The sequence below is a fragment of the Rissa tridactyla genome, chromosome 2 (assembly GCF_028500815.1).
Source record: "Rissa tridactyla isolate bRisTri1 chromosome 2, bRisTri1.patW.cur.20221130, whole genome shotgun sequence".
Taxonomy (NCBI): domain Eukaryota; kingdom Metazoa; phylum Chordata; class Aves; order Charadriiformes; family Laridae; genus Rissa; species Rissa tridactyla.
The window spans coordinates 81939911-82084089 of record NC_071467.1 but is presented as its reverse complement, the minus strand read 5'-3'; the positions used below and the strand labels follow the sequence as shown (position 1 = coordinate 82084089).

Below are 144179 nucleotides of genomic sequence, written 5' to 3'. Positions count from 1 at the left end.
CTTATGGCGTTGTTCCTCCCACCTGCGAGCTTCTCCTCACGCTTGGTATCATGACCAGATTTAGCATTAGAGATAAGCCCTCAGGCAAATATCTGGTATTCAGTTTTGAATAAAACCTAAGTTTTTCAGCAAGCCCCAGACCTCTTGCCTATGATCTGTTTTAGCAAATTACTCTCTACACAAACAATTCAGTGAGTGTTCCTTAAGATTTCTGCCACTGACAGCAAACCATGCATCCCTCACAGGTGTATATTGATAAATTACAAAGAAGTGGAATGGCATCTCTAGAAATCAGCAAATTATCAGGCTTTATTTTACTCTCCCTCTGTAGTTTGGAAGTACGAAATTGTCTGCAGTGTAAAAGAATAACTATTTTAACCAGGTCCACCATTAGAAGACACTGGAGATGGCAGGGAGATATTTAAGTCGTTCAGGAAAGTAACGGCTCAGTTTAGAGTTATGGGATCAAAAGCAATCAAAGGAGTTGTAACTCAAATGGCCTTCAGTGAAATAGTTAACTATGTTCCCACTGGCAAATTTTAAGGCTATTCAATCTCCGGATGTGCACTGAGCACTTCATACATCTCTTGGTTATTATTTCAGTTGTACAGTGCAGACTCAAGCATTAGTAAAACATCAGTCCTCAGGTGATTCATGGCTCGTACTTTTATGGCCACATGAGGAGGAAAAAGTATGCAATACTGTGGATATTTATATCCTGGATCACAGTCCTATGGAAAGGGTAAAGGATGTAAGATACTCCACAGGCATGGTATCAAAGGATGTAAATGCCTCTGATCTTACTGTGACTAGCACATGCAGCAACATTCTGTTTCTTTATAGCACACCATAATGCTCACTTCCAGGAGCATAAGCTCACTATGGACCAGCACACATTACTGTGCCACACCAGCGGGGATTTTCTTTATTTGCTCCCTGCTGCTTTTCCCTGTTAGCCTTGTTGCTCTGCTCTGTTAGGTCTGCATTCCTGTCAAATTCCTATCTCTGCTAACTCTCTTAGTAAGGACAAGACTGGGAGATTTTCATGATTCCCAGCCTTTGAAATGCAACATGTAGGAGGTGTGAGGAGAAGAAACAGTAGAGAGCAAAATAAGCACAGAACAAGGAAAATTTTGACACCAAGAAAAGGCTAGGAAACAAACAAGCAAACAAACAAACAAAGAAAGAAAAACTATGTACGTTCACAATTCCTTTATCGTTTAGAAGCTCAGTGTATTTATCTAGATGATGGATTGCTCCAATTTAGAAGATGAACAAACTCAACCCAGTGACCCTAACAATATGTTCAAGGTCCTTCAAGCGGTACTGAAATCCCACTCTTCCCTTCATTTTCCATTTGATGCACATCTAGACCATGTATTAATACAACAGATAGACAAACAAAAAATTGTGTTATACAATTTTAAGAACAAAAAGATGCCAAACCACATGGATAGGCCTGATCCCAAACCTGGGCTACAGCTATTTAAATATTCAGAGGAGCTGGACCCAGGATTTTGTGTTGCCTTGCTATAGCAAAGGCCTCAGCTTTGAGAAACACATTTGAAGAATTCAAAATAGACTTAATTCATGGTTATGTAATTCAATTACTTTACTTTTAATTATGCAGTAAAACTTTGTCATGAAGAATTCTAATTCTCGTTAAGTAGTTTTGCATTTTGACAGATTGTGTCACTGGATAAGCACAGAAGAAGAAGGGGAATTGTGGGCAAGAGGCTTAATTAGCCTTTCTTTGCTAGGACGCTAAGCAGGTAAATAGTTAATAGCTTTGATTTGTATGTTATATTCATTCAGTGTTGTCAATTTATTGATGCCACTAATCTCCCTCACAGGCATAATTCAGTTACCTGGTCATGATTAATTTGCAAACCCAGGAAATAAATTAAAGTTTTCACCTCTTGTATCAGAATCATAAATATTAAATGTGAAGCTAAAAAAATATTCATCAGATGAAAGCCAAGACCAATAATCAAGGAAGAAATGGGCAAGTCAAGAAATATGCCAAAGTCTGAGCAGAAGTTAAGGCCACTGCATAGAAGGCCACCCAAACCTGTTTTCAACTCACCCCTCATGAGGCAACAGGTTGAAACAGTCCTTAAAGTCATACAAAAAGTGACAAGATATTACCTGGGAATCAGAAGGGGAAGTGATGTTACGAGCCAAAGCCATACTGACAGTCAATATCTAGCAGAGCTTGCCTTCCCTCATAAAGCATAGACTGAGAAGTTGTGAGCAAAATCTCTCTGTCAAGAAGGAAACACTGATTATTGTCAATAAATTAGAATGCTGCCCAAGTACTGCCTACATTGCCTACATAACCTGTGTGTAGCACGTTGACATTTATTTTCTGCCTACATGCATATTTTGGCCTACAGACTTCTTTTTTTCACTGTGTTTGACAGTGATCTTCAAAGGATTCCAGTTTCTCAACAACACGTATGAAGGGATTTGACCTCCTGGGACAAGCCACAGCAAAATAAACACAAAAACAGAAGCTGAACTTTGAAATTATCAACATTCAAGCCCGAGTACGAAGCCAAACACTGTCACTCGTCAGTAATGTCCGTAAAGCACTACAGACAGTTACACCAAGAAAGGAACGAAATTAAGGTAATGGTTTTCTAACCCTGATAAAAGAGTGGCTTATCAATTAAGAAAAGTCAAGGACAGGTTGCTCAAACTAGCAAGCTTAGTTTCAGAGGCCATAAACAGAATTTCTGCTGATATAGAGTGATATAGTACTTTAGAGACATTGAAATGTTTGGGTTATTTTTTTGTATTCACTTGCTCTTTTGAAATCTCATTAACAATGCGGAATGACTATCAGACAAATATGCAAGCCTCTCCTGAACATTCTTTTGCTGTTTTGTTAATGCAGTTTGGTGTAGGTTTCTTAACATCCATGGTAATTTAAAAGTGTATTTTATAATCAGGCTTTTGTATGAGGACTGAGTTTTAAATTTTGACCCGTAAGCTACCACACTTGCTATCCCATCTAATAAAGACAAGGAACATGATGTGATCTATTCAATTGGTCCACCTTGGCTTGAACTTGACTTCCAAACCCTGATTTTGGGAAGCCCACAAACAGGAAAAGCAACTGTGTTCCTCAGGAACTGAATATTTTTGGAATTATGTCTCAGCATCTAATCAAGGGATAATTAATAAACAAAAAAATACATCAAGAAAAAGAAGTTATTTTCAGAAACCTTTAAGGAGTCACACTCATCCTAAAAGGATCCAACAGAATCCTGTATGAACATCACATGTGTCCAGATAGATAAAGCTGAACACAGTTTAAGGAAAATTTAGGAAGTTATGTTAGGTCTAATTTAAAGTAGTGCATAATGTCAAACAGACTAAAATTCAGTTTCCGTGCTATAGGCAAGACTTAAAGAAGATAAGGACACTATTAAATTCTCTGTGCTCAACACAGACTTGATTTCTTCCCAATATTTGTTGTCATCATGAAATCTGAAAATGAAGGTGAAGCTTGAACAGTTTTGATAACACAGAATTCTCAAGAACATTTCAGCCTAACACAGACAAGGTCAGAATAAGTCAAACCAAACTTCCATTGTCAAAGCTTGAGTTCAAAGCATATTGATCCTAAAAATATAAGACATATACAAGCTGTTCATGTGAATTCATGCAGTAATGGCTGTACACCTTATCGGAAGCCTTCTTTTGAAGACACCAGTTGGTGCTCTGCTTCTGCTTATTAGTTGGGGGCAGGGGGAAACATGCTCTGACTAGAAAATATGTTACACAAAAGATCTGGCTACGAAAACAGAGAAAGACTAATCCTGCTATGCCCACTAAAGAAAAACAAAACATGCTGATTGGTTTTGTCAGAAGACAGAAGCAGGTGCTCTCTTCAGGGCTTCAACAGAGACCTGAAGGCTCTTTGGTTGATTTGTAGTATGATCTCCATCGGCAACAAATTATCAGGCTACACAAGGGGTTGCGAAAGGAATACTCAGTCCTCATTGTTATAGTATGTGCAGAAAATAGATGAATATGCTCTAAATAGAAAATTATTACCATCATTATGGATTTTTTATGGTATTGTTTGCTACAATATGCTTGAGAAAAATAGACTTTATCTTCACATTTCTAATGCCAGGAAAATGGAGGAGGGATGAAGTTTGAAAGGCAGCAGGGCTTAACCCAATTTAGAGGTTGGCAAGCAAAGCAATTACAGGAGTGCTACCCAGAGATGAGTAGTATCTGTTTTTTCAGAGCACTTATCATTCTTGCAGCTATTTCCATGCCCGAGTCTCAGTTTCCAATGGATTCAGTTGCAGCTGTGTATGTTTAGCACTTTCTTTGAAACTCTGGCTTATAGTTAAGAGGAGTAAGTTAAACCTGTCACGACAGAGAGAATTCTCCTATGCAGGAGCTAGCTTCTTTAATCTAAGAATATCCTTTTTATTCCTGTGAGCCCTTCCCTCATTCTCTGGATGTCCTCCATGTTCAATGTAAGCAACACTGAATTTCTGCAGTAATAAATGAAGCCTAGCGCATATACAAAGATGAAAATTTATAAATTATAATTATAAATATGAATCAAAATCTTCTTCCTTTATGTGTTTCATAACGGTGTACAAAAATGAAAGGGTAAAGCTTCCTTACTGTGCAGCAACTATCCTTCCATAAAGCCATCCATACAGCATACTGAATGAAGTAGAGCCTAACAGAAAAAAAGGATGTCATCACATGATTACACGTGAGATGAAATGAACAAATTCAAGCTAAACTGATGATCTTTCATGGAATTTAAAAGCACAAACTACTTAATTGTGTGGCAACACAGTAACATTGAATCACCAGTGGGGCTTTTACCTTTAATGGCATAAATCTCTGTCTTTGAGCGAACAGACAGCCAGAGTTGGCAAATACCTCTGAATTGAGACCAACTTTATAGTTTTAACTGTAAGGCAAAAATAGGAAAACATGTTTTAGCAATGACCTACTCATACACCTGCTGATAGCGTGTCAGGCCTTGAGTGCACTCCCTCTCTTCTAGGAGTGTAGCTGGTTACGCAAGGCCAGCTTGCTGATAAGAGCCATTGTGAAGAAAAAGTTTTGTGGGGAGGCTTCAGCAAGGGCTCCCCCGCTTCCTTCGGGGGCTGATTTTAACCATGAATCTCACCTCTGGACTCCACCTGGGCTACATGACAGCTGTGTGGTAGTCATGCCTGCGCCTGGCCATGTAGCTCATTGACCAGGACCCTTGATCCTGACACACAGTCTGGCCACCCTGGGGCCCAGGGCTCTGTATTGGGGCCAGTTCTGTTTAATGTCTTTATCAATGATCTGGATGAGGGGATTGAGTGCACCCTCAGTAAGTTTGCAGACAACATCAAGTTGTGCAGGAGTTTTGATCTGCTTGAGGGTAGGAAGGCTCTACAGAGGGATCTGGGCAGGATGGATTGATGGGCCGATGCCAATGGTATGAGGTTCAACAAGGCCAAGTGCCGGGTCCTGCACTTGGGTCACAACAACCCCAAGCAATGCTGCAGGCTTGAGGAAGAGTGGCTGGAAAGTTGCCTGGCACAAAAGGACCTGGGGGTGTTGGTCAACAGTGGGCTGAATGTGAGCCAGCAGTGCGCCCAGGTATCCACGAAGGCCAATGGCATCCTGGCCAGCGGGACTAGGGAAGTGACTGTATCTCTGTACTCAGCACTGGTGAGGCTGCACCTCGAATGCTGTGTTCAGTTTTGGGTCCCTCACTACAAGAAAGACATTGAGGTGCTGGAGTATGTTCACAGAAGGGCAACAAAGCTGGTGCAGTGTCTAGAGAACAAGCCTTATGAGGAGCAGCTGAGGGAACTGAGATTGTTTAGTCTGGAGGAAAGGAGGCTGAGGGGAGACCTTATCACTCTCTACAACTACCTGAAAGGAGGTTGTAGAGAGGTGGGGGTCAGTCTCTTCTCCCAAGTAACAAGTGATAGGACAAAAGGAAATGGCGTCAAGTTACACCAGGGGAGCTTTAGGTTGGATATTGGGAAAAAATTCTTCACAGAAAGGGTTACCAAGTATTGGAACAGGCTGCCCAGGGAAGCGGTTGAGTCACCATCCCTGGGGGTACCTAAAGGACATGTAGATGTAGTGCTGAGGGACATGGTTTAGTGGTGGACTTGGCAGTGTTAGGTTAACGGCTGGACTCAATGATCTTAAAGGTCTCTTCAAACCAAAATGATTGTATGATTCCATGATTCTACGATTCTATGACCTCATCACTTTGGACTTGCCCATCGATCTAGTCCACATCTGACTTTGTTTTCACCAGACCTGCTGTGCTTTTTGAGAATTGTGGGAGGGCATGGCCCTTATGGGCAGGCAGGCACCTGCCACCACAATCCTGGCCCTCATGGAGCAGCCCACATGGCCCCCAACAGAAAGTGTCTTAGACACTTTGTGCTTTGTTGCAGTCACAGGAAGGGAACGGACTTCTCTTCCCAATCCAGCCAGTCTTTTTACCAAACTTCTTTTCCTAAGTGTTTACACCTTCCGGCTTTTGTTCCCTTTGTTTCAGGATCAAATATTGCCTAGATGGAAGGACAAAAGCAGGCAGGGGAGAGGGGCTCACTAGCAGCGCAGGAGAGACAAGCTCTTGGTTTGGTACTGACGAACTGGTACTGGTACTCGGAGGGTATTGGCACACCCTCCAGCTCAAACTCTTGCCAAGAACCATCACTGGAAAAGTGTAATCCTTTTTGTAGTCCCTTGCTGGTGCGCTCTTGGTTTCTCTCTTTAAGTCGTACTTTCGCAGTTCATGCTATGTTAGGCGCTATTAGGGAATTCAACATTGCAGTAAAAGGCTATTAAACTGGAGAAAGCTTCTGCTGTGGATGTGAAGACACAGCTTAGCTAAATTTGGGAAATACAGGAAAAATACAAGAAACAGCCAAGAAATCCATCAATGTTTTGCAACAAAAATATTTTGAAGATATAGGGCTACAAGGCCCAGTAAGTGCCATCCTCAGTTGTGCTGCCATCTCTACTACCGAGTTAGGGAACATGCACATTTTATGAATAACAAGCATGCATCCAAATTCTTACAAATAGGAAACAGCATGATAGTAAATCAGCCTCCTTTCTTTATGAATATATTTTAATACATTCTGTGACTATTGGACTAGAACGATTTCTAATATAAGCTCATTTCTCACAGGTCTCTCTCACTGTCTACTGATATATCCCTTCATTCTTATCTCTTCATGCATTTAAAGTAGGCTAATTGCATAGGACATGTTAGAGACAGGTATTTGTTAGGAAACATATTAAAGTCACCACCATGATTCTTTGCCCAGCAGTCAACTGTTTGAGGCATTACAATTTTGACCCCATTCTGACTGTAGAACTGTATCACAGGACAGAAAATACTTTCACCGTGTTTCTTGCAATCAGGGAGTTTTACAAATGTATTGTGTTAACAAATAAGATCAGATGCTTTCCTTATTTAGTTACATTATAGTTCTCATTCAAACACCGGAAGAATCCTTGCTTCCCAGTGATTTTGATGGCAGCCACAGAAAATGAAGACAAGAGAATTCAGAATCCAGAAACTGCAGGGCATCCAATGAAATTTCCAGGTACCAAGTTTAAAACCACATTACATAATAAACTGTCCATCTCATTGACACAGTAAGCTGTTGAGGCCAACAGCCTGAATGAGTTCAAAAAAGAACTGGACAAAAATCACAGAAGACAGGTCCACTAGAAGCTTTTAAACACAATGGACAAATAACAGCCTCTGGCTCAGAAAGTCTGCCCTGTTAAATGCCTTAAACTGGGAGGTTTCAAGGGAGAATTTTTCTGCGCCTGCCCTAATTCTTGTTCTTGCTCTAAGCATCATCTATGAGCTACCATCAAAATAGGAGACAGAAAGCTAAACAGGTCTTTGGTCTCAGCGTATATGACGTGCTGCTTTGGAAGAAAAAATATTTGAAAATGAGTGCATTTTTCCCCATTTAGTGGCATATTTTAGTTATTACAAAGTCTTTAAGGTCATGATTGGGGGTAATAACTAAAGAAGGAAAACATGAAAAGAAATAGTAAGTTTAATCAGTAAATATGTATCATTTCAGTAAAATTGAATATATTGCTATTGCTTGAAGAAAATAACAAAATTAAATGACAAACACAGGGCTGCAAAGACAGATCACGTCAATGTTAGTTATGCATAAAATTGTCAATTGTCATTGCACCTGTAACAGATGGTGAGACTGTTAATCATTTTGTAGCAATAGTGTATTTACTGCCCAGAGCAAAATGTAATGTTTCAAATAGCCTGGTGCTCTTGTAATAATGATAATATATGTTCTTAGCTCTTCAAAGCTCTTTGAAGTTCTTTTCTTCTCTAGACATCCCTCACAGGTATTTGAATAGCTTTTTATTAGTTTTAGGACAAGAGACAGAAATGCTAAGGTATGTGATCACATTTACAGAAATTTATTCTTCCTATAGTGAAGAACGCATTCACATTCCTGAGACAAAGCTTCATTCCCATGCCTTATTTCACTGAAAACACTGGAACTGTTTACACAATAAGATTACCTGATCATACATGTCAAAAATTCAGTCTCACACCCTCTGGAACTATTGCAACTCATAAATCAAAGGCCTGATCATCAGATGGTATAGATTTGCACAAATCCATTGAAGCTGGTTGGAACTGCGACAAATACTAAAGTAGAGGATCTCCAAATTTGCATATGATGAAGTTATAGAAAATGTTCACGTGACACTGTCATTTTCTATTTGTCTCTCATCAATATTTACATTATCATGGGTATTTGAGGGTCTAAGAGTTGTGGCAGTTTTTCTTCAATTGCATATATAAACATTACATGAATTATGAGGTTTCTGTGTACTTCGGGCACACTTCTGCCTGGATAAAATAATAAACTAAATAAAGCTAATGCTAGCAACAAATTCAATGGCCACATGTACTTTTAAAACCACCTAGGAACCTGAGCCCCTGACCTTTTCATTCTATTAACCAAAGCCCCCAAGCTTTCAATAACAGCTCTTGAACTTCAGCCCAAAGCTCTACCTGCAGGATTACGTGCATGGTCATACTCATTTAAAGGCAGTGGAGGTGCCAGGAGTGTCATGGGCTCCCTGGGGTCAGTCACAGCAAGGTCTGGCAGCCATGGCTTGTCCTGGAGCAGGGCAGCTGCGGGGCACCGGGGCAGCCCCAGCCCCAGGTGTTGGGCACCTCCCTGGGGATGGGGACGGGCTGAGGCCGGGCTGGGACGTGGGCCCATGGGTGGGCCTGGCTCGGTGGGGTCCATGGCCAGGCAGGACTGGGGGGAGCTGGAGACCAGCCCTGCTGCAGCATTGCTGGGGCAGGGGCTGACAGTCCTGGGGGACTGACATGGGGTCCTGGGCCATGGGGAGGGGAAGATCCCCAGTAGGGCTGGGCAGGGTTGGTCAGGGCTAATGGTGCCCTGAGGCCATGACACAAGAGGGAAAAGATATACACCAAGTGTCATGAGGTCACCAGTCTAACTCAAATTCTTGTTTAGAAGTGCTTGTGGCAAGCATCCCATCCCCTTTCTAATACAATGCATGTGCTGGCTGCAGACACTACTTCTTCCACAGAGCAGCCTGGCATTAAAAGTGACCACGTTAGTAGCAAGAGCACTGACCTCATCAGGGACCGAGTACATTAGTGCAGCAAGACTCTTTCACACTAAACCATTGGTCATTCCACTTGCTGCCTATTCTTGAGAGTACTGCTGCATATAATACTCATGTAGCTTCAGTTGCAGGGAGTTCTAAAAATAAAGTCTTTTTCAATAAATCATTCTCAGTCCTCCTCTGCAATTTCACTAGTTAAAGTCCCACCAGTCAGGTGACAGGTTTCAGGTCCCAATTGATCAATTTAGAGTAAGTTTCATATAAAATGTTAGTATAACTCCAGACAGACATTTCATTTCATGGTAGGTCCTAGATCATTGCAGTAGCCTTCTGGGCTTATTTTCCCATGTTTATCTTGAGACTTTGAGCTCCCTGGCCTTGTTCAGGGCTTTTTTGGAGACTGCCAGCCCATGTCTGTGCTCTGTGGCTCCTGATTCTCTTTTCGGCCCATGCTGTTGTCTCTAGCAGCCGTCTAATCGCCAGGATATTGACGCTAAAGCTAATTTCTGCCCCAGTGCAGCTATAGTGCCCCTGATCCCTGCCTCCTTGCATACAATTCCCACAAAGGACAGATTTTTCCAGCTTGTACTCATACTACCTACACAAAACTGCCATCCAGCACATTGTCTTATTCCACTTTTTCCAAGAGTGGCCAAATGTGGATGCCTGAAAAAGAGAGAAGAAACAGGGAAGGCATGTAGTAATGCCCTAAATATTTACCAGGTCACTAGCAATTTGCAGACGAGAAACATGCTGAGTCAGAGTTGTTACCTTTATGTAACCCACAAAATATTGGTTTCCGGATTTTGATCCTATGTGCAGTTTTAGCATGCACATCATCCCACAGCACAGATTTCCACGCATTTATTGTATGTTTTCTAAAGCATTGTTTCCTTTTTTGGGGGTTTGATCTTGCCACCTGACAGTTTAATCTAATGCCACTGGAAAAGAAAGAGAATAGTTGTTCCATGCTTACCCTCTGCCCTGGGTTATCATGCATAGTTAGATACTGGTCCTTGAGACATCTAGGTTGAAGTTGGCTGGGATACTCTTATATGTTTCTGCAGTGGCATCCACGGTGGTAACATAGTTGTACCAAAGTGGCCTGCAACTTCTAGAGTAGTTGTACTGACAGTAGAGATCTGGAATGTATTAAATTTTTTTGGAAGTTTGCAGTTTTCCTGAGTTGATACCTGTGACAGAAAGCAAGGCAGTTTGGTCTGCTTTGTTCTATTTAGTGTTTAATGTTATCTTCCTTTCCCTTTTCTCTTCCTTGGGGAGTAGGTGGGAGGACATCATCACAAGCCAGTGTCAATAGGATGTGAAAGGTCAATGAGATAGATATGGATCCATAAATCTTAGAATGCAACGAATAAGATAATTAATATGAGTCAACAGAGTGGGTCCCCTCCCCCTACCGACAGTATCAAGGTTGTTGGTGAAGGATATCTGAATGACTGTTACACTATACCCCTTGATCACTACTCACTAACCCATGTAGATACCCTTGCATGGGGTCTATTCTTTTCTTACCAACCAATGAGCCTGGCAATTAGGTAGGGGTGCCTCCTGCAGCAGAAGAGGACAGCATAATGCAGTGAAGACAGAGAAAGGGGAAATGAATGCATTAAAGAGGTAAGGCTGAAACAACTGCTTTAAGCAGCCTACTTAAAGAGATAGATTGCTTACGTGCAGAGACTCAGTAGTAGACAAAATTTCTGGATGGGGATTCCATTTTCTCTTTCCTGCAGAACAGGCCACATCCTCTCATCTCATTCCTCTCTTTAATAACACATGATACAACCCTTGCCAGACTTATCGCTCACGCATAATTTTGCTAACTTTTTTTCTTTCCCTTATTCTTCAATTTTGCCTTTTTTACAACACATAACAGAATAGCATCAAAGTTTTTTAGGACCATTCATCTGTCAATCTGTCAACCTCTGTTTAACAGATCTGACTGATTACAGGCAATGGTTTCAGAAGCACTGCGGTGCTAAATTAGACCTTCCCAACAGAAATTCATGTTCCCAATGAAGCACTACACTTGCACTCTGCCCTCAGAGAGCCGTGATGCCTAACTAACATAAGACATGACATCTGCAAGCTTCTCATAAATAGCATCCAACTGCTGTATTTAAAACTTAATTATCTGAAATCTAGTGAAACTCTTCTATGTAAACACACGATCTTACTATTGTACATGAAACTGACCTTGGGTATTTAGACACAACTATCAAGTATTGAAAACTTTAAATGTAATCATCAGATATTTGTCTGATGGGAATCTTTCAGAGAGCTTAGTATTTCTACTGCTATCCAACTCACAAAAGGGATCATAGAAACCCCTTGGATTTTTGGGGACATAAATCTACCACTCAAAATAAAGAACCGTGAAGAAGGACCTTATAAAGATAAGCTTGTTACGAATCATCATGAAACATTTTGGAAAGGCCAATTACCAAACAAGTGGATGGGTGTACGGTAACATGAAGTAATAAAACATGTGCAAATGCTTCAGAAAACACCATCTCTTAGGACACAAAAGAGTTACTTAAGAGTTTCTATAGGAATTACTGTTATCAGTGAGCTGGGGTTCAAGTTGATGCTAGTTGGTCTCTAAATTGAAAAAGCAGGGATTTGATAGATGGACCACTCAGTGGATAAGGAACCAGCTAGATGGCCGCACTCAAAGGGTTGCAGTCGATGGCTCAATGTCCACATGGAAACCGGTGACGAGTGGTGTCCTTCAGGGGTCAGTACTGGGACCAGTGCTGTTTAACATCTTTGTCGGTGACATGGACAGTGGGATTGAGTGCACCCTCAGCAAGTTTACCAATGACACCAAGCTGTGTGGCACGGTTGACACGCTGGAGGGAAGGGACGCCATCCAGAGCGACCTTGACAGGCTTGAGAGGTGGGCTTCTGTGAACCTCATGAAATTCAACTAGGCCAAGTGCAAGGTCCTGCACCTGGGTCATGGCAATCCCAGGCACAAATACAGGTTGGGAGGAGAGTGGCTTGAGAGCAGCCCTGAGGAGAAGGTCTTGGGGGTGCTGGTGGATGAGAAGCTCAACATGAGCCGGCAATGCGCACTTGCAGCCCAGAAAGCCAACTGCATCCTGGGTTGCATTAAAAGAAGTGTGGCCAGCAGGTCGAGGGAGGTGATTCTGCCCCTCTACTCCGCTCTGGTGAGACCCCACCTGGAGTACTGCATCCAGCTCTGGAGTCCTCAGCATAAGAAGGACATGGACTTGTTGGAAAGGGTCCAGCGGAGGGCCACGAAGATGGCCAGAGGGCTGGAGCACCTCTGCTATGAGGACAGTCTGACAGAGTTGGGGTTGTTCAGCCTGAAGAAGACAAGATTCCGGGGAGACCTTATAGCAGCCTTCCAGTACCAGGGGGCCTACAGGAAGGATAGGGAGGGACTCTTTATCAAGGAGTGTTATGATAGGACATGGGGTAATGGCTTCAAGTTGAAAGAGGGTAGGTTCAGATAGGATATCAGGAAAAAATTCTCTACTGTGAGGGTAGTGAGGCACCGGAACAGATTGCCCAGGGAAGTTGTGGATGCCCCATCCCTGGAGGTGTTCAACGCCAGGCTGGATGAGGCTTTGAGCAGCCTGGTCTAGTGGGAGGTGTCCCTGCCCATGGCTGGGGGGTTGGAACTAGATGATCTTTAAGGTCCCTTCCAACCCAAACCATCCTGTGATTCTGTGATGTCACTTTTGCCTCTAGGAAGCCAAAGAATCCTCTTTCCTTTTGGATGTGTAGGAGACATTGGATAAGAGCTTTTGAATGCCCTGTTCCTCATGTTTACTAGATGGGAGAGTTTTCAGTTCCCTGGATCCTTTATACGAAGCCATGACATATGAAATGCAATTTCTTTCTGCTGCAGTTGACTTGACCCTAGTATAAATAGAACTTCCAGCCTTTATGAATCAATACACGTAAGACACCTAAATAGATCAAAAAGGACAATATCATGCTGCCTGTTGGCAGTGCTCCAGCAAGCTCACAGTTCATTTCCAAGCCGACTAGACCTAATTAAAGTGTATCTCAAGATATAACATGAGTAGGGATGTGTTGGAAACTAAGCATAAGCAAACAGGTTCATAACGAAATCAGTGATAATTGGAATTTTAGATGGTGAGACTGGCTTGCAATGTCAGGGTAGTAACCATTCCTACGGAGATTAAGAATTTACTGAAAATTAATGTAGAGCCTTTCATAGGCTAAGTAATGAAAGATTTGAGCAGATGGAGACCCCTTTGCCTTTGGGGCAAAATTAATATTATCTAAATGCATGTACTTCCCAGACAGCTGCATGCCCTACGAGATATCCCAGTTATTATTCTGCTATTTTATTTTAGAAAAATTAATGCATTCTTAAATACTTTTAGGTAGCAAAGGAGAGGACAACAGTGAGATAGGACGCTGCATAAAGAGCAAATTCTAGTCATAATCAAAAGTTTCCACTTCTTCTGCAAATTTTATTTTGCTCCAACACCTGTCCAAAAGCTGTGTGTCTCCAGCAAGACAAAGCAAGATGATCTCAGGGAATCCATTTTTGGTCCTGTACTATCATATGACTGGCACTGACAGTGATATAATTCTTCACACTAAAAATATGAATAATATCACCAGTAATATCACAATTCCAGAATCTCAGCCCCTTAGCACAGAGTTTATCCTGGGTGGCACTTCAATGCAGCCCGAGTTTACAAAGGAATTTAATCTCCATGGATCTTTCCAATTTTTTTCATTGAAAAGAGACTTCATAAATATCTAAGATAAATGAATGAATGAGTTAGGTAGTGGGGTTATTATGCCAAAAATGCGCGCACACACACATATATGTATATATCACAGGTTAAAAGGACCAGAGATGCATTGCCACTGCAGCAGCCCAGAGCGTTGTTTCGTGGTGTTTCCTGACATCCCTCTGCCCAATAGAGAATGGAGCCATACTATGCCTTGTATTACACTAACGCAGGAGAAAAAAATTGATAAATCACTTTAACAATTATGGACAATTCTTTATATGTAACTATTCAGGTCACTATAGACTATGCAGGTAACAAGAGAATCTCATACCACAGTTGTGTTTCCCTCTGAAATGTTAATTCTCTGTGGCTGTTTTAAACCTTGTGGTTTTATTTATTTTTATATATCTATTATTTTTTAGTCATATAACAGAACAGGTGTGTAAAAATGGAATTAACATTTATTCTTGCCCTGCCATATATTTAAAGTAACCCCACATCTGAAGCATACTACTGTAGGGGGAGAAAATCACCTGCAGTGATTATCCTGATAAAACTACTTGTTGATGAATAACAATGATATTAGCAAATCACAGAATAATCCTCTGATCTTTTAAAATTATTTCACCTTAGATGTAAACTTCTAAGATCCCTTCATCTTGTTACATCATCAAAATACATATTTTATAGCTACAGAGCCAAGACAAACTGCTGAAGTCTTTTGACCTCAGCATAGCAGTACCACTTTAAATCAGAAAGGAATTGACCCACTTAAAGCTAATGGTTTTAGGTTCTGCAATCACTTTGTTTCTTTTATAAACAGGAGTGACTGAATATTTTGTACCTATTTTAGATACTGAGTAACAAGTAGCTATTGGGTTACATAAAAACCTCCTGGAAAAGAATTCCCTGGCAGATTGGGTTGTTTGAGGTACCTAGTGCATGAGGTAAAGCATAAGTTTACAAGAAACCTGCAAGAGCAAGAAATAGATTTCTTTAGGCGTACCATGTTGAGCAGACAACATTTAGAAAAGTTTACCAGCTTTGAAATAAAATAAAAATATTTGATCTTAGGTACCATCACCTGCATCTGAGGGTTTGGCAATAGTTGACATTCAAGGGACTACTGATTTAATGTTTATATTCCTTAAAATGACAAAAGCCCTTGCCTACAAGCTCCATGTGCTACTTGACTCTTCCAAAGCTCTATATCCTGGATGTTGTAACAGACAGGGAGACATACAGTCAGACCTGCCGGGAGTGAGATCACCTTACTCCACTGGCTGAAACCCTCCAAACAAGACTAGAGTCGGGGGGGGGAAGAAAAAAAAAAAGTAATTAAAAAAAAAATCTCTTGTATTTTCTGCAGCTCAGGAGTAAATCTAAAATTCCAGGATATGCCATCTTCTGGGATGAACAGGAATAACTGTGTAAAGCTCTAGTTAATCAAGATTCCTTTCTCAAGCTCCACCAGATCAATAAGGCATGTAACCGTGCATTAACTCTCATTAAATAAGACACACAAAAGGCCATGCTGGCTCTGTCTGTGTTAGCATGTACTGCAGGCTAATATGATTCTTCCTACCATATCCAAAGAAGCAGAACTTTAAACACATCTCAGTAGACAAAAAATTACACAAAGGAACTACCTGGTCATGACTTAAATTTTACTTTCAAGAAAGCCCTAAACAACACACAATGCTATTTGTTTAATATAAAGCGCTATATGCAATTCTGATACACAACTTGAATAACAGGCCAAAGCACATACTGAAGTTCCATTTTGCTGTGGCAGAAGGCTTCTATCCTATGCACCAGATAAAACATTTCTTCTTGGCCCTGTGAGAGTTGGAGGGAGATCTGTTACCAAAATGGAAGGTCAGAATGTGAACTACGGGTGTATTTTCCATGAATTATTGACTGAGATTTTTCTCCAGTAATAGGATAAATGCTCTCAGAAAAAGAACTAGCATAGCAAGAGGTTTGAAGTGTTATTTTCTCTCTGTGTGCTAGAAGCAGCAGGGGAAGAGGGGCACCATTTCATTGTTTATTTTAAGAAATTAGCCTTTTATACAAAAATTGAGATCCGTTATCACTCTAGTCTCTGACCATACCAAAGTAAGAGCAGATAAGAAACGTATCCCCTTTGCCGTTTCAGATTACAAATCAATAATTCCAATACTGTATTGAATCCATGTACACTAACGTACATGCTCAGAGCTCAACAACAACTGTCTTGTCTTCTGTATCTTTTATGGAGTGCGTCTCCTGTTCCAGCTTTATTGTACCCTAGCCACTCTCTTTGCACTGAGGAAAACGGTGTCAACCAGTATGCACTACCAAGTGGTGAGTCAACCCACAGCACCCACCATAGACCCGGGGCACCCATTCCTGACAATCACATTTAGTAGCAGAAAACATACACTGTCTTATTGCTCACCACCTTTCTCATGTTTATGTTTCCTTTATGCACAGCCAGTGCCTGAAAAGGGCGAAACAGTATAGTCCGTGGGTTTGGGTTTTTGTTGTTGGGGTTTTGGTGTTGGGATTTTTGTCAACTCAGTGTATGTTCTGCTCTTGGTTTAAACAAAAAACGTGGCGGGGAAAAAAGGCTTATTGTTCCGATCACTTGATAAATGCAATCCCCATGAGCAGACTTTATCCCATCTGGATTAGAAAGATAAGAGCAGTTAAGGCTTGCCTGTTTACCAATCTATAACCAAATCATTGGATGCAATAGGTTTTACTTGGATAGTACATGAAGATAATACACAACCTTACTTAGAATTGATAATTGGTGATGAATTTCTGTGATGTAGATGTTAAAAGTGTTTTCCTTCAGGTCCTACATTTTTGTGGTTTTGATGTTTCTTGCATCCTTTTCTCTATTAAAAATAGAGAAAATTATTTAATTCATTTTTTTAAGGAAAAAAAAAGATTTACTTTTTTCTGACTTTTGTATTAAAATAGTATAAAGTTGGGTGCATCTTAGCCCATAGTAGAGTATTCATACTAGCATACGAAATGAACTAACATTTCGGGACAAAAACAAAATATATGATTTATTGCCAAATATTTTTGTTCTGCAAGTGAAACTAATTTAGTTGAACAACATTTTAAAGTATAAATGTTCCTTCATAAAAGCAAACATTGACTAGCTCTAAATATTGACAGACAAATCAAGCTGGATAGATTGTTTGCTAGATTGAATGCTGGATCCATTGACCTTCAAATCTATCATGTTTTGCAACCTATATTCAATTGCCTTACAGCAACACACTTTTCTTTATTCTCTGTCAAGCAAATACCTGACATACTGTGTGCACTATTGTCAAACAAAAGAATGGTTCTTTCCCTGGAGTATGACATGCAGGTGGGAGGGGAAGAAGTAAAGGTTATTTTAATTTAGTTCTCAGTTCTGTCTCAGACAAGTTGCTTAGCTCACCATAAATTCATCACCACACAGCTCAGCTATTCCTAGTATGCTGCCTTCAGAAATTTATTATTTATGGATGCAGCCATGGAGTAACTCAAATGACTGCAACAATTCCGTGACAGAGATTCAAAAGGAATATTACACCTTCTCTACATTTTCTAGTAGTCTTTTCTTGAGCTGATGAAGTGATTAAAGTTAAATGCACCATGATTCCTGTTGCTGCCCATCTATGTTCAGAAGCTATTACTTAAATTAATTGTCCATCTAAACCTGAGGTCCATCACAGACTGTATGATTCTTACTGTCACTGCAGCAAGAGCTTACAAGGGAACAAGAGTAGCTATTGAAGAAGGAAAAGGCAATCAACATGATGAACAGGAAAAAGTTAATAGCTAAAACAGAACTGGTCTGCTACATCCCATTCAACAGCTCCCTAAAACAAAGTACTATTGGACTACATTTTCTCAGTCAGGTTATTCGTCTGAAATTCTAGAGCCATCTAGACAGGATTAAATAGGATAAGAGCGTTCCCCATGATAATAAATATTAAATCCAATGACTGAATGAGAGATAGAGGGTGATCCTGTGTGGGGGGGTGTGTGTGTGTGTCTGCGTGCACAGGCCTGTGTTCCCCCGCATGTGATGGCCCCTATAGGCTTGAGCAATTCAACTGCATTTCTGGCACAGCCTTTTATTCTGCATGCACACAGTCAAACACATAAAATATTTAGCATTGTGGAGCAAAGCGATGCTGCGAGTTTGGAGTGCTGGTAACGATCTTGTCCAGGCAAGTCCCTAATAAAGTACAGATGTGGCTTCAAAATGGAACAGAAGTACTGGACACACACATGTGCACACAGACACATGCGTACACACAAAAAATTCTGTGGGTTATTTACATTATGCCTGGTATTGATTATGACCAGATGGGAGGGAAAAGCAATAGCTGACAGATTAACCATATGGATCTGCTTTAATTTACCCTGAGTTATAGGTTTGCAGTTCTCCCTCCTTCCTTTTTGGCTCAGAAACCTATGATTTGCTAAGGGGAGAAAAATGTAAACCTACTGTAAGGGGCATATTTCCATCATAAGCCTCCCAGTGCTACACTCGGGGATAGAGCTATCTTTCTTTACAGGAATTGCAGTTCCGGCACCACTTCATAAAGCCACAGCCAGTACCATAAGCAGGAGATTTTGTTACAGACCAATGAACAAAAAGTGGTTTAATACTGATGAGCCTTGCAGACAATAGATTCTAACCGAAGAAGCTTTGTTTAAGACTCTGCTTTTCAAAAGCTGTTTCAGCCAGCCTCATACAACATACCGACAGAAAGTCCAGAGATGGCAGTTGTCAAGGCATCATTCTATTCTGAAAACTGGGAGCCCTCAGCACTGCTTTGAGCTTCAAAGACTTGGCTCTGGAGGCTTTCTAAATAGCTGCTCTTCCTACAAGAGTCAGATATAACAGGAGCTACAAACTCTCCTAAAGTAACAAAGGAAAACACAGTCTCCCCACCCAGCTGTGACCTTCCGAGACTCGTGCATTATACATTAGAAGGCTGGAGTGTAAATGGATACTTCAGAAAAGCTTCAAGAAAAAAAAAAAGTCTAATCGACAAAAAAAAAAGCTTTTTGGTCTTTCTGCTAAAAGTGGATGTGAAACAATGTATTTTCTGTACAGTTTAACCTTTAATTTATATTGTTTTGATTTGCAGCCACCTCCATCCCACTTCCAAGGGCAGAGGACAAACAACCCTCTATTGCTTATAGGTTTTATTTATATATATGCACCATTATAGTTATCTAAGCCTTCTGCTTTTCATATCCATCACTGTGCCTACTGCCAAACAAGTTGCTGCAGATCTTTCAGTGCTCTCTAAATCCATATTCCAGCTCTAAAATGAGTTGCATGAGCATCAAAGAAAAAACATATAGAGCTGAGAGAGAATGAAAAGGGACGATGCAAACTAGGAAGTCAGCGCTAGAAAGAAATGTACACCACGTTCCAATGTGCTATTCACATCTTCTGAGGGTTACAGGCAGATTCCAGCCTCTCTGACACTAAAAGGCATGAATCCCTCCTTTCAGTTCTTGAGTCAAGAAGAACTGTGATAGCCAGAGTTTGCGACTGGTGAGAGTTTTGTCCCTCGATTTTGTGACCCTTTCTGTGCAATCTTGGACAACTGTGGGGTTTTATTCCATCTTCTTACCCCTAAAATTGGAATAAACACTAATTCATGCACAGCAACCGCTAGTGGAATTAGTAAAGCATTTTCAAACCCCTAGGTAAAAGCCATGCTCCATCAACTCTAGCTCTGCCTGGCCATAATTCTAAAACCACAAAGAAGCTGAGAAGGTTGCACCCAATCTGGTAAACAATTCTCAGTTGAAAATTTAATAGCCTGCTGGAACAAATGGCAAAAGCCCTGCTGATTTAACACAGTTAGGATTTCACCCCGCTAAACAAAATTCTTAATGGAAGTCATGCACTTCAAACATTTGCACACCACAGCCCTGCATTTTCAGTTTCAGAAAGGTATTTTGTAATTCATGCATGACTGCTGCCCTACAAAAGAATATTAATAAAATGTCAATGTTCGGTGAAACCTGTGCAAAATACAGTGGTTGGCCTTAAAATCATGCTTTTCGTAAACAAAATTATATTTAAATTCAATGGCTGCTTGAGCAAGAAGTTTGTTTTCTATTATAATTTTTGACAAAAGCTAATGGCTTAACATTCTGCAACACATATAATCAACATACAAAGACAAGTGTTAGAAAACGTAAGGCCATTTGTGGTATTTCCCCTTCCTCAGACAACAAGCACAAGGAGTTCAATCTGCTGTTATGCTGTCAGTTCACCTACCAAGCCTGTGACAAAACCAGGATGGGAATCTATAGCTCTCAAAACCCAGCCCTATGCATTAGCGGATAAACCACACTGTTTCCTTTTGTGCCCATGCTGCTCTGATGGTGGGTAAGACTGGAAGCCAACTTAGGGAAAACTACTATTTTACTGTAAAAGAAGGAAGGTTACAGATGTCTCCCTGAAGGTTAAAAACAGAGTAATACATGAGTGCTTCTCTTGACAGTGGAAGCTCTGCCTGAGATTACTTGCGTACCCAGGACTGACTTTTACACCTCTGCAGAGAAAGAGGATGACATCCTGGTGATACAGCCTTCGTGGTTTACTCAGAGTGACACTACTGTTCATTATTGGAGGGTGCTGGCCCTTATTTCTAAGCGGTCCCACTGGATCCACTGGCAGAAGCTTGGAGAGAGGCAGAGCTGCACTGAGGCCCTTTAGTTTCAGCCTGAGGGTAATGTATTCCTGCATTACCTCTGGGCTTGCAGAGTGGAACAGTTAGTAGGATGCAAGAAGAGGTTATTTAGATTTGCAATTAGCGTTGTGATACAGAGGAGGAAAAACGGACTCAGGTTAGTATATAAAATATGTGCAAAAAGGCACACTGGGAACTGGGTTAAAATCTTTAAACTTCAGCCATAAAATACAGTCACGTGTCAAAGGACTTTCCCTAAGAGAAGACAGAAAATCTGCTTTCTTTGGAAAGCAGCTTGGAGGGCAATCTCAGTACAGAGCACGTCAAGGTAGATTTCTTTCAGCTGTATGGATGTGCAAATCCAAACATTCACCCTGAAAAGTCAAATCCAGAAATGCTAGGTTTCACACTGCTTCCACCAAACCATGAAACGCAAGCAATCCTTGATAGACAGCTTTGCTCCTAAGTTTCCCCTCTGCATTTTAACTCAAATTTTCAGGCATACCTAGCCAACGTTAGGTAAAAAATCAGAATATCTGAGCGGGATTTAAATGGCAATGTAGACGCGAGTCCTTCAATGTACAGTACAGGCAGAGACCGTGTAATTTGCCTACTTGAGATGCTATATGCAATGCACTACACAAATGTTCAGATTACAGCTGTGTTGATAGAGCCCCTGAATACAGCTTGAACGTATTCAGTAGCTCTGCTGGGTTTCTTGACTTAGCTTCTTCTTTATCAGGAAGAAGTAATATCACTTCTGACATAAAGCAAATATGCCATTTACATGACCATATGCCAGTATATTATGCAAACTTGCAGACACTTCCTTACAGACATAAAACTTATGTAAGTAATTTTTGCTGTATTGTACTGGTTAAATCCAAAGGTGTGCATCAGATTTGTAAAAATCATTCTTATGCTGCCTAAAGTCCTGGCTTGGTGTTCTGACACACCTGTGACAACAGATTAAAATTACATGACCCAGGTGTCCCTCTGCACCTTCCTTACAGATGCTGCTAGGCAGCAAAATAGACCTTAATCGAAGTTGTGGGCAATAACCCCTACAACCGTCTGGTTTTAATCCATTGCCACAAATCTGCTGGATACCATAGAAGCAGTTATATTGTCCAAAAGTGCTTTTGTCAGTATAGCTCATTTCACACATTGAACCACTATAAACTATGCTAGCCCTAGCACTTTTTTGCTAGTATAACTGTGATTCCATTAGTAGGGTTTTATCAGGAAAGTTATCCAGCAAAGCTATCCGTAAAGCCAGGTCTTTCATTAGGAATGAAACTGCTAACAAGTCTGACATTCAAATTACCATTACTAGCCAGCTGAGTTATCTTGCTGAAATGAATGGATCATTCGCACCTCTGAGAACTACTGCTGCAAGCTCTTTGCTCTGTCCCCCCATGATACAAGTTTCTGAGGTTTTCTTTGCAAGCAGAACCCATAAAAACATCACTATTTTTCAAAATTCAGAGGACCAAGCTATAGCTGCAAAATGGTGCCTGATACGATCTGCATTTACCGGCAATAGCCTGGAAAATTCCCTAGGTTACCTGGAAAGTTCCCAAGCTCCTGCTCAGCACAAAAAAATGCAGAGATTATACTAAGAGAAAGAACAATCTCATGCTTAAGGTTCAGGTTCTCCTGAACACGACTTTGGGCAAATATTTTTATTTTCTTTGCTGCAGCTTTCCCAGTGGTGAAAGGTGATAGCCCTCTTCTTCTTACAGGCCTGCTGTGATGGACCTTGCAGCTCACTGCATGAGTAGGGAGAGACTAAAGCTTTCAAGTGCTTTGAGAAAAAAATAACAAAATAATGTTGATCTAATGTTGACTGCTAACAAAAAGACTGCAAAATACATCCATTGTGCTCTTTCTGGATGCTGCTGTACTGATTTTAATCTTTTTGGTTGAAAGCTGCGGAAGTCCTGCCATGGCAGTCATAGGGACTCTTAGGTGAGGCAAGGCTATGGCTACATGATCAAAGAGGCCATGATGCAGGTACGCACTTGGACCAGAAAAAAAGGTACTGTGGCAGCTCCTGAGAAAGGAGCAGACGGGGTATTTGAAAGCCTGAGAAAGAAGCAAGCTGTATGCTGAAAGAAAGACGTTTGATCATGCAAGAAACATAGCCCTGACTCATCCAAGGGTGTTTTGGGACAGCTCCAAGCTGTACGCGTGATGGCTTTGCTGCTTTTCGAAAATCGAGACAGTTCGATTTGCCTTGGGTTAACTGGTTCCCATGTCTCTTGCCTACATGTGATCTCACGTAGCTGTTTACTAGGATGCCCGTTGGGGGGGGGGGGGAGGGGGGGGGCAAAAAAAAATACATATAGCAAAAAGCCACAACTTTGGGTATTTGAGGGTTGCTTTTTTTAAAGCCACAGGCTTCCTGAGTAATCAAAACCCTGTCTTTTTTGGACTTACATATTAATGTGATGATAGACTGTGGATTACAGTGGAGAGGTCTCTGCAGATTCTGAAAAGACCTTCAAAAATCAGAGGTTACTAAATAAATGTAGGCAGCAGGAGTGGGTTCTTGATTTCCCACAAAAAGTGAAGAAAAAGGCACAGGAAGAGGCCTGACCTTCCTCTTCCGTGGACACTAACCCAGCACAGAATTATAGTCCCGTCTCACTTGCTTCATGCAAACGATGAGCAATGCCTGTGAATGGAGGTACACCAGCCTAAATTCTTCCCTGCTCGCTTTGATCATCCACAGCTTGCTCGTCCGGGGTCTGAGTAATGCTGCGTAATTGATGGCTATTCATGCTCTGGAGCATCACAGCCTGGTAAGTAACAGCATTCACAGCAGCTGGGAAGAAACAGATTCTTGTTAAATAAATAGGACCAGAATTAGAAGGCAAGGATTTTAACCAAAGCTAGATATTTCTAATGCATATTTCTGACAGCTCATTCACTTGCGCTAAATGCTTCAAGATGTACAAAAATGTACATGTATCTAAGACAGCTGGATCACTGTGCCATCAAGTGTTTCCAAGGCTGCAGTTTTATAGTTTGAGAGCTACTATGCTAACTTGGTGCTGTGTATTTGAAAAATGTTTGCTAGAACAAACAAACAAAAAACACAGAAAAATCACTATTTTCTTTGCTGCCTTTGGTTTTACAGGACAATACAAACATTCTTGAAGGTTGCAGAAAAAGATGGCAGGAGTGTTTTGTCAGGGAGTTTCACCTAAACACAATTTTTCAGAGTTAGGAGAGCTGGAGACAGTAGAAACATCCACAAGAAGTCCAGGCACCAGGCAGAGTAAGGTAGAAATGCAAAAAACAGATCAGGCTTGCTACAAGGTCTCAAGGAAAAATGAAGAACGTTGTTAAGCTTTATGTTTTGAGTTCAATGTAGCTGCCACAGATTAGCTACTTGTTGGGTTTCACCCTCACGTGGCCAGACAACATTTGGCAGTTTCACTTTGAGATGGCTTGTAGTCAAATTTAGAGTCAAATATAGAAACATTCTCAGACCTGATTCAAGCGCTTATTACTCAGGCCCTGCTCAGATAGTGAAGAACTGGGCTAAAACAGTGCAAGCTCATGGGTATCAAATCAAAGAAAATAAAAAGTCCTGTGCCTTTTTTTTTCTTCTTTTTCTTTTTTTTTTTTTTTTTTTTCTTTTAAACCTACTCTGCTGGGTTAGAGAGATGGCTCTTGACGTAAAACTAAGAAATTTGTGCTTATCTGTCTGGACACAGTTCCGCACTCCCGTTATTTGCCTATTGCACCCCAACTCTCTACTTTCAGAGCTCTCCATACAGCATCTCTGACTTACAGAGTTGATGATCAATAAGTATTTTGGACGTGGAAGTTTTTAAATACATGGGAGAAAAACGCCATGATGCATTTAACTATTTGTATCACAGGGCTAACCCGAAAGATGCACCCATGTGGGTAACTCTTATAAGCAGGCCAGCTTTATTCTCTTTATCTTCTTTCTCAGACTATGCTTTCTTCTCACTGAACTGAGACACTAACTATGCCCCCAGGTGAGTGGGTGGGTGGAGGTATGGAAAAAGTGTTAGCTCAGCTTGCTGATGACTTGAGCTGCTCAACTTGGCGACAGATTTTGGTAGGTTTTTGGTAGTCATGATGGTAGTAACTGGCCCATGTTACACCACAATTGTTTCCATCAAAGCCTCATAGCATACATTAAACTGACCTGGTTTCTAAAATAATATTACTTTCTCAAGCAGCACTTGGAACAAAAGGGAAAACAAACAAAACTGTTCTTTCTACCAATCCAATGATAGAAACAGTTTACTAAGTTACGCTGAGGACATAAATCATATTTTGCTTTTGTCTACTTCCTTTTCATAGCTTTGTGAAAAGCTGGGAGTTGAATGTTCATAAAGATTTCTTTGCTTATCAAACGACAGTCTTCCATAAATAATCTCCAGTGAATGTCTTTTGATGGAAAAAATTACACTAATAGCAGGGCAAATAAATGAGAAACAGATTGTTTCAATTCTTATTGAAAATAAGAGACTGGATTAATGCAATGATGACATTGAAAACTATTACGAGTGGATAAAAATCTCCATTTACTTATACATGGCCAGTATTTATGCCTAGAAGAAATTAATCGTGCAGTATTTGTAAGGCGCATTCTGTTCTTCAAAATGCTCTATAAATGTTATAATTCTGACCCTTAAACACTCTGAGGTCCTTCATTTCCTATTCCAAATGATTCAAATTAGGAAAACTCTTTAGAAGCAAACCATACAGACTTCTGAAAAAAATAATTTGTTCATGGATAAAGAGGAAGTGAACATAAAAGCTATCACTGGTTGTCCACAGCTCCAGCCTCCTACCTGTTCAGGTTTAGATCAGAGTAAACCACCTCCTCTGCTTGCTTGGCCCTGCTTGGCTCTGCTTGCTTTCAGTGATAATGGTTCTTATGAATTTTGAATTCTTATGAATTCTATTGCTGTGAGTTTCCAGCCATCACTCAGTCCAGTTGTTAAGAAACTCTGTACTCAGCATGGAGAAGCAACAGTCTTTACCACGACCAATGCCATTATAATTCATTACGAAGTGCTCCAACAGTACCTAGATACCCAGAGCCCACACTGGTGCTCCATGTGCTAAGGATCAGCCAAAAACAATTGTTCAGTAGTGCAATTTATTCCTAAAGAATAGACCTGCTGGGGATAAGCAAAGTCACAAAGAATGAGTTAGTCCTCCAGATCCAGCCTTTCCATTAAGACCTTGTAACTTGCCCACATTTTAAAGAAAGCCAGGAATAAATCAGCATGGGTGGTTGAACCATCCAGTGTTGAGCCTAGAGGCAGTTTTGAGCAACTGAGACTACGAGTTCTTATTCAGAAAATGTTTACACCCCGGTCCCTGCTGTCCAGAAAAACATTTCAGAGACAGCTTCAAAGTACTTAGATCAGAGGCTGCAAGCAGGGAAGAAGCCACAACATAAATCTCAAAGGGTATTAAATAGCTCAAACATTTACTTACATTCTCAGGTGGGATTCATAACCTGCATTGAGCATCATGAATACGCTGAGAGCAGTACTTGAGTTAGCTAGCTTTAAAGTTATCTTGGAAAGGTCTTTATTAACCACAGTGACTACAATATTGGCAGAACCTTAGGTTGAAAGATTTTCCAGGAAAGAAAATACACATTTGACAATACGCTGAGCAACTCGGAGTATAAGCACTGGCAAGGGCAATGGCACTCCAACCTCTAGCTGTGATTTTAGTCACAAATATGAAGTAGGAAGTAAGAATTACTAAAAATAGGATGTCAAATACTGTGTCAAACAGATTATTTTTGAGTATGCCCAGTAAAAAACAGAGCTACTTGGTTTTGACCAAGTTTTACACTCAGTCATTTCCGCACCGAAGCACACAGTTATCAAGAAATGTAAAAGCATATATTTCAAACAAAGCCCTCACAAATTAAACTGCAAGGTTTCACAGAAATCTCTCTGTATACTGTACTGAGTTTGCCATTTTTATTCTTATTGCTTTTTCGCTTTAATTTTTTTTTACCTTTACTCTTGAAGTAACTCTCCATTCCCACACATTCTCTGGCCATCATTCACCACCTACCTTCCTATAATAATAAAGAGAGTATTTGTCTAATTTGCTGAAATCACTGTATTCATTTATTTCCAGTACAGAGTATAAAAAAAAAAAAAAAAAAAGAAAAAGAAAAAGAAAGGTGATTTTTGCTTTTTTTTTTCATAAAGATAATGTATTTTTATTTTGTTTGTTCTTCCTCAATTCACATATATCTTTGTTGTCACAGATTCTGGGATTGTGGCAGCACTTTTAAAAAACATCTTGTAGATAAGTTAAAACATGTCACACAGCAAACTGAAATAAGGCATTGAATCACATCTCCCATAGGTATAAATCTGCAAAATTCCTTTCAGGTCAATTTTCTTACACTGATCTGCTGACAACGTGGTGGTGTGGAGGGGTTAATCCCCTTTTGCATCACTCTTCCCCTCTCCCACCACACTCCTACCCTCTTATCACCTCCTTTTGAGTTGTAAGACTTAAAGTCAGAAATATTTTCAGGAAGTTTTCATAATGCCGATGACACTTCAAACGGGTTACAGAGGGCAGAGAGAGATTAACTAAGTAACTATATTTGTATGCGTTAGCTCAAAAAGCAATTAACTGCTGTAACAGGAGACCTAACAGATTGGTGCCTAGCAAGAGTTTATATGACTAATGCTGTGTGACTGTATCAAGAAGAGCAGTTTGCCCACTAGAGAAGCTAACACATTACTATATAAGAAGTAATTCACTTTGAACTCACATTTTTAAGCTTGCAGCTGCTCTCAACATATTTTTTTTTTTGAGCTTTATGCTTCCTTTTTTCCGTAATTATTTTTGACAACTCCTCCCCTCCTACTCAGCCCAGTGCAAAGAAATGCAGTGGAAAAAGCATCGCACTTACACCACAAAAATGGGTAGTTGTGTATTTTCTTGTTTGTCTAACCCTTCTGCCTTTCCTCCTCCCCAGACCCGAGATATAATAGGGGACAAAAGCAGAATATCCACTCTTCTACAAATGAACAACAAAACTCCTATCAGTTCCAGTGACAGCAATGTCTGGCTTGATATTAAAGCATTTCTCACCTCCTACACTTCCACCCCCAGGTTTCTCCCCAATGTAAAATGACCATTCCAGACAGATCCAGTTGACAGTTCCTCCTTAGCAGTTACTTTGGACTGTAGGATTGGCTAAAAGCGGTGTTACTTTGCAAGTGGTCCAAGACAGGCCACTCATTTTAATATGAGTCCTTCTAGCTGCAGGGGTATCTGATATTGTGGTAACACTGGGAAATCACTAGAGGCCTTGAGAGTTGGTCCTTGTAGGTTTCCTGAAGGCTGGACCTCTGGTCCTTGGGGAGGAGGGAAATGGATGGTGAGTGAACCCCTTCAAGGTTTTAGGCTACGCAGCTCAGGGGCAGCTCAAATACAGCAGCTGTAAGATAAACGTCTTTCACCTTCCTCCTCAGAGGACCCCCTTACCTGTGTCTGAAGTCACACATTTTGTATATCAGCTTTACATTACCTTACTGGAATACAGCCTTGGGAGATAGATGCATGACTTCTTACCGAGCCAAAGCTGGAGGAAAACATGCAACCCCTCTTCCTCCGCTTCCCGTTCAGTAACACGATCAAGTATTTGGAAGTCTCCAATTCCAGCAGATGAAAGACATTTAAGGCAAAGCTTTAGCTTCTGATTATTAGGTTTTCCTCTCACAGAGTTGATAGGTTTCTCACATACTTAATTGCATTTTTAAAAAAAATAATACAGGAAAACCGCTGCAGAAATCTGACACATATTAAGGGAGTGCAGGAATTGATAAACAACACAAAGAATAAAGATCAATTGCTTTGAGAACAACTGATGAGATCATTCACTTATGAAATAGCAGGCTTGATAGCAAAGATCAGGTGTCCCTGAACTAGCTCCTGAAGTGTAACCGTACCATGTAATTAATATCAGCCCTCAGAGAGGCTAACATTTCTGTTCAAGTCGTTTCCTTCTGCTATCAGTGAGTTTTTCTGCTGGCTGAAGGCACAGTGGAGCAGAACAACAGGGAGTGCGGTGCTGTTGCTATAGAGGCTGCATTGTCTGCAGAAGCACACTGCTAGCTGGTCGTGGAAGAGGCAACAAAGAGACTGCTGGAGGGTCACTTGGAAATAAAAAAAAAATAAAATAAAAATGCCAGAGCTGTAACACTGGATATGCTAGCTATTACAACTTGGCTCAGGAAACAGAGAACTTTCCAGGGCCATTTCCAGCCTTTGCAGGAGACTATGCGCTCTGGAACACAGAACAGACCGGGCTGAGTGGGCTTGCTGTACCCTGTCACACTGTTCATGGCAATTGTGCCCATTTTATCCTCTGTTTTTCTGAAGGAAAGGGTAAAAGGAAGTGTCCCAAACAGCCTTTCCAAAATATAGAAAATGCCAACCAAAAACAGCAAAAATAATTAAAACCTAAGGCCAGCTTAAAAAACATGTTGGAAGTCATACAGCTGCAGTCTTCAAAGGCTTGCTTTTTTCTGGAGAGGGGTGGAGAAGAGAGCTTTGATTTAAACACTACCACCACCACCACCACAATGGATCATTTGATCTTTTGGTTCCTCCCGGTTTATTTTAATTAATGTTTCTAAGTACTGATTTAAAGTCAATCCAGCTTTATTAAAGGTTCATTGCAGGACTAAGAGAGATTTGAAACCAAGCCCAATACAGTCAGCAGAGACAATTTCAAAGTGGCCACTCAGTAAATAAAAACCATATCACGCTAGTAGTGTTCTGAGTGATCAGCCAATAAAATCAAGTAGCATTTCTAAAGACTGTGGTGTGGTGTTGTATTTTTTCCCTGGCAATGAACATCTTTTAAACTCCTAGTTAATAGGCCTTTGTGTCACTTGTGAAAAAATTATTTTCATTTTTTTAATAGAACATTCATTCATTTAACGTTAGTGTTACATATGTGTACGTCAAGTACGCAGTCATTACCCATCCTAAATGCAACTTATATTATCAACCTTGTACAATTTGATCCCACTCTTTTGCCAGGTTTGCAGGCTCAGAAACAGCAAGATTTCCTATGTGAAGCGGGTGCCAAGGCTCTAAAGTACTATACTGTACGTTCCTCTCTTCCAAGTAACACATGCAGGACACAGAAGGAGCAAGGCTTGTGAAGACAATGAGTTTATTTTAAATTTTGCAGAAGCAGCAGCCTTTCTAGCTCTTCCAGATAGGTTGCCTCCAGCTGACAGCCTGTCTTGGTGGTATTAGGATTGTGTCTAGGAACTTTTTAGTGTTTCATAAGGATTAGGCATCAATCTGTTTATTTCACACTCCACTAGAAGAACAGAAAATCTGAGATCCTTTAAGAAAAAAAATCCCTGTGTTTCTCTTGCCTTATTCCCACCTCAGATGAGACAGCATGCCACAGGTATCAAAAATGTCCCCTCCTCCCTTCCAGAGGGAATTTTATCCAAGTCATACCTGCTGAACTCCTCAGACCACATCTATACTACTGTCTCTGTTCAATCCTTCTGTCTCCTGCAGGTTTTGGGGAAGATGACAAAGAGGCACAGTTAGACTTCACATGAGGTATAACACCTTGGAAAGCACCATTCTCTCTTGCAGAAAACTTTCCACAGCTAATGCTGTGGGTAGGTGGGAAAAGAGGAACCATCCTGTGAAAAATCTGGATCCAGATGTGAGGAAGCCATGTTATTAGCAGGAAAGAGCACGTAGCAGAACAGTGTGGGCATTGATGCTGGTATACAGCAGGTCCGGGGTCAGCCGATATGGCTCATCGTTCCTCCGCTTCATTCGGCACAGCTAGTCCCTCCTCGTTCAAATGGAGAACAATTCACAGCTGCGGATATCTTACCCTAATTCACTCTGTCCCCTGTGAGTGGGTCTACAGAGGGTATCAGGGGGCCTCCATTGCATTAGTGCTGCCACTAAAGCCACGCGGTACTTACAGAAATGCATTTCAATTCTGAGTCCTGCAGACATGCTTTGGTTACTTTTGTCCACTTAATGAGAAAATAATGTGAGGCCCAGCTGGTGTAAGTCAGCACGGAAGCAATGAGCCTAAGGAAACAGTGCCAATTTACCTCAGTGAGGATCTGGCCCAAGGGATTCATAATGGGTGGAGATGTCTAGTCAAGAAGAGGTTAGAACAGCTCAAAACGTCTGCATTTATCCCCCATTTTCACAGTTCAGACAGCTTTTGCCAAATGGTATGAGCAGCTGGACATCTCTTTCAAATCCATATTTAATTCCCTAAAGCTGCATTGAAATGAAGAATCCTGCCCACAAAACAGATCAATACCTTACACTGCTTTAACTTCAAACTGTAATGAACAAGGAAGATGCTGCTGTAGCTTAAGAAGAAATCGAATAATCAAAGTTACAGAATCTCTAGGCTGAGGAAACCAAGAAAATAAGCATTTTAAAACATTTTCTTAGTTTGTTTCCTATGATGTAAACAAATTTATCTCCAATTATGACACCATTTTTTATTCCATACGAGGGTGAGTAGTAGAAAAAGAATAATAATTACAGTCTGAGAATTGAAAGAATTGTGCAAATAAAATGAAAAAATTTTGAATTATTGTCTTTCATGATGCTGCCATCAGTAGACAGAGATACTATGACTAAGTCAAACTATTTGAATCAATCAGGATCAGATTATTATTAAAATTAATCTCTCTAGTTTTCTCTTTCACCACAAAACCACACAAATTTCAAATTGGTGAATAACCATAGCTATGGACGGAAGAGAGGGGTAATTTAAATTCTCATTGAACTTTCCTTCTTCATTTTCTTAATCTAAGTGTAAGAAAGTTCCCTTCAACATTGTTTGGTGCCAAAAATTTAGTCAAATATAGCTGAGATACACCTGATCATAAGGAATGGAATATAGGAAGGAATAAAAATGTCAGGTAGATTTATTGATTTTGTTGGGACTATTTAAACTGTATGAGGGTACATTACAGTATTGAATGGGACAGAATCCACATAAATGTGGGGTCTTGGATTATACTTACAATTTCTAGTCTTAAGAATCTGTTTTGAGGCCTGGCCTCTCAAGTTGAATTTTCACTCTTGTTAAAAAAGGCATTGTAAAGGCATGCCCCACTGGATTTTGTCTACATCCTTGACCAAAAGCAATCAGGTTTCACAAGACTACATAAAAGAAGCCTGGTTTAGATACTAATAAAAATTTGCTAGCACCAAATACAACATTCCATGAAATGGAAATCTGATCTTTACTAATGTGTCGCATTTTAAAATTAATATCTCCTCATCTTTTTAATTACTCTTGACAGTTTAAATCAGAACAAGGAATTTGGCCCCTTAACCACAGAGGTGCAAGGTTCCATATGCTCACCTGAGACTATAAAACATATACTGGCTTATTTTATGGGTGGCTCAAACCCTGAAACCCCAAATAACCCATCAGCCCAAAGATAAGATGATAGGAATCTCACTTTCTCTCATTGACACTTTTAAAACGTGAAAGTGGCACCTCTCCTCTTAAAACAAAACAGAAGTAGTTCATCTCTAGAAATAAACATTGGAAAACACTTTTTCAGAGAAAGAGGCTCAGTTTCTCAATCTGATGCGTCTACACTGATAGTTTCTGCAATGAAACAACTGTCATTTTGAAACCCCACCAGTAAATAAACTGCAGGTGCTTTCTGCTAAAAACCAACTCCTACTAAAAAATATATTATACAGCGTACACATACCTTATATAGAGTACGCATTAGATCAAATTGTGCCTGGTTGTCTCTTTCAGAACTTGTATTTGTCTTCTATACAAAGGATTCCCAGGACTGCTAGAGTTGGTGTGGTTTTGAAAGGTAAAACTGCCTAACCATCAGGGAATGAGAAGCCAGATTACCTGCTTGACAACGCTTCAAGGACAATGTGCATGCTCTGTTCCAAATTAAACTTCAAAAGAATCCCATAATCAAACAAACTGAACATAAGAGGTATCCAAGGACAGCACAAAAAAGGCCGCTTTGCAGGGACAGAGAGAAAGAAAGGAATGGGAAATAATATAGTGAACCCTCGCGGGCAAAAGAATGCAAAGAAAGGAAGTGAAAGGTAAGGAATCCAAGCATATTAGAACAAGGTAGAGTGGGGTGTTTTTTTAATTAATTGAATAAGCAAAAATGCTATAGACTTCCTGTCCCAGGCTGACCAACCAACCGTCCCTCTGACAGCTTCCTTCACAATTTAGGAAGTTCTTGCATGAGAAATTGCAGATTCTACTTATCAAAGTCAGAACAATATATATATTTATAGTCAGATTTCCACGTTTTTATTGCTAGAAAAGCCTTTTTACTGAGAACACAACAGTTCTTATTTTATTTATTCAGCTTGGAGATGCAATTAACAATAGTCCAGACCCTAATACTACGCCAGTAGGCCTACTACAGAAATACTACAGGACTACAGTTTCTGTAGAATTACTACTACCTACTTCAGACCCCAGCGCTACTTCCAGTATCACAGCATGCAAGCTCCACTGAATCAATAATAATACTGAATCAATGGACTGTGTTTTCTGATCAATATGAGCATAATGTTGAAAGCTTGGCCTTTCTAATTTTGAGATAAGGCATGAAGCTGGTAATGTCAGAAGACAGGAACTACAATATATACTGTCATAGGGAGAACAGGACAAGGAGTTGACAAATAGTGTGGCACAACAGAAAAGGAAGGACTACTGGATGGGAAGGATATAATTCTTCGGACTATCTCTGGCCTAGTCCTGTTGACTGAATGCTCACTGGTGCAGTAGGCACTTGGAGCACATCTGCCAGAAGAAATCTAGTCCGTATACCCCAAACATATCTCCATTGCAAACAAACCGTGGTAAGAGATGCATGGGAGAGTGAATTGAAAAGTGCTTTCCCGATCCAAACTAAAACATTAACATGGATGCACCCCTCATCTTCCTGAATGAAAAGCAGAGATAGAGCAGGGAAGGAGCAAAAGGGTTCAGGCTGGCAAATGAGGAAGCTGGGAGAAATGAGGCAGAGCCGTGCACCACCAGAGCAAAGTCTTCTGCTGAGCTCTGAGTGACCAGTGCTGCAACCCACTAACTGTAAATTGTGCGGCTCTCCCATCTCTGGTGACTGCTCAAACCAAGAGGAAACAGTCTGTTTCTGTTATCATGAATGGGATAAGATCTGTAATGTCTCTCCAGAGGATCCAGCATTGCCAGGTAAGGATGATTGCCCAAGTTTGGTAAAAAAAAAAAAAAAAAAAAAGGAAAAAAATTTAGAAAGCACTATCAGAGCAACTGGATTCAATAACTATTTTGTATGCTGGTTGTTGAGACCATGAAAATCCGATTTGGAGGAGTGCTGAGTATTCCCTGTGCACATCTGAGATTGGTGGGAGCATGGCTAGACATGTTAGTCTTTCAAACCTAGGCACTTCTGTCAAACCAGATAAAACAAAACCAAGAGTCTGAAAACTGCCCCTTCAAAAGGAGGATGCATGGGTGGGGGTCAGGTGTCTTTGATGCAGGCCAGATACGGCACAGGAATGTGCAATATCCTGCTTCCTTCAGCACCAGAAAAATCAAACAGCTAGAGATCATCTCCCTGCTTACCGGCCAACGATCTCTCCACTGAGGGGACCTCTCTCAGGGAACTGCTCCAAGTGCCTGGCTGTGCCTGGCCATCTGCGTGTCTGCTTTTTTATTATTATTTTATTTTCCTTTGCTTTGTTGTTGTTTGTTCTCTCTGACTTCATATTCCACCACTCAAATAACCCTGTGCCTCAGTCCACACTGTGCAAAGTCTTAAAAGGCCTTGGGCGTATTTTAGGTTGGAGACCAATGCCATGCCATAAAGAAATTTAAGTTTTTGCACTCAGGGAGGTATTTATACATACCCAGGCCTTGATGCTGATGGGGTTGGAGATGTGGCATTTAGCAGGCACAGCCTTTTGCCGTGTCGTGGTCCATAAAGCCCAGGCTGCAGGTTACTATGGAAGCATCACAGTTCTCTCAGATCCCCAGTGAACTGCCTCTGCAACCAACGTGGAGCTTTCTGATGAACTCTAACTGCATTCAAAGCAGTCACACAGATTGTCTGGATATATGTACACACATGCACACACACATATAATCTTAAGCGTTCTGTGGCTTAATACCCTACCTGTAAAATGCAGTCATATACCTCAACCTCCCAAAGGTCATGCGACAGTAACTTAAATAATATTTGTGAAGTAGCCAGAAATGTTACTATCAGCAGCAGAGCCCACACAGAATTTAATAATTATTTACTCAGAACAGGCTTGGCTCTGATTGTAAGCAAACAAAGGGCATTGAACACTGAAGGCTAGTGATAAAGCAGAAAAAAAAAATGGTCATTTCCTCACCATCTAGTGCACTGAGGCAGAAATCACAGGGGGAAAATACTAAGTGATTATTCACTCAAATTTATGGCATATTGTATATTGCAGGGATCAAGTCTGGACTGAATAGAGACTTTGTTCTTCAATTTTCTTACTTCCAGGTGAGTTGCATTTTGCAAATGTGTCTTTACATGCAATACAAATAATACTTACAAAATTATACTTTGCAAATTCAAGGAATTACTAATGGGATAGGATGTATTTCACCACCCAGGTTGTCAGCCAGTACTACAAAACTGACAGACAACCTTTTGCAGGAAAGTCCTACGAGTGCCAGATAGTCATCTTCAATTTTCGTGCAATTCTGAATTTGCATAATTAAGACTGAACGCAACCAACCATTTGATAATCTCAAGGATGACACAAGAGCTCAACGAAGATTAGAAACAGCAAGAAAATATCAGAGTCTGAGGGAGAAAGTTGGGGTGAACACTGCATGGTGGTGGGGGGGTAAAAAGCAAGCAAGCAACCCAGAAAGTCAATTATTTTCCATTCCTCTTTGCCAGTTGCATGCTAGCTCTAATGAGAACAACAGCTAAGTAGCCCTGCCAGCCCTCTGGGTTGGAGATGGTTATGATGACAAGGAATGTGAGGAACCGAGCACGACTGCTGCTGCTGTTAACATCTGTTTTAAAAAGTGACATCAGCCTCCCTTCAGAGCTAACTAACCAAGCAAATTTTGCAATTGTTAACAGAACACACTTGCTACTAATGAACTCAAGGTGGCAGGAAGAATCAGACCAAAATCTATCCAGTCTAACAGCGTGATTGCTATTATTTTTACCCCTTAAGCTTTTGTTGTCCATACGTCTCAATAGAGTTTGCTTTTCTGTAAGTTAAGTCCAGGCCATTAAAAACTGTAGAAAACAACAACTTTCAGCGCAGACTCATTACATTTCAAAAATATTAAAAGATGAAATACCTTTGGCCTTTATAAAAGATAACAAACCACAAAAATGAGGACAAAAAATGGGAAATGAATGCCTGCAATTGGGAGTCCCCAGCTCAGTATGCCCGTCACTAGTAGCGCGTTATGCCATAACAAAGAAATCAGCAAACTGGGAATTCCTCCTGCTGTGCACAAATGAAGCCAGAAAACATTGTCACTGCTGCTTGTACAGACATCAACACCTACGTGATGCTTCACAAGCTGGGTATCTTTGGTAGCCCTGGACTACAGAGCCTGAGCAGCATATTCTGACGATTCAGCAGCATGCTTAGGCACAAGCTAGTTTCATTTCCATTCTGAGGTGGATACTGTTAAAAGATTTTTTGTAACCACTGGAGGATCTGAGGTAGCCAAGGGGGGGAAATAATAATTTCTTTGAAGTTCCAGACCTAAAAAGATTGAATGCCACTCACTGATTTAGTACAAAAGACAGTAAGGAAATGAACATTTTTATTATCCTTTTTTCCCCAACCAGTCATTCACATTTTAACCTGTGCATTTTAGAGGCAGAATGCTCCCTTTCTGGACAACAATTCCACAACATCCTAATCTGTGCATTTGTGTGAACAAGCATTATTGATATAATTGCAAAATATCACTGCCTCTTCTTATGATGTAATTAGGCATCAGGCATGATAAGCTTATTATTAACCAGAATTTATTGCCTTCCACCACGGCTGCTGCAAGTAAAATCATTCAGCTCTCATTTTATCCAGTTGTATAGAGTACAACAGCAAGTTTTACGTTTTGTACAGAAAACATAAAATGCTGAATGCAAAATTTAGACTATTGAGCAGAAACGTGTATTGCAACGTTAGCCACTGTGTGATTTAGTGTCCGGCCATAATCTGGACAAGAAATTTCAAAGACTTTTTCCTTGACTTAATTAGAAAGTAGACAGTTTTCGCCAGTTGACAAGATTTGTACCCAAATGAATCTCAAGCAGAAGCAAAGGAATGGCTGATTGTGGAAACAAATGGAGAGGCCAACACTTTTTGTAAGCAACTCAGAGGATGTATCTTAAGTAAGGGACAGTAAGGGACAGCAGAAGAAGCTACAGTAGAACAAACCAACAAAATAATAACCAGTAAGAAACGAACAGGATGATATTCGCTCCAAAATGATAAATGAACTCAAGCAATTGCATTTGAGGACTGAGAGGTGGCAAAAAGGATGTCAGATTTTTAAAGAAATTTCACAAGGGAACTACAGGCTTCTAACTCTGGCCTTGTCTGTGCTGGGGTAATTAATAGAAACTATAATAAAAACTGAATTAGGGGACATGTGGGTAAAGATTATATATTTGGAAAGAAATTAACAGGAGTTTTTACGTGTTCCTGCCTGGTAACATGTAGGAGTTCTTCACAGGGTTCTTCACAGCTCCATTACCTTTTCAGGAAACTAATTACTCATGGTATTGCACGCTGAATACTTGGTTAAAATTCAGGAAACAGAAAACAGGGTGAAAATAGAATAGAACAAGATCATCAAAATCAAGAAAAATCTGGTTTGGGACCATGTGCTGCTCAATACAGTGGTGATCAACCTGGAAAGGACATAACTAGTGAGTTGAGAATATCTGCCAATGATATAAACTGATACTGAGTAGGAACAGGAGAGAATGGTGGTGGCAAATTGCAGAGGTACTTTGCACACTGTGTGATGAAAAAGCAGATGAAGTTCAGTAGAGGTTAAAGCTAAAGAAATACACAAGGGGAAGAACAATCCTAACTTCATATGCAAAATTATGGGCTCTGAGCTAATCACTAGCACTCAGGAGAAAGACCATAGGGCTGCAACAGATGACGTGTTAATGATTATTAGGAAGGAAATTGAGAAAAAAAACAGAGAATATCCTCACTCTGCCATAAGGAATCAGGGTTCCCTACATATTAAGCTATGTGATTCTTTCTCCCCATTTTAAAAAGAACACAGCAGAAGTGAAATAAGGACATGAAAAGGATAATTAGAAGTGAGAACCAACTTCAATAGAGCTGATGACCAAGTGGAGTAAGACTCTCATCTGGCTTAGGGGAATCCTGGGGAATTGAGATAAGGGTCTCTAAAACCAAAGGCAGCAGGGAGAAGACAAATAGAATTCAACCATTCATCTTCTCTTTTAACTTAAGAACCAAATGTCATTGAAAAGCCTTGAAGGAGAAGGCTTCAAAAGGCAGGTGAACTTAGGTGTTGCTAACTAGTGGAAATCCTTGACAGAGAAATTTGCGGACCCCAAATTTACCTGGTTTGAAGAGAATATTAGTCAAGTTCCTGCAACAGAAATCCCTCAAGAACTACCATCTGTCCAGAAACCATATCTATCTCATGTCTTTTACAGCATATTCAAGGAGTAAGAATCCCTTTTTCCCACCTCTCAGCCAGCCTGGAAGTTGGTAATGCACAGATTTGTCTGAGAGGTCTCTCCAGAGACCAGCATCAGTCAAAAAATGGGTTTGGTAAGCAGCAGGACAGTAGAGAGATTTTTATATATAATGCTCTTGGACTGAGGAAAGGACATTAGAAATCAGGATTTATGACAAAATAAGTTGAAAATATTAATGAACTCTGGGGATACTAATATTTGCTATGAGATCAGACAAGTCGCTGGAGAAGTATTACCATATGCTTGTCCTGTCCTTATATTCTTTGTAGCAGATGTCTATTACTGGCTGTAGTAAACTGAGCTAGAGGTAACTTTGGTTTGACCCGCTACAGGTATTTTGTTTGATCTTGCCTCTGCTTTTATGGCATCATGCAAACAGGCAGTGTCAGAGCTTAAAGAGCATCCCCCTTCTCCTGGGAATTTGGCTGCCTGGGCTTGGGGCCAGCTTAGAGGGAGCACAGCTGCCGACTTTGAAAGCTTGTTGTGAAGAAAACTAGAAGAAGCCTCAGCAGACACTGCCCTTCCTTCCCCTGGGAGCTGCTTTTAGCTGAGACTGTCCCCCTTGGCCTCCACCTGAGCTTTGTTGTAGTTGTGTTATAGCCATGCTATGATATATACAAGGGGGAGACCTTATAGCAGCCTTCCAGTACCTGAAGGGGACCTCCAAGAAAGCTGGGGAGGGGCTGTTTGCAAGGGCACATAGCAATAGGACGAGGGGCAATTGTTTTAAACTAGAGCAGGGTAGGTTTAGATTAGACATTAGGAAGAAGTTCTTTACATTGAGGGTGGTGAGGCACTGGAACAGGTTGCCCAGAGAGGTGGTGGAGGCCCCATCCCTGGAGACGTTCAAGGCCAGGCTTGATGAGGTTCTGAGCAACCTGATCTAGTTGAAGATGTCCCTGCTTACTGCAGGGGGGTTGGACTAGATGACCTTTAAAGGTCCCTTCCAACCCAACACACTCTATGATTCTATGCCCGCACCTGGCCATGTACCCCATTGATCAGGACTCCTGACCCTGAGCCACAGACCGACTGCCCAGTGCACTCCAGGACCTGTCCTGAGACCATGACTTCACCCAGTGATGACCGGCCCTGACCTGTCCCTTGCCCTCGGCCCCAGCCCTGCTCTGCTTCGCTTGTTGGGGTATGGTGGGACTGCACCCAGCCAGGGATGGCACAGCCCTGCCAGCCTGCGGGCACCTACCCTGGCTGGGCACAGTCATGCCCCTACCCTGCCCACACTCCATGGCCCATACTGTACCCTGACACAGAGCAGCAGTGCAGAAGCTTGGTCAGTATCTTCTGCTAATATCCATCCTGCATCGGCAGAACACATCAATAAAACGTGAGGAATCTGAACAGCCAGGATGCCTGCGACAGCATCTTTTGTCTTTAAAAGAAAAAGTATCTCCTGTCTTAACTGTCATAATTCAGAAGAGTTTCATTTATATAGAGATTTCTACTGTGAAATTCTATTGATTGCATAATAAAACATTTCCTTTTGAAATTTGCGGTTAAAATATATAAAGCCCTCTAGCACAGGAGACTTCTGTCCAAAGTTAGTGTACAGGAAAAGTGGAAAAAAAAGCTAAATACAGGCTGTTCTCTTCTTCAGTGTGCTTTTAGAACAATGTTCCCTATTCCTGCCTCTGTAAGAAGCACTGTGAAAAATAACTCAAACTGCTATAGTAGGATAGCAAAATTTCAAAGCTCTGGCTCTGAACGCAAGTGTAAAAGTATATTGAAAGCCAAGAAAAAAGAGGGAAAGGATAAAAAAAAGAAAAAAGCCATTGTCTTTACTGTTTGGTTCATTGCAGTAGATATTCCCCTAAATAATACATAGCATTAAATTTTAAAGTACTACAGGTTTCAAAATGTTTGATCCTTCATTCTGGTTTGTATACCTGTGGAGTTCACGTATTTGATTCTTTCCATAGTCACGAAGATTAGAATTTTCCATTTAGTTTTAACGTGGGAATCTTAACTCATTTAGTCAGCTGATTCCAGGAACTGAGGCTTTAAAAGTAGAACATTAAACATCGAAAAATTAGCAATAAAGCTCTAAGAGTTGGCAACAGTTACCACTGGAAGGACTTTTCTTTTTAGCTCTTAAAGTTTTTCAGTTCTGAATCAATATAGTTCCATGATGGAAACAGCAGAAGTCTTCTGTTACTGCCTCCCAACACCCCTCCTCTTAAAGCTAGAATTCCCATAAAATAAGTGAAAACAGCAAAAAGAGCAACAGCTTTTATGCAGGATAACCGTTACATGTGCATGTACTTCACTCCTGGTCAGACACTTCACCTTTCTTACTTTCCCCATACATTTTGCTTATTTACTTAATTGTCTGTTACCTTACATAATGAATATTGCTTTGTCCAGAATGTAATGATATTTCTAATGCTATAGAGTAAGAGGGTCACTGCTGTTCTGCTGAAGTTAATGCAAGTTTTGCTGATGACCTACCGACTTCAGTGTCTGAAAAAGTTAGGTTCCTTTTCTGCCTCGGTAAAACACGTTGTTAGCATTGAGTAAATGAGTCTAGAGTTCAAGCAGATTTTTCCTTTACAGCCAATTTAAAATATTAATTCTGTGAAGTCAGGTCTACATATATTATAAAAATTAAAATTAAAAATAGGACATGAACAGTTTCCACTTCACTGAAAAACGTCTTTTGTATTTAACCAAAAAAAAAAAAAAGAGTGACTATTTGGAAGAGAATTGGAGAAAAAGAAAAAGTTCAGGATAGGCTTAATTTGAATATCTGGTAGTTTACATTAGAATAAATTTTACTTGAATTCTATGGAAACCAGAATGAGATTTCAGGTAAAGCTTTCTGAAATACATGTATGCAGGTAATTATGACAGATTCCATAAAAGGAAAAACTAAGCTTTGTATCAGTAGACCTTGCTCTCCTTCAGGCATTATTGCAGACCAGAACCAAAACATGTCTGGGCTCAGGAAAAGCTGCTGTTGATAACCCAGATGAGGAACACAGCTTTCTTTCCAGCTACATTTAGATGTGAGCTAACCTGTATTTGCAAATTTTGGGGGAAGGCAGGCCTTCTGTCTTATGTTACTAGGTGACATTTGGCGCTTTCCTTCATCCTGTGTCTTGAGTTGAAATGAGAAAGATAGGCTCAACCTCTCGTCAGCATAACTGTGAAAGGTATTTAGCAACTAAGCTTACTTTGTCATCTCCCTGCAAGGAGAAATTCAGATACCTGAATTCCCATTTACAATGCCAAAACCTAAACATTATTCCCTCCAATAGTCTCTCTGTCTGCTAAACCACTTATTAACGAGACCGAAGGTTTCTTTCCAAAGAAGCCCTGGAGCAGTTTGGCTGATTTACATAGGGGCTGATTTCTTCACACGTAACAGAAAGACTATAGTAATCAATCCACTAAGGGAGAAAAATTAAATATTCCCCCAACTACTCAACTTCTAAAGGATTCCAGCAGTTTCTGAATTTAATTACTGACAAGTTTAGATACGCTGGGAGATTCCAGGGCTGTTTTTATGCACTTTCCCTTGAACCTCTCTTGTCAGACTTTCTCACAGTTCTTCATAAATGAAGGCCCTGACTGTTTAGATTAAATTGGAACATTGTGTTTATGTCCATACAGTGTAACACTAAACATAAGCAAAGTCACATGAAAATTCTTGGTATGAGCAAAGAAGACAGATCTCCAGTGTAACTCCGTTGTGTCACAGAGCACGTAATTTCTCTTAAAATCCGGAAACAATACGGTTATTTAACTCCAAACAAATTACTGTGATGTAAAAGAACATACAGATTTATTCTGAATAAGGCAAGTGAGCTCTGATTCTTTCCATTGACTATTCAGACAACTTATTGTGGTACAAACAGGTTCAATGCTAGCCGGAAGGTCAAGGTTCCTACCCAGGCTCAGCTGAACACAGCAAAGAGCACTGAACAAACTTGCACAAAGTTAGCTATATCAGTTTATACATTTTCCACTCCTTCAACTGGGGAATGTTTGTGTATACATAGGACCTTTGAATTTGAAATCAGAGTTCCCAGCTACACAGAGTTGATGGACAGGCTGTTTCCCTTTTAGTCGCAACCTTTCTCAGCAGCTCCTGGCTTTTGAGCCCTGTAGCCTCAAGTCAAACAAATTGTTCAAAGAAAATGTAGCTGCTCATTCGTGTTCAGCTACAAAGGTCACATGCTCAGGATGCAGAGATCCAAGAAAAAGACTGAACATGAGGTTGGTGCTTAGAAGCAAAGTTATTGACAATATTTTGCCTTTAAATTCATGTCAGAATAGTCTCAGTAGAGGCACTTACCTTTTTTCATTATTGAAAACACTTCTTAATGAAACACCTGAAATTTCTTAGAATTAAAAAGTAAGATTATTAAAAAATTATCTTTCACACACGAAACTGAACATTTTTCTCAACTCTCCCCAACGCCTTTATAGAGCAGTCGTCATCTTTTTTTTTTTTCCTTATATTTAAGTAAAGACGCTGAGCAGAGGAAGACCACAACTAAACACATAGTCAACTGCAACAATCCAAGAATGACTTCCTGATCCCTTCTCCATCAGTCCTTCCACTATTACTACAACTGTAGTCCATACACCACCAATGGCATTTTTTATCTCAATTTAGTATCATATTTTATGGTTTGAAACTCCAAGAAGTTGCAATGACACAGAGGAAAGTCAACTGTTTATCTTAGATACTTTCTAACTTGCCTTGACTGGTTAATAAATTGTCGGTAATCACATTATTACCTGGGAGATACTGAAAATACTCAGAATAAGCGTAATCATTTATGTAGCTTAAATATAAGAGGATTTAAAGGTGTTACTATTTGCTAATGCCTGTAGTCACTTTTTCATGGCAGTGAACAAGAGGTCTAAATGGACGTCTTTCAATGTCACTTAACAGGGATTGAACCAAGCCTTAATTCAACAGGCACTTTCAACTTTGAAGAACCAATGAAGCATGCAGAGGCACACCCCAAAAGAAACCAAAACACGTGACAGTATTTTGGGGTATTTTTACAGGATGCTTGGCATACCTACTACAGGGTTATTGCAAAGAAACAAACAACATCCGAACCCAAAAGGATTTTTTTGTTGCAAGAATAAAACTTGAATTCTTTGCACTATCAATGTTCCCATGAAGTCATGAGAACTGGTAAGTCATTGCCGTACTTCCGAAGATCTACATTTTCAGCCTATGACACTGTGATTTAGCCTTGATCCACAAATAAGCCCCATGAATCTATTTGGAAATATTGGAAGCATGCTTATGCAAGTGTAAGCATGTTTTGGATTTAATGAGCAGTGAATAATTAAGTGACAGTGATGACACTTCAGCACAGTTCACAAACTGGTATTTGGGAATGTACATGCACTCTGTAGAGGCAGTTCTATATTATTATTTAAAACACAAGTAAACAGCTATCAGTATGTACTTCCCCATATAAAATTCCTCATTTGACAGCCTTACTTAATGGTGTGTAAAAACACCATAGTTAGAAAACAACATGCAGCAAAGAGCTACTTTGCAGAGCCAGCTACATTCAGGAGCTAACTTTAGATACAGAAGGAAAATCTTTCAGCTAGAGCTTACCTTGCACTGGAACTCATTCTCTGTTGACTGGAAATGAAGGTTTTTTTAGGATCCAGTTTTTTTGTGAAGCTGTACAGCCCTCAGCAAGAAGACCTGTGCAGAAGAGTAGAATATCAAATGGCATGTAAAACCCCCATTTCACCAGTCACTGCTCACTAGCTGGATCCTCAGATACATCCTAAGATAATATATTTAATTTTTAAACACCATTAAAATTCAACCAGTATTTGACACAACCTCTCTTCACTGTGCTGTGCTGATGAGGCAAAAATGGTAACAGTTTCTCCCCACAGGCCCTCATCATATAGGTTCCTTGTCTAGGCTTGAGGCTATCTGGTGCCTTCTTGAGAAAGGGTCATTAAACAGGCGTTATCATCATGGGGACGGAGCCAGACCAGAAGATGAAATACATTAATTTTTTATAGAGGAGATGTAAAATTAAGGGAAGCAGAGTTGTTACAGGTCACTGAGGTGGAAGGGGATAGATACTAAAGGAGAAAAAAGCCATCTGTTAAAGTTAAGAACCGGGGAATGGGACGGAAAAATACTATACAGATGGAAAAATGCACAGTCAAATGAAGGAGTTAACAAAAGGATTGCAAATATGGAACCGGTAAAGCATTTCCTACCAGGGATAGCTGGGGAGGATTTTATTTTAATTTGGAGAAAGATGGTTAAGTTCTCTTTTCCCTTTTTTCAACCCAGCAATAAAATGAACCACTAGATGTTTGCATTGTACTCGTATGTCAATACAGAAAACCCAAATGAAAAATAAGGAAACCAACAAGTATATGCTATAGAGGAAATCCAAACTACCATGGTTCAGCATACATAGGAAAGAACAAGTAAGGTAGAACCATTTCCTTAAATAAAAGAGTTTGTAACTCAGCATAATCCCAGTTTTGAATCCTAGTTACAACTAGGACACCTGATCCTGGCATCATAACCTGCACCCGGCAGCAACTTTCTTTAGAAGAGGTCTTCTCATAGACTGCTACAGAGGGACAACTAGATCAAAACTGAGCAGAATCCAGCCTAAAAAAATGGTTCAATGAGATTTTATTCTAAAACATCTATACCCAAGGGTACAGCAACAAAAGAAAATAATGGTGGTGTTGGATGAAAGTGAAGTGGAATTTATCAGTAGGCATATACTACAGGAAATCTCAAGTAAAGAAATGGGAATGGGTATTTTCAAAAACTACAGAAAAAGAGATGTTTGTACACACATCAATAGAAGGCTTCCTTGTACAAAACAAAAGCAAGAAACAGAGACAGGAAGGAAATCACGGGGAATAGCTTGAGTAATAGCCAAAATGCAGCTTCAGATCTGTGTAAATGTCAAGGTAGGGGACAGAAAAGGGGGAGAGCTCACATGTAGCCTAAAAATCAATTCTCCAATCGAACAGAATAACGTGAGCAAAATGAAAAAAAAGAGAGAGAAAGGAGCAAGTACCTTAAACAAGAATGTTACTCCCAAAAGATATACTTTCTACCTGTAAAAATAAAACCCAGAATCCTAGCAGTGCCAGGAGGTATGAATAACAAACTGCAAACATTAGCTGAAAGAGGAAAAGTGTAATATGATAAAGAAAACACAAGGCACAGGAAGAAGAATGTTTAGAGTAAAAAGTGTCAGGTGGAGAACACACTCCCAGTTGAATATTGAGTCATCTCTACATCTTTCGGTTCCCAGATAAAAATGGATGACCAAAACGTTAGAACAGCGGAGGAGGAAGAGACACTAGCAAATACTCTTTCTGCCGTTTTCACTTAAGGTAATGAAGACTGAAGGAAATTAAGTGACTGCCAAAGGCTACGATTAATGCAAGCAGGAGAATTATTTTCAGAAGGAAGCAGGCTGTGTGAAGCTTCTCAGGTACCAGAGAGTGCAGCAGATTCATGAATTTCCTGGCTTCTTTTTTATCAATGCTTATATAGTACCATTTCAAAGCTTTGCTGACTAACTCTTCCAGTCCTGCAACTCTTTTGCATACAGATTCTATCAGATACCAGAAAAAACAAACTAGCCTCAAAAATTATAACACCATCTCTCATAATAAATGTGTTCTGTTTCCATGATCATAACAACGAAGTCTTACTGCAAGGTGAGAGAAGGACAAACCGGTAACTATAAAGTGAAAGTTTATCACCTGACCATGGTGGCTATGGTACTGTCCTCAATAATAAACAAGACACATAGAAACGGCTGTTTCTACAAGATCATGCTATGCACGTTGCACGGAAACATCATCCAGAGCAATTCTTGTGGAGTGCTTGCGTGGGCATGCTATGCTCAGTGTATCTTTCTGATTCTGTATCCTTGTCCAATATATAGCTGCTGGAGCAATACGTAAATATGGACAAGAAGTTAAAGGAAAAGTACTAGAAATAAAAGTTTCAATGGGGACGGAAGACCTCTTGTAACAGATCTGCTTTTTAGACTTTCCTTCAGCGTTCAACCTTCAGCCCTGGTCAGAAGGTGAATCACGCTGAAAAATCCTTCTCAGGTTCATTCATACTATAATCAGCAAATATCTTCATGAAGAATATGAGGCCAATTTATGTTGCTCGCCAGTAAGCATAGTCGATATCAGAACCAGACTATGCAACTCTTTTTGAATTCTAATTAATTCAAGGCAAGGATTTTTGACGATGAACTCCGGATTAACAGGGACTGTTAGCCCATTGACTCAGTATGGCTAAGGTTTCATCCTTCTTACATAGGAATACATATGCTGTAGCATTTTTAGCCCTAATTCTCATTTCACTAGGTGGTCGAAATGGTTTCCTTGTAATGATGCACTGCTGTAGGTTTCTAAATGGTAAAGAAAGGTTAAGAGAAGAAGGGTGACAGTTTTCACACTACCTTCAGAACTGATGAAGGAGGTTGACAACCTGAAGTGTACATTTGGACTATCTGCCCATCTGACCTAAATTAGGAGCTCTTTCTGACAGCTGGGAGGAAGTCTGTCTGGAAGCTGAAACCTGTCCTTTTCAAAACATTTGGGACTTAAGTGGAACAGAAGTTATGTTTTCTTGAATAGGAATTTACATATATGCTCCTTTCTTTACAAATTTAGGCATATAAATTGCCCAAGAATTAAGAAACCAGTAGATGATTAAATCAAGTTTTGAGGCTTCCAAACAAGAAAAATCTCAAGTGTTTTCTTTTTTTCTTCCTGAAATTACTATAGGTAGATTTTGGGGGCTTTTTAACGTAAAAATCCCTTTAGTTTTTGAAAGACACTGTGCTTATATGTCCCTTTTTGAAAATTCATATTGAGACCTGTGAAGAAAATTGTATAGACAGCTACCTTCACTTTTGAAAGAGTAAGAGGGAGTTAAAAGAAATTGCTCATAAAATCCTACTGTGAAGCTCAGATGGCACGTGGGCATGTTCACAAGGTTGGTTGCTTACACAGATTTCCTCAGTGAAGAAATCAGATTGAGCATCACCATAGGTTTCCTAGCATGATGCATTTCTATGTTTTGAGAAGGTTGACTCTGGAACCACTGGAATGGCTGAACTACAGACATAAACCATGCCCTAGTAAAGGTCCAGGTCTAGCCATTTTTAAAGCAAAAGATAAAAGGATGCAAATCCTTCCTAGAAAAAAGGAGTACAAGCTCTATTTTCAATTACTGTGAAGAATAATCGACCTTAAAAGCTTACAAGTGAGTTACAGAACCACTCACTGCCAAGTTTAATTACAGGTGGAATGAACTGTATGTGATGGAAAAGAGGAGTTTAATTTTCTGCTTCCTCTCCCTTCATACAGGCACCAACAGATGATATGAGAATATGATGTGGTGACTTTCTACACTTGCTTTTTTGCCAGTAAGAAAGAGGTAACATATAATTATACAAGGTGGAGAGCAAACAGGAGGTAGAGATAAGGGGGAATCAAGATTTTCCACTCTAAATAAAAAAAAAATCTCTCAAATTCTCTGCAAGCACATACAAAAGTTAAGATAAAGACACTCTGGAAAGTCCTTTTCCCAGAAAGGCCACACAATAGTTGCTGCTACTAGCATCCAGTGAAAGGTTGAACGATGGGTCCTGATGAAATTGCTCCTTGCACACCACCTCCCTTCCCCTATTCCTCCTCAGCAAGAGGAAGAATGTACTAAACTTTCTCTAACACCTCTGATGAAGTATGCTCCTTTACCTGCAGGTGTCTCATTCTGATTTATTTTACCTGACCTAGCTGTCCCAATAAGGGTTTGTCCAATGCCTAATAACTGTAGGACCCGGGAAATTCTGTTGATCATTGAAAAAGGATAAATGGTCTTTCCTAAACCTTACATAATAACAAAAATACTGTCGATGACTCATCTCTCTCTGGGCATAACTTGATATTATACAGAACCGAAAATGAACATTTAGGGCACTATTTTGTCTCTAATAGCAGCTGAGCATCCCCAGGAAAATGCGAACCACTATGGGAAAGTAAGGATCACAGAACTTCAGTCTCTTTTTCATCTCTGCCTGACATGTTCCAAGTCATATGGCTTTATAAATTCTTACTGATTTCCATCAACATGTCTCTTTGATGTTTAAAGTCTCAGCTGGAGTCACATTTGTAAGCCAACAGCTCCTTTCAAAATATTTATGTCCTTTGACTTGAAGTTCAAAACAGGGCAAGATTCTTTTTGTATAATCGCTTAGAGCAAGCACAGTATTTCTGTTATGCCAGTTCGAGGAATAGGCATGACGTGTATTTTAATGTAACTTTCATGTAACTTTTGGCACCAGCGTCAAAGAACTATAACCTTTTAGTAAAGGAGAACAATGTGCTCAGGGCTTCCCACATTAAGCCAGTTTTTACTGTATTGAAATCAGTTTCAGTAGTCTATAAATTTTCCACGAGGAGAATCAAGCTATGACAACACTCTAAAAATGGAAATCATACACAGTTTACTGTGTCTCCAATACATACATAAACTATCTATGAAAAAGATCCAATAGAAGGCGATGGTGATTAAGTCAATAGGGTTCATTAAATAATGCCATCATAAATAATGGCATCCTTCCTCCAGAAATTTTTAAGCTATATGTACTTATCTAGCAGGAGGGAAAATGGTGAATTTCAGTTTATAGAGCCCTGTGTGGAGTATGGATTTTATGTATATCACCACAGATTTTGTTTTGCAAGACTTTTAGATTTATGGTTCCAGTGTCCTTCTGCTTCCTAGGTATTCTTGGCAAGATGCTGAAGCGCCCCTCAGGATGTCAGTTCTTTGGCTAGCTGATCCAGAGAATCGGCGAGAGACAGATAGAGAGGAGGAGCAGTTCCTTCACTTCTCTCCAATTTGCAGAGCTTGTTCTATCTGGGCTGGAGGGCTCGAGCCAGCTGCTGCAGAAGAGATGTCAATTGCTACATAGAAAGATACAGCCCATATCATTCCATAACTCATATTCCAGATACCCCTGTTCTCAAAGCTAGAGTCAAATAGAGGATTATATTAAACATAGGTGGCAGTTTCAGCCTCTCTGCAGCTGAGCCTGGCTGCTGCTGCTGCCTTTTCTTTCTCATTTGCATCTTCCCATCTGTTCTTGCTTCATTTCCTGCCACCCCACACAAATTATTACACTCCTTTCTCAGTCCTCCTCCATCTCCTTCCTTCTCCCGTTACAGCTACCGTCACTGCCTTCCCACTTGCCCCTGACTTTCCCAGGCTGTCACATTCCTTCCTCCTTACCCAGCTTCAGCCATCACAAGTCTTTCCCTTCCTTGCTCTGCCTTGCCTCTCGCCACCAGCAGCTGTGGCAGCGCCAGAATAGACAGCACGACCACAAGGCTTCCTGAACCTGCTGACTTTATTACAAATCTGCCCCCTGCACAAATACAGCAAAAATGTGGCAGTCCATAAGCCTTATGTGAAGTTACACTGCACTTTCATCTCTTATCAAGCATACATACAACCTTGGAAACAGTGGTATAGATACTCATTTAAATTCTTTCATGCATAGCACAATAAGAGATCTCTGTGCATTTTCTCAGCCCCAGGAATTTTGCAGAAAATTCTGGTGACTTTCTGGCTACACTATTTGAGGAACATGGGAAATTACCAAGGGAACTCCCACGGAAATTATCTTTCAATATTTTCAACCTTGTATATTTGAGAACAGTGCACCACAAACAACAAAACTAATGAAATATGACTGCTTCAGAAAATACATGCCTCCACACTCTCCTCCCTATATTAAGTGTATTAAACGGCAAGCAGAAAATGCCTATGAGGTTTATGATGAAGCAGCAGAGAACACCATGACCACTGAGGTTCCAGAGCAGCTCCAGATATACTACAAAGACCACTTTACATTACTACTTTTACAAGGGGTTGCCTTAGAAGACCGCCCAGGTGATTAAGGAATTACCCTGCCAAACTATGAGACAGAGCTTTCAACCACAGAGAAAACTAAGCTTACAGCTACAATGCTGTGGTTTACTTTAAAGCGTAGTATATTTTCTACACTTTTTTTTTTTTTTTAATTTGGCAAATGTAAACTCCTTAATGCAAAGCACAGGAAACTATATTCCTGTCATCAGGCTTTCCCTATACCCATGCCTAACCAAATAGGTACCATTTCTCTCTCAACTCAAACCTTGTCCTTTATGTCTATATATTTTCATCCAACTGCAACAATCCACAGAGAAATTCACTTTTCAGGCCCTGCTTGTGCTTCACTCCTGTTACACTCATGTTCTTAATGTTTCAAAAGGAATGGCATAACACTTTTACAAACCCACTCTGAATCTGATGGGGAATTTTCTCTGTAAGGTATTGTGATGGAGGGGAATTTCGTGAGGATGTGGAAGACCTACTTGACTTATATGTCTCTGTGTCCTTCTCTAGCAAAGACAAGTCAATTCTGTGAGGAAAAATATCCGTAAGAAGGAATTGCTATGATGCAAATTGACCCTGCTTTATTTCAGATAGGCTCGTTATTATCTTGTGAGTGATCAGATGAGAAGGTCCAGTGTATTAATGCTCTGTGGAACAGGTTACAAAAGTCCAGAGAAAAAATAGCTCTGCTTAAGAAATTCTTTCTCTGTATGGTCTGCATTATTGCCCCTGGTCTGCAGGGTCTAAAGATTATTAGGGAAAGCTAATCTGTTTACAATCCAGGGGTCCATTCCGTAGTAGGATTTTTTCCTGCTCACTGAAAAAGGTTGAAAATCACAGCTCTAGACCCCTTACGATTAGGTTTTCCCTGTGTGACTGCATTCTGCCAGAACAACCACATAAGAGGATTTAGCTATGTTTTTCAATAAAAGATAGAGCAGCAACTTCAAGCGGCAGAGGAAGCTTGCTTCTCTGTACTGCCCTGTATCTATGTCTCGCTACTCTTATCCCCCTTTACCAGCAGTAAACCCTGGCTTTGGACAGAGCCTGACAGGAGTGGGCTGAATCCACCTACACAGACCTCCAGCAAGTTCACTGGGATTTCCCACACTGAATCAGGAACTGAAAATGTATGTGATGTGTACAGCTGCTTGTATTTATAGATTATGACTCCTCTGAGTGAACAACCACACATTTGGGGATTTTGTTGTTATGGAAGCTACTCAGCTCCCTTTGCTTTATACTAGGTGTCAAGGAGGTAAGCTGTACTTGCAGAAAGAAGATAGCATAAGCATCTATCTAGACTGAAAGCACAAAAACAGGTCTATTCTTATAGCATAGCCTTGAGTCAGGCCCACAAAAACTAGTTCTCCTACTTCGGCATCTTGAATTTTTGTTTTGATTTCAAGTGGGGAAGAGGGGACTCACATGCATGACATAATTTGACTATGTATGTCCAAAAAATAATTTATTCTGGCTATTTACTTTGTATGCAGTCTTGCATAGGTTTATTTTTGTATCTGTGATATCTTTATTTGCTGTTGGTTCTTTTTAAAAACAATAAGCCCTTCCTGTGCTTTTGCAGACTATTGTAAGTAAACAGCTCTCCTTTTGGTTTTAAAATTACCTTTTAGACAAGGAACATTTGTCCTACATAACAGCCAGTAAATAAAAGAGGATGTTGACCAGAAGATACATCTGTGGATAATATATTACAGCAAGTTTGCTGACTTTCTACTTAGTGACTTCTCTACTATTTTACAAGTGTGGGCCATGAGCCATTCTGGAGTGATCAAGAAGTCAGAAACTTCTCAAGTGCCAGATTTTCCATGAAAATTACAACAGGCAGCTGAGATTTTATGTAGATCTGGATCTTCCCCACCTTCTGACCTCTTCTTCCACATTGCTTTATGGACAGATTTTCAAAAGAGCTCAACCACATTAGTAGACCATTTTGAAGACCTAAGCCAAAACCTTTAAAAATCTTGGGAGTTTAAAAAAAAAACACCTCAGAAACCTGTAAATCTAGTCTGTGTTCAGTACCTGACCTATTGTTCCAGGCTCTCTCTTTTTTAAAATTTTCAAAATCTCCTGCAAGATCTTAAGAAACCTGTTCAGACTGCTTCTGCAGAAGTCCTACCCCACTCAAATTTATGGGGTCCTTAGAACAGTTGGAGCAAATCACAGAGGGATTTTTTAGCCCAATAGCTGTTTGTGAAAGATTAGTCTTTCAAATATTTCTGTTTCCTACCTCCCCTGTTTCCATCCCTCCATTCTTCCACTTGCGTTATTTCTCAGCAAAACTACATGCTGCTCTCCTCCTTTCCCAACCCACCTTCCAGTTCCAGTAAGTACAAGTCCTGTATTCTCTCAAGTTTTGACAGCTGACATTACAGTCTTTAATTTCCACCTATTTGCGGAAAGGGTGAAAAGGGACAATTCTGCTTGGTTGAATATGGTGAGAAGGAACTATTTGCCCTTCATCTTCCATTCTCCTTCCTGCCCAAGTGGAAGCAGATAGGCATCCCTGATCCGTCCTTTGTGCTTGTTACAAATGCTGTCCCAGTATTTCATTTTGAAAACCTGCAGGTTTTTGAGCAGGAAAAGAAGAGACGTGAAGGCAGCCCTATGATTAGAAGAAAGACAGAGGGTTATGAGACCTCTAAAGATCAATTTTGTTGCTGGATGAGGAAAATCTGAAAGAGACACAGCCTATGAGCAAAGACAAGGCAGGTAGGTAACAAGCTGAGAGAGTGAAGCAGGTTGTTGATCTCCAGATGCAATTATCAGATTGACTTTGTGAAGCACATAGAGAAAACAGAACATGCAAGATTGGTGTCACAGGTAATAGAGAAATCAGGCAGAGAGCCTGGATGAGAAAACAAGGTGCTCTCTGGCAGCTCCACAGGCTTGTTCTCAGTAGCTGTCAGCACAGATACAGACCAGAAGTAACAATGCAGATACTAGCCATGGAAACCTGGCCATCTAGTGCTGCTATCAAAACCACAGTGTTTTCTTCTGACTACTATAAAGTAGCTTCTGAAAGGTCTGTGCCCCTTTCATTGCAGCCAGGCTGAGAAGGGGGTGAGCCCTGGTAACATATCAGGAACTGGAACCTACTGCTTTATACCTGTCTGTGACCTTTCAGCACAAAAATCCAGCTTAAAATATCTGTCACAGCTTCTCACTTATGATACCTTACCAACAGTATAACAATAGTCAGTCAGCAGCTGTATTTTATCAAGAATCTTTTAAACCGGACTAGTTACAGGGAGAAGGTGGCTGCAAGAAAATAATACATTCGCTTTTTTTTATTATGAGTTTAGCTATCTTCAGATACATTCATCAACCTTTTACTTTTTCAAGTTTTGCCAGTCCTGTCCTGAAGTGCAACTTCCCTGGTATAGGTTATCAGACCCTGTGCTGTGAAGTCTAAACGTGTTTGCAGAGATAAAAGTCACAAATACGTGCAAGCCCAGAACACTCCAGTGAAAACTGGAGAGTAATATGGGAAAAACAAATGAAACCTGAAGAGATACGTAAGAAGGACATGTACTGTTTAAACACCTCTTGGCCCTTTCCTGTTGATAGTTTCTGAAGATGTAGTTTAAAAGTAGAATGCCCTGATCCATGCCACAGCTTAAAGAAAGTAATGATCCAGCTTCATTTCTACTGAAGCCAACATCACTTCATTTCTCCACAGAAGCCAAGAGTGCGACAAGAGGAACACTCCCCTGCCCAGGTCAGTCAGCTAATCCATTTAGACTGCACCTCTATAGGTAACTCAAACAGACCAGAGCTTGGCCTCCACTGAGATGGCAAGTGGTGCAGTGTGACTCACCTTCAAATGGTTAAGCTTTCCTTTCCCCCCACACAGCTGGATGGTTTCATCCATACTGCTTGCCAGGAAAGGTCCTCAGCTTATGGTCCTCCCCAAACCGTGCCTAGAAGCGTGTTAGCAACCATTGCTCAAACAGGAACATGGTCACAGTTAAGCACTATCAAGGGCCAGCCCCTGAGCCTCGGCACCGTTTGGGTGACTGGCATGCATGTAGCCTTGTCTTCCTTCTACTGAAGAGCACCAGGAGCACAGCTGAACTGTGATGTAAGGGAGAAAAAGTAAGAATAGGTAGAAATGTATTCTGCTCAATTTAAAAACTGAGGGGAGATGAGCTGTGAAACACGGGGAAGTTATTTCCATTACTTGCTCTTGTGACAAGCTTGCTGACATCATCCTACCATACACACCAAGTTCCAAAACTCAAAACAAACTGGGGCCAAATGCACAAATGAGATTTGGCAATATGTCACATACCTCGCATTGAGTGTATTTTTCCCATTAAAAATATTCTGCCTGATGCAACAAACCTCTTTCCTCAAAGGGCTTCTGTTGCCTAGCCCCTGTCAAATACTTTCAATGAAAGTAAGATGGGGCCAAAGGGGAGAAACAAACAAGCAAAAATAATAAAAAACCCACAACTATTCAGGTCATTTATCCTTAAGACTTCTACAAAGTCCAAAACAAAATTCGTATTTGTCATTGAATACCTGCAAGCAGCTTAGGCCACTTGCATTCAAAAAGTATGGGATTTTTAAATGTTGAAAGCATCAATTCCCCAAACATTTCCCATTAATTTCAGCTGGTGGAAAGGAGTTTGATTATATCAAATGGTCCCTACACCAAGGAGAGTAAACCATCCTAGGGTAAGTCTGGAATGGACTTCTAAAGCCTGCACACTAGTGCAAAACCTGGATACTCTTTATAAGAGTGGATAAATTATCTAAGAGGTAAACTGTTTGCTTTGAATAGCTGAACATTTCAAGGGGAACAGAGCAGAGGGAATAGTGCAGGGGACAAAGTTTCAAGATCGTATCTGGTTTAGGTAGCACCTTTTTATCTGTGACTTCTCAGTCACAGTCAATACTCACAAAATGTTCTCACTCCATGTCATGCCCAGTGAAACTGGTCCCGATTTGTACCCTCTCCTAGGTTTGTGCCGTACTGTTACCAAACAAAACAGACGTCCTAGGGTCAAACAGCTTATTGCATTCGAGAAACAGCATCCGGACCTGGTTTGCAATTATAATGAAGGCACACAAATAAACACAGAAGACTCAGGAGTGACAGAGGCAGGCTATAAAATAGAAGTAACCTGACAAGGTCAACAGAAATGGCACTAGGAAGGCACTGAAGACATCATTACACCAGAGGTTAAACGCTGAGCTGTTAATTTAGTGGTTATTCCATTAGGGCATAGATTGGAAATAAAATTTATTGAAGTGACATTATATTTAGAAGTAAGCTTCGTTTTACCCAAAATTGCACTGTCACGTATCATAAAAATGCCCTTCCTCTTGAGTCTTTCTGGCCTCTGGTAAATGAAATCCAGAATGCTGTAATATAACTACACCCAAATATATTTTGAACTCATAAGAAAGATTTGCACCTATGAATTACATTGATCTCATCTGGAACAAATTTATTCTAAGTGAAGAGGTACAGATCAAAATGCTCTTGAGACACGGAAAGATTTTAGTCACCCCTTTGATTCAGTATCATAAGGTTGGCCATGGCAGGTGCTGACACTATTTCTTTTCTTTCTTTGTGTGCATAACCAGCTCACATAGTTTCCTTCATTAATAGGGAAAGATTGTCTCCTTAAGTAATGACCTCTCTTATTGACATGACTTTTTTTTTCTTTCATACTGATTCAGCAGATTTAAACGAAATTATTCCCCCGTACAACTCTTTTCCTTATTTCAACCCCAGCTGAAGTAATGGATCCCACACTAACTTTTTCCTAAAGTCAGACCGAAGTTGTCTTTTGATAAGTTTATTATCATCAATTGTTATTATAATTGTCTTATTCCTTCCTCTGTAAGATTCTGCTCTCGTTTTTCTGTGACCTTAACCCACTAAGTTTTGGAGATAAAATTTTCTCTTTTGCTACTGGCTCAGTCTGACTTTTTCTGAACAGCTTTCCGCTTATCATAGATAAGTCACTTTTGAAAGACTAGGGAAAGAAAAGCATGGGGGTTTTGCCATATTAAAATTGGTGACTTTTTTTTTTTTTTTTGAAAGCTATGTGGTTTAGAGCAGAAACTACAAAGGAACAAGGTAATGGCATTTCTATCAGGAAAATGTGCTTTGCAAATATGCATTCAATGGGTTGTGCTACAAGCCTTCTGGTGCTGGAGGAATCATCCAATTTTGCATATGAACAGTAGACATTAACTAGGGTCTGACAGTTAAAACTGCTGTTCCACTCACATTTTCTGGGGATAAAGCAACACCTTCTTTGCCACACCAACTTCCCGTCATGTGTGCCAGATCCCAAGTAAGGAACAAGAATCTACCTGACTCCTACGCAAAAGAAGAATAAAAGATACGAGAAGTAGATGTGGCAAGAAGAGGTGTCAGGAGGAGTAGCAAAAAGGTGGCTAAAAGCACTGAACCTGCAAACCAGTGAAAAGATGCCCTAAGGGATAGGTGAGACAGATTTGATGAAGTGTGTAGGCATGGAGCTGACTGGGCAGAGATACAGGGACACAAAACTGTGAGAGAATCAGAACAGAGCCAGGAGGATAAGGAACAAGTGCCTAGAGGCCAGACACAGTGGGAAGAGATGAAGGGTGCAGAAAGGTGAGAGTAACATTGTCAGAACAGTGTTGTATACCTCTTCCCAAATCCAAAATGCTCAAGTTTGCAAGAGTGGGGAAGACCTTACAGGTGAAGGAAGGAACAAAACACAAATGTGGTCCTGTTTTGACTATCCCTGCTTGTGCTGATGGACAATGACAACATCAAAATTCAATGAGATTTTACAGCCAATGAAAATCATAAACTAAGGGAAAATATAGTCCAGTGCCTGAGAGGCTAAGCTTTTAAAGAGAGAACATATAGAACTACACAGAAAGAAAACAACAGATTGCAACACGGCTCTAGAAAACAGGAAACAAAATAAGAGCAGACTGTTACAGTTGTTATGGGCAAAGGGTGTCTTATACTTCAGTAATATCCCACTACGTCAGCAGCAGGCAGGAAGAAATCTTAGTGCTCCTGAGAATTTTAATTCATTAAAACATCCGGTTACATGAAAGACTCCTTTTTCCATCAATCAAGAACCTGCAGAACAATGGGTCAGAGCTTTGGCAAACTACACAAAGATGACTGATTTGTGCAATTACCAAACTCTACAGGCTGAACTAATTTGCGACAGAATAATGACAGGACAAAAATCCAGGCACTCAAATGAGAATGCTTAGAGATCCCATTAACTCTACAGAGAACTAAAGACATGTGCACGCCTAGTGAACAAGCTCACACCCAAATAGAGAATACAAGCAAAGTAGTCACATAGGTATTTCAGAAGGCAGAGCAAGGAAAGCATGAAAATTTACTGAAATTTTGACAAAAGCAGGCATACAAACACAAAGAAGGAGAGATTAACAAAATCCAGAGATGTATGGCTATTGTGGAAAAAAAAAAGATAGTAATGAAATGCCCTTTACATGGGGTCACATGCAAAAATTCTGACAAGACAAGTCATTATGCAAAGGATTGCAGACAAGAAAAAAATGCCCCCATATTGAGAAAGTAAGCAGTGAGTCAGAGATCTTTGCATGTATGTGACATCAGTGTAGGGCAAAACAGCAAAAAAATAAATGGACTGTGAAGTTCAGACTAGCACCAGATGCAAAGACAAGGCAGCAGAACACAATAAGAGATGGAATGCAAATGAACAGTGGGCATCAATGTGTGTGAAAGGCACAAAGACCTCTTCAGAAGTGTACAAGAAGACAAAGGAAAACAGCAGATCCAAATTTTAAATTCTCTGACAATATAATCAAACTGAATTTTAAATTCACTGATAATATAATCACAGTACCATGAGGCCAAGTAAATTAAGAGCACAATATCAAATAAGAAGTAAATAGAGCGAAAGTCAGTTAGTACGAATGTTAGAGAAACATTTAGCAAAAGGAAGAGAGTTATTAACCCCAGCACATTAAACCTAAATTACAGATGATTCCTATGAGAGACACACAAATAAAAACCATACCTTGTGTGGCCAGTGCTTTATTGCATCCATGCGGCGAAGGACTGGACTTTTAAAGCAAGACAATAACTGAAATGCTCAGAAACAAAAAAATGATCACTCTTAAGACAATAAAGAAATATTAATATCTTTTTTTATTTGCTTTTAGTGTCACAGGTTATATAGCACCATTTCAGAAAGCAGCATAGGATAGGTATTGGGAAGATAAACGTATTCATTAAAAATTAAAAGAAAAATAATAATAAAAAATAGTTTACATCTAACTACTCACAATTAAAGAACCATTACCTGATATACTAAAGCAAAACTTTTCTTAATAAAATCAGTACTTGTTACCAAGTTGAGAATAGCTATCTATCTATCTCAGTAATTCTATGCAGTAAACCAGTCTGGTTTGCAGTTTACCACCATAGAAAATGATTAGTGCACATTATACAGTGCACAGGTTGCACTCTTTCACTTGTAAGCTCAGAAAGCATCCAGGAATGAGCAGGAGACAGTGAAGAACCACGGGGCAAAGAGATCATGCTGCAGCAGAGAAGTCTGTGTCTCTGAGAGCCCCAGACTCTGGGCACGAAGGGACTGAGCCAGTATGCGAAGAGGTTTGGGAACACATAGCCTCCAAACTGGTGGTGGTGGGGACACATGGAGGAAAAAAGATACTGCTGGAAATAGGCAGAACAAATCAAAATCATTCATTTTTACTTATAAATTTAAATAGTACATCATGTTTTTTGCCATTTTCTCCTACGTGACAATCAGCTGTGATTACACACCAGCACAGCAGTCTTTGGACTCCCATTTGCACTGGAGGGACATGGCAAAGGTGCTGCCCAGGGGACATCAGCAGCCACCTTGAGAACCAGCCCCCCTGTGAGGGGTGCTGTGGTAAACCCGCCAAGAACTGGGCAGTGGGAGCTGAGGGGGAGCACGGCTCCACTCACTTGTCACCCAGAAGGAGCTCAGAAAGAAATATGAAATTAAATGAAATTAACCTGGGGCTTCCCCCACCCCGCCCACGGCCCAGGACCCCATTGCAACCCCCCTAGAAACCCCCTACCCCTCCCATGGCCCAGGACCCCATTGCAGCCCCCCAGGGCCGGTCTCCAGCTCCCCACAGCCCTGCCCCACATGGCCATGGGCCCCACCAAGCAGGGTCAACCCCCTGACCCACATCCCTGCTTGGCCTCTGCCCGTCCCTGTCCCCATGGAGGTGCCCAGTGCCAGGGCTGGGGCTGTCCTGGTGCCCCCCAGCTGCCCTGCTCCTGGCTGGGGAGATGGGACGGGTCCTGGCTACCAGGCCCTGCCATCACCCACCCAAGGAGATCCCAACACTCCCAACACCCAGCGCCAGGGAGCCACCAGCCCCCTCAAGTGTCTTGACACTGGTAATGTGCTTGGGCCACCATTCAGGCAAAAGAAAAGAAATTATAGCTACTGCATTCAGGTACCCAGTAAACACAGAGGCTTTCCACACCAGCAAGTGAAACACAGTGAGGATACAGGCTTGAGCCCTGGCGCACAATAGCCCAATTGTTGAGCTGCCAGGGTGCCTTCATACCAACGTGCCGTCTCCCTGACACAGCCCAGCTACCCTTCCGGGAACCAGGCAAGCCAGAGGGTCAGTGTGCCTCGCTGGCAGCACAGGCAACCCCATTTAAGAGGAGTGGGAAGGGAGCAGGAGGACAGTTTAGCCATATGAATGTGCCCTGTAAGGCCTATTTTATTTACCACTACTGGGGAAAGCCCCGTGGAAAAGGAATACCCTTCTCACTCAGATGAGAAAAGTTGAAGCAGTACATTCAAGGAGAGGGAACAATTCAGGCAAAAATTAAATACACATAACTACAGAGCATTTTTTCAATCTGCAATTATATGTATTTGATGCATGGTACGCAAGACAGCTATGTGCTTGCCAAGTTATGCAGAGCAGCCTCACACTATGAAATAAATAGCAATTAAGTCAGAGCATGAGATCTTCAGCCAGCTAGAAGGATGCCTATCTTTCTATAAGAAGGAAATAAAAAACAGAAGGCTAAGGGACTGCTCTCCCCAGGGCAAGGGGGTGGAAAGAGTCCAGTAATAAATCTTCCAGAGCAAAGATGAATACGTGTTCACTATGTTGTTGTATTGGGTGATGGCAGAGCAACCCCACCTGTCTCTTAAATCGCAGGACTTCACATAATATTCATGCTAATGTAAACAGAAAATCTCCTAAGACATCAGAGTCACTCTGGAAAAAAAAGCAACAGGGAAGGAGCACACAGAAGCCTACAGTTGAATTCACCTCCTCTACCTTCAGGCAGAAAGAAGTTAAACATGTCCACTAAACAACTTGCTTACTCTGCCCTGAAAGTTAATAGGCAGCTATCTCTGGATGAGGTAACTGTCCTGGAGACACCTGTTTATACCTACTGATTTCAGGGAGAACCTTATAGCTACAGAGTACAGTCCAACATTTGTGCTAGCCAGAGCCAGGAAGATGAGTCCCAAGCAGCGCAGGAAATTGCATATGTAGAACAATACAGGGTGAAAAAATGTACACGCAAACTTCAGTCCTTGAAACTAAAAAGGAAGTGAAACTGTCACTGCAAACCCCTTAATTGTTATAGGCCACTAGAAATTAAATTAACTGCCCTGGTAGTCCTCTCAGACAAGATGATGAGACATTTTAGCAGCTATAATATCCTAAAAATATCACTTCAGCCAACAGACACTTGCTTATACAACGAAAAACACAGAAACAACAAAAATACAATTTTTCCAATGTCAGTCAAATAATCAAGCCAAATAAATTGTTAAGAATGTTTATATGCTACCAAAAGAAAGCTGAAAAAGATAAAAAGAGTCACAGGATTACAGAATGGTTGAGGTTGGAAGGGACCTCTGGAGGTCATCTGATTCAGCCTCCTGCTCAAGCAGGTTGCTCAGGACCATGTGCAGATGGCTTTGGAATATCTCCAAGGACGGAGATTCTACAACCTCGCTGGGCAACCAGTGCTGGTGTTCAGTCACTGTCACAGTGAAAAAGTGTTTCCTGATGTTCAGATTGAAACGTCATATGGCACTATTCTTGAATTCCAGGAGATAACCATAAAAAAGCACAGGACAACACTTTTGTGACAAATGTCCTTTAATGAATAATGACATTGAGGAAAAGGGGTAGTATTTGACTAAGCATCAATTTTTTTTCTTCACTGCGTACTACACCACAGCTGATCTGTAAGAAATGCTGGAGGCAAGTTGTGGGGTTCATAGGGAGTTCATGCCATAGTCATTTATAAGACTGATTATGAAAGAAATTTTGCACCAAGCAAGAAGAAGTTGTGTAAAACAGGTCAAATGGCCTGGTTAAAGACAACTAAAACCCAAAGCAAACTCTCAGGGTGAGGAAAGAGACCGTATTTACCATACAGGCTCTGTAAAAGAATGAATTTGATGTCAAGTGAATCTAGACCACCTCAGCAGGAAAAGTAGTAGGTTTATATTCACTAGTTTTACTACATGAGACAGCTGAGTATTAAATTTGTATTTTTACTGACAAACAAGACTGCAACATCACTGAGCTGATTAGCAGGAAAAGAGGATACTGGGAGTTAAGGTGTTCTTCTGAAATTCACTTGCATTTAGTCTTTACACAATAAGAAGGAACATCTCCAGAAAGCCATGATTAAGAAAAGGATACAGATCTGTGAACCAGTAAAAAAAAGAGCATAACTCCCCTGAACCGGCATCTCAGTAGTACTACTGGTAGATAACTTTGCAGAAAATCTTCTCCCTGATATCCAGTGATAGGACACATAGGAGTAGTTCAAAGATCCATCCATCAGGGGAGGTTTCGACCAGACGTTAGGAAGCCTTTCTTTACCAAGAGGGTTGTCAGACACTGGAACAGGCTTTCTAGAGAGGCAGTTGATGCCCCGTGCCTGTCAGTGTTCAAAAAGCATGTGGACAAGACCCTTAATTACATGTTTTAACTTTTGATTGGCCCTGAAGTGGTCAGGTAGTTGGACAAGATGATTGTTGTATGTCCCTTCCAACTGAAATAGCCTATTCTGTTCTATTCTAAAATAAACACTCTTCAGAGAATCCACCACTCTGATATGAATAGAATGTGGGCCAAAAAGCAACAGATGACAAACTAGATTAACATATCCCAGCAATATATGAAGCAAGTGCAAAGTAGTAGCCAGTCATCACAAGAAAGACTTGAAGTTTTTCCAGCATCTTGCTAGATAAGCAAAAGACTTTTTACCAAGACACAGAAGACATTATTCCCAAAACAAAACGGTAAACTTTCAGCAGAGTTGGTGTTAATTTATCTGAACCCAAGAGCTCAGTATGTACACAAGTTTTTACTCATGTTTCATTTCTTTAACTCCTATGAAAGTGACACAAGGAACGTTACAGTATGAACCTCCTAGTGTGGGTCTGTCTGACATGTGCTTGTAAGTTAATGCTCAGGAATTTAAAAGCACTTACAGAAAGTACTTGGTGGTTGTCATAACACAAAGAGCAGAATAAAGCCTGGGTACTGCTTTTTCTTGGCTGCCATTTTACGTCGGTTGAATGTGAACGGCAAGGAATGGAGGCGGGACTGAGAAAGGAGCTGGGAGAGAGAAAGTGCCTGTAACGGGGACAGATTAGATGGAAAGGAAAAAAAGAAACAGGCAGGAGAGCATGTGGCCCTAGAGCACAGTCTCCCAGAACCTGAGGGAGTCTGAGGGTTGTGAGTCTCATCTCACGTTCTCTGTTATGGACCCATTAGGAAACCCGTTCGAAGAGAGCCCCTTCCTTTTGCAGCACAGGTTACGACAGAGGTGACACCCCATCACTGGCACCATTGCGAGCTACAGTAACCCAAATGGCAGAGGTCGAGGTGGCATATCGAAGGAGATCCAGTCATGCTGCTGAACGATGACTTGGAAAGACACAGTGGAAGCTGGGAGATGCAATTTGATCCACTGCCTTTCAGCATACACCTAACACTGTTCGGCTAACAGTGGCTTCTACTGCTAGAGCGATCTACCCTTTTTCAGTCTAAATGGCAGTAAAACCGAGACAACTGAGATGTTTCTGATGACCAAGAGCTAAAACCAGGCTGATTGCTCCCAGGGTCAGGAACCCCACCATGCATTCTATGGAACGGCACAAGGTTGAGCTTAAATTCTAATCAAGTTGGAAGAGAGATATTTTTAATAGAATTGTAATACAAGGAACCAGAACCTTTTGGTCCAACACTTCGTGAAACATTTCTAGATGCAGAAGCAAAACCAAAATTAAATAAAAGATGTACGCAGTAAGGCAGAAGTCATCTCTGTGAAAATCTAGTTCTCAGTTCAATGATCAAAGGGGAAGCAACCCGTGGAGGTACTGAAGATTTAGACAAGTGTAATAAGATAATCTTTACTGGAGACAAAAAATGTCAATTAAAATGTTTACAGTCACAGCATTTTGCTTTTCATTGTTGCATGACAGCCCAATATTTGTTGAAATAGCAGGGATAAGCCAATTCCACAGCTTCAGAGGAGCACAAGTGAGCAAATTCAAATAACAATACCATAGCAACAACCCTATGATTAACTCCATGAAACAAAATTGGACCCCTCTGGATCACTATGTGGACACTCAAGACATCAACATGGAAATCCTGAAACCTTATATAACTGTTTTTAATGCAATTATTTTACTTCTTTCCTATTACCATTATCTAATTAGAGATGGGACAAATTAGTTTTCCCACCTTTCTACACTGTGCTTTCCCTTCATGCCACCCTTCACAGTAATTAATATTAACTTACTTCAGCACTGAACTGTTATTACCTATAGCCTAGTGCAATTCTGGCTTAAGTTTGGAACAATCTAATTTACTTTTGGACCAGACCAGAACAGGCAGTTGTAGCCAATGTGCCATCTCAGAGCAGCTAACTATTTGTGAACAGATGCTCATGACTGATCGGGTGCTTCACATGCTGAAGTCAGCAAAAAGCAAGATCAATGGCAAAAAAACCCAAACCAAACCAAACCAAAACCTGAGATCAACTAAAAGCTGTATTTCATGACACAATAGTATCTTAACTTGTGCATCCTTTCTGGAAAGGAAACCGTATGATCATTATACATAACCGCTTCATTTTGAAATAGATTTATTTTGATTGCATCTGTGTCCTTCAAACCTTAACATAGGTTTCTTTGTTCTCTATATGTATCTCTTTATAGGTATCACTATAAAGAATTTAACTATGGTTTCTGCAGTGCAAATCAAAACCTCATGTTTACAGTGACACAATGTTAAAATCTTTGACTTCTGAAATGCATGTCTTTCATAAACATTAGTGAAATACACTGTTCTCTCTATCCAGTAGGTCAAAAAATTCTTGCTCACAAAGAAAGTTTTACTGTCTTACTGTGACATTTCTGAAACCAATTTAAGAGCAACAAAAAAACCCTATGAAACCCTATGAAGAAACTAATGCAAATGAAAAAGGGAAAAAGTGACTAAATACGCTATTTGGATACTTAGCCAGCAGTTATTATACCCACATTTCCGAAAAAATGTTTAACATACTATTGATACTTAAAAATGCAAGCGATCCTATGGCTGCTACACTGTTAAACACACATACTGTAGACTCCAGTAAGGAGGTCAGATCCAGGCAGATAGGATGATAAGATCCAAGGATATAAGATTTTGTTCATGAAGTTACAAAGAACGATCTTCCATTGCACATTTACCCTTTTTTTGAGCAAATTATTAAAAGCCCAAAAATCAAGATGACATTTATAAGGAACAGTAATAACTGCCTACAAAACAAACAAACAAAAACCCAAACAAACAGAAACTGCAGCTGTTACGATTACAGATATCTCAGACTGTAAATCTGCATTTCTAAATGATACATTAGACTATGCCGTGCATGACTTGCAACTGTCTTGATGTAGCTTTTATAATCACGTGGGTTGGGATTCTCATGATAACCTAATATTTACAGGTTTCCCTTAACATATTCCCAAATGGAATCCACAGTCCCTAAAATTTACTGCTTCCTCCCATACTAAATTGTTTGACCTCAATTGGTTTAGTGATATTCAGAAGAACTTTTTAGAGCAGTTCCTCAAAAAAAACCCCAACAAACCACCCCCCCGACGTATTTGAAGAGAAAGAACACTAACAGTGCACAAGACATTTCTGATGTAGAGGGAGGAAGCACTAGCAAAGAGGCCCCATTTCACCTGAGATCTCAGCTGTTCAACAAGCTGTTCCTGTATAATGAGAGCTTAATTTACTACAGAACTACCCTCTCTTCTTTTCCCCCCACTCTTTCCAAGGTACCCCCATAAACTCTTAAATTTCTCCTTTTTCTTCTTCCAAGCACAGAGGCTGATGCAAAGCAGAACATGAGGTTTGGAGAATATAGATCATTACCTGCCTATTAACAACCAGATGCTCTTTGTGTTTTGATTGTGCAAGTTCATGCCCTCAAAATATTAAATTCAAGCTCTTTTCTTTGTTCTCAACATTTCCTACCACCAGTAGATTAAAAAGTTTGGTTTTAACTGCTCCTCTTGTCCTGTAGCAAAATGTATATGACTTAGATCAGTAGAGCAAAGAATCTTCTACTTCGAGAAATTATTTCCATCTTTTCAGACCAACTGCATCACTTGAAAATTAAGGCAGTGAGAAACACAGAATATTAGTAACCAAAATTTTTGGTTCTTAAAGGAGAAAGTGGACAAATAAAATTTTAAAATATTAATGTTTGGAAACACAAAAGCGTAAAAAGTGTAAAAAGTATTTCTTTCCTCCAAAAGAATTCAAGTTGGTAGCACAAAGCCAAGGTAAAACATTTACCTTGTAACTATCTAGGATTATTGACTGAGCATCACTTCAGAGCAAAGAAGAAATTTGCAAGTTTCATTTATTTTCAGTACAGAAATGATGTTCAGTTTCTACTGGCTCAAGTGGTATACCCACAAAGATACGGGGGGAGAGAATAAACGAAGGACAAGCCAACTTGTTATTTATTCATTTAAAAGTCAAAGAATTATTGACTTACAGAAAGACAAAAAGAAAATTAAATCTCAACCAATAGAACACAGGTAGAGCAATTTGGCAGTCTGCTTGCATAACTGAAGACCAATAGAAATATTTCTATTCATTTTTTGAAAATAATGGATTACCTCCAAGATCTTTGGAAGATAAAATTTGCATCACCGTTCTGCATATTAGAACTTAACGTAGGAATAACAATCCAGCTGATGTAATTTTACAGTGAGGATGAGTATCTCGGAAAACAAAACAAAATCTTGAGTAGACTTTGGAATGAAGTCATGGTTTTACTTCAGCCATTAGTTTCAAGGCATTCATTCAAGTGGCAGAGAGGTTTTTTAGTCAATAATATCAGTGATATAATTTCATTCTAAATGAAAGCTTTACTTTGAACAACGTTAGCTACGTATTGTAACTAGAACCATGCTGCTTATGGTGATAGGTAAATTTAAAAAAAAAAAAACTAACTTTCCCCCACCCCCTTTCCCAGCAAATAGCATGTTGAGAAGCAATTATTTACATTATTTCATACTGAAGTCAATAATTGTTTTTCTCCTTTTTTTCCAGAAGCCCATTCAAATACCTTGAATAACTTGGTAGACTGCTCTGTCATTTCTCACTTTGATGTTCCTTCAGAAAGTTGGTTTTCTTTCACCCCATCCCACCCCATAAGCACAAGCAGCACAACAAGGGGTTGTGGGTTATCGGAAACCCTTTCTGCTCAGATCCTGTGCCACCAAGACTTTCCTGTCACTCACTAGCAGGTGACTGACAGCGAGCACTTTCTTCCAGACCTTATGCTGGGAAGGAAGGTGAGTATGATGCAGCCCTGTGTGTCCCTGTGGAGGTTTCTGAGGGCTCATTGGACAAGACAGAAATATGTGCCAGAAGTCCTGATGGGATTCCTGCTGAACTGACAGAAATGAAGTTTTGCTGACCCATACACACTTGGAACAACTATGTTTTGGTCAGCATTAATATATAACAGAGGTTTTAATTAATTTAAATCATATTTGGCATAGAAGAATGTGTTTTTCATCCTAGAGCATTGTACATAGCACCAAGTGAAGTTTTCTGGCTCAGATTAAGTAAAAGATCAGAAGAGATAGTCCCAACAGCCCATCGAAATTTTTGAAAAGCTTTTGAGCTGACCATTAATCTGAAGACAGTTCTTACAAAACACAGATAACCATGAAATTGAGGCCTACTTTGAATTCACTGGCAAGTGCTTCATCACAGAAAGACTAGAAAATGTATTTACCTAGAACAGCACCAAAAACCATAAACATAATTAAATTTCTTTTTCTGTTTGTTAATATCCTGTAAGAAAACAGCAGCAACCACAGAACTGTAGGAACTGGTGAGGAAAAAATGGGAAAAAATAACATAATGATCTGAATATTTTGGGTGTTTCTTTTCTCTTTGTCCAAAGCAAGGATGTAAGCATTTTTCGGGCTGATATAGTATTCTAATTTTACTAGTGTTATATTCCTGTCACAGACTGAACATATTGATGAGAACATTTAAAACACAAAATATTCCTAATGCTCTAATGTCCAATTAGAGCTAAAACATTAGCTAACTTCAAGGAAGGAGTCTACTGCAGATGCCAGTGTTTTGGAAATTACTTCACATTGGAATGCTTAACTGTTAGCAGAGAATGAGACTCTCGAGTATCACATTTGACTTTAACCTGTTGTGAGAGATACATTTACTTCATTAAAAAGACTGCTGTCTGTAGCTGCAACTGATATAAAGAAGTTTCCTTCTAATAAGGCTATTTAAGGCAGAACACTATCCCAAACCATTATACCTAGGTATGGAAATTACCTTGAATATATAAGTAAGTGTACATGTGTACTTCTGCGCAGATCTATTTATTTTTATGCCAAATACATGTGTTAACGTATGTATCCATGAACTTGGCAGCAGGTAGTTCTCCCATTCTTATTTCTTAACATGTAACAAATGCTAAAAGGAAAAAAAAAAAAAAGAGATAACCAGAAGAACTCATGGAAATCTGAAAACGTGGTAGTCTGGAGATCTTCCTCCCCACAAAGCAAGGACTGAAACATTTTTTCTGTCCTTTCTACAATAAGGCTTTCCTTCAATTCTTCACGTGTCTTCCAAACTTTACCTGTTTAAACTGAAGCATTTCACATTCTTGTTTTTCAGAAGTAAATAAGCAATTTCCTCAGGAACAAAACAACATAGAGGAATCACCATGTTAGAGCACTCTAAGGGTATTTGTTAGGTCTGCTCTGTGCTTTTTGAGCAGGAGCTTCAGATTTGGCAGATGGATCATCCCAGTACTGCTTTTTTTTTGTCCTGATGGATGTCCATGCATACTGGTTTATAGGCCCCTGAATATTTCAGTCTGTATCTGCTCAGTGGTTTGTTAGCAAAACTCTTAGAAAACTCTATCTTCTGTGCTCAGATCTCCACAGAGCCTGAGGGATGAACTGGACTTTGCCTGGAATTGCATCTGCCGTAACACAGTAGCTGCTGCAGTGACAGAATGACTCAGAGGCTGCTCTAACAAGACCCAGGCAACAGAGAGATGGAAAAAGACCCAGACTGTTTAGGAGCAAGGAAGAAAAGCAGAAACCGAGATGCAAAACCCAGTACAGATGCTGAAGGTGTGGGACACTATGATAAGAAAGTAAATGAGCATCAAGGAGTTGCAGAGCTGAGAGATAAAAGCAAGATTCTCCCTCTCCCCTAGATCATTTCTGTGATGCTGAATATACCACGGAGACAAACTTTTTTTCCACAACAGATTATCAGTGCACAAAGTCTTTGTAAATATCAGCTCCCAAACCGATTTGATTCTCTCTTCTCAGTCTTTTTCACAAATCTTGTTACCATGTAATTTGCTCTTAGAAAGTGTTAAACTACAAGCAGAAGGGAGGGCGGAAGATTTTGATCACACGGGACTTTCTGAATCAACAGCAAGATCCTGTGAGTACATTATATAGGCTGCCACTCTGAAAGTCCTTAGCTTTATCTTACTGTTGGAATGCATTGTTCTGCTATTTCACGGCATGGAGGGGACTCTGTATGAAATTCACCAGCTGTTTTTCTTTGAGAAATGTATGCTATAATCACATTATCGGTTTACTCATTTCTATACCAATTTTCTATTTCACATCCTTTACACTCTGATGTGACTGGATATGCTGGAAGAAAATATTCCACCTCGATTTGTCAGCTTTGTTGTAACATTTCATAAAAGAAAAAAAAAAGAGGGAAACCTTGCTCTGACTTGGCACATCTGAAGACCAACATTTCCGCTATATATATATATTTTTAAAAAAACAACAAAAATCCCCACCTCAAAAAACCCCACCGAAGGCTTTATTCTGCATCAATGAATTCAGTGGAAACTTTCCCTTTGACTTCACCACATACAGAAATAGGCCATAGAAGAAGGGTGAATATGAAGATCTAGTTATGTACATAACTATCACTTCATCAGCTGACACTATAATCCTGGCAGGAGAGAAGAGGAAAAGAATAAATCACTGGATATCCATGTTGCAGTTGGCAGCCTCTTGCTACAGAAATTACATAGGCAGCTCTGTCTTCTACCATAGGGCCTTTGCTCAGAACCTAAGCCACCCAAGTGAGACATCTTTGTCCTACACCATCCTCATTCTCTGGACACTAAGAGTCAGTTATTTAGTTGCAAACAGCCATTTGGAAAAGCAGAACACCAGGGAGGTAGCTAATAAACAGATAGCGAGCCAGGCACTGACCAGCAAAAGACTTTATTTAGTTGGATTTGGGTTTTGCTTGACTTTCTGTATAACAAATATCTGCAACCAGAAGAGTACAGTAAATCTAATCTCAGGAAGCACTATCGCAAAAGCCTCTCAAGGCTTTCTCAACCCCTTCCTGAAACACCATTCAATCAACCAAAGCATTACTGTCACTCACCCTCTGAGGGAAAATCTCCACCTCCTTTGCTCTCAGTACAAAGGAAATATATTCATTATAAAAAGACTAACAATTAGCATGTGAGCTAAAGATGGAAGCTGCTAGCTGAAGAACAATACAAGGATTGCAATGGGCTTCACTGAATAAGATACCACCCTTTGAGTGATGGTGTGAGATAATTGGAGATTCTGAGCATGATACTGCACTTAATGACTTTACACTTCACTACAGCTGCTCCTAATTTAAATCTGAGCAGACTCGTATACTCCCTAACTTTCCCCTTATCCTGAGACATCTGCCTCTGGCAAGATGTTTGTCATCTTTAACATGGGAGTGTCCATATTTTTACTTTTCAGGCAGGCCTACACGTTCCTATTCCTATATGTCTAGTCTCAGATATCTAAATGTTCCTCTGTTATATATTAATCATTCAGCAAAAAGGAGTCAAAGAGGTCTGATTAATCCAGAGTCTCAAAGCTGTCACGTCAGAGAGACGCATCATAATGTGGTAGATCTTTTTCATATGATAGTCCCTGGAGTTAAATTAATTTGTTTAGAAGAACGTGGCCTTATACAGAGGCTCCTCTCTATTCCCAAAGTAAGAGTGTACATGTACAGCAGAAGTAGCTTCAGATCCACTTTCATACTTTTTCATGATTATTATAATAGTGTTGATACATGTTTCCATGTGCTTGTCAAGCTGAGAGGCTAGCTCAGTTTATTTGAAGGCTTCACTTAGTTGATTTTCTGATACATAGTTAAATTCTCTGCTGGCTCAAACTAGCACAGAAGCACTGCATTTGACCAGTAAAGATACAGGCACTTAGAGGGTCAGCAGAGTATATTGGTCAAATTCAACTTTCAGTTGCTATAAACTGCAAGAGACTTAATTGATTTCAGCTAATGTGTTGTAGAGTTGCAGTTGTACATTTGGGAACCAAATTTGGGCCAAGGACACTAAGGACTGAAGTCACAAAATGATTGCGACAGAGAAGTAGCATTTAAATTCAGGGGTTTATGGGCAGGTAATAAGCAGACCATGGCAACACTGGGCTGGGTAACTGACCTGCCAAAAAAGCAACTACAGTTTGCCCACAGTTGGGTTACAGATAGATTGACCCCAGCTCTAAATTTCTAGCATTAGCTAGGGTATTTAAATGTTGCAGAGCAGTTTGTGTTGTGACTGCAGCACAGGTATTTCCCAAGTTATACAACTCTGCAAGAAAATCCCATTGATTAACCGATCACCTACTGCTGGTAACATTTTTTCAAATTAATTCCAAATAGTTCCTTACCCAGCTCCATTTCTAGAAGATAGCTTAGCACTTTCCCATGGTGTCATTTACAAAACAGCATGAAAACAACAGCCTCCAGGTGCTGTGAATTTCAAGCTGTTCCTTGTGAGATAAGTACCATCAAGACTCCTTAATTTAGTTTTGGCAATCCTATATTTAACCATGTTGTTAAGTGTGCTGAAAGAAAAATCTGAAAGGGCTTTTCTCAGTTTTCATGTAAGTGCTGCTATAGAGCTTGCAGGGTGATTTCAGATTTCCTTTGAAATACAATGGTTCTTTGGATTTCTTGAACACAGGCTGTTTCTTGGTTGCATTATAACCTCAGTTTAGAGCAGGGAAGTAGTGCCTTTCAAAGTTGCATACCAGATGTGTGCAAAACTCCTAAGACTGAGACATTTTGAAGCTGGCTTCAGATTTTGAAAAGGTACTGTAGAATGGCAATAATGAGGAAAGGTCATTTGGTGCTTGGAAAGTATGCTTGAATGTCATTTTATAGATATAGATTCTTTTCTTCTCGAGGTAAAAAGACACATGTATCAGTGAACCATGTAGAATTAAACATAATCTATGCCTTTCCACTCATAATTGTAAAGACAGTCTTACCAAAATCTCAACGTGAGGCCTACTCAGTTTTATGGAAACCGATAGAGAATATCAGTGAGCACAGAAAAGTCTGTGAAACTGTCTGGCTTTGGGTCAGGAAAAAGTCAGGCCTTCTGGGAGCAGGAATATGGAGAGAAGCTGGGGGCTGCAGGTGACCCCAACACTGGCCATGGCCTTGCCGAGGAGCAACCAGCTTGTGGCACCTGAGCAAGTCTGGGCTAATGACAGAGACAGGTCCCATCGATGGTCTAGTGATCATCTAATGAAGGCAGGGGGATGACTTGAGTCAGGTCAGGGATCACCCTGTGAAATCCAAACAATTTAAAGCAGCCACCTGCAACATAGCTCAGGAAGGAGTTGAAATGGGGTCCTGGGCCATGGGCAGCATGGGAAAAGCCCTGGGGTAGGCTGGGCAGGGACCGTCAGGGTTAACAGTGGCCTCGGAGCCAATACAGCAGCCAAAATAATGAATGTTGGACACTTTAGTTATTTGGGACTGTGATTTTTGTGACTGATTTAGTGTTACCTAAGCTAAAGCCAGACTGTAGTCCTCCATTCCAAGTCCAAATATTATTTTCACATAAAAAGCCTAAGCCCTAAAAGATACCACTCACAGATATATGAGAGAAGTATTTTAATCTACAGATGGACCAAGGAACAACAAACCCAGGTTTAGTCCCTAAATTAAAAACACATCTCACTCCTTGTAAATTCACAACCATCTGTACCAGTGGCATCTTTTACATCTTAAACTTAGTATGTGAAATGAAAATGCCTTGATCACAAAAATTCTGCTTCTAGTAGATGGAAATCTTTCCTGCACCTCATGTCTCAGAGCCAATGAAACTGGTAAAACTGGGTAAAAGTTCTTTCTTGAGAAGAGCTGTCATTGAAAGCCTCCTCATTCCTTCTTTCTATGCTGTGACCAGTTGAAGCATTATTTCCCAAAAGCGCACCAATTAGGAGGTTTCGTAAAGTTTCCAAGTCACATTTCTGTGGGATGAGGAAGTTCAGCATGATGACTATCTGAAAGACACAGCACATCAGTTGAGTTATGAATGCTGCTTCCTCTCCTGCTTTTCTTTGACCATTATTCATTTATTCATTAAAGAAAGTACTAGTAACTAGTACTAGTTACTGCTGTGCTTTCAAAATTTGCCACTCCACGGTCACAGAGACGAAAATCCCCTTTCTCCTTTCTCACAGGATAGGAAACCTCCTGGTGCTTCAGGGTTGTTCTGGAAAGCCCAGCAACAGCTGAAAGGTTAGTTCAGTGGCTGCAGTCACTGCGCCCTGAGACGGTGGCTGCCATGCTCTCTTGTACGTGAAGGACAGAGAACTAGCTGCCCTAATTATGCCCAAACTACCCTGTGTCACCAATGGACATCTGCAAATTAATTTATTTTCAGTACACAAGTCCACATGCCACTCACCCTTGATCTGGGGCAGTACTGCCACTGACAGTCTGTGGATTTATGTGTACGACCTAAGTAGAGGACCAGATATTGGTTATTTACTATTGCTTCTAGGTTTTTCCCTGGGGGAACTATTAATATCCTTACTTTTATTCAGCCTCTTTAAATAAATATAGCTCAAAGGGTTCTGAGTGTCAAGCAGTGGTGATTCACCTGCAGCAGTGCAAGTCACAGTGGTCCCCCAGAAAAGGAACAGCAGGGGAATTATACACACATGCCCCAGCTTTCCCAGCCTCATACTGTGGATGCAACTTCCTCAACAGTTTCAACACACAGGGCTGTGATCGACAGTGGTAAAGTCACCATCTAACAGTCAACCATCCATGCTTCCCTTGCTACCACAAGCAGAAGAAGCAGAGAGAAAGCATGGACAGATGAAGCCATTCATGTCCTACACTGCCATGGTAAAATACAGGAGTAAGAAGTAAGACCCGGTGCTCTTCCTAAATGAAATCTGATATAATCAACGTGATTAAAATTCCTGTTTTGGAATCCCTGAGGTAAATAGCTCAGCTCATGCTTTAGAGCTAAACCTTTCAACAAGAACGTTCAAGTTTAGGAAATGGTTCGAGGTAAAAGCAAGCAAGGCAGAAACCCAGCCTGGAAGAATGTCTCAATCCCCACAGCGGTCTGGCAGGTTGTTTCCTGAGGTTAAAAGACACATGCCAGAACTGCAGTACAGCCTTGTGAAATGGAAAATAAAAGGGAGAAACTAGCTAACTTCATAGAAAGTTTTAATCTTAAAATAGAGTTAAGTGAGCAGTATCCTGCAGAGCGCAGAGCAGAGACTGTGTTCGCTCATTTCTGCTTCTAAGACTTCTCTGCTGCCTGCCACTGGGAGATCTGTATGAACACGATCACTAAGGGCTGTAATTTAAAACTCAGAACAATGCATTAATAAATCTGTTGAATAACACAATGAGCACAAGGCAGACTTGGGAGCTGCAGTAAATGCTGGAAAGCTGATGTGGCTACAAAAACTTTGTCTCATGACCGGCCTGGATTACTTTTACATGAGTCACTTGACCTCAGAACGTGGGCCTGCGAGGGCTGGGCTTTCTGATTACCCTTATTAGGGGTTTATTGTTTCTCAGGTTTCACACTGCTGGATTGTCATTACAGAAAATGACAATGCATCTGATGGAAGCATCCCCCAGGGGTGGCCAGTGACTCATTTTGAGTGCTGTGATAAAATTGCACAAATGTTTTGGTTGCTAGATAAGCAGGATGCTAACGTGGTGACTATACTTACAGGACTCTCTCATGTGGTATTAAGAGAACCTAGTATATATATTTGTGATTACCAGAGAATCATAGAATAGTTGGTGTTGGAAGGAACCTTAGAGACCACCTAGTTCCAACCCCCCTGCCCTGGGCAGGGACACCTCCCACTAGACCAGGCTGCTCAAAGCCCCATCCAGCCTGGCCTTGAACACTTCCAGGGATGGAGAAACCACAGCCTCCCTGGGCAGTGCGTATCAAACATGTCTGCATCAGAACAGTAAGTCAGGTCCGCATAGCTGAATCACTGTAAAATGGCTAAAAAACCCACAGAAGTACAATATACCAACTTAAGGGGCCCACTTTATTGAGAGACATGAAGAATCACCCTTGCTAAAAGTTAATGAAAAATACCCTTTCAAAATATCACTTCTAGTACTAAATGCAAATCCAAACTTTCTCAAATGCTGTGTCTTCAGGCCTCAGATTTCAGCCTATACAATGAGATATGAATTTTGAAACCTGTCTAGATCCAAATTTGGGATTTAGCTTCTAACCCACTTTGACTTATTACCCACTTCATATCTACTTTTCTCCCCCTCACCCCAAGAATATTTCTTCTTTAATGTAAAAAAAGAAATGTTCTCTCTGAAAATTTTAATCTTATTTTAATAGCTCCTAGCTGCTGAAGTCTGTAGGGCTGCATTTTCTGCTGCATTTTAATTTCTATAGGTATTTAAGCAGTTCTTCTACTCCTATTTTTAAAATTAAAAAAACCCCATAATCTATTTCTCACTTACAAATAGCTCTACTGTAGGTGAAATGATCACTGGCACGGGAGTGACTAGAATCCAAAAATGAAAATATTTATTAAATGCAGTTTCACATTTCTTTTCCCTTCTGGGGCAGGGACACTATGAATCAAACCTTTAATCTGAGTGATTGATATGCCAATTTACACCACCTTTAGCTTTCATCTTTCAGTCCTACCACAGTGTAAATTTAACTTCATATTTAAAACTTGGAAAACCCCCTGGTTATAATGTCTGCTTTTTCTCACTTCCCATTCTGAAATAGTTGTCTTTTTTGTGGTTCCTTTGAGAAGTGTAGCCCAGCATCTCCTCTTGAACTTTGATTTCTTTGTGCATTTAGACAACTAAAGACAACTGCTTCAAGATTTTTCTTATTATTACATTGCAACAACTCACACGGTAGAGATCTTCATGAATTAAAAAAATGCAAGTGTGCATGACTTTTAAATACCTCCTAAAGTGTCATTAAGCTCATGCGTGAAGCAAAATCCACCAAAGTATTTTGCTGAATAGAACCCTTTTGGGTTTGATCCAATGCACATTGAAGCCAGTCAAAAATTCCCATTGACTTCAGTGGGCTCCCAGCCGATTCCTGGGAGGTATTGAGTGTGTGAAGTTCAGCACTTCTCCTGCCAAACTTTGGTTCTTGCTCTGACATGTGTTCTTTAGGTTTTTTTTACACTGTCTCCTATCAACAGAGAAATAAAAAATTTTTAAGGCCTCCCTGAAATGCCGGAAGAGTTTTTCACCACTGCTTTAATTGCACTCTTGTCAAAACTGAAGCATTTCAAAACCATTAATTTTCTCCTATAAGAAACATAAAACCAGATAGGTTTAGGTCTAATGTATAACTTTAGGGATGGTAAATGTCATTGGAGTTTTACAATTTTGAGGTTATGTTAGTATTTTTATACAAATATTCAGGACATTCATTAGAAACACTATATACATATTTAAACACAGAATGCAAACACACGTGATTGTACCTATTTACAATCTTCTAATGGTTTAAATAGTTAAAAATACGTTTATCTTTTTCAGAATTACAACTTTCATAAATTTGGGTTCAGTTGGAAATTTTAGAATAGAAGTATTTTCAGTTCAGATTAGATGGGTCTTTCATCATAACAAGGATCCAAAGTGTGTTTTTCCTGCGAAGAGAAAAATGAAAATCATTGTCAGTCATCTCCCTCAAGCACTTTTTCCTCCTCCACCTTCTCTGCCTGCCTGTTCACAGCAGTGGCTCTTCCGAGTCAAAGAGAAAATCAGAGAAAATGGTGATTTGAAAAAAAATCACCTGTTGATACTACTTTGAACTTATCCTCTCCCACACTAAAATTAGTGGTGATGTAATTAATTCCTTCAGTGCAGTGCACAACCTGATCCTTGTTTTGCAAAGTCCTTGTTCGTCAATCATCACCAGTCAAAGCAAAACTTCCCTCAATTTCATTCAGAACAGGATTAGGATATGTATCCTAGTTTGGTTTTTTTTACCACGTGAAGCAGCACTGGCCAGGATAAACACAGACAAAGTAGAGAGGTTATTGGAGCATTGAAGTTCAGTGACTTCTCTTACTCCATGAGAAAAATAACAGATTAATTAGGCTCTTTGTTCCCCAAAGGGAAAGTAGTCATGTTCTTTCCATCAAGATTTTGAAGAAGGAAACAAACATAATAGAAAGAAGAAAGCCTTAAAAACAAAAAGAAACCTACAGACATCTCTCTGAGACCACTACTGTAGTGCTTGGAGAAGCGGGGAAGTGGGAGGCTGGTAAGTAAGAGCAAAAATGTTGATTTTTTTTTAGAGCACACTGGATAGATTCTTAAAAAGAATTGCTTGTCAGGAGAGCTACGGAGTAAAGAGAAGGTGCACAGCAGATACTTTATACTTACAATATGTCAGTGGGGTCCACCAGCAGAGGATCATAAAAATATAGAAATATTACCAAGGGAGAAGTGCCAAAAACTGCTGAGTCTACAAGCACAGAAACAAAATGAGTAGGAGAAAGCAGAGAAAGCCTCCACCCTGATCTCTTTAAGTTTAGCTAGTACTTTTAAATCCTCTCACCGACTGTTTCCCTGGTGCTTCTCTGGCAAACTAGCCCCCCTATAGATTAATTAAACCAATAGACAGTAATTTATACTACTGTAATTCACATGATGCCTCTTCAACATTCCAGGATAATCACAAACGTTTTCTTTCTTGGTGGAGCATTAGTTTACGTTGTACAGATATCTACACAAAGGCAGCTTACCAAAATACCCAGTTGGAACAGTATTGTACACAGAGGTTTAATAAATCCTTATGCTTTCAGATAATTTAATAGAGTTAGTATTATTACAAATATATGAAAACATAAGCTTTTAAGCTTTCTATCTCATCAGAATTATTTCTCTCCCTGTTTTATCAGTGGCTATACTAATGGTTATGCCAGAGCAACCGCGTCACACTTTTTCTCCCTCAGATGACACCGCCTGGCCAGACTACAATGCTAGGCTGCCAACCAGGAGCTCCCCTAGACTCTCACAGACAGGGAAGTTGGGGGGAAGAGTGAGCAACACGGGTAACTAGCACAGGTTTGATTTCAGAACAACAGTTAATAATGGATAGTATAAATATCTTGTCCAGGAAAAGGCTGTGTTGTTTTCGGTTTGGCTTTCCAAAAACCAAAGTGAATTAGACTGTCACTCTGTACTGCACACTGTTTCTTTACCTGCTGCATTACTGCTTATGCACCTGAAGCCTGAACTAGATGTGACTCTTTCACACTAATTTGAAGCTTTGTTTTGGATTGAGGGCATTTTTTTAACCTTCTATGTTATTTTTCCCTTCATTAAGAGTAGATCATGCATTTAAGAACATCTAAAGAAAGCTCCATACTCTAAAAACTTAAAAATAAAAGTGATGTCCTAAAAAGAATATGTGTTAGCAAAGAAACTTCCGATTAGTGCATAATAAGCAATTAATAAAAAAATAAAAATATCTCTTCTTCCTAACTTTCCACTCCCTGCCCTCAAGCCTCCAGCATCTCTTGGGAGATGTTCTGATTGTCCTCTTAGGCAATTGCTTTAAAACTAAGCAAATCCAGGGTGGCAAGTTTTAAAAAAATGGTTTGTGTTTGTCCCAAGGTGGAACAATACCTCATTAAACATAAACTCATGACAGAGTAGTGACACCCGTGATTGTCTGGGTTATCAGCCATAGCAGGAGTGGTGTCTCTTACCCTGTGGCACCACTGGATTCCATTTGCACGCACTAGAAAAAATGACTGGGCCCACTGTAACAGCTATAGGTAATGGGATTACGTATGCTGCCATTCGTCTTCCATAGTGAAATCAGCTGATCAAATATACCTCATAGTCCATGAGTGAAAGTTGCCAAAGTATGTATTATATAGTTCCCTTCATTTAATGATTTAAAATAGCATCACTTTTGCACAATGAATGCACTTAATGAGTATTATGAGCAGTTGCAATCAATGTAATGCCAAATACTTTACACATAGGAGAAGTTTGTAATATTTCCCTAAACGAAAATTATGACAACTGAAAATATTGTAACTTTCCAGAGGGAGAAAAACAATTAAACCACACTGCTTAGATCTTTGTTAACCACATCAGGAAGAGAAAAAGGAGCTCTCTTCTTTTTATTACTGTGTTTAGGTTTGATACAATGGCTCAAGGAACTCAGCTCTCCCCTTAGTTATTCAGTAACTTCTTAGGCAGGTCCAATTGTACGCTCTGTAAGAAATTCATGTTTCTTATTTGAAAAAGATAAAGCCGTTCAATAAAGATTAGGGACTTTGTGGGAGTATTATAAATAGAGACAGGCAAGTACTAGAACGCTACACACCCGCCTGTTAACTACATAGTGATAAAACAGTGGAGAAAAGCCACACAGTAACAGGGTGAGACACCCCTTGCTTTCAGACACCAAGTGAGCTGAATCTTTGGGAACCACTCATGAATCAACAGTCCAGATTCTGTGGAAGGGCATGGCTGATTACTCAGCAGCCCCAGTTTTTATTATGGAAAAGATGCTCAAGCATCTTGGCTACATGCAGTTGCTCCAGTTGAACAAACTTTCGTTTTCTTTTTTTCCTTCATTTTAGTAGCTTTAATGGTTATTTTAACAGCATAATTATCCTGGCTAAAATCACAGGAAGCTGTACGTGAAGTCTGGTCCTTAAGTTCACTGAAATTTGGATGAATCTAGAGGGCTGGGGAAACATGGAAACTGTGGTGGTTTCAAAGACTTTTGATATAAAACCCAGCAGTTTTTGCAGATATTTCACTCTGAAGTTTAGGTGTTAATAGATGAGAGGAGTCAAGACAGAGTACAGAGGGAGGCAAACCCATGGAACTTTCAACTGGAAAGAGTTTGAAAGAATCCTCAAAATTGTTAGTTCCTGAGTTACAAATGGATCTAATTACTCTTACACATATGGCTGAGTCACTTCTGTGCCCAGACATGGCTGTGTGGAGATGCACAAGGACTTGAGAAAGGCTGACCTAGCTTCAGTTTCTAACCTTGTTGCTCCCTCCCCACAACAAAAATGAAAGGCTTAGAAAATAATTTTCTCTTCAGGATAAAAAAAGGGAGTTTAAAATTTCGTGGTTTCCCCTATGCCTCTCCCAGCTCTGAATTAACTCAGTATTAGTATATCTATGCACAGGCCAGCACAAAGGAAAAAGCACAGAACAGCAGTGATTGCTCAGCAGTCAGCACTGTACATGAAGCAGGGATTTTCCAGGTCATTTTTATCCAGTTCATCACTACAATTCGCTGGTCCAGTTCTGCCAAATCAGCAGACGTACTTCTTAAAAGAAAGCCTCCCATAGTTTTGCACAGGCAGCACTCTAAGAGTTTGCAGGGTTACTAGCACTTTTCATCAGGGATCCACTGTGAATTGCACTTTTAAATAGAGCACACAAAGATCAGAAAATTCTCACCACTGCTGGACATCTGCGTATCCCCAAGTCAATTTATAACAACTAATGACTTTGCCCCGTTGACATATGGTCCTTGCCTATAGCAGGCTGAGACATGAACTGAAGTGCTGCAAAAATATATCCAAGGGAAGGTTGCGACCAAAACACATGCTATTGTTTCTCATTTGTGGTTTGATTGATGTATATGGGAAAAAATAAACAGTTTTGCCTATTGATGGCTTGCTGGACAAAAGAATGGCTGGAATGAAATCATGTAAGAGAGGGGGGAAAAGTAAAATTGAGAAACATTTCATTATGGGCACTCAGACAACACTTCGAAAATCCATTTAAAAAGGGCGTACTCAGTATCCCCAAGTAAGAGTCTGCAGCTGTTGAAGTACAGCACTGTGGGGTTTATTTAAGACTGAACTGTATCTTGTACTGCCCTTAGTCCCGCTGAAGGCAACATAGAGTGAATTATTATTCTATGAAAGCAGATATAGTCTAGCTCTTATTCAGGTGGAGGAAAACAGTTGTCACTGGAACAATCTTTGGTTACCACAGAACAATAGAAAACTTGAAAGACTTTCACTTTCAAAGTCTTTTAGGGCTTCCCATTCCCCTGCCCTAAGTGAAATGCAACCACATCCACATAATTCTTGACAAATAGTTCTCCTCATCATCCTTAAGCGCCCCCAAGGTGGTTCCATGGCCTGGGTGATTTATTGTCCTCCAAGCCAAGTCTCTTCAGCAGGAGACTGGTGCAGATATGCCCCAGGCGGAAGGAGGAGCAGCTGGCGGGCAGGGAGAGGCAGCCCACTGCAGGCAGCCCTGGTGGGCTAAAGGTGGGCAGCTCTCCTCACCCATGCATGGTCAGTCCAGGCCTGGCAGCACACAAGGCAGCTGGAGAAGTTGCTCATAAAATGACCTCTCTGGGTCAACCAGACCATTGTTGTTCCAGGGAAGTACTAAAACACTACTCACCCGCCTGTATCTATGTAGTGATAAAACAGTGGAGAAAAACTATGTGGTAACAGGGTAAGGCATGTGATGGTTTCAGATACCAGGTGAGCTAGTACGTCTCTGTTTCATACAAGACGCTTTGAAGGGCAAGGCTGTACATAAAGCCTCTGCAGAAGCACAGGAGCTCTCTGGAAGACGTGGTATGTGTCACATTCCTTTTAAATGGGTGCTTTGGCAACTTTAGAAAAATCTTGCCTGTTGACTAAAGCATATCTTGGGGACAAGAAAGAGATCCTTGAGGGAAAGGTTAAGCCTGCAGGAGGAAGTAAATATCAATGTGGGAGAGCTGGAGTAAAAGTGAAAAGAACAGCAGTGAGTGGCTTTCTCTGTGCCTTCACATGCAGGCAAAACCCCTGTACTTTTTTTTTGCATAACATCACTAACCTGCAATCCCTTCTATCTAGTCCAGACTCTCAGCTTGTGTCTTGTCTCCATATCCATTCAAGGGGGTGCTCTGAAAATCATTATCCTGGCCTTGCACACTGACTGCAGCCTTCTGACATTCCTCCCGTGGCTGACTCCTTCCCACATGCTTCTCTGACCTTGTAATGTCTTTTTAGTCATCTTCTCTTGCCACGCCCTCGTGTCACTGCCTTGCAACAGATAGATTGATTCTTACTTTCAATGCTATCAAACTAATTCTGGGATTTTCAAGCTGGACAGCAAAGTTATAAAATCAATGGAAACAGCCATTCACATAAAAGTTGCTCCTTCAGAAAAGCTGTATCTATGCTGAAGTATTATGACTAGAATTGATTGCAGTTGGATCTGATTGATAGTATCATTGGATCTGATGTTATCTCATGATACCACCACTAAAACAGGACTTTTCATTCACTGAAAATCAGCTCTGATCACTGTGTAGAGCTGTGGCCACAGCTTCCATCCCATCCTCTCATTTTTGTTAGAAAGATTGCATGTATTCAGGGCAGCTAGGAACTTGTACTTCACCAACACCACACTTCATTTCTTCTTACACTCCTACATCCTGCTGTAGAAAGGTTTTGCTTATGCTGTTGCAAAATGTCATTGAGTATACCAAAATGTATTTTCTTGTATTTGTAATCTAAATTAGGTCTCAGAAATTTCTTTAAATAAGTTTCAAATATGATCTAAACATGACTGCAACAGTAGACATGTCTTTTTTCCAAACTAGATGTCCCTCCAACTATCACAAGTTTTGTTTTTGCCTAAAAGCAATATTTGTTCTCGTGGTACCTACATTTTTGTACTCAGCTTCCTCTTCCTCTACAATGCTATATGTGATCCCATTTGTAAAGCACTGCTCTTCTCAGGACACAGAGTATGTCTTTGACAACTTAATTCTACCATGAAGTTAAATATCACTTTTATGCCAACTATCATACATTCAAACTCTTCTTCTCCGTTCTCTGCTTATCTTGACCAAGGAACTGTATAGCTTTTTTCAAGTTTTCAGTCTTTCATCTGAGACCCAGAGAAGCACTCTCCAGCTCAGCAGGCTAGAATGTATCTTACTTCTTGAGCATTTAGAAGGGAGGGCGTCAGTGAGATGTGGGGCACCCAATGCACGTTAAAGCCCACTGAGAGCTTTTCCCAGTCCCTGCCATTGGTATGGACACATCAAAGCCAGAGGTAACGAGTTCAGATGGTAGCAACATGGACGTGGTAGCACAGAGCTCAGTCTGGATGGTAAAGGCCCATATGAGAGTTTGGGTCATCACCTATTCAGATTCCCCACTAATGTAGCCGTGTTGGTCCTGGCAGATTAAACTAGAAAAATTCATATAAAATTAGGTCAGATATGGCTACAAAAATAGTGGCAGTGCAGTGAAAACAGAGCTGCTGTTCAAATCTCATCCAAAATTGTGGTCCAACATGTGTGTGATAAGCTAAGCTAGAACACCAAAATATGGTGCAAGGCAAAATTCAGCTCCAAGTTATTTAAGTGCAGCATGATGCACCAGTTTAAATTTCTAACGTCTATTAGAAAGTATATAGCACTCCTCCCTGCTATCACTTTTTTTCTTCTGTTTCATTTTTACATGCATATGTAGAAATATGCTGATCCTTATGTTGTCCACCTAGTTTCACAAAAACAGCGTGAAACATTCATAAAAACTGATCATCTAAAGTCTTGAATAAATCTTTTAAATTTACTATTTCAGAACTTACATTACATTCCTAATTAGCATTCATACACCGCTTCAATTCAAATCCAAACCTGTCTATTATTAAGTTATCCCTAAGGTTAGCAGCTTAATTCTCTCATATCCAATCATTCAATGCTACCTAGTATAATGTGACATTCTATTGCAAGTAATTTTCTTTTTCATATCTATGTGGAATAACTGCAAATAAAATTATTTTCACACAGTTCAGCGGACCTGAATCAATAATTTTGCTAGCTGGTGAACTGGCCTCCCATGTTTCAGGTTTTCTTTCCTTAGCCTGCAATGCATGTCCAGACTCTATTAGATTGTCCATTTAGCTTATCATCAACAGTTATGCCATAAAAGTATACTTTTATGCATGTCCTGGCTACCAGGAAACTTTTGCTTTTAAATAAAATATTGGAAAAGATTCCTAAGTAGCGTTAGAGCTTCTTCTACTGGGAAAGGTTATTCAAGGTTTAATGGGATTGAAATTTTCCATTGCAAAGTACTCATTATGAGCTACTGTTGTTTGCCTTTTCAAGCAAAAATGCTAGCTTGGGAATGCTGTCTTTTATTTAAAAATAAAAAAATGAAATGCAGCTGATGAAGTTCAGATAATTGGACAGAGCAGCAGAGTTTAAACCAACAATGTATTCAGCATACTGACACGTGATATCTTTTGAAACCTCCATAGGGTCTTTTAGCTTACAGTGAGCCATTTCAGAATCCTGGACCGTTGCAGAATAAAGGGTTTGCTCTTTCAGGCTTGCGCCAATTTCCAATGATATAATTATTTTTTCAGCTTCTCCTTTCCACCAGATTAATTCATATTCTACTTGGTAAACATACAAGTTTTTATGGACCCTGTCCTTGGAATCCTGCAAGCGATGCCAGAACTTTACCAAAAAAATTGAAAGCCAGAAAAATGCCATTAATAAAGCATCAGTATGGTCTGTCACTACAGCACACTATTCTCATTAACACATAATAAACCTAAAACTGGTAGAAAGCCAATAAAGCAACAATACGGGAAAAGGAGTGCTAAAAACGAGAGCCACTGGAATAGACAGAACAGAAGGCCAGCAGCTGGTTTCCTGCCACGCTGGGTATCTCTAGTAGCCCAGCTTCTCAGGGGGGCTGTGTAGCCCACGATTAAAACACCTACAATTCAGGTTTAAGGTTTAAAGTACTAACTGTTAAGTTTTAAAGACCATTTGTTGGCTAGTATGACTTCCAGTCTGACTATTATGGGCTTTGCCCCATTCCGAAAGTGAAAAGACCATCTAGGGATAGACTCCTGTTTCACACTGTTTTTCTGAACTGGATGGAGCTGAATAGGTGAAAAAAAAAATTGAATTCTATTACTTTTCCACCTCCTAATGTGAACAGCTCTATTATGTTCTTGTATTGAACCCAGTAAGATTTGTTTAATTCTCAAGTGAGATTGAATGTCGAACTTTACCAAGTGTTAATCTAAAATTACTGGCCAGCTGAACCAGCAGTGATGTTTAGCAAGTTATTCATTTTGAAGAAACCTGATGAGATTCCAAATAACAGACTGGTAGAGCTTGTAGGAAGATTTCACCTTACCCTCAGCAGGAACATCATGTAAAGCCTTTGAATTTTTGCTTAGTAAGTGAAACGAAGTTGTAACTCAATCAAATCTGCACCTCACTTGACTGAACAATCTCAAAAAGAGTCATCTTTATCGAGCCAAGCCATGAAGAAGCTCAGTCAGCCTCCTGATGCAACGGGAGACTCTCAGAGATCTAAGACTTAAATTGTGGAGGGAAGACAATCTAAAGATGGAGGCAATACATTTAAGCAGCCATGAGAGTAAGAGCTTGGAATTAGTATTTTTTGCCTACACAAGCAAATATGCTAAAAGAGAGACAGGTACCGTGATGAGCTGGAGAGACCTGGTAACCCTATGGTGGCCAGTTAACATACAATAGTGTTGTCTCCAGGAAACAAAAATATTGTGTCATATGCCCTGTGTCCCAACTCCTGTGGCCATATTTTGAAACAGCCATTCCTTCCCTCTCACCCCCCAACGAAAAAAAAAAACCAACCTAAAAATACCTCCTCCTGTTTACCTGAATCTGTGGCCGAATCTTGAGCCCACCATGATAAATGCAGCAAGCAAAGTTCTGCCAGTCCCGGAGAAGACTCTTTTTCATAGCAATGAAGGAAAAAACACATATATGCTGCTGTTTTCCCATGGCTGGAGGGCCATAGTTTCCAAATCTGACTGCTTAACAGCTGATACGCATTCATATTGCATGAAATACAGTGGGGAGGTTCAGTATAAAACAGGATGTTAAAAAAAAAAAAGTAAATGAAAGGCAGAAATTCAACCAAATCAGACTCTGCATAAATGTGGAGTGTTTCATGCCGAAAAAATATGCGACACCTCACCCCACCCCACCCCACCCCCCCAAAAAAAGAAGAGCAAACCAAGTGATTAGCATTTTAAAAATCCTTAAAAAGAGCCTTAGAGACTATTAATTCAGTGCAAGGAGACAACAATGAAAGTATAGAGTAGATGTACTGAAGAAACGTACTGTCAGAGAATGCCTTCTGCAGCACTGGCAACAAATCCGAGGTAGCTCTTTGCCACACTCCCCAGTTTGGCTAAATAAGGATAAGGGCACAGAAATGCAACCTAGTGAGAAGTTGTTCCTGAAGCAAGACTGAGGGCTTGATTCGCCCCCTGCTTCAAGCTCAGTTCAGTGCACTAGGACCAAGCTGGAGTCCAAGCTGATCCGGAGGAGGCAATTGTTAGGTGAGACAGAGAACAGATAGACCTCCTAGTTAAGCTCCAGGAGACATTCAGGAGTCGCTGGCTGTTTAGGTACTGGCAGTCACACAGTCACATGCCTAGAAGTGCTGTCACATAAGACCAACACATCCTATAATGTTTTATTTTACTGATTCTTCATGGAAGTGTCTACCCTGTACAGACCCATAAGTAAGTCCACAGAAAACAGCCACAGGGCGAGTGGTAAATATTGCTCCTAGGCAGCTATTTTATTATGAATATTTTAACATCACTTTAGTTGTTTTTCTATCGTAAAATGTCCTTATAAAAATACCAGCAGGCACGTCTCAAGTACAGTAAAAAAATGGAAAAAAAAAAAAAGGAAAGGTTAAGTCGCTGTACATTTAACAGCAGCTGCATTTCTCCTTGCTGTGAAAGCGCAAGCAAATCGTAAGCAAAGCCAGTGGCACTGACCTTCCTATTGTCGAAGGGAGAGCAACAGATTCTTGACAGTCTCCAAGGCAAAACAAGGGAGACCTTGCAAACATCCCTCTGTAGGGGCTCTGAACAATAGCAAAGGTTCTTTCCCAGGGCTGAATTTCTCTATTCCTTTGGCATGCTTTCACAAAAGGGCTGGGTCCTTTGAGGTTATCTGCAATGTGCTTACGCTCAAAGCATTAACATGCCTGCTAGCTCTGTACCCTTAGCATACTTTTACTGTTATTAAAGAGTGATTATAACTCAGAAAAAGAGGATCTTAGAGATGAGATACTGGACTGAGGTGAAGAAAAGCAGGGCTCTAGGCTCTAACCTCTTCTCATGCCACTTCAGGCAAGCAGCGTGCTTCACATTTCTATTAACCATATACGCTTAGTTCATAAGCTCTTTGAATTGAGGTGATTTCTTTCGTTACATAGATAGGTATAGAATAGCAGCACCGTCTAGCAATGGCCCAAGACAGAAAGCCTTGGCACTACCAGTTACACACTAAGCATTTTAACTATAATGACAAGGCTAATTTTGCAGCCCCCTCTATTAATAAAAGAATTAAAAACATTACACGGCAACTTTCCCTTTTATTTTTTGAGAATGCTGAGCACTTAAATAAGTAAGTGCATCGATCTTTGTCTGCGCTGCCTCTCAGCTTCCCAAACACAAATGCACACTTTGCCCATGTGCTGGTGATTTCCAACCACATGGAGCATAACATTCCCTTGCACCATCGACACTATTGGGAAGAAACTACCGTCAGCAGCAAGCAGGTTGTGAGAACTGCAGCATGTGTGTTAAAGGTTTGCTGTCAACTGCTGCAGGGGCTGCTGGGTTCAGATACAGATGTGGAGCACAGGGGTACTTCTAATCGCTTCAAAGATAAAGACTGCATTCAAGATCTTCTCACTGGTTTTTAGTATGCCAGCTGAAGGAAGTTCAGGGGAAAACTGAGGTATGTGTTGATTGTCGAACTATTTTTAGAGATTAAGTGCTATTTTTGAACATTATATTGAAAGTGAATGGGTGTGCTACCAGCCAAGTTGCAATATTGTTAGTAGGCACATTCACATACCGTCCCAGTAAACAAGTTACATACCTATTATCCATTGGCAGCCACTTCCAGCCCAAAGGCAGAGCATAAATGTAGTCCCATCATCCTCGGGTCGATTCAGTGCTATATCACCACAAAAATATTGCAGGATCCCCGCACTCCTCCTCTCAATCCTGGACTCGTCTCATGAACAGTCATGGAGGAGTTGCGGACAGAAGTTCCCCCTTTCCAGGACACATCTACACTGGGAAACAATGGCAGAGGGCTCTCAGATTTGCAGGAAAGCCACAAACTTGGCCACACAAAGATGCTGTAGATGGTGACAGCTATATATATGCGCAAAGCTTGGTAAACTACTGCAAATGTGTTCTCTGCCTGGCCCCCTTGCAATGCTTCAGCTATTTAATCAAAAGAAGCCTGTCTTCTTTTTAAGCCAGAGTACTTAGCTGACCCTTCTCTGTGCAAAAAAATCCACTTTATTTTGACATGTTATGCATGAAATGGACTCCTTCGGATTAAGGATGCAAAAGCTTGGTGGTGGTGCAAGATTCATGCAAGTGAAGGACCTGATCCAAACCCAACAGAATTACTCCTGCCTGCTCCAGTAAGCTTTCCACATGTGCACAACTGCACATGAGTGTCCCCAGCACGGTGTAGGAACCTTGTATTTCTGAATAAAACAAAGGATAAGAATTATGGAAGTCTGTAGAGTGAATCATCCTCACCGCATGGAGAGAGGGCACGTGAAATAATTTATATCATTGAAAAACACCAGTTCCCTTATTTACTAAATACAAGCCCACTCATCCCTTTGGTATGTGTCCAAGCTGGGTTTCTATTTCCCATTGCCCGCTTCTCTCAGAACTTCTGCTTAGCCTAAGAGCTTATTAATGGGCAGACCAAATATGCTTCTTTAACCAGTTTTGTGAATCCTGGGCTCTGCACTGAAATCGTTGTCTGTATCCAGCAACAACACCGCTCAGCAGAAACTGCAATTAATCAGCAGTTCTGCTGAATAAAAATGGGGCAAACAGGCAAAACTATTGAAAAATGTTGTTTATGCTAGGCTAAACTCTGCTCAGATACACAAGGTTACCCATATTAGAAATACACAGAACTGGGCTTTTGTGGCAGCTGCGGTTCATCTCCTGCACAATGGCAACAGGGAAAAGAACAAAGTGTATCAGCACTAGAAATATTTTAATAGGACTGGGATTAAAATTAATTGCCTCATTTTAAAAGATCAGTTTATCAAATCCACTGTCTTACACCCAGTTAAAACCCAGTCAGCATGCCTCTGGCTCTTTAAAATACCAAGAGAGCAGTTTTTTCATGTGTTAAGGCAGGCAAAAGCCCTTTCTACTTTGTCTGGGATAAAACATGTATGAGATGTGCTGTTTATTCACCACTTCTTCCAACCCCACCTGTGAATGCTTGTGGTTGTTGAAATAGGGGTTTATGGCAGCATGTTTCTACCATCATGAGGTTGATGGTTCTTTCTTTGCCTCTACTTCACTACAAATAGGCGAGTAAACAGCCCCAGATGTAGCACTTCTTCTCTAAGTGTAAGAATCTCCTTCACCTAGTTCCCAAGGGGTAAAAGTGAAGATTTAATCAGTCTTTACACTTTTATATTTTTTAAATTATTTAACTTTTATTACTGTTGCACCATTTATACAATTACATATAATTTCAATGCATCCATTGTACATTTTGTTTTTTTCATTTGTTTTCCAATGAGTGTGTGTTGGTGTCTGTGACACAGAATGGAAGAGAAACTGGAACTGCAATGAACGCAGACTTTTTCATTTCCACTGACCAATAAACAGAACTACAGGTGCACCCAACCACGGACATGCATTAACTCGTCATGAGAAATCTAGGTAGGCTAAGTAGGATGAGAATGCTTTTTACTCCCAAAAAATATTTGGAGAGGAAGAATTGGAGGATTGGCATTGAGAAATATGTGGACAGCTAAGTGGGTTTTGTCTGAAAGTTGGCATTCATCCACTGCATAAAAAAAATATCAAAATAAGAAAGGCTGTAAATAAAAAAACCACAGAAAATACTGCTTTCATAAAGATCTGATTGCCTTGGCACAAACCCAGTGGGCAGAATCAAATGCATCACTCCCAAACCCCATTACAGAACAAAAAGAAGATTTTGATACATTGGTGGAGTGCATTTACAGCAGTTCAGATACAAAAGATGTGCTGTACTTTCAGACATCCATTTATTTTACTTTTTTTTTTTTTTAAATCCAGGACTTGTGTCAAGTTGGCAGAAAGTATATTAGATATTTCCCCACAAAAATACTATTTGGATTCTCCCCCCTCCCTCCCTCCCAACTTGATGGGACATCCTTTTCATTTTTTTCTTTTTTTTTTTTTCTCCTTTTCTTTCTGGGCAATACATATTTGTTATTTCAGATCTGAAACGAGTTAGTATAGCTGAAAAAATAAAAAAAAGACACAGGTTGTTTTAAGTGGTTGTTTCAACAGGCTGTCCAATTTAATCTTGCACTGCTATGGTTTGATCCGAATTAGCCGCTGGAACTTCAGAAGGTTTCGCTTCCTCTGGTGGGGCTGCAGGGTCCGAGGCCTTAGCAGTGGAACTAGGTGCTGCTGTTGCCGCCGTCTCCTTGGAAGAAGGCGCAGCCTCGCTGCTGCTAGGTTTTGAGTCTGAAGCTGGGGCCACTTCACTTTTAGTTTCTTGGGCTGCAGGCGTTGCGGGAGCCTCAGTCTTTTTGGCTTCCCCTTCCTCTTTGCTCTTGTCATCTGCTTTACTGGGAGCTGTGGCTTCTGAAGGCTGGGAAGCTTTTGCATCGTTGCTAGGCTCAGAAGTTTTGGGTGCTTCGCTACTGGCAGCGGGAGCAGAGGCTGCAGCCGGCTCCTCTTGCTTGGCTGCCTGTTCGTTGCTCTTCTGTGGCTCTACTTTCGCATCGACAACAGACTCCGACTTCTCTGGTTCTGGTTTCTGGGTTTCTTCCTGGGTCACTGTTTTCTCCTTCTCCCCTTCTTTTTCTTCCGTCTTATTGGCAGCGACCTGAGTATCCTTTTCGCCCTTCTCCTCCTTGTTGTTCTCCTTCACTTCTGTGGTCTCTGTGGTTTGCTGGGCATCCTCAGCCTCCTTTGGAGTCTCCTCTTCCTCAGTTGCTGCTCCTTCAGCCTTCTTGTCTTTGTCTTTAGCTTTTTCATCATTGACACTGTACCCCTTCTTCTTCTTGCTCAGTTTGCCTCCCATGTTGGAGCTCTGTAACAGAAAAGAGAAGGAGATGGTTACCCCAAGCCCAGCATCTATCACTGAGAGAATCATTAGATCAGCTGAGGTGCAAGAGAAAAATTGATGCTGGCTCCTTGAAAAGGAAACTACAGCAGGGTTGGTCAGACGTTACCAGATGAATGCCCTGACGCTGCTGAGCACCCCTGCCGCTGAGCTCACATCCCGCTCAGCCCTGCAGCATTTCACTCAACAAACCCCCCTCTGCCACATCCCCCTGCGAACAGTCTTCTGAAACCCTCTAACCCTGGGTACTTTTCAGGGGGGAGGGAGGAGGAGGAGTAACAAGATGATGGAGGACTAACATACTTCGTCGCCTCTTGTGTCCTGAGAAAGGGATATAAAGGGTGGAAGTAGTAAAAAGACGTATTGATATTCAGGTTGGGCACAAACGGAATTTGACTGTCAATCTTGGCATCCACCCCTGGTTAACACAAAGTCCGCTATCACTCTAGCAAATGCTGTGAACAAGCTTTTCATTAAGGCTTGGAAAAATAAAAGTAAGCCTAGAGTCGGTGAGAAGGCTGATGTTCTCCCTAAGACACAAGACTGCATCTACTCACCCCTCTCCCACTGCCTGTCACCCACACAGCCAGCTCCCGCTGTGGCTACAGCCTATCTGCAGGGATGGTGGTACCCAGCGGCCAGGAGCCTGTGCCTCCCTCACCCAGAGGGCTGCAGGCACCACGGAAGCAGGAGCAACTCCTGAGCGGGGACATCCCCACGCACGGAGCACCTCACCCAGCCCCTTCCCACTGCGATCACCCACCACAAACTCCATGTTCCCGCACACGGCGGCACCTCACACCCCCCCTGCAGCAGGATGGGAAACCCAGAGCCCAAAACACAGCAAACCTCCCAGTAGGACAACCGAAGCAAATATGGGCACTTCTGACTACAAGCTTACATGTGGCACGCGGCATGACGCAATAAAAAATAGGGATCAAGAAGAGGGGTGCAGGCTTGGCATCCTCTGCTCCCGGGTTCCAAGCATGACAAGCAATCAGGTACACAGTTCAGTTGTTTAAAAGACATTGAGGACGTGTGTAACCATATCAATATTTATATACCCTCCATGTGAGAGTGTTAACTAAGAATATATAAAATCTTTTCACAGCACTTCAAAGCAAACTTTGTCTATTAAAACAGAAGGAGACACTTGCAGATACACTGGGTCATTAATGAACACAAAACCCTCTTTGATTCCTAACTAAATACACTTCTGGTATTAAAACAAAGGTATCATTCATACTCAATGAAAGGTTAAGAAAAAAATGTTTCCTAGTTTTGTACTATTTGAAATAGGTGAAGGTGTTTTTTTCAAAGTACTGCCAAACAAATGTTTAATTTAAGGGCTTCTCCAGGGGAGATGAATCATTCTAATTTTCTGGTTTGCAAAGGTAGATAGACTTATAGGCCCTATATGTTTTACACACTTGACAAAATTGTGAATACAAACCAGTAAAAATTTATATTCATAGGAGTGCTCATAGAAGGCTGAATATTAAATTTAAATACCGCTAAGAACTAGCTGTCTCTCACTAGACTTTCTGCTAACACAGATACAAGGCCCAGGCACAGCCTAGCAACAGATCTTCCACATGTCTTGGGCAAAAATGAGGCATTATGGTCAGCAGAGACCTTTCTGATTTCAGCTCCCCGAAAGAACAACAATTTGCAAATACCGTTGAAGGGTTCGCACACAGCCCTGCGAAATGGTAACGTAATGTTACTGAAACACTACTTTGCTGCCTGAAATTTTATGGGGCACAGCAATAAAAGGATTAACTTCCACAGAGCCACAGTTGAGCAATCTAATCTCTGCCTTCGTGGCAGAGATACCAGCTTTTTAGGTATTTAGGGCAGGCTACGGACATTAGTTTGTTATCTGACAAATTTACAGGCTTCTTGATACTCCATAAATATTGCTCCAGCTTATTGTTTATGTACAGTTACAACCAAATACTTTGAAAGGGCTTTTGCAAGTCAGCAGGATCAGAGATTTACACTGAAGTCATGTGTGTATCCCAATTTGCAATCCCTAATTGAGCCTGTATTTGTTTCCCAGTACAACACAGGTACTGTAAGGCTAATTTCATTTGCTGCGTCTCCTGTATTTTTCCAGATTTTTGCTATTTCATGGCTAGTAGTAGCTCACCACAATTTATATTTTCATGCACAAAAAGCTTTTAACTTCAGATACAGCGGGCTAGAGAATGCGTGTGCCAAAGGATCTTTAATAAGCAGAGAAGCATGCATATGAGAAGCGTGCTCCCAAACTATGAAAAGAAACATGCACTGTTTTTCCTGGGAGGTATACTGTGAAATTGCTGTGTCTCAATTTGCATCACAGCCAGCTGGCTCGGGATACTGGAGCAGAAGACGGAGAAGAGGTTCAGAGACTATCATTATGTTCTATTAGTAAATATTTACAGTTACAAAAGGACTGCCACCTTCCAGCGTAGCTTCAACTACTTTATAACAGAACAGATTCACTCTTTGTGACACTGAATCTCACATGTCCCTGTTTAAAAGCCGCCTGGATCATCATCGTAATAGCTATGCTGGGCTATCATGCAAAAGCACAGCAATCATCAGGGTCATCGCCCAGCCCTGAAGGCAGCAATGCTATGAGGTTCCTTTCCCCCTGTATCTGAATTACAAATACTACTCCTCCTCCTCTCCCCAGCCTCCTGATAACGTATCTGGGCTCCCCTGTCATGTCCTCCAGAAACAGCCCCCGACGTGCTCCACTGCCTCAAACAGACGCTGATCTAGTCCCTGTCCCACCTTATCTGTTCCTGGAGCACTGTCTGAACCATCCACTGCAAAGAGTCTCAGAGTGCAGCACACACAAAGCAGACCTTAAGAAGTATTTTAAAATTACAGCCAGCTGCACCTGGAAGAAAAGCAGCACATAGACCAAGCCACTTGAGCATCTCTGTGACCAGGCTGGATATTCTTGCAGGGATAATCCTGCCTGATGCCATGTGAAAGTGAATCTCAGCGAAACAGCTCACAAGTGAAACAGACAGTGAAGTGCATTAGGTCACTGAGGTATGTATTCATACAGTGTTAAATCCACTCTGTATTACTACCTTCATATCAACGCTTGCAAGAGTACAGACCTTTTTGCTCCCCGCCCCCCCCAAAAAAGAATAAAATCTAACAAAAAGGAGGTACCCTGTCTGTCCCAGTGAGACTGATGGCCCTGGCTCAGCCTCTCCCACTTGCCCTGCCTCTCCCTAACTCCCATAACCGCCACATCCGCCTTATGAATGAGAGACCCAGAAAAAGAAATTTGCCTACAACTCTTTACCATATAGGCTAAACCCCAGTATGGCTTCAGTTATTTGCACTCCCATTGACACATAGTAGTTCTGAACTACTTCCAGCAGCTGCCAGCTGAGTGCAAAGCATTTTGTAGCAAGCGTGTCCGAAAGGATGATCCTTGAAAATCCTGGTGCTGAGCACCATTCCTGTAAAATGGCACAGCATTTGATGGCTGTGCCTCTTCGCTGCTGAACAGAAAAGGCTCTAGAGAGAGACAGTCAAGAAGCAGATTTTATATAAGTTGTTGCGATATATCAGTTATTTTCGGGAAACTTTGGTGCACCAGTTGGCAGACCAGTGCTTCAGAAGAGCAAGGTTAAGTACACCACTTCGAAGTTAGAATAGACTTCATCTGCTTCTCAGTGTGCTGAGTATTCTTTGACTGTATTGCTCTTCTCATGGAAGAAGAAACAAATCCAGAGACCACTGTGGAAGACTTCTACAACAGGAGGAAGGACTTCTTTAGTTTCTAAGAGCTGCTGTTCATTGTGCTCCTCCTGAAGGTTCCATTCTCCTGCAGAAAGCAGGAAGAGAAATGGAGAGCTTGCACAGGTATCTTTCTTTTTGTATAGAAGAAATAATCTGACCATATCTGTATTACAAAATATCATGTCTACAGGTCACCTAGAGCATGTTAAGCACTTTGAATATTCATGATAATTAGGATTTCCTGGGATAACAGTGTCAAAAAAAAAAGAGTTAATGTCCATCAGATCATAATACAGCAGGAAGAAGAACTCACAGAACATTTCAGATTTTACACCTGCAGACTGAGCTGATCTGATGGAGATGAGTCCCTGGAACACAGGCAGCATACATTTGTACAGTTTGGGAAAATAAATATTATTTCAAATGTTAAGGTTTCAAATTTTTCTTCTATGTTGAAAAAGTCCCTAGAATTAGACTCTTACTATCTTTCTCTTTTGTCAGTAAAGACTTGTCTTCCCAATTAGATTTCTTACGTGCTTATAAATTTCTAAATATTTCATTTAGCATACGTGTTCACATCCCATGAAAGGGTCTGGCTATTATGAGAATGCACTTGCTACCGCCCTCAGTATGGAGAGCAGCACATCAGGAAAGGACAAAACCACAGATACCACCTATATATTATCATAGTCTGATTGCCAAAGCTACACTTCCAAAGCTCCTGTTCAACTTCATGCGTAGTGTGGGGAGCTCAGTCCACCTCCAGAAAAACCAGTTCAGGAAGACAATAGGTATCTTCTGAAATCCCACTGCCTTCCGCGCAACGTAGGCCTGTGTGGTGGGTCAGGCCAAAGTAGCCCTTGCACAAGCCTGTTCCCAGGCGTGAGCTATCTCACACAGCCTGCAGACAAAGAGCTGTAAAATGCACATCCCTCCCAAGGCAGGGTTTCAACACTCCAAATGAAAGGAAATACGGATTCCAGAAACTGCCCCACCCCCCAGCTGCACAAAATAAATAAAAAGATCTTGAAGAAACCATTACATCTCTGTACCTCATTGATTCACCCTACACTTCTGTTTTTAAAAAAAAAAGCAAGTTTTTATAAAGGGACATATATAGGAACTTAAGGAAACAAGAATTTCCAGACACGATTTTTGAAAGATTTTCTGAAACTTTTATGAAAGAAAAAAACAAAGAAGTTACTACTTCTCAAAATATCCAGTACAATTCCATGCTTTCCATTGCCCACATACACATACGCGCGTACTCTCGGGGACACTCCTATCTCACTAGCCCAGGTCAGTCAGTTTACCAGGTTAAAGTTAAGAAGCTGTCTGTAACATACCCCTAGAAAGAATTAGACATGCTAGTCTTGTCTTTTAGCAATAAAGCCATGTTTTTCTGTTCTTTCTCAACTATCCTCACACATCTTCCTTTTCCTGACATTACTTGGAAATAATGGAATAGAAATGCTAGGTCTCATTCAGGTTCAAGCCTCTTCACACCTCAGTAATAGTGACCTTCTCTTCTCTCCTCTTCTCTCCTCTTCTCTCCTCTTCTCTCCTCTTCTCTCCTCTTCTCTCCTCGTCTCTCCTCTTCTCTTCTCTCCTCTTCTCTTCTCTTCTCTTCTCTTCTCTTCTCTTCTCTTCTCTTCTCTTCTCTTCTCTTCTCTTCTCTTCTCTTCTCTTCTCTTCTCTTCTCTTCTCTTCTCTTCTCTCTCCTCTCCTCTCCTCTCCTCTCCTCTCCTCTCCTCTCCTCTCCTCTCCTCTCCTCTCCTCTCCTCTCCTCTCCTCAAAATTTAGTAAAGAAGTATAGAGAAAAAGAACAGTGAATGCTTAAAACAGAGAAATTGTGCTCACTTGATTTTCTAACCTTAATCTTTGAAAGGAGCCAATTCCAATTTTGGTACTGTCCTGTTTTCTTTTAATATGCAGCCAATAAAGGAATTTTAAGAAATAATACTGCCAAATCTAGGGTTTCATTCTCAGCCAGATTTCAGTTCTGTTTTCCTCTGGTGAGAAGCAGAATACATTTGATGCAAATTTCTTTAAAAAAAAAGAAAAAAGAGGAACATCAAATTTTATATTATTTTAACATTCCTGGGGACATGTACAACAGACAAAAGTGGGAGGGATGATGTGGTTTTTTTATATGGGACATTTGCCATTAATATATCTTAATTATGATCATTGATAATAGACTCCAATTATGAGAGTTATAATAATTTAAGCACACTGGAGGCTGATATAAAATTGTGCCTGGCTATTTAAGATCTTGTACATGAGCAACTGTTTAATTTGAGAAGCATAACTACTAATAATACAGCAAGTTATCATAAATGTTAATAACCATGGGACAATTATTTTGAGAGCAAATTAAAAAGTTGTACCTGAGATATTCCTAATATTCCTGTGAAATACTTGAGCTCTGAGGTATGTATTAATTAATCAATTAGGAACCTATTTTTCCAAGAACAGAACAGGAATGAAGACCAGCAGTTTTATTACAGGAAAGGGTTTTGCCAAAATTATCAATTAATTTAGCGTCAACCTGAAACCACAAGTACTTTGCACCTCTAATTTGTCTTTGCACCCTGTGTGGAAAAAAGCTAGCTAGCTAGGCAGAATTCCTGAATAAAAAAAATAAATTTTATCTGTTATTTGAGCAAAAAGTGATGAAGATTTTGTGGGTTACAGTGGGAAAGCAACTATTGAAGACTTTGGACTTGTGTCCTTCTGACTTGGAGGAGTGTACAGCTGAAGAACCTGGAGACACATAGTGACTGAAAATCCACTACCCAGCCTGACTCTGGTCAGACACCAGCACGGCTTTACCTGCAGCAGAGTCTGCGGAAACAAAATACCCCAAGGTACTGCCTTATGCAGTCTCTGTGTGTGTCACCCTCCATTAAAGCCACCTGAGTGAAGTACCAACCTGCGTGCTGCAGAGTCGCTGTGTAGGAGCGTACTCACGAATGTGATACACCTCATTTATTTAAGCGGATACACCTTACAAAGCCATCTTGTAGAAAGCATGAGCAGAACATGGACCAGTCTTGCCTTCCCGAGCCAACAAGGGGAATGGAAGAAATGCTCCGCCGTGTGTGAACTCCCCGCTCACCCCAGGTGAGGCTGTGCTTTGTAGGCAGAGATAACATCTTTTACTAGGCTAGCTAATACAGATAGAAATAACATCACCCTTATTCTCCTTAGACAATTGCCTACAGCTGATCCATTTCAGTTAGCATTATTTGATACTTTCCTGTTGCTGGTTTCAAATCAGAATCCCACTGTTTTGCTACAACTGGGGTTTTTTTTCAGCAATCCAACATTGCCTCGCAGCATAGACACAACTGCCAGTACCTCCAGTTTCATGCCTGGCAGCTCCCGCCAGGCTGTTCTGCATTGTTTGTAACAGAAACACAAGCCATATTAAAAACTGAGCAACACAGAAGAAGCATAAAATAGGTTCTTTTTACAGTACAGTGTATGTGTTTCTCGGCCTTGTGTTCAGTTCATCCAATGCTCTGATTGCTTAAATGAAAAACGCTGCCATCAATTCCTGTTTGCCTTATCTGCCCCACTCCGTCTACCAGCCTTCCTACAGACTTGAGACCCAGCTCGTGTTCAAAGCATTTCTCCTCTACTCAGATTAACTGCCTATGTTCTTTTTGTAGAATAATAAAAGCAGCTTGCAGACATGCTCATGCAGGTACACGCACGCAGCCAAAAGTCAGCCTGCCCCAGACTTAGATCTTAATCACGCTATTGGAAGGCACGCGGTTGGAAGGGGAAACTGTGCTGTAAACACCTGTTTTGCAGCGACTGAGATTGATTTTACAAGAACACCTCTTGTAGAAACTGTTTGCAGCCTTCAAGAGAACCTGAAAGACTAAGCCAAAAATATAAGCATTGTGCCTCCTCATTCTTTCTAAGTTGCCACATCACTGTGGGGTTTGTGCATGACTCTCCAGGAAGCAGTTTAATAAATATTTTACACCGGCCAAAGCTTTCTAATCCGTATCCTAGAATTAAGTTCCTAAATAGGAAATGGTGCAAATTTCAGAGGTGGTTATTACCCACATCTTTCAAACTGTGCAGGTCCCACGAACATGCACAGCCGAGGGAGAGGCGAGATTCCACACATATTATTCCAATTATGGCCAGCCATTTTTTGCCTCCCTCGAGTACTGAAGACACCATCACCATGCCTAATTAGAAAAACACTCAAGGTGATAAAAGCCTAGATAACGGGATAATTTCATTCCAATTCACATTTTGCTTGAATTTTGTCCCTCCAGCAGCTATGTCATTCATGGATCTCAGTACACTTGGCTTGCAGACCCCTGAACTGACAGAAGAAAAAGAGACTCCAAAAATGTAACAGTCAGATGCTAGTAAGCAACGAAAACATTAGCCTCCTCCACACTACAATCCTAGTGAAGAGCAGATGTGGGAAGACCTCATTCCTGGAGGGACTGCCCACTGGGAAAGGGAATTTTTTTCAAGCTTAACACCTATAGCTTGTATTTCTCTAGCCTCACCCTGAACAAAGAACATATAACATGAGGCACATAAAGAGATTTCAAATTCATGCTTTCTACACTAAAAAAATAAATTACTGTGCAATCCTCATTTACATATTTCCTTCAATAACAAAGGTTCTTCGTTACTGTCTGCATAAATAGTAAACTTACCTGCCATTTCCTTAATGAGAACATGGAGAGCCATGTTCATTTTTTGTAAAAGGCCTGAGGGTATTTAATTAGGGAACTGTCACCGGAGACAATTATTTATGGGGATCTACATTTACATTTTATCTGTTTAACATTCCACACTTAAAAACCCCTGTATTACTTTAATGCCCATTTAACTGGTCAAACTAGTTTTAATCAAACTTGAGACGGTCCTTAGAATATAAATTACAGTATGTTATAAGAAATGGGTACATTAACTTTGAAATCCTGGAATTACCAGTTTTACTTTGAAAATGGATTCTCCAAGTAACTGCTAAATTCGTCAGCATTTTTCTTTGCCATCTCTAGTCTGCTCACGGTGCTGCTCACTGGAAAAAGCACTGGGTGTATGCCCTGGCTGTAAGAAAACATCTTATAGGTAGGAAAAGGAGTCTTAACAGACAGCTCAGACCTATGGTAGACCACGACAATCCTTAGCCTCTGTATTTTCCTTCTTCTGTTTGCATGACACCCTCACTACGGGCAATGAAATCACATTTATAATTATGAACCAAATCCGATCCTCATTTTTTTTTTCTTTTTTAAATACAAGCCACACAGACTGCAGCACACCATCTCTGACTGCAGCACATGATTCCACAATTGCACCACAGGAAGGAGGGAAACAGGGAAGCAAGACCAGCCACCAGCCACCTAAGGCAGCGCTCTCCCCTGCAGTGCGCGTTGTGGTGTTCACGGGAACATTGAAAGCGCTTCCTTCCAAAGTACACAGTATCTAATTTACTCGGCAAAACAAAAGTTTAGCAATTTAAATGAAGTATTTATTATTGACTCCTTTATTCCATTACCTAACTATTTAAGTATTTTAAGATTTAGGCTCTAGGTAACACATTCTCTATCCTATCTGCTTTTATCTGTTTCAGCTGCAGCAATAGCTTTCCTCTATTTTTCCTCAAAAGGAAATGATTGCACATCCACTTGATGCTCCAGGAGGTACCCCAGCTTCAGGTTTAGACTTTAGAAGAGGTTGGTTGATTTTAAAAAAAAAACCACCCACAGTTCTCTTCTCTCCCAAATCTTCGTCACCGAACACGCAGCTGATTCAGTCACTGGTGATGTGCCCACCTTCCCGATCACCTCAGCCCTGAACACTGCAAAGGCATTCCTCAGAAATGAAGGTATATGCAAGAGTCGCAGGATTGAACTAACTGCGTCCTCCAGTTAATGCACAACTGCTAATGCCAGTTAAATTAGTAATGGGAACGTTATTCTGAAAATACCTGCAAGTTTAAAATTGCATTAGAAAGCTGAGCGCACTTACGTCTATTAGGAGAGTATTACATATCACGCCTCTGGTGGAATTTAACCTCCTGCAAGCGACCAACACAAAACCTACTTACCACCTCAGCAGCACTTATGAGGTATTTTACACCGGCTTCCTGAAGAGTTGCTGCATTTCTCCTTGGAATAGCAACTTTTGACTTTTAGTCTTGCGTACAAAGTTTCATTTTAAAGGAAAAATTCTGTACTGAACTCAACGCCGACAAGTCAAGTCATGTTTTGCGTAACATCAAAACTACCTATAATTAAACCCCGCAAGACTTTGGGCTGAATTACAAGTATTTTTCATGTTGTTAAGAAAGAACTTCTCCCCGTGACCACAGTATCAGTGTCAGCACCTTATCAGCTCTCTGCTTCTCACAGCTCTGTTGTAATAACGTCTTGTAGCAAAGACATGCTCAAGAGAAATGAGAGAAATGCACGCCTGAATGCTTAACACCTTGGAAAAGTTTTTACATCCATGTTCCCGGACACTCATTTGCACCATGTACATTTTTTACCAGGCTGTAGCTTGGTCTATTATATTAAGTTTGTCACTTTGGTCGTTCTCACTTCCTGGTTCTCACACTAGCACAATATGTGGGTTTTTAAAACAGCATACATTTAACACAAAAGAAAATCTCGTGTTTGAGACTGGCTTTTTTTGATCTTATTTAGAATGCATGTTTATACTAGGTTTTGACTTTTTTCCCTTCCCCCCTCCATTTTCTAAACAAGGCATTACATTCAAGCTACACGGCTTACCAGTTTCACTGTAGTCACTGGGGAAGGATTATCAAAATAACACGGAATCGGTACACAGCAATCACAGGCAAGCAAAGAGCATTAAGCTGCTGATTTCTGTTTGCGTCTTACAAATATCTCTCTCCGTCTTTTTCACCACTACTCATTTACACTCCTCTAATGACTGTCTAAGGTACCAAGACGCTTTAGGCAATCTTTTATTAAGACTGGCAATATTCCCCAAAACTTGAGAAAGGAGAGCGGTATTTCTTGACCCAGACGAAGAGCCATAGGTATGCATCAACGAATGCTGTCATGTGGAGCCTCTTACACTCCTCCTGTGCCACATTTTGGTAATAAGCTAAGACATAACCAGAGTGTGCCACAGATGGTTGGGAGGAAAGAGGCAGAGTTTGCTTTTTGGTTTCAGTCGTGCAAGACGACAGAGGGGGCTGGAGAATAAAACCAATCATCTCTATTAAAGAGTTTTGTCTTGTGCACAATAATGGTTTGCTTTGAGAAATCCACTTTGAAAATGTAGTGTTCCTAATAATCCCAAAGTAAGAGCTAGGCCAGGCAATAAGTCGTACCATGTCATGTGTAAAGCTGTCACCTTGGATTCAAGACTCAGAGATCCTAGACTGATTGCCTAAGTTTCTTTCCAACATCTTCGCTGCCCACACTTTCTCTTTTCTTTTACTTGGTTTTGGTTCGGGTTATATTGGGATGGCTGATCAGCTCTGCTAGAGAGAAGGTTATACAGGACTGGAGGCTAGCAAGTCCATTTGGGAAGGTGTACAGTGAGCAGCTAGTGAAATCCACGCATCGTGCTGAGAGATTTATGTTCAAACCGGGCAAGGCAGAAATCCGATTTAATAATTACTCAGCCAGAACTGTTCCATGCTAGCAGCTACCCAAAAAGGAGACGAGCAAACGATGCGGCAGGAGTGAAGTGAAAACTAGAAATCAGGAAAGGTGACCAGGTGCATAACTCCTTTGAATAAAACGGCTTGGTTTTCTTTTCCATTTAAGTACCAGTAGGAAATCTGTCCATCTTAGAACTATCAAATTTAATCTCACTAAATGAAAGCAAAAGCAAAATAACTCTGCAGGGACAGCTGTGGAGTTGGATGTAGTCCCTTTTCCTCCCCCTCACTTAAGCACGGACTTGCGTTTTGCAACAACGAATGTAATTGATAGCTAATATGGCCAGAATTCAACTTCTGCAGTTCAGAATGCATATCAATTGCCTTAGACTGTATTACTCTTGATGTAGACTAGCCCTCCATCAAGGCTGTATGTACGCCAATTTGCAATTTTGGTCAACTCAGACCGTATAACAGAAAAGAACCTACTTTCCAAGGCCCACGTGCCGTAGAGAAAGTTATTTATAGAGAACTCTTAGAGTCACTCCTTCAGTTTAAAGAGCTTTCAGTCCATGGCTATTTGAAAAAAGTAATTATTCTAACCAAAGAAGGCAGGCAGACATTACTATAAAGCATAAATGAGCTATTTCAGGATTAAAATGAGAGAAGTCTATCAGAGCAATGGAGGCTTGTGAAGTATGGAAGATTGGTTTTCATTTTTCAAGACAGAGCCATAAATAAAAAGAAAAATACCACTAGAAAGGTTCTGTTAGCTCTTTCAGCGCTAATACATTTCAGTAGCAGTCCAAGTTTCAAATCAGCACTGGGGGCCCATTTTGCCGTCCCCCATATTAGCACATATGTGGAACCCATGTGTGCCCCGGGACATCCACGTTTTAGAAGAAGAGAATATAAATTCATTTTAATGCCGTTAACAGAACACAGCTGCCAAAGCTCCCAATAATAACTGGCTTTTCCACAGATTTTTTGCAATCGGTTCTCCTGGCTGGTGAGGTAGCAGTGGTCAGACTGAGCAGCACTTCACTTTGGGGTTTTTTTCCCTCCCTACGCTAGCAGGTTAGCTGGTGGGACAGGGCCCCTGCATTCCCCTGTGGGATCTTGTGAAGGAATGGGGACCAAGTGAGTGCCTCTGCCCTGCTGCCTCAGCTCCGGCTCCCAGGGTTTGGCAATCCATTTGCTTGGGAGAAGGAGCTGCGCTTCATAAACTTTAAGATGTTGGCTGTCACCAGCCAAGAGGCATTCAGCTCTGCGGAAACCATGTACACAGTTCTGCTCGCTGCAGTTTTCTGGGTAATCCCCCCACACACGCACAAGTTGAGCACTAAATTCACACGTCCCAAAGATGGGGGGTGGGTCTAAATATGATTCAAGAGCATAAAAGCCTCTTATCCATATTTGGAAATATTACTTTCAAAGGTCTCATGCTATTTCAGAAAATGCTAAGTGAGCCAGTATCAAGAAATATGTCTCAGGAAACACGTAACTATTTTAAGAGTATTTGCAGCCCCAAATCTTCATTTAAGTCTCTTACCTACCACAATCTCTTACTCCCTTGTATTTCTTCTCTTTTTAACCACAGGTAACTGGTAAGCAATACCACAGTTAAGCCTATTCTATGATTTATACATAAAACAGAATAAAAAACTTTTTTCCATAAATGGCCAATTTCATTGCCCGCTTTCAGTTCAGCAATTCTTCACTATAAAAGGGCAAGTCTTCTATTTAAGTGTTTCTTAGCTTTTGCAAAGGAATGATTAAAAAATGATTTATTTTCAAAGTCTCTTCTGTGTGAATATATAGGACTAAAAAGAGGGATCTTCTTATGCTGGTTGCCAGTGACGGCAAACTTCTCTCGCATCACACACTTCTGACAAAATCTGACAAGAGCCACTTCATTCAAACACAAAAATCAAATACAGAAGGAATTATTCTCTTTATTCTGGACAACTTAGATAAATCATGTAAAACTACCATCACACCATTACATTTTGTCATTCCCTGCCATTCACACTAAGCTTCATGTGTGAAGCCTGTCCCAGCTCTGCAGCTTTCTGCAAGTCTAAAGAACCTACCTCGTATCCCTAAAATCACAACATGCTCATTTGGCGCAGGAGTCATCTTCTCAAGGTGAAATTGCCACCCTAGAGCAGTGAGGCAACATCCCTTGGTTTACGCTTCTGGGACCTGTCACAGTAGGAAGCATACCATGGTAAAAATGAGAGATGAGATCTTCCCTTCTAAAGCCCAAATGCAGACCCATATTACTGTAATAGGACTGTAACATAGTACAAAATCAGGAGGATATCTCTCTCTCCCCATTTTCAGGGGTCCACGGCAGTCTGAGGTCAGGGGACGCAAGAGTCCAAAACCTACTCAGCTTCTCCCAGTTGCTGTTGGGTGGAAGGCCACCCCTCATTTGCAGCCCAACTTCCTCCTTTGCAAAACGAGATGATATCACTTTCCATCCTCAGAAAAGCTCTGCCTGGTGCCCACGGGTGCTATAAAGGGTTGGAGACATTTTTGCCTGCTTTGAAAAGCCAGCTCCTTCCATATGACTTCTTCACCCCAAATCTCTGTTAGAGACGGCCGTTTTTCTTCATATTGGCGCTGTACTGAATTACGGCCTCTGAAGCTTGCCGTTATATCGCACTATTAGAATAGCATAATGTAATGAGCAAGTCACTCACCTAGATTTTACAGTACTGTGCTCCTATTGTTATATGGAGCTATAAAGCACCTCTGAACATTTTCAGGTATTGCTGAAAGCTCCTTCTGGAACCAAGCTCCTTCGCATTTATGCCTCTAGGCTGAGAACATCTGTACATGGACATTTTGATTTATAGTTCCAAATATGCACATTTCGCTCAGTTTCGGTTCACTTGATGAGAAGGATTTTTTTCTCAAGCTAAGAAAGCTCAGGTGTATCCAGCTGGATAAAGATGAAGCTACTGCTTGGCAGCCATCTTAGTGCTTTATTAAAGACAGATGTAAGAAAACAAAGTAATTTTGCTTAAACAGAACAATGTGAATGCTTGAAAAACTACAATAAACCCCTTTTAACTTGCTTTCATTAGGTTTTCAGATGTTGGACTGACGTATGATGGTCAGTGCTATGTTTATTAACTAGATGCATGTCTTCGTTAAAAGGACATCCCTTTTAGGAGTAATTATTCAAATTTGAACAGACGCAAGAGGAAGCCCTAAACTGGTTCACTAACTTTCCAAGACCTTTTTAAAGATTACAAAAGTTTGAAAATTCTGAGTTATATTTGTCACATACTGCAGAAGCTCCCTTTCCTACCTGAGCTGTAGCGATTACATTATTACAGTCACGAAAAGTTGTGAAAACTAAAAGTGCCTTCCTTTAATGTGCGATTAAATATCAACTAGACGCAGCAACCTGGCGTTGCTGGAGATGATGCTCAACAGAGCAGGATACGAAAGGATCGTCTGCAAGGAATGGCAGGAATTAGGGATTTGAGGGGTGACAAGTTTAGGTAAATTTCCCTCAGTAGCAGCATTTTCACACTGTCTTTGTACCCATTGATTTTGATGTAATTTTTTTTTTATGTACATTTTGATGTAATTGTTCTTCTTCATTAAGAGCAGAGGAAGGGCATACACATGTTGTTGCGGAGACTTCCGTTTCCATGCAGGTTACATCATGGCAATTGTGTAAACACGAGGCCCTTGAAAAAACCTCATATTGGTGTCTGTTGAGCAGGTTCACAACCTATTTTATAGACACTAGTTGAAAAATAAATGTATCTTAAAAGCAAAAAAAATTTTTTGATTAATTTCACAAATAAGCATAATTTCCAGAAAAAGGTCAAATAAATGTTACAGAGGAAGAAAAAAAAGATGAAGAGGACGGTTCTTTTCTTTTAAACTAAAAAAAAACCTACTTTCATTATCATATTTGTCAGAGGCCAGTCAGGAAAAAAGTTCTGTGTGCTGAAAAATCTTAAAGATCCTAGCCTGAGAAAAAAATGAGGTTAAATTAAGTAAATAATATGGGATCATGAACATATGACACTCAGCTTCAAACAAACTCAGTTTCTATGAGCTCTTATATTTGTAAGTTGTCAGCTCATAATTTTATCATAACCTCAGAGTATTTGGATTTTTTGAAAAGCATCAGCTCTAGTATTTATTACAAAAATAATCTAAGATTTCATTTCTAATCCTCATTTTAGCAAGAAAAGTCATGAAAAATTCCTAAACCCAGAAGGCATTTTTTGTCTCGTGGTTTCTTATGACATCATTCCTTTTAAATGCTTAAGGTTGGGAACACTGCATTTCTGCAAGGAGAAAAATGTATCTGAAACATTCATTCAAAAATGAATGGCAGTTAATTTCAGTCACTCATACTTGTCAGCCTGGTATTCAGATAAATTCAAGAAACACAAGGGTTCTTTAAATTTATTTTAAAATTTGTGTGAGCGTTTCTCCTTAGTATGCTTTGTTCTGACAAGTCAAACTTACATATTCAAGAGTCCAGACATCTAGCACCATTTGAAATAAACCTGATAAGGGACTTTACAAGAAGGCTGCAGGGAAGGCGGAAGAATTGTGGATGGAAAAGAAGAGAACTGACTCTCTGGTAACTGGTATGTCAGGAGTGCAGAGATGGGAGTCTGATGAAATCAGTACAATTAGAGAAAGGAGGCACTCCCAACAATTTTTCCATTTCAAACCTAAATGGAAAATCCAAAATTGGATTTTCCAATCCAAATTAAAATAATTTTCAAATGAAAATGTCATGAACAATTTTGTTCTCTACAAGCTAGCTACAGTGCATCACTGCAAGATGATCTATGCTATTAGCTCTCCATCTACTGAGCTTCTGGAGTGTTTTGACATTAATTCTTTTGCTCATTTGCACTTAACTGATTTTTTTGGTGCTCTGAGTGGTTTTCCAGCTGGAGCACTATAACAATAATTTGATTTTATTTATGTTATTTATAGCATAGAATTAATCCACAAATGAAAACATGGGAATTTGAAACTGGCTGCTTGTTAGGCCATTTCAACTGTTTTGCCTGGATATTTTTGACCATCTTTTTTCCGATCTCATTCCTATTTTTAGCGATTGGCAAATAACTATTTGCTATCAGGCTAGATTAAAATAAAAGCAGTTCTGAAACTTGTTTGGAGCAATGTGGTGATGTTATCTGCTATACCAAGTAATTCAGATACAAATCAATGTGCAATTTCAGTACTGCTGAAGAGATGGGAGTTTCCTCACTTCTTTTTAAGTTCCAAATTTTATTTTCATGAGTTACGTTTTCAAAATTCTGTTGAGTGCTCTTGAGAGATTTTCCTTATGATCTTTCCCTCAAAGATAACCATAGATAACAGTACAAAGCAAGAACTCAGTCTTTACAAAACGCAACCATCATTAACAATAATTCTGCAATTTCACTCGAAGAACTACAAAGTAATGCTTAGAAATGCTAAACAGAATTTAATCTGCAATGACTGTCTGCAATTCGGTACTTTCAAATGAGTATTAAAATACTAAGTTTTATATTTAGGAGAGTGAAATTTCACTGGGATCTTTGATCACATGTCTGGCATTTGCCAGTACAATTCTCTTTCAATAAAAAAAAAAAAAAAAAAAGAAAAAGAGAGACAGAAAGGCTCCAGCACTGTTTGCTAGCCCTACGAATGAAGTTAGAAGCTGGATCAAAGAACACTGAACCAGAGGCCCTGAAGCCAGTTGGCTTTGTTGAGCCTCACATTCAACAATTTTTTTTCAAAAATCAAGTGTTTCATATGCAGCCCAACTGTATGACATCTACAGTTACTCAAATATGATCCTCAGTTACCAGAAATATGCTCATACGAGCAAGCAGCAGCTGGAAAACATTAGTATCAATGGTAAACCTGGATGGATATCCATATCTGCAAGCTAATAGCCAGAGAAAAGAAGTATTGTAGTTCTGCATGGCCACCTGCCTATAGAGATTGAGAGCGATTAACTCTCTTCTCAACTGAGCGTCACCCTCCTCAGACTGCTTTAATGACTTTAAAACATTGCTTAGAATGTTACTGAAAGCATGGTCTTTATATTTGCAAGGCACAATAGCATTTCCCCAGCTGTAAATTGCTGAGATTTACAGCCTCCCCTTGACTAGCACCGCAGCACGATGCTGTGGAGCAGAATGCGCTACTGGGCTTACAAAGATTTGGCGCATATGATTAAGCGTATGAAATGAAATTCTTAATGCTCAGCTACAAAAACATGCAATAATTAATTAAATATTTGACTACAGCAATGGGAGAGCAACTTTGTGTACGTACACATTCCTGTGTTAAAAAGAGAGACATTAAATCATGCATACAATTAAATTTACCAGGAAACAAAGCCTGGAGTCTGTAAAAGAGGTAACAAAATCTGAGAAAAGGGTGCTCTTTCCCCTTCTTATTTTGTACTGGAAAGGCGCAGAAGAAAAGAAAAGGAAAATAAAAAAAAAAAAGAAAGAAAAAAAAAGAGTACATGTCAGTCTATATTCCCATTCAGATGTGGGTACTTCGTCGAGCCTGTCAATCTGTGCTCATTTTCAATCGATGGTTATCCATAGAAAATGGGAATGCAGCACAGAGCTATTTTTTTTCCATTTAACACCCCACCTGGAAAGACCAGCAGTCTTGCAGCTCTGAAAGGCTCCATGCTCCATTGCTGATCTTGCTAAGATTTGAGAGACCACCAGTGCTCAAGGGCACTATGCAGATGTATAGGCACTGAGGGCTGAACAGCCCATCACAGCCTGAAAGATCGACATCTAGATGAAGACACTTCCATACAAGTATTTTATGAACACCTCCAAGCTGTACTTTTGTTCTTGGAGCATTATTTTGCTGCGAGGTTTCTACAGCGCTAGTAAGACTCACCCTCCAATCAAATACTAGTGTAAATTTGGTGCAATAGGTCCATGGAGATTATTATTCCTGTCCGCCTAAATCCTCCCAAGATGTACAGTTTCAGCTCTACTTTAAACGTAAAAAGAAAAAAAAATAATACGTGGGCAATCCTACAATTGTTTTCCTTGAGAAGCTGTAGGATTTTGCATCTCAGCTGTAAATAACTAGTTGATATCATTGGGTCACAGTGCACAGCAGACCTAGGAATCTGAACAGCCTATACTTGTTAATACATTCCGTGGAAAAAGGGCATAAAAATAGTTAAATAGTTGTTTCATTCTAGGCTATGCTTTAATTCTTTTCTACAGCCATGTTTTAGATCTCAAGAATATTAAGGCCTTAGGGAACCAATCTGGACATTATAAGCATAGTTGACAAGAAAAGCTCATGTGTAGAATCTGAGTGTTGAAGGTACCGAGGAAAGTTAAAACTAAGATTTAAACTGAGACCACTAGCCAGAACATGAGCTACTAAAGCATGAGGAATTATTGTAATTCAGAAAATTAAGTTATTCGCTGCCATTTTCCGTACTGAGCATGATCTAACGGCAAATGTGTAAGAAGCAATGCCAGGAAAAGGTTACCACATTGGTCTTTATGCTTTTCTGATTATTCAAATGCTGTGCAAGTATCTGACAGGTGGTAGGCATATTTGCAGCCCCCAGCATTAGCAGTCATTTTAGGATGCCAGAGTATTTCTGAGGTCAATCTGCATAAATGTTAAAGAGTGAAACTGCTTTTATGTCCAAAAGAGTTTGCAAGAGAAGGGGAAAGGACAAAAGGGCGACCCTTTCCCTTTAGAACATTTCTGAAGAAAGGATGTCTCTTCTCTGCTTCTCCGGCCGATACTGGAATGTGGCAGATCAACTCCCTTCCACTTTCTTTCCTACGTTTTTTACCATGTTGCTCACTGAAGGAATGTCCAGTAAATTATCCTAGCATGAAGGGTAGTGTGGACAATCACACAGAGAAGGCAAGACGTCCTCTGTTCTAACCAAGAAACCAAAGCAACTTATATACAGGGTCAGTATGGTCCATATTGCTGCTTAGCTCTCTGTCACCATAACAGAGCACCTCAGCTCCAGGTTTTCCTATGCACGTTCGGCATGGGAAGTGCCCCTTTCTCCTGTTCCTGGCACCAGTTAGCATCATCTTCCTGCTTCCCCTGCACTGGCATGAAGCAGCAGACCCCATGAAAGAAGCTGGAGTCACTAGATAAAAACAGACAGAGGAGATTCACTTTTACACTGTGAGGGAGGGGAGGAGAGGGACTGAAGAGAGAACAGAAAACCAGATAAAAGGATATATAGGAAATCTATCCTTGTCATGTTCAACAAGAGCAAGAATATGATATCACAAGACCAGCCTTCACCTCCTTTTCCATGGGGTCCTTGCAAACAAAAAGTACTCCCCACCCACATCTGTAACTCAGATAACGTCCCATCACACTCGCTGTTGTACACAGGTGTAAGATGTTGCCCAGGACAAGATAAGAAAGGTACAGCACCAGCAAAACAACAAAACAAAGCAGCAAAACAGCAAACAACAAAGACCAGGAGTAGCAACTCCAGCACTGGAGCTCGGTATCTGTTTGGACACAAGCCTGGCTTGCCTAAAGTGCCTGGCGTCACGGAGGCAATGGCACGGTCTGAACGCACAAGACTAGGCCCAGCAAGACATCAAACGAAATTTAACAGCAAAGCGTATGGAAAAAAGCAGTATACTTAACTCGTTCTTGGTAAATGGCTATTCAGCGTAGCGGGGTTGAGATGCATAGCTGAACTAGGAGTCAGAAATCTACATTTGCCACGACATTCGGCAGAAAAAGGGCATAAAAATCATTAAGCGGGTTGAAAAAATTCTCACTTTGAGTTTAATCTAGAGCAGATAGAAAATAGTTTGGTTACTCAGCAACATAATTTTTAAAATTTTTTATTTTAACAGATATCTGAAGTTAGAGGCAATAATCTACACCTCTATAACTACTTTTATAACTGTTTATATTGCTATAACTACCTAAAGTGCTTTTGTGTGCTGGAACTGATTTCTGGGCATGTTTTTTGTGACAAATAGGGATAATAAATCCCACAGCCTTCTGTTCTTCACCCTCACCTTCTGCTGTATGTCACATTTTGGTTCATAAATTACTCTCCCCCTTCACTTACAGTGCCCCTTCACTTTTATGAAACACAGCTGTCAAGGACTTCAGTAACAAAGAAATTCCCAAATTCTCCCAGTCTCAGGCATTTCCCTGTCTATTACAGTGCTTACAGCATTAGAGCGGTATTATGTGAAACAAGGCTGCCTTAAGAGCATGGCTGCCACTATCTATTGACATGGGACACTTTTTAAAAGAGAATGTAGTAAGAGTCAGAGTTCAAGAATCGCGCGCCCAGTCCAGCTGGATAACATACAAACATCTTACAACTCTGTCTCATTAAACGAGTTCAGGGAAAGGGCATTGCTAAAAATGAAGAACAAATGTCTTGATTTACAGATCTACACAGCATTTGCTGCAGTACATTAAACAGTAACAGAAGTCACTTTTAACGCAGCCTCTTTCACTGAGAAGCACATAATGACACCGCATCTGTGCTGCTGAGGAGGAACCCAGGAAGGACACATACAGCACAAGTCATTTGTGCTGCCTTTTACTGAAAGCCCACACCAGCAGAAGGTAATGACGGCGGTATGGTGGTGTACAAAATATTGCTCCAGTCACTTAAATCAGTATCCTTAATCCTTGCCCTTCCTTTCTGGTCACTGCCTGTCCAGCAGCCAGCTGTGAACAGCCCAGGAGATGCTCTCAATAAAGACTGAGTTGCCCAAATTAAAACAAAACTTAAAACCAAAATCGGCTACAAAACCAAGGAGTCCAGCGCTGGGACTGTATGTCGCCAAGTTTAAGGAATTTGAATTCATGCCTATAAGCAACAGGGTAGAAAATCAGAGATTACACATTCACATTTTCACAGCAGGGACACGCTGATACAAATCAGAGTACGGATTTTACTGGTTTACCAGTAATAACCAGCTGGTCCATAGCAATCAAACTGGTTGTTGAATAAAGGCGTTTTATTTTTGCTGAAGTACGCACAGGCCTCTGCGAAAGAGCTCTGTGTCAGGGCAAATGCTCCTGAACTGCTACTCCACTCTTTCCAAAGATGCCTAAGCAACTTCCCATGCCATCTTTATTTCCCTGCTACTGCAAAACACCAGGTGACACAGAGCACACATCCCAGATCCCACTGGGATGGACGTGGAGCACTGCAGAATGCATCTGCCACGGTGGAACTGGGTAAAAATGCCCACTGTTGAGTCAAAAGTGAGCTGCTTTGATTTGGGATTTTGGGAGAGGGGTAGCGGCTCTTTTCTCTCGGGTGCAGCGCTGGTTAACTTTCTGCAGCTAAGCAGACAATCAGAAAAAGCCTCACAGGATTATAAGGATCATGTATCCATGGTGATTTTAATAAGAAATCTTACTTGCAGTAGAATAGATAGAAGCAAGAAACAGAATCAGGCTTCATGGGTGATTTATTTTAGTTCATCTCCTAGGAAGTAGGATGTTACTGGTTTGATTTGAAGCCAAAAATTGTAAGCCTGGATCAAGTTGAGATTCAAACTCAACTATATTCTGCTTTCAGAAACCAGGACACTGTGGCTGTCTTTATCTTGAATATACCAGTTCTCTTTAGTAAATTGCTTACAATGTATTAAGCCAAGTTTTGACAGAGTGACGCTGTGAACATTAATTTCACCAGCATAAGTATCTTACTTCAACTGCCCTGTTTCTTTTCCTGTAGCTTTCTGGAAGAGCAATATTTATGGTACTTCTGTTCCTCCCCAAGGCCAACGATGTTTAATAGTTCTCACGTAAAGTAGCCTAATATACATACACCTAATTTTGTCAGTTTTTCAGAGAGGAAAGGATAGGGATTTTGCAGCATATGTCAGGATGCTGTGTAAAAAGGAGCACTAAATAGTTACAACTTTCATTTGTATATATATATTTAAATTGCATTCTTTTTAAGAATTTGTATACATAGAAATATATATATACATATATAGGTTCTACGGAGTATGAGCACCCTTGTTTACAAAGTTTCTCTTTGGATCAGATGCTTAATGCCCCTTATTCTTTGCAGCCTATTGCTATGTTTTCTGAAACATGGTAAATTTATTGTTACTATTTATTTTAACAAGCTATTCTATCAAGCATTTTTATATTGCTCGCCACCACCATATTCCCTGAGATCAAGGATAAACAGAGCATTTGGGCTCGCAACACTCATGGGATTCTGTGACTAAGCTGCCCAACTGCAGGTGTGTCCTAAGCAGTGAAGGTATTTGTGATGCTAGAGAGGCCATTCCGTGCCCATTTGGTTTCCTCTGTTGTCTACAGCTTTATTTTACTCTGTGTCCTTGCTCAGTCAAGGAGGAAGAAACCCCAAGAAAACTATGTCAACAAAGTAGAACTTGATAGAAAGACTTGTAAGAATAGGGAGAAGAGAGACCTCTTTGCATTGAGACTGGCTCTGTAGGAGGGAGATGTCACAGTCAGAGTTTTAGGCTTGAACGAGCAAAGACCAGAATAGAAATTATGTTAAGGCTTCTGAGAAAAGGAGTCTGAGAAAAGGAGTCTGACAAATGGCAAACCAGCTGTGAAATGTTTGCATTCCTTTTGCAAGGTCCAATAGCTCTGTTCCCATAGCTACTGTATGTTGAGATGGATGATGTAGCTACAGCAACAGAAAGCCAACATCCATGTTCACTGTAAAATTCCTAAGTCGTTACTTAATCCTTCTTTTACCTCCCTCCAAACTTCTAAAAGAGGAAAAAAAATAGGGTTAGCTTGTTCTTTGAATGAATTAAAATTATGCTAAAAAAATAAATATTAAGATTAAAAGATCCACTGCAGACAACTGGAGCTACAATTTGCTTCCCTGGCACAATTTGCCACATCCCATGATTTCCCTCTCCACGCTGACTGGGGGCCATTGCTGTTTTGCTAGAGAGAGCCGTCACTGCATTACTCGATGGGTGATGTCTGGCAGTCTGCAGCTCCTCCAGGTCCCACCACATTCAAGTGCAGCACCCAGTCATTTATAAGCCAGCCCTTCCATCGTGCTGTTTCTTATCTCCCACCACCCCCCATTTCTACCCCACTACTATTTTGAAGACGTACTTCCACTCAGATGATCTGCAAATTTTTATAGCAATTATATGCCTCCACTTAACAGTGCTGTTTCCCTACATAATTAAAAGGGAAACACTGCATTAAGCATTGAAAGTGTTGCTTAAAGCACAGAGGCTTTTAATCTTCAGCATGTTGTTTGCCAGGTGATTGCCAACTGGATAATGTTTGGCAAGCCAAGGGCATGTTTTGTTATATGTCTATACAGCTAAACAGAAAAGAGTTTAAAGTTTAACCTACTACAATGATTTCTGCTTTAATGCCCGAATTCAAGTCTCACCAAAAACAATAGGAATCTCACTTAGGGGGATTTATACTGGGTCCTTAAGAGGAACAGTCAGCACAAGCCTTGATTTCCTAAAGGCCCTACACAGAAATATGCCCCTGTCATTGCAGAATCCAAATGTGGAGATACCAGCAACAGTCAGCACCCTGAGCTCTCCTTCATTTTGCTTCAACGTCCTATTAAAAACTGCTTCTTTTAGAGCTTTAAAGCATTGTCTTACTTAAATAGTCGCTCTTTGCTAGAACTATAAAAGGGCTTAAGCAAAACTTAAGCCCTGATATAGCGCAAATTAATCTGTAACCACTGATTAGAAAAGCACTGAAGCAGTTTTATGTTAAAAAGTCAACCCTAGAATATCCTCAATTAAAAAATCCCAACCTCAGTGCTCAGAAATAATCTCATGAGAGGCCAGAAGGCAGCAGAATCTCAGTCTAAATATTTAAAAGTTTTAATAACAAGATGTTTATGCAAGCTCATAAATCCGTGTGTGGCATAACTACCCAACGTCTACACTGACATTGCTAATTTTGGTTTGTGTGGACAGAAGGACGGCTCAAGTAAATACTGCAGAGAACTGTTTTTCCAGACCCCATCTTTCAGTCAGGTCAAAATTGCAGAGGCTTGCAGAAACATTCGGTTAATATTGGGATTATTTTTTTTCCTGTCCGGGAAAGGTTCAGCACAGGTGACATGTATGCAAAGTTACTCCTTCAGCAAGTGTCATTAGTCAACTATTTTCCATTAAAAAATAAGTGAAAAAAGACTATAAACCCAGCCCGGGCTTCACCTTTTTCAGAGGAGAAGACGACCGCTCAGGTTATGAGAAATGACTATTTTAGAGATGAGGCTGGTTTGGTTTTTTTTCCCGGCCCGGCATTACAACATGTCTTTCCCACTCCCCGGGGCAGAGCTTCTGAAAGAGGAAAGTTTCACAACACGGCATCGGCAGAGCAAGCGTGTGCAGCACACACCAGCCTGGGACAACAGAAATTGTGCAGGAAGTGAAACTACTGTAAGTTCACAAGTTTTCAAATACAGAGCTGAATATAGATACAAGCTAGCTGAAAAGTGGAAGAAACACAGAGCTGGCAGAGTTCACGCAACGTAGTGAGAGACAGAAAAATGCACAGTAAAGAATTTATAGTTGTTTTTTTTAATCTGGACCCTTCTAATTTAAATCACAGGTTACCCAAACAGGTTGATATTTCATGTGTATTACATTTTTTAAAGCAAATTTACAAATCATCTCATTTTTACCTAAAAAACGTGTCAGCTCTGGGCAATCTAACAAAACAAGAGCCTGGTAGGTCACCAGGTCCTCATTAACCTCGGTGTTGTAATACCTTTGAAGTACTGCAGCAGAACTCATTTAAACATCGAAGGCTAGCTATCAGGTTACACTGCTAGAGTCCTCAATATCTACAGATTTGGGATGATTGTAGGCTCTGAATTAATTATCGGCAGAAAAGGAGATAGGCTGCTCCAGACAAGCAGCCGCACAGGCACCTTTGGAATTTCAGTCAGAACCAGGAAAGGCTTCCTAAAGGCTGCACAGAAATGTTTGCCATCACCCTGCAAGTAATAGTTCTGAGGCCAAAAGTAAAAAGAGTAGGAGATCATCAAAATTTTATCTTTCAACAGATGAGATTCCACCTGCATACCACGGTAGTGGGAAACATGCCTGGTACAAGCCTAAGCAAGGAGAAAAGAGGATTCAGAGGGCGTGCGTGTACTCTGTTTCTTCCAGACCTGAACACAAACTGGTTCACACCTCAATTTTAACATCAGATTCTGTAAGAATGAATAAATGACCTGGGGGACCAGGACTGCCTCTTCTTCAAGCTGTGTCCATTTTGTGAAACTAACAACTAAATGTTATAAGGAACTGGCCCTACCTCATCTGGATTTAGCTTGCTCTATTGACTTGAAAAGACTTTGAAAGGAAGAGTCTCCATATCACAGAAAACAAGCCATGGTTCCAGAGAAACCTCAGCTTCCTTCCTGCATGCTGGCCATTGCAAAGGCATGAAGACAGGAACTCCGAATGAATACGACCATTTCAATATTAGTGACAAACCCTGTAAAAGTAAAGTACAAAGCTGGAAAATAATTTGCTGTGGGATTGCCCCAGGCATGCTAAGAAAAGGAGTGCCATTGCTGCTTCTTCCTGAAGGAGAGATGGAAATCACCTTGGTGAATTGGATTCCAATGCCAGAAAGGCGGTCTGAAGACTAGCAATAGGGAATACATTGTAAACTATGAGTATCCTCAAAACCCAACATTTCCGAGATATTAGTTTTGTGAAATATAAAAAATATTTAGAAAAATAAATCCTCCAAACTCAAGAGAACTTGAAATAAACTGCCATTCTGTTGTAGAGGCACCAGTCTTATTATTAGAAACAGTTATGGTGTTTACTCCACTGTACACAATAAAAATGCCAGATCCAGGATTACACTTCCTCTGTTCTTCATTAAATTTACTCCTTAAATTTTACGCTCTGATCCCTGGCACAACTAGAAGAAGGCCTCCCGCCCATCTGCATCACGCATTCTGGTGCGCTCAGCGTAAGCAGTGCTTTCTCCCAGTAATGCAATGGGCTCTCATTCCAGCAACAGAGATTCATCACCGCTATCCGAAAGAGAAAGAAAAAGTGATGCCTCACGGACAGAGTCAACCTTATGAGCTTCCATCCTGCATCTATGGCAAGAAATGCAGTGACTTATTCTAGTCCACCGGCGCTACGAGAAAGAAGACGTTTTACATGCAAGGACATCAGTGTCACAGCATTAGTTGGAAAATATTTCCAGGGCTTCTCAAGCCAGCAACTGTCATCCTCTGATCACTGTGTCAAAAATGAAGCCTTCACAGATGGTAATGAAAATTCAAGTATAAGCAGCAGGTGGTTTGCACCCATCCAGTAAAACTAGCACTAAGAGAACTAGTCTTAACTGGTATTCTGGTAAGGAATCTGCAAATGAGAGAGGCAGCATGGAAGATCATCCCAGAGATACCCATCTCAGTACCTGTGACATAGTTTTAAAGAAGTTTGCAATTTTAAGTGATTCAGCTTTATTGCGTCTTCAATAAAGAAAAATAAAATTAAAAAAAAAATACAAGAGTGATGTGGACAATTCATAATCAGTATTATTTTGGAGGAATCAGCCACGCCATCGTGATGAAGAAGATCTTTATTCAGACAGCTCCATTTTTTTAATTGTTTTTATTTGTGTGTACCAACAGATTACAATAGAAAGTCCTTAAAGAGTCAAATGGATGCAAACAGAAGCTGCTTACAGTGAGTGGTCTGAAGTGACGGTAGGAAAACTCACTATTGCTCAACATAGACAGTGGCAACTCATTATTGCTAACATTGACAGGTGATCCAGGAGTGGGAAGGAAAAGGAGTTCTTGGTATGAGTGAAGTCATTCATTTCTAAGACTGTATCCCAAAAAGGCAAGATGCAAAAGTGATAGCTAAAAATGTTGATTAAAGAGCGAAAAATGTCCTAAGAAATGACAGTGGGAAAAGTTCCTAACAGATCTAGAAGCTGCCAAGAGATGACTGGTCTGATACACTGTCTATGTTTTCATCTGTATTTGCAAGGTAAAAGCTTCAGAGCTTCATGCAGCAGAGCAGGACTGAGCAAACTCAGGTCTCCCCACAGGCCTGTGAAATTCTGTTCTGTAAGTTCTTTCCATTTTACATACCTCCATTATTCACTGCTTCCAACATACCAAGCACATAGGAAATGTTCTAAGTATTTAAATGAAAAGGTTTGCCAGTTAAAATTAATTATTTTTCTTCAGCAAAGGTGGTAATCCAGAGAGTGAGACTTCTGCTTTGAGGTACTCATTTGCAAAACACCCAACTGTCTGGGGGGGGGTGGGTGGGAATGAACTACCTCAGAGAATTTTTTAACCCACAAGCGAATTTCAACTCTGCGCAACTGAAGGAGTGGCTAATGGTCAACGAACAAAAGGAGCTCCTTGCTCAAGGATGCACTGCACTTTTTATGGCGCTTAGCGCATGCCTGCCGGGCTCCGTTCATTCCTATAGCCCTCAATGGAAAAAAATGATGCGATAAAATTGAGTCCACGTAAGCGAGGAATTTAAAATAAACCCAAAGCCAGGAAGGACCAGTATTTTTGGAGATACTACAAGCACACAAAAGAATCATTGCCAGCTGGCAGACTGCAGGGCAGATAGCCTGCCAGCACAAACGATCCTGTGCCCTGGCACAAGGTTTTGGCAAGCTTTGCTGTGTCTATTGGATGTGGATTTCCTGAGAGCCCCGGCAGCACCAGGCAGGCTCTCACCTAGGCTGCGCCCAGGCAGGGCTGAACCCAGGGAGAGGAGAGGAAGCAGAAGAACTGAGGGTGAAGGGGAGCCTATGGTCAGGCAGCGGTCTGGGATTACCTCACACCGTGTGGGAGCGCAAGAAGTAGAACTGGGATGGGAACCGACCGCAAGAAAAGCCCTGAGATCCAAAGGCGTGAAGGAAGCGGGAGAAGGATAAGGAAACTGCACAAGAGGGATTCCTAATGGCAGAGATATCTGTGCCAATAGTTAACTAGAGAGGGCTCTGCACATTAAATCAACATCTTTGAAAGAGGCTGTTGCTGCGATAAGGGATAGGACAATCGTGCCAAAATGCAAGGGCAACGTCCCCAGAGCAGGAACACAGAAGTGCCAGACAGGGGAAATATCACCATGTTTGGGACTGGAAGAGATTATGGGCTCTGGTGAGAGCCCCTGGCTGAATACAATCTTTGCTACCTTGTTGTGGTTAGGGGTTTGGGCAGTGGAGGGGCTCAGCGGGGAGGAAGATAAACGAGGAAGGAGATTGTTCAAGGCAGCAAGGCAATCCTTAATTCACACAGCCAGATTTTGGTCTTTGTTTCAATCTCTATAGCAAGCAAGAGTAAGTGTCTGTGCCTGCAGTCTGCCTCCCAAAGAGCTGACACCGGTTGGGTCAAGATTCAGGAGGGCTCAAGGGCAGCTAGATTAGATCTGGCACCGAACAGGAGTTAACATCAAGGACTTTTGTACAATCAGGCTTTTCTCTACCAAGGCTTCCTCATCTGTGTTTTTTCCTTTCCCATTATCTGAGCTAATGAAGAATTGTCCATTACATTGGTCCAGCCCCGAAGCAGCTGCCCAAGAGGAGCAGAGGTGAAACAGTCCTCAGTGCTGCAAAAAAACACACACATTGGCAGGCAGCAGTGGATGAAACACAGGCACAGGGTTCATCTGTTTTTCCATTCACTCTAGTATTTAACTCTATTAAAGGTTATTTTAAATGCAGAGGTCTCACTCACTACTGTAGTGGGATATTTTTTGAAGTCATTCCAGAATATTTTTACTGTGCTGCTTTTTTTTTTTTTCTTTTTTTCCACTCTAATGGGAAAGCCTCACCAAAAAAAAAAAAAAGCCTCAATTTTAAGAAAACACGTTGATTCTTTTATGTCCTCAAGGACTTGGCAGGCAGGCAGATTTGGCAAGCGGACTCGTGGCCAGGCAGCAGCTTTTAGGTTTATGGACATGAAGGCCAGTGACACAAGGCACATACACTCCGTATCACAGCTGCGTGCTACTGAATTTCCACAGTGGGTCAGTGACTCGTTTACATAAACAGTGGAAATAAGAGACCAAATCACCCCCAACACAGCCAATCTATTAATAAAATAAAGTCTTTTGGGGTATGAAAAATCAAGAATTGGCAAAAGAAAAGCTAGGGAGGTTCCGTGGCTTAAAAACGGCACAGACCTGGGTTTGAAGTTACTGGCTCTGATAAACTTGGCTTTAATGAATCTTCAATATCTACAATTTTTTTAAATACCATGCACAGCTTCACTGAACACATGGTATATCAGGATTCTGGCCATACAAAGAGGAAAGGCAGTACCTTACAGAACCTGTTTCTAACTCACGCTTCTCATCTTTACTTTGCTTCAAAGAAATACTCAGATTGCTTTCATCTCTGTGGTATCTGAGGTATGACAACCACGTCCTGGTATGGTCAGCTAATTATCTTCCATGCATAATTAAGAGCACTGAGGAGCTTGGCTTTCTCCACCAATGGTAGATGTCAAGACTTTTAATTTGGGCATTTAACTTTGTTCCTTAAGCTTTTCTATGAGAACTGCAACGCTATGTCTTTAATTTTCATAAATCCCACAGAACAGAGCAAAATCTTCTTTTACATAGTAATGATGTGTTTCAGAGCACTACTAGCCCTTCTTTGTAAGGTCCTACACACATGATGAACTAAGGCTTCAAAACACCATATAACCCAGGCATGTAATTGTACCTGAATTCAAAAAGCTGCCAACCACAGTTAAGTTACAATCCCCTACTAAGATCAAGGTCACACTAAAGGGATAAAAAGAGGGGAGGAGTTAAAGCATCCCGTGTAACAGTTTAGCAGAATATCTTAATCAGCTGTTTTGTAATGATTTATTGCTTGGCCTAGGCAATTTGCTAAAAAAGTCGGAGTTCCGTTCGTGGTCTAGGAAATAAAATTTCAGGTGCCAATATCTCACTATATTAAGACATAATAACACGACATAGTTTTCCTGGAAGCATGGTCAGGAATTTCACATTGCCACCACACTTTGTCAGAGTGAATCCTTAAATAGTACCTGCAAGATAACCTCTGAAGTCTTGAAGTGCTCCACGATTGTTGAGGCAGCAGCTGGTTGAAAAACAAAACATACTCTGATCTTTGCTTTATTGTTGATCTGCATGATGTCCCTCTTTTGGCTACTGTATGTGTTGTTCTGTGCAAACAATTGGACCATTTGTCTTGGAATAGAAATATTCTGTATAGTGAGAAAATGGTCTAATTTTTAATTTTCTTTTAAGATGACATGAGGAAATTCTTTCTGAAGCAGTGCAAGTTACATGTACAGTTAAAGTGGAAAATAGAAACTTTACTCCAAGAGAAAGAGGAAACAGTCTCAAAATACTTAATGAATTTTCCATGCATTGCTCCGTCTGACGAGTTGCATTAATCACACTATACGAATGCATTACACCTTCTCACCTCCCAAAACTGCATGTATTTTAGGCATGAGAAAATTAAACTCGTGCAAAACTGAGAAATTGTAAGGCCCTGAAAACAGGTGTTTAAAGAGTCTTATCAATCACACCTGTAGCAGCACTAAGTTTGGAGAAGATCTTGCTCTTGGTTTAAACAGACACCAGTGACTTATTTGACTTTGATATTCAAGAGTTGTTTTTTTTATTTCAATGTTTGAGTACTTCATAGGAGAAATATTTGTACAAAATTTGTTACAAAATTTGTTAGCTAGGACAACGCACACAAGCCAGTTGTTGAGGCCAACAATACCCCTGAAGCAATGCTTCAGCGCTAGATTGCGGAAATAGCAGAGCAACCCAAATGAACCCAGAATTTCAAGGGACCGCTCTTTATATCCCTCTAATTGGGTGGACACATCAATCCTTGTTAGAGCACCTCAGTGATTCATTTGTTGTTTACTGAGGCATGTGCTGGAAGAGTCCACTGGCATGCCTTCAAGGGTCACAGAGAAGCCTCTTCCATTGAAATTAAAAATCTAGTTGTCTTTAGCAGCTTTTTTATAAACAGGATTTCCATTTGACCCACATTAGAAGCTCGCTTTGTTGAGATTTAGAAAGAAATGTCTGTCCTTGCAAAAGAGCAGGGGGGGCTGTTAATATTCAGATTAGATTTCTGCAATGATTAGGTATTATTAGCACTTGAGTTTCAGCTCAAAACTAATATAGTTTGTTCCCTGTCTCGAGAAGTTCTTCTCAAGGAGTCACCTTTCTTCCTCTCGGAAGCAGCAGCCTTTGGAGACGCTAGAGTCTTTTTAACAAATTGCTTTTCAGTCGGACTTGCATCGGGCGAGAAGCTGGAGTGCTCCAACACCTCACCAGCCGTAGGTTCATACAGGACCATCTGCAGCGCAGATGCACGCAGCCTAGCTTTAACACCAGCTGTGCCAGGTGCTGCTAGTCATACGGCTACCCCAAAGCGAAGTGTGGACTAGCTATTTGTGTATTCATGCTGCCGCTCGCATGGCTTCTGCGAATTGCTAAGCTCCATGCTGCCATGCAACTTCAGCACATGCCTTGAGCTAACTCAAAAGGTGCATCACAGAGCCACCACAGCAGCACCAACAGTGTAGACACGTGTCCTGGTTTGAGCAACACAGGACTACTTTCTCTTCCAATGCTTGGGAAAACTGCACTTTTAGAAGACTCTAGCGTCTGAATTTGTGAAAGTATTTACTTTATAGCTAGCTATGGTATGCAGGTTTCAAGGTCTCGGCATTTTTGAGTTAGCCAGGTGCAGGGATGAGGAGGAGCGAGACCTGGACACTCAACCCAAGCTGGCCAACAGGATTATTTCATACCATAAACGTCACATTCAAGATAAACTAGAAAGTTTGCTGAGAAGTTCTCTCTCTCTTCTATGATGGCTGTGATCCTGAGAACTTCTTGCCCCAATGTGGGACCCCTGAGCCCTTCCCTTCCTCCCAAAGCCATAGCACTCACAGTGTCCGACATTTACTGTCTACTGCTGGGAGTGCACAGCTCCCTAATGGTGGAATTGGCTGAGTATAATCCTCGTATATTTTACATTGGTAATGGGATCAATATTGGTTCTTTAATGTTCTTAATACTAATTAACTAGTCTTATTCTATTAAATTTGTTTATATTCCAACCCTCGGGTTTCCTTACTTTTTCCCCGATCACCTTCCCAGGTGGGGAGGGGTCATCAGGTGATAGAGCAATTGTCTAAATAAATGGTTGTGGGTTTCTCAAACCCTAACCATGTGCCATAAAATTCCCAGGACAAAGGAGAAGGAAGCGGAGCGGTGCAACTTGCCTGGCAAGGACAGGGGGTGAGCCCATGGGCAGAGGTCTGCCCTGCCCTGGGCCGTAGGTCCCTCTCCAAGAAGGCACCTGGCATCACCCAGGGGTGGTCGGGCCAGAAAACTTCATGAGATCACAACTTGACACCAAAGCACAAAGTGCTTTTTTCAGCCTTTTCTCCTTGATGGCTCTTAGCGTTTATATCAGGGATGATATGCTTAGCCATATACTTGTTATCTGAGGATAAGTTACATCATATGTTTTACAAGCTTAAATTCCTTCATTCAGTGTAAATTTGTTTTACGGAAGTAAAACTACTAGAAAACAGGGGTCAGTGTCCTGTTCCTGGTAACAGAGGGAACACCGGTCCGCTATAAATGGCATTTATGCTGACTATCTGTGCTGAAGGGCTGATGCTGGAGCCATTAATGTTTGTGTCATAGATGCAGTCTCTGTAGTGCCATTCATTTGCAGAAGTACTCAAATGTAAGGTAGTGGGATCTCCATCATTACTGTCATCTCTCACGTTACCATTTTGTAATTATACTTATTCAGTTATGTAAGGTTGAAGTTAGGAAGGACTGTTAGATTTCACAAGCACTTCTGAAGAGCTATCTGCACAAAAAAAGCTTTATAATAGAAGATAAAACTAGTATGTTTAACACTGATTTTTTTTAAAAAATGTTATTTATGTTCAATTTAATTCAATCAAAAAGAATGGACCAAGGATACTCACTACTCCAGGCAATGCATCACTGAAACTAGTACTGAAACACTGGGAAGGCAGAACTATGTGGCACAGAGGAGCGTAACATGCTGGTGCCCACGTTAGTGGAAGCAGTAAGGTAAAAGACATGTGAAATTCTACAAGAGGTGGATAAACATTCTCAGAAGGATAAAGTTAGCCCCCACAGAGATTCCGCATGAATGTGGCTTTGGTGCTGCTGGGAACAGAGCTAACTCCGGCACTTCTACAGCTACTGAATGCACTACAGACATATCCCCACTTCTATGGCTGCAATATAAACTAGCGGAGAATTGTGGATTTATGGCTATAGATCTGGTGGATTAGGACTGTTCCAACTGTTCTTCGCTTCCAGATAAAATCAGAAAAGAAATTTACTTGCAGTTGGTTTCTCAAAAAATCCCATCAATAGTCCTTTCTTTTTACTGCATTGCCTCAGGACATGGTAGAAAACACTTCTCAGAGAGTTTCGGTAGGCACACGACGAGTTACTGTATGAAAAGACAATATGATAGCTGGGCTCACTTCATAAAATACAGCTTTACACAAGAATAGCCCACTTACCTCACCATTCTGACAAACTGTCCCATGTGTGGCTAACAGTCCGAACTTCCCCTCCCGCGAGCAAGTGGTACTGTTTTCCTGCAGCCAAATGGCTGACACAGTAGACATAAGTACAAAAAGCCTGTACAAAATGAAGCTCAGTTTTATAGCCAACTCGTAAGTACGCTAAGTGAGAAAATGACATATATTCATAAATTATGCTCAGTAGCTATCTAGAGGATAAGACATTTCCTAAAAAGTGCTAAGTTCCTGTTTATAGTATGAAGGATTTCTTAAACTGGCACCAGTGTGGCAATTTGTAATGTGCAACACATTTTGATTGCTACTTAACTGATCTAATTCTACCAAGGAGTATAACTTCTAGTCTCAACAACCCATTTTGTAGTGGGAATCGGGAATTACAGATGAAAAAGTCCAGTCAAAATACCCCTTACCTTTTGAAGCAAACTATGAGTGACTCTTATACTAACAAAAAAAAAAAAACTCCTTTGAAGAGATTATAAATATGTATCAGGAATTAAAATGTAGTCCCCTTGGTTAAAACTGATGGAAATCCCCCAACTCCCCCCCCAAGTCAGCATTAAATGAACGTTAAGAAACACTTGAAAGTATGAACTCCAGTTTCCAGTCCAGTCTAATCGTTTTATCATAACAACCTACTCACTATTTTTAATATTCAAATCAAAGGACAACATTAAAGTAAGAACTTAGTGAGCCTTCTGCAACTCTCTTGCAGTGCCAGGATCACAATATCCCTTGAGAGGTCTGGCTCCTGCCCAAGGCACAGAAGCGCCGGATGCTCCCAGGCATCCCTTTACTCGCCGTACCACTTTACTCACACCTGAGCTTTACACATCGACCCGCGTTCGGGTGTAAACAAAAGGATCACATCATAAACCATAAGGGTTATTGCTTGCTTTTACAGGAATCGAAACAACTTAAAAATACAAAAAAAAAAAAAGGAAGCTTAAGATTTGAGTCATTCTCCATTTACACAAAGTGGATATGGATGTAAGAGATGTAGATGGTCATTAGAGGTCACCGTCTGAGTTAACTTGCTTCTGTTTTCCCACACTGGAACTCCCTTGTCAGTTCAGACATACAGCGATCTTTGGGCAGATTTAGCCCTTTGGCACTGAGGTAATTCACTTACTATATTTTAAACCAAAAATCATTTTATTGGAAGATTTCACAATTGGTTTTAATCTGCAAAAGTTTGCACAATTTTATTTATTTTTTTAAATTCCATAATGTGAGGTTTCCATGTTCTAGCCGTAAGGTGGCTGGTCTTAAACATGTGGGCTTAGGTGAAAAACACACTTAGAGAAATAACATTGAAAATCATTAAAATCCTGAAACGCAGGTGCAGTTAGGTGATACAGCTAAGCCAAATTAAATAGCTCGCTGTTTCCAGTGGGCTGGGCCCGCTGCCCGCTCCCCTTCCCTTGCAGCTGGTCTGACTCTCAGCTGAGCCCTGGGCGAGGTGATGCAGCTCACTGAGCTGGGGGCAAAGGAGCCCAGCCAGAAAAAAACCAAAGCACAACGGGGGAGAGCACACGGTCAGCCCACCCGAAGGAGCTGCTGATTCACTTCAGCTGTCCTACCTGCGCCATCCGGGTGGAAGTATCTAACACCGTTGACGGGATTAGCCCTCAAATAAGGAAAACATCCCACACGTTGTAACGTAAGTTTAACATTTTCACACAACGTAATTTGCCTCTAACGTAAAGCAGCGGGACCAGCTCCGTGATGAAGAGTCGTGCCAGGCACTTAATTGGCAGTTGTGGACTTGAACATCTTCCCGGAAACTCCTACAAATAAAATACTGCAAAATGGCAGAAGGGGCAGATATTTAATTTATGAATCCAAACAAAGACACTGGCTTTATACTAGAGCCATATGGTAAAAAGCTGTACAGTCTCTCAAAAGACTGGCATTTATGGCATTTTTATATGAGCTTTCACAGTCAGACAGGCAAAAAATTCTCCACAGGTTTAAACCTTTTGCTTCAAGAGAGTCACTTTATCTATAAAAAAGCAGGATTCAACTCTTCTCTGTCTAGTTCAGAGCTGAACCTCAGCTTTCAACTGTTCGGTGAGTACTCTGACCAGAGACGTTCTCCTGCCAATTGGTAGTTTATATAGGATGGAGTAGCCAGCTCCGTCAGTAGAGGCTGAGACTGACCCAACCAAAAGTGGACAACAGTCTGCTGAATATGTTACTCACTTGCTTTGTAGGAGAGAAGTCTAATCCCCCAGCTGGAATCAGCAAGAGCGAAAATTTGAACCTTGGCTGTCCACACGGCTTTCTTATGCCATGATTAGCTAGCTCAAAGTGGGTAAGCCTGTCCTTTTTTTCAGCTAGAAAGAAAAACCCATACGATCATTCCTACAGAATTTAAGCTGCACGAATTCAAACATTTTCCAGTAGAAAAAATTTCATTGAAAGATTCCCAGCCAGCTCCACTGTCATGGCCAAATCTCAAACCTTTTTATAACAATCTTTCTACAAAGGTAAAAGAAAATAAAAATTATAAAGTCAAAAGTACTATTCACTTGACTAGAAACTGTGGATAGGATTTCACTTAAACTTTTCTCCCATCAATATCACACTTCCCATTTGGTGAAAAAAAATGCAAAGGATGTGGTACTACATAGGAAGCTACAAAATCTATTAAAATATATTCAAATTTCAAATAATTCACATTATAGTTTTTAAAACAAGTTTTCTTATTGCTGCACATCCTCAGGGTGCTTTACCAATAAGCATGTGATGTATGCCTTTCTTTAATTAACACTTATTAGTCCATAGGCTATGTATGCTGTTGCATGACTTAGGTCTTAAACCTCAGAACTCTACGAACTGTACTCTTTATTAAGTGGTTAGTCACCATACGGTAGAAAAGGAAAATGTTTTTACTATCCTACTGTTGCAAATAGTAGTCGCAAAAGCATACTCTAATACTGAAATACAAACTTGAGGGTGGATTTTGAAGTTCATGTTTATTTTCATTGGCCTGTCTCTTAAGTAGAAAAGGTTTTCGTAGAAGCAGACTAATTATGCCAGCTATATCTGGTTTATACATGTCAGATATTTCTCTATGACAAATTGACCCAGCTCCGGAGTTTAAACATTGGCATGCACATAATACTTGGAGATAAAAGCTGTTTTCTAGGGCATATCAACCCTTGAATGAAGTTCCAGCATGGCCATTTTTAGCGATTCGTCTTGCTTACCTATTGCTGTACTGCAGAGCTCCGTACGGCAGCTGATGGATGACACGGGCTTGGTTGGATCACTTGTGAACAATTTTACAGAAACCAGATTCCCCACCAAAGCACAGCTGAAGCCAGCTCTGATGCAGGGTGTTGACTCAAACCCAGCACAAGCAGCGAAAGCCCCGTGACCACCCCAAACCACCACCCTCATTCGGTAGCTCCCACACAGAGAAGTAAGAGAGCACTGCCCGTCTATACACAACTATACGCTCCCTACCTGCCCTACTATATACCACTGCATAGTAGGATGCGTTTGCTTCCGTCGTTACTGTAATCACCAGGTCTACTGTTTCTCATGTACAGGCCCATGCACTGGAAAACAAAATTTTCTGCTCTACAAACTATTCTGCAGTTCTTTCTGCCAGTTTGTATGAGCTTATTAATATTAATCAGACCTAATGCCAGCGATTTTCTCTCTGACAAAAATAATCCTAACCTAAGGGATATTTCTTTTCTGACCTATCTACTCAACATGAAAACTGCACTGCTGCACGCACTTACCTTCTACAGAATAAACAGATAATCCTTCTTCCTCTTCAGGCAGCAGGAAACTCGCCTTCAACATCGGTACTATCCAAATTAACCTACCATTAGTTTCTTAAGGGAACCAAGGAGGAAAACATGAAGAAAAGCAAGCAGATGACAGAACACCAGGATTTAATGTTTTGGCAATTGCTTATGTCTTACGACTGCAAACACAAGCACTGTTATATCACATAAGAGCATCAGACCAAATCAGTGCTGCCCATCCAACCATCCAAATTACAGTGGACTTCTAGCGGCTCACAGCTCTGCCTTTATTAGTACAACTTAATTAGATTCCAAGCAAATACTCGCTGATCAGCAATGTAAATAAAACCAGAATCAAGGCCACAACTCTAGTTCTGCTCCCAAACATGCCTCCCTCATTGAGAGTTTCGCTTCAGAGAATGCCAATACACTGTTTGCATGGCTCGAAATCCATACGTCGCTGAATAATCTAACAATTAGCAGCTAAACGACGGTGAGTGTTTCCTCATCTCTAATAACACCAAGATACAGGCAGCTAGCCAAGAATCTGGTTCATTAAACAGAAACACAGGTACAAATCCCACAAATGCTTCTTAAGAGCATGACATTATTTCCAGTAAGCGTATATGGAAACTAATACATCTCAGGTTGCCCTCAGGTAGAAAAAGGTCGACTGATTTCATAGACATAGTCCAAAGCAGCCGCAGCACGGACAGCCCCTGGGACTGAACCAGGAACTTCAGTGGCAACTGCCCACCTGCACACAAAAGATCGATTGCACAGAGATGTTTGTTCAGCTAAACATTAAGTCTATTCAAAACCATTTATGAATACACACCAAGGATTTCTTTAGAAATGAGCCTAATTTATATCAGGCTTAACCTTCAAAGCTATTGTTATTATGCCATTAAGTTTGAGCAACCATGTGTTGAAAACGTGTGTATAGCCTTTGTTATGCCGTTAGATTCTCCACTCATCTGTGGAACAACCCAGCAAACGTCCCTGCAGCCCAGAGATTAGGCAACAAAAGACATTCTAGTGTCATATCAACCAGAATTACGCAGCTGTCCTGAGATGAAGTCACAAAATTTCATCCTGGGCTTAAAATTTTCAAACACACCCACGTGACTACATATCACCGTCTTGAAAAAAAATTTAGGAACTGAAAATCCTCAATCACTTCTGTCAGTTTTACTCCCCTTCTTGCACACCAGCCCCAAATTGAAGAATGGCCTCAAACTTACAGCACATTTCAGGAATGAACGTCAAAAGTGCTATGAGAAATCTCTGTTTAACAACCTGTGCTGTTCACCATCAATAAATTAAATCTCCTCTTGCCGGCTCTAGAAAAGCCTTATTTGTATATTTCTTTCTAGCACATATCATGTCCATAATGCATCTTAGCAGAGGGTTTATCTCTTGATCTCTATTTTAACAGAGCTCAGACACAGTGCCAATAAATTAGCACGCTTGGGAATGATTTTGTTTCAACTGAACTAATTTCTCTGGCCTCAAGAACAAGCTTGCTCCAAAGGTTCCCCATGTGCCTAGTCCCACAAACCATAGGGTGGAAGGGACCTCAAGAGAAGTCTAGGTAGTCCCTCTTCTTTCCCCAGGCAGAAAGAGTTACATTTAAGTGATCTCTCACTGGTTATTGTCTTACCTCTTCTTAAAATAATCATTCTCTTCCTTATGCTGCACAAAAACAATGCTTTTTTTTTAATTCCTTTCAGAGGACCTGTTTGATCACTTACTGTTTACATGTGCACCCACTTGAACGGTATCTCTCTTTTATGTGGCATACGACCCATGCAAGAAATATCTTTAAACGTTCAATGCATAGTACATGAAAGGAAATTCTTAGATGTCCATTTTAGGCCAGTTAAAAAGCAATTTATTCAATTTTGGTAGCGAACGCTTAACACAACTAAGAAGTGGATCTCTGTTACTCGTGTTGTCCCTTTCTGGCCAACAAAATCTTCTTTGTGACAATTCCGATCACATATTCTTTATGGCTACCACGTACAGTCTTTATTGGGAATGCCTCCACAGACAAGGAATTTTTACTATGATTTATCCATTTCAAATTATGTCAATTATTTTAACTCAGGTTACTGGCCATCTTCTATCTGTTACAGAGCAAAGGGCAACTATTTCCCACATAAAATCTGAAGTTATCTTTATCTACTCGCACAGTGGAAATCCCATTTCTTGTGTACAACACAGTTACTTGCTTAGTCCTTAGTGGCAGAACAGAGATAGAAGCCGCCTGGTTTCCATGAAAGGCTTTAACATGATTGTAAGTTATGAGGTGTACTGTTAACATAAAAAATCATTCCACCATGTTAATTAAGATGAACTCTGTATTTTTTATTTCAGACGAAGGGCAGCTGGGAGGTATTCCCGGCTGTGACTCCATAACTTTGAAATATAGTCTCTTAGGAGCCGTGAGCAGATTTAACCACGAAGAGCCAAATGCGCCTAGAAACATAAAGTTATATTTAACTATCTCCCTTGCTAATTAGATCAGGGAACTAGAATCATATGGCTAGATTAATTAAGATAAAACAGGGCATTTGTAATAATTAAGTTAGCTATTTGGTCTCCTTGCCAGTGCAGGGAGTCAACGAACATCGTTAACGCAGCAGCTGATGACTGGCACTTCACACCGTGTATGCCCCACGGGTGCAGTCCCACCAAAGCCGCCAAAGAGAGCGCAGAAGACCCCTTAGACAGTTTCATTTTCTTTTTTTTTGTTTTAAGAAGACTGAGTGGCCAGAGGAGCTCCTTGCCTGGAGGAGTCCCTGGGGCCGCTCAGGGGAGAGAAAGTTTCTGGAGGCGGCAGGGTGAGACAGGCGAAAGAATCAAGCCGGGAACCTTGCTTAAAGGTTCAGGAAGCAGCTCAGGAACAAAACTGGAAAAATGCTGTGAGGAGCACGTAGCAGACCCCCAGTTAGACCTCAAAGGTGTTGAAAAGGAAGTTTGGGACCAGGGAGGACTGTGGAAATTTGCTGCAACACAAGAAAACACTGCATACTTGAAACCAACATTAGCATTTGAAAATTGCAAGGGCTCATGAGCAGAGATCGAGCTGCAAATAAACCTTTTTATCTATTATTTTGGTTCTCTCATTGCTCTAAGTTTTCTCTGTTTAATGAGTTAATTAACTGAGATGACTAGTTGTAATTCTAATGAAAATAATTTCCTTTGAGTCTTTTGGTCGTCTTTGGGAGCTCAATGTACAGGAGATGATCTAAATCACGTCAGTTCTCTGGCCCCCTACCTCAGGACCCTCCACAGTGACTAAAGGCTATTTTGTGTCTTCACTCTATCTGTAGCTACAAACTCGTACTTCAGAAAAAAGGCATATATATTTGCCATCGTGAGCTCATTTGGCCTGAACATGGCACTGGTTTAGATGGCACCCATAATGAATTTGCACAGCGATCATGTTGTCGTCTCCATCATTTATAGATGTTGTGCTTTATTTGGACACAATGAAAATCTCAAGCAATTAGAAGTGGACCCAAAGAAGGGTTTCTCTATGAAAGCAACTCGGGCCAGTATGGCTGTGACAGCTACTGGCCCCGATGCACTATGCAGCCCAGCAAAGCCACAGCTTGACAGACAAGCTTTGTCTATTATAATAGCAAATGTTTCCCCTTAAAATGTGTTTTGGAAGGTTTTGCAACTCTCTAATGTAGTTTAATTATGATCTTGCAGCAATTTGTTTAATGTCCTACAGGAATCAAACAGATCTAGTTCGTCCTGAAAATAAGACTCACAATACAAGCTATCACATACAGGTTTGGGTTTGGGTTTTTTTTTTTCCATTTAGTCATGTGACAGTTTTGCTTAAAACTAAAACACCATGTAAAAAGGAAAAAATTATGTTCCTTTTCAGCCACCGGAAGGAGAAATCACATTAATATTTCTTCAAGAAGGTAAAAGTGTTGAATGTTTTTGTCTGGCACAGATCCAAGATTTCCATATTGTTACAGGATTTGCATAAAACTTTGTTTAAGATCAAGTTCTCATGTTGATATGATCTCACTCTAGTGAACATCTAGATTTGGGAGCCATATCCATGCAAACCGTTGGGGTCTAGTAACATCAATTTCAGAGTTTGGAATTAAAGTTTTGCAATAGATGGTCCTGTTCTCATATCTCCGCTTTGTATTACACAGGAATGACAGTACGCATTTAAGCTTATGACATAGATCTTACTGCATTCTGAATGCCTGCTAACGCGCGCAGTGCATGTTAAAGTGTGATTAACGAGGTGTTCTCTGAAATAGGTTGAGTTAGTCCACAGCTGAAAATACGGACTTCTAGAGAGGATAGCCAAGGGGAATGGCAACATAACCAGTTGTGATAATTTAATTGAAGTAATTGCCTCTTTAATAAAGAGGCATGGCAAGGAAGGATACAGAAGCAGAGTTAGCTTGAAGACAACAGAATGTTTTTTACTGTGACACATTTACAAATACACACAAACATAATAAGGTATATCCCAACATGTTAGAATACAAAGTTGATATCAAGTGTATTTAATGGTTTCTTTAACCAGGAGCAAATGTGCCAACGAACTTTGTTTTTGAAGTAGAAAGAAAAAATAAAGCTGCTGAGATAAATATTTCTATTCACAGACTGTAAATTTACTGCCACTGTTTCACAGCAAACTCCTGGACAGACTGTTTTTCTGAACATAAATCTGTCAGTGCGGGACTTCCTTCGCTCCCTATCACCTCTGTGTGGTAGATGGTGAGGGACTTGGATGTTCAGTCTCTTGCCTCACACGGTCAATAGCTGTGGGAGAGCACGCAAAGCCAGTCCGTTTCCCTCAACACTATCCTCCATGTGTCAACTCCAAGTTAGAACAGAGATGGCAAGTATTTAGACACACAATATTTATCCTGCTTCAAGCAAGGGGGATCCATCGTATTTGCCACTTGATGATCGACATGTTTGCTTTTCTCCATAATGCCTTGGTGACAGCATTGTTTCAAGAGATGTTTACAAAAACACCTGTAGGTGATTTGCAGTATGGTTTGAACCCTTGGTAACAGAAGCCACCTCAGCACTGAAGGCCACTTTGTGCCATAGCAGATTGCCAATAGAGTCTATTGTTCAGTCAGGATTGAGACACCATGAAGAGCGAGTGCTACATTGCTCTTGCCATCCCCACCAATAATTTGTTCGTGAGTCTGTCAGTCATTGACTCATCCATGGAAGAGGATGGCAGCTGAACTTTCAGTGACCTCATAATTATTCTAGTGCTTATAAAAAACTACTGTAATATTATTTTTCTTGAGCTCTGTTGAAGCTTTTATTCAATATTGCATGCACGGGAAAAGAGTACACTCGGATGAGCCATCATATTTGAGCGCACATGGCAGCTCTTACTTAGCTCGGTTCTAAAAGTACTATTCATTAAGGCAATGTCATCAGTTCAAGGCAACTGGATGTAAAGTATGCGCCACTATGCAGAAAGCTGAATGTTCCTCTGAATATCACCTAGGGAAATTAGCACTGAGGAAATCATTAAAATGTACTATACTGGTGGAACGTCAGATGGCCACAAATAGTTTAAAAGGGGTTCTGCTGGTACCTCTGCACTGTGGGATGGCTTTCTTCAAGGTGAAGATCTCTGAGGGTAAGGAATGAAGAAAGGGAACTGCGTACAGGAACAGCGAATGGATATATCTGTCTTACCAAAATCCTTCCCTGTGGATGATACCAGATCCATCAAAATTGTCTGCATGGACAACTTGTCAATCTCCTTAAACTCTCACAGTCTGGATGCAGCTTTCTAGAGGCATCAGGATGCTCTTCACTATGAATGTTTGAGTTATGCAGAGCACATATGGACTGCAAACAGGGAAAGAGTTTCCATATTTTCCACATTACTTTAGTCTGCCAATTTTGGCACTTGAATTGTAGGCTTTGGGGCTACCCAGAGCACTCAGGTACACTGCCGATGCCTCACATGCTCCTAGTGAAAGCAAGTTACAAACCAACAGTGCACTCTACTCCATCTCAAGCAAAGCATGGAATGGAAAAGCCTGGAAAATCTGGCCAGATTTTCATTTTTACACTCTGGGGAGCTGTTGTCTCCCTTGCTTCACAGGGCTTGTAGATCTGAAAAGGAAAGCAAGAGTCAACAGGCAGCTTTCATCCACTCTTCAGCGAGATCAGCTACTCCCAGGGCTGGCTGTACATTCACTGGTGCAGAGTTTGCAGACAGGGCTGAGCAACGCTGCTGGAGGAGAACGATCCCCACTCTCTCAGCCCATCTGGTTCGGAAACCTGTTGGTTAGAGCAGCTAGCGCATCTTCCCCGTTTGGCCAAGCTTTTGTGGTGACGGCAAGAAACCCTGAAGAGCTGTTTTCACCACCTCAGAGCTCACTCACTGAATTTGCTTCCTCCCACCAGCTCAGCACAATTAGTAGCAGAAGTCAATCATGCACCTACTGGTGCTGGCCAAAATACAAGCAACAGGAAACTTTGCATATGAATGGGGAATGCCGAAACCATCTCAGTACCGCATCTAGTGGTGACAGGTTTCACCCTATCTTTTTCCAGACTCCTGGATTTATACCACCTTTAGCCTGGTTTTGGCTTTGTTTTTGTTTTCTTTCTCCCCGAATGACGCGCTCCGCTGCTTTCAGGAAGGATGATTACAGGAAGCTGATGTAGCAATTCTCGGGCTCCAGTCTATCTTGGACAAACAGATGTACCAAAGGGTTTCTCATGGTTTTACTCTCCCATGTTGATTACGTGTTTGCAACTGGGTTTTCACTGTTTTCTACATCCTCATTTGCGCTTGTTTTCTGTGTGCTTTTCTAAGGTAGTTAGATGAGAGAGATGTGTACTAGTTCTACTATTGTTGAACCATTCTTTGTTTTGTCTAACTTTGCTTCATTTCTTCTCCATAGTTCAGCAATCATCTTAAATTTGCCTAGCAGATGCACATCTACAGCATCCTGCTATGTGACCACCTTCTACTTCATCCTAAAACAGTTAACAACGTCAAGCTGTAATTTTGAATATGAGCCCCTCCTTCACCAACCGATCACATAAGGAAAACACTAATAGCAGAAAATAAATTCACACAAAAGAACAAGGCTCTATCTTTTTGCAAGGGTTATGCTCTACGCCCGATTGAGTATTTAAGGCCTATTGAAAGAGGAGACGTCCAGCAGCCCCCCGATTTTACTACTTGTAGAGAAGTGGCTTCCATTTGTCATGTAAAGTCATGACAGCACAGATTGCTGCCATTAAAATTATTCCTATGGGAAGCTTTGCCATTATAGTAACTAGGCTTTTGCCTGGAGTAAATGGTTATGCTGCAACATTGCACTCACATCCTCCTCATGCCAATGAGTCAGTACTACAACCACCATCATGACATCATTAGCAAGCAGCCATCAACATATCTTTATAAGTAGCAAAAGGTAGGTGGTTAAGGCCCAAACTTACTCCACATTCAGTGTTGTATCCTTCGTAAGGACAGCAAGTCTCTAATCAAAATGAAGCTCCTACCATCAGTCCTACGGTTTACATTAAACACGAAGTGCATGCTGCTCTGAACAACTGCCAGGGCAGGCGTACATAAAATTAAACCTTTTGAGAAGACATCCAAATTCCTACAGGGTTAAAAAAAAAAAATAAAATATCCCTGGATCAGCAGATCATAATCATATGTGGCACTACTTACCAGGCTAAAATCTAAACTATGCAACATGTGACTAAAAAGCATGTGGCTTTCCCAACACTACAGCCCTGGTGAGGTACTTGGCAGTCTACACCCTGCAAGTGAGATCAAGTCTACAGCCTACTTATTTTCTATTCTGCAGAACACAATACCAAACACATCAAAAGAGATCGGCCTCTGATTTATAGCCTAAGACAGAAGGTTTTTATTAATAAAACTGTTTCCTCAGAGTTAAATTCCATTAACCATACTTAAGAGGGAATTACTACACATCTTGCTCCCAGGCAAAATCTGACCATTCCACATGTGTTACAAATCAGTATCTCTTTACATTTATTGGTGTGCTGAAGAAAGTCAAAGGATCTTATTTTCAGATTCTGGCAAGTCAGGAATCTTTCATGTTTGAGGAATCATGTTGCTATCAATCAGTTTCCATTTTAAACTTATGAATTTTCATACCAAACAACCAATAGCTACATTTTTATGCTAACCGCATTTCTCCATCCTGAAGTAAGAAGCTTAGCTGGCATCACGCTTTTAAGACAGGCAGCTGGGAGATACAAGATGCTGTAGAGAAGACATTAAAGTCCTTTCCATTCCGCATGAGGTGTTTCCCCCCTTCTTCCCCCTGCATTTTTTTTAACTTCAAAGTGTTTCCTACTAATGTATGAAACCTCTATTATGCTGCATATGGTTTCTATTTTCAAGTCTCTAATGCTTTCAGGAATTTCTTTGATTTCTCTAGTTGTTACCTCATTCTTGTCATTCCTGATTGATACAGAAGAAGCTACACAAACCCCTCCTAGTTTTTCTTTCTTTAGTTATGAAGCTGTCTCAACACATCTCTACAGTACTTCAAAACAGCCTGCCTTTACTGCCCTTGTAGGAAAGAAGGTGGGGCCTTGAATATTGGTTGGTAACGCTTCATTATATTTGAACAGCATCCAGTTCTCTCACTTGAAGACCTCAGGTTTTAACCATTACATTTACAGTGCAGCCAAGGACACTACATTTGCACCCACAGACCTAAATCGAGACCAGGGTTTTGCACACAAATGTGTACATACACACTCAGCATCCTCTTCTTGCAGATGGAGGGGGGGGAGGAAAGGAAATACTCTGAAATTCTTGTTTTCAAAAGTAGTGCAAAATCAACTTTCAATGGCAAGTTTCCAAACAATTAGTAGCTCCATGGCAGCTGAATGCCTGAAAACGTAGCCGCGTGGAATTCTCTCAAGATTTCATGGGAAGGCCTGTTCCTGCCCTGCAACCAGCTTCTGTCCCTCAGTGTATCCCACTGGGGCCTGGGTGGACGCTTGCACAAGGGAAGAATTTGGCATTGTTCAGATGGAAGCTCTCCTGTACATGGGAGGCTCTGCTGAAGGACTTCATGGTTCACTGCATGGGGCAAAGCTACCAGTAGAACACAACACAAACACAAGAAACTTCACTTGGAAAACACAATTTATTCCAGAGACTTAATATTAAAAGACCAAAACACACAAATACTTAAGGACTAGAGGTAGTTCTAGTCACAGTTCTGAAATTATGGGGCACGTACACCCTATAGTCTCAGGGAAGGGGTATGCTCCAAAGATAAGCCACTTTCTGAAATAAATCAATCCTTTATTACCAGGATGCTTCAGTGGGTGTTGCATTTCAAATGTAAAGGAGCATGGAAAGAGAAGCAAGAAAAGAAAAAAAAAAAAAGAAAAAGAAGAGGGAGGAGGAGAAAAGAAAAAGCATGATCATTGCTTCACACAGTAAGTGGAACAGTAATTTTTGATGCTGATTTTATTTTAAATGGATATGATATGCTTGAAGGTTCATATCAACAGAAAAACCTGCTGCATGATTGCTTTTTGGCAGCTACGTACAATTTTCCCGAATTACACAATCAGCTATTTCATACATGAAGCATACAAGAACAGACAGAGCCACCATCAATTTCCCTACGCTTTGGGTTTATTCCATCCACAGACCAGAGCTGGCGCTCTCCAGTGAAACTACAACAGCCAGACAAAAAGAAAATATTCACTGCCTACAATCCGGTAGGTAGGAAGATCACAAAGCAAAGCTTCTCCCTCATAGAAAGTTCTGTGAGACGGCGAGTAGAGACAGCAAGTGCAAAAACCTTTGGCCGTGCCCTTAGTTCTTCCCTTCCCCCCTAAAGCTTGAAGGGTCAGTACAAAATTCTTGGAAACCCTCTGAAGACAAAAGGATTGTGAGGGTCAAGGTATCTCCACTGGAGAGAGCTGTGGCAGCAGATGCCGCATCTTCCCGTGTTTCGGCACTGCCCACCCCAGGCTCTCACTGCTCCTGTGCTCAATGGGGAACCGCTACGATGGGAAAAAACCCTCAGTGTTTGAAGCCTGACTGCTGATCTAGGTGGTGCCTGGCAAGCATCTGGCAAGCAGAGAGGTGACAGCAAGGCAGATTTCAGGGCTCCAATGGCAGTGCTTCTTCAGAAGGGACCTTAATTGAAAACACTGGAAATACCAAGTAATCACCAGGCAAGGGGCCTCGGGGTGTATATTTTCCCGCAAATGCTCATCACCCTAGAGGGGAAGCAATAAAACCCACTGCCATCCTCTGTTTAAGAGCCCACTTGCAATATTCTTTTGTCTTCTTTAACTCCAGCTTGACAAATACACCAGTTGTCTCTGTTCAGAAACTAACAGTCATTAGCTTACAAAATTATCCATTTCCAACAGGCTTAAGCATGCTCACGCTGAAGAGAAACCTATCGCCTAATTTTGGACGAGAGCATCCGCTGGGGAGGAAAAGGGGCGGAGGAGGAACGAGCACCGATGCCAGCATCGAGATGCAACAATTCGAACAAAAGAGATTTCAAGATGTCGCACTAACACACACACCCCCAAAGAAAAAAAAATTAAAAAAAAAAATCTTCCTCTTGAAAGATCGCTTCCCCCCGGCAGCGGCGGATGCTGCAGCAGACCGCCCGGCCACGCAGAGCACGAGTGTCCCCCCCGAGAGGGAGCCCGGCAGCGAGCACGTCCCCGCGGCGTGGCCGCTCCACAGGGCGCCCAGCTGCGGCACCCAAAAGGGACCCACCGGCGGCCCCGCCGCACCCGCCCTGCTGACGAGGACCCCCCTGCTCCCCTTTCTCTGCGTCGCCCCGCCAAGGGGGAGGCGGGGGTGTGGAGCCCGAGGGGGGGGGGGCTCTGCGGACACGCCGCGGCCACTCGCCGCCCGCCGCCCGAAATCTGCTGCGGGCGGGGAGGGATGGAGGGGGGGGGGTGGATGGGGGGCAGCACAGCCTTCCTTTTCCCCCTGCAAAAATGTCAGATTTTGTCTCGGCGAGGTGAGGGGGTGCACGGGGTGGGGGGGGGACGACACACACGACACACGGGTCCGCTCCGCGATCGCGCACGGTACCAAGATGCCAAAGGGACGCCGAGCGCAGTGCGGGAGTGAAGGGCGTCGGCGTTGACGCCATTCACCTCCACGGGTGAAGCCCCGGCAAGGCCGGGAGGGGGGGGGGGACATGGAGGGGATGGGGGGGGGGGCGGCCCGGGGGGTCTCATCGCGGCGCCTTTGTTCCGCCGCCGGCCCCATCCCCGCCCCCGCCTCCGCGCATGCGCCGGGCAGAGACAAAGGCGCGGGCAGGGGCGGTGGGGGCTTCATTCATCACCCCCCCGCTCCCACCCGCGGCACGCCGCCCCCGTGGGGAGCCCACCCGGCATGGCGGGAGGGTGGGGTCCCGTGTGTCGTCGCGCCCCCCCCCCTCGGCATGAGCCGCCACGCCCAGCTGATGCACGGGGGGGAAAGTTCCTTGCGGGAGCCGCGTTTGAAAGACACGCGTGTGCGTGGGGAGAGGCGACCACTGCGAGGCGGGTCGGGAGGAGAAAGTAAAAAAAAAAAAGAAAAGGCGGTAGGGAGGTGTAGCTTGCTTTGGGGGGGGAACGGAAAAGAAGGGGGAGGAAAAGGGGGTGATCTGTGGGAAAGAGGGGGGCGGCATTCGATGAATATTCATGAAATCAGCGCATCGGGGCGCCGTGAACGGAGCAGCATCGCGGGGCGGGGGGGAGTGGGGGGGTGGGACACAAGCTGCGGTCCCTGCCTATTTTGATGACCGGTCCGTAGCCCCTTCCCCAGGCAGGACTCGGTCAGCCGAGCCCCCTCTCCCCCCCCCCCCCCCCCAGAAAAAAAATAAACCCCCCCGGCTTGTCATAACGCCCCCCCCCCCCCCCCCCCGCCCCGCGAGACCGGGGATGAGAATCCACGCACGCGTGACCGGCAAAGGCAGCGCCGCTCCTTCTCTGCCTCGCCGAGAACAATCGCATTGTTGCCCGCCACAATGGGCACGCGCCGCCCCGCCGAGCCCCCGGGCAAGCATCAGGCTGGGAAGATGACAAGGAGAGGGGGTTGGGGGCGGGGGGGGGGGAGGGGGGGGGGCGGTGGTGGTGCAGGGAGGTGCCGGGGGGCCCCCCCCCGGCACCTCCCTGCACCACCACCGCCCCCCCCCCTCCCCGCTCCCTGCCATCTTCCTAGCGTGGTGCGTTTTCTTCTCCGAGCGCTTCATTTCGTGGAGAGCTTTGGAAAAATCGTTCTGATTTTTTGGTGGGTTTTTTTTTGTTTTTTTTTTTTTTTTTTTTAAATTCTTATTATTTTCTCTAAGCAGCCTCCCTTTGGAAACAGACTCAAGGCACCGAAAAGAAATGGGGCATAAAGCACTATTTTTTCCCACCACACCCATCCTCTTGCTTCCTTCCATCCTCCCCGCAGAAAGCGTTATCGGGCATTTAAATTTCACGGAGTAGCCTTCAGTCTTTTTTTTTTTTTTTTTTTTTTTTATGCCTCGAAGCCGCTCCGAGGCGGTTTCCCTCTCGAGGAATCGAGCTCCTCGCAGCGATACTCCCAAAATGTGCCCGGGGAGGTGGCTCCCAGTCTGCTCTGCTCTGCTTTCCCCGCTCTTTCCCATTCACACGCACATCTCCTTTCCCCGCATCTGAGACACCACGGTGAGGGGCTGGGGGATTGGGGGTGAAAAACAAAACAGATATATATCTATATCTCTAAAAAATGCAAAGCTCTCGGAGTCTCCTATGTAAATGGCATAAGTGAGATATACCGCTTCTTACCTTTTTATGTTTTTCCTCTCTCCCCCTCTGTGTATTTGTGTGCTGGGGTGTCACAAAGAGAGTCCCAGGTAGCCCAGAGCCCGCTCGGCTTGGTCTGAGTGCTGTGGCTCTCCCCTGCTCGCTCGCCGGGACCGGAGTGACTAGTGCCTGCTGGAGCAATGCCGCCGCTACCGCGGCTGCTGCCTCTGCATTTCTCACTCTCTCCCCCTCCCTCTTTCCCTCCCTCCCTCCCCCCCCCCCCCCCCCCCTTCTCTGTGACAGTCTGTGGGCAGTTCAAAAGCCACACGCACTTATTTATTTATTTTTCCGCCCTCGGAGGCGGGAGATGCGCTGTGCGACGTTCGCGCTTAGGGGGCGCACGGACCCAAGGTTTTAAATATTAGCCTTGCGCGCTGCGGCGGGGATGGGGGGTCTTGCTCGGAGGTCCGCAAGCGCACCTTGCAACCTTACCGCCCCCCAAAAAATAAAATAATCTCAGGGAGGATGCCGTCGAGGAGGGGACGGGGAGCGAGAAGGGAGAAGCCTTGGTGCTCCGAGGAGAGCGGGCGCGGCGCGGGGCGGCACGCCGAGGTGCGGGGAGCTCCGCCGCCCTCCGCACCCGCTCCGCTGCGGGGGCGGCTTTGCCGGCGGTGCCCCGAGGGGCGGCGGCGGCGTCGGCGGGTTCGGCCCCGGCGGAGCTGGGAAGCTGCGCGGCGGAGGGAGCGGGCAAGCCCGGCCGCCCACCCACAGGTGCAGCCCTTTCGGGGAGAGCGGGAGCCCGCTCCCCCCGCCGGAGAGGGGCGGCACGGGCGGAGGAGACTGAAAAATCCCAGGCGTTTTTTGCTTTTGGCACGCTTACGGAGAGGTTCTGCCCGTTAAACAAAAAAAAAAAAAAAATAAAAATAGAGAGAGAGGAAAGCAACCCATTTCTCAGGAGAATGGATCTCTCCTGGGCGCTCTTGCAGCCGAAGAGCTGGCCCGGACGTCGCTGGGGCTTCAGGTCTGGTACATCCCTCCAGCTCTCCCCTGTTCTAAAGCGTCCCTGGGGCCTCCGCGGCACCCCCGCACTCTCCGCCACAACTAAGGGCTCTGCCCGCACCTTCCCACCTCCCTCTTTTTAAAACCCCGCCGCCAGGTACTGGTCGGCTGTGGCGGAGCCGGGCGCGCCCTGCCCGCCGCTCCGCGCTGCGGGAGCCCGCCGGCGGCGGCGGCGGTGGCTGATGCGCGGGGCTGGGGCGCCCTCTGCTCCCCGGCGGGCCGGCGCTGCTGGGCCGAGCCGAGCGCTGGTTCCCGGGTGGGTGATCGCCCCCCGTGTCCCCGCTGCCCGGGAAGGCCGGTGGAAGGAAACGTCCCCGCTGGGAGCCGCGATCCGCGGTGGCGGCATCTCTGAGGGGCACGGAGGGGAGCGGTCCGGCTACGCCGCGGCTCCAAAGGCGGCAGCACCATCTTCCAGCAGGGACAATGAAACCTGTTTCCCGTTCATGTGGGGACAAGCGCCGAGTGGGAGACGCGTAGCTGGCCCGTGATAA

The 144179-nt window shown here is 41.3% G+C and overlaps 1 protein-coding gene and 1 long non-coding RNA gene across 3 annotated transcripts; one reads left to right on the top strand and one right to left on the bottom strand.

The window, feature by feature from the left end:
- The first annotated feature begins 23860 nt into the window (after nt 1–23860).
- LOC128905833 (uncharacterized) lies at nt 23861–44425 on the top strand. Its single transcript, XR_008464999.1, has 3 exons — nt 23861–23967; nt 35693–35745; nt 43898–44425. It is a non-coding gene; the product is annotated as an uncharacterized LOC128905833 (long non-coding RNA).
- Nucleotides 44426–91133: 46708 nt separating this feature from the next.
- On the bottom strand, nt 91134–142869 carry BASP1 (brain abundant membrane attached signal protein 1). Of its 2 annotated transcripts, none has more exons than XM_054192238.1 (2): nt 142672–142869; nt 91134–92042 (listed from the first exon to the last, which is right to left on the bottom strand). In XM_054192238.1, exon 2 carries the CDS (start codon nt 92031–92033, stop codon nt 91302–91304), a length of 732 nt encoding a protein of 243 aa, XP_054048213.1. In that variant the 5' UTR covers nt 92034–92042; nt 142672–142869; the 3' UTR covers nt 91134–91301. The 2 variants fall into 2 exon arrangements, with proteins under 2 accessions (XP_054048213.1, XP_054048212.1); XM_054192237.1 differs by lacking the exon at nt 142672–142869 and adding an exon at nt 126062–126633.
- Nucleotides 142870–144179: the final 1310 nt, after the last annotated feature.

Coding starts and splice junctions, on each gene's coding strand:
- BASP1 (XM_054192237.1), bottom strand. CDS start 126,169: ATGTCTACTGTGTCAGCCATTTGGCTGCAGGAAAACAGTACCACTTGC. Junction 92,043..126,061: donor CAGTTTGTCAGAATGGTGAG/GTAAGTGGGCTA, acceptor TTTCTGTTACAG/AGCTCCAACATGGGAGGCAA.